Raw genomic sequence first — 144,179 nt, forward strand, 5'->3', positions numbered from 1 at the left:
AAATATGTACAAAAACCTACCTATTTTCATTTGGTATTTTATTACATATACATTATATTGAAATCCAGGGTTCAAACATATTTTAACAATTTAAGGGAAAGTATCATGCATATAAATCTGAAATAGAAAAGAATGTTAGTTTTTCTGTGAGAGGTAAGTATACACCTTGATGTTTGCATTTTCTGTCAAATAATGACTGTCAAAAGGTGATTAATAATTGTATTACTTTATAGCTCTTACCTGTATCTCTGAATTATATAAAATAGTTTTGATTTCGTATATGAATGCAAAACTACTTGTTTTATCAAAAACTTGTTTCCCCACACTTCTCTTTGTACTAGATGATGGAAATGAACACTTAATGCTTACTGAATAGGATATATGAAGCCATCACTGAAATGACACATGGCAATACAGTTTGTTATGACTGGAGACTCAATAACCTGCCACAGAATGAATTACACTAATTTGGGGCTTGCATATTCATGCTATGGAAATACTTGTAACAGATTTCTCCATTGTCTGCAGGTGCCACAGCATGATTAGAAGTAGATTTAATTGCACTCTAGGACTTACGGGAATTCACGGGTCTATAGAATTGGTGTTCTTTCTGGAACACTCTTCATAATTTCTTCAAGGAAGCCAAAATACCCTTAATTAAATTGTCACAACTGCAAACACTTAACTTTTGATGTGATTCTAGAAATATAGATAGTCATTTATTTAGTAGGAAATCTTATCTCTAAATACCTTCCAGTCAGCATACACATTTACATTTCAAGATTAATGCACTTGATAAAATGCAAGTGCTTGTAACATCGTTGTTCTCGGGCTGTATGCGCAGTTCTCTAATGCAATGAGATTATATACTTCTCTAAACTTAATTAGAAGTGATGTGATTTCTCACGGGGCATACTGTAAGCAAAATGTTTTATTTACTTTAGGAGAGGGGACATAGTGATCTCTGAATTAAGCGAATTTAATCATAAATGGATGCACATGCAAAATTCATTTGGAAACAGAAAACGGCTCTCTGGATTTTGTGTTGGATAATGGTTCAGTGCTACTTAATTTAAATAAAGGTTCCTACATGTTTCAACATTTAATTTAAAACCTAGGCATTATTTTTCCCAAACCCTTCCTTTTGCAACTCTTGATTTTATTTCTGTTCCTTTAAAATATGTGGGCTTTTATTCTTTAACTCAGTAGCAATCCATTTTTAACAGTGTCTTACTGGCATTGTGATCATATCCCTCACCCTTACAATACTGTTTTGAACCTCTCCTACAAACTCCAGTTGACCCTGTTTTCAAATGCGCCCCTCCTACTTCTGTGTTTCCTTTAGTGCGGGTCTTCTGCAGATTGTCACTGCTGTTGTGTATTCATTCAATGCCCAATTTATAACCAGAAGACATCATTTTATAATAGGCTTTCCACCCTCCAGCTCTTCCATTCTGTCTCGTCTGTTTTCTGACATGATCCATGGCACTCAAGAGTGTATGACACTACCTACTTGCTTACTGAAGGATCACTCAGCAGGGCTTTATTCTTCCCACTTTCATAAGTTATGTCTCGACTTTGACAACCGCTCACTGCTAAGTCTGTAAGTATGAGTGGAGCATTCAGATGGTAATTTAAATACACATTCATCTGCTAAACATTTTTAATAGTCCCTGAAGGTTCATTTCTGGGTATGTATATCTTGTCGTTGGCCTCATTTAGAGTTAGGGAGGTGCTGGTTATGACTGGAACAGTCATGTCACTGTTGAACATATAGGAATATATTAACAGGCAGGTTAGAATTATTACATACAGGGATTACACCTGGACTAGATGTTTCATCGATGACATGTCTTCTTTAATAGCTTGTATATTTTGAGGTAGCACATCATAGCCAATATTGGGGAAACAACCAGAACATAAGATTTAATGTAAGTATTGAAAATGAATGTAGAAAATTCTGTAACAAGTATATATAAACATTTATAGGCAAATAAAAAGTCAATGTCCTGTGGAATACTGAGATATAAAATGCTTTTAGATAAATGATCACAGGTACAAAATCTTCCTTAATTAAGTAACTGAGTAAAGTAAATATTATCTTAACTTAGAGTAGTGATATTGTTAATGATAGGATGTAACATGATTAATTGTACAAAAGAAATTGCTCACCTGATACAGTTAAGGGAGTTAATTGAAGGTTTAAGTCAGAAGATTTTATATATACATATACATATATATGTGTGTGTGTATGACAATATTATAAAATATTATTAACTATATATGTCAAGAGTGGGCCACAGATATTTTCTTTGTGTACTTTCCTTATAAGCATTTGTCATATCATGAGTGCAGTCACATTAAGGACTAATATTTCTATTTTACTCCTCAGTTATCTGTTTGATATTTTATTTCCTATACATATACATATATTCCATAAAATTTATCTAACATATCTATAACATATATGTATCTGCATATATTTATGGTATATGTGTTTGTATATATGTATGTGTATGTATTAGTATGTACTTATATATCCAAATGTACATATATTACTCAATTTTCTATTGAAATTTTAATGTTAAAAATAGGTATAGAAGGTGATCAAAACACATTATGAAACATTAAATTTACCCTAGAAATTGATTTTTCTTTCTTGGTAACATCAGAGTTAAAAGTGATCTTGTAACAAACATGGTTTACTATGCTGTAACACTCACATTTGAAATGATATCAAAGCACACAATTATCCTTGAAATATATGTGTGTGTATTATATATGTATACGTATGCAAGAAATATATAAAATTTCTTGTATTATATGAAATTTATTATACCGTGGATGTGATTGCTCATAGTAGCAGTTATTAAATATAATCATAGTATATTATGGAGGTTTGAATGAGACATTTCTCATAGTCTTGAGTATTTGAATACTTGATTCTGAAGTAGAGATACTTTTGAGAGAATTTCAGATGTCATATTCCTGGAGAAAGTCAGTGACATGGACTTAGAGAGCCTGATGAGTTCACCCTGCTTACCATATGCTCTCTGTGCTTATGCTTAAGGTTCAGAGTATGAGCTTTTTCAATTCCTGTCACCAGGTCTGCTGCTTATTGCCCTGCCTCTGCTCCTCCACAGTTCCTCTGTAACTGTAAACCAAAACAGGCTCTCTCTTCATTGAATTGTCTTTGGTCCAGCACTTTATCTCAGAAACAGAAAGATAACTAATGCATATATAAAAAGGTTCAAACTGTACCTAACCACAAATACTGGTGTTTTTTTTTAATGCCTAGTAGAATAGAACTAGAGAAGTAGAGAGATTTTGAGTCTATTTTCAACAAGTGCCATTTTCTTCAGATTTGTTTTGAGTTCTATGTGTCATAAACAACATATCTATGAGATGGTTCTGTAAGTAGTGTCTGATGATTCTCAAGAGTAAACACTTTAAGAGTAAACTCTTAAACACTTTAAACTGAGGGAATAAATGAACACTACATTTTCCATAGTTTTTACTTCCCATGAGGTGATTACTGTCAAAGAGTACTGATTTAGTCTCCAGATAAAGTCAAGCATATATTTTGTTGCTATGAAAATAATATTTTTAGACTTTGAAGTTCAAATCAGTATTATTAAGTTCATGCTGTCTTGACTAATCAATATTGGAACCATTAAGATCAACATATTCTTTTTTGCTGACTGGACACAAGTTTATTTTTCTTACAGCATAAAAATCAGAGCTGCAGGAGTCGATGAAATCGTCAAAAGCATTTGCTGCACACTGCTCATCGTAGATGACTTTTCTCGTGTGGGAGAAAGAGTATTGAAACATTTTGAATACTATATCTGGTTGGCAAGAAATGAGGTGAATACAGCAAATAAGCAAATATTCCTCATGTCAGATTCATGTTTGTGGCAGTATTTTGTGCAACACTGAATGTCCCAGAGATGACTTAGGATTCTCTGTTGATTAATACTGGCCATGTGACTTGCCATTTTGATGTGTATTGTGTATTTGCTTAGCATGCTTTTCAGATCTATAGTTTTCATGAAATTCAAAAGGCTGCTGACTCTGACACATCACACTCCTAAAGATGACTTTATCATCTCTTTGGTGCAAATTTTGCATCGGAAAGTGTACTGAGCATCTTCTCGACATAGACACTGAGAAGCATTATCACATACAACCCACTTTTCATTCCATGTCACAAGACGCTTGAGAAATGGACTCTTGTACCACGGGTGAGAAAAACATTTCAAACCAATACCTTTGGGGTTTGATCAGCTTCTGAGGCACATCGACGTACTGAATTATTCTACCTTCAAAGTATAAAGATATACGTAACTAACTTCTTTCTCTTTTATTGAAATGGATTCTTTTCATACACAATATATTCCAAAACAGTTTCTCCCCTTCCATCTATTTTTCCCAGTATATGCTTCCATCCCTTCCACCTGGATCCATTACCTTTCCATCTCTCATTAGAAAAGAACAGGTCTCTATGAAATAATTATAAAATTTAATGAAATAAATTATTGTAAGAGCAAACAAAATTAGAGTTAAACAAATAAACAAACAGAAGACAAGCGCCCAGAGAAAGGCACACAAATCAGAAACCTACCTAGGAATCTCATAAAATCATACACTGGAAGAGATAGATAGATAGATAGAAAGATAGATAGATAGATAGATAGATAGATATAGATATATGGAAATATCTCTATCTCCATCTCTCTATCACTCCACCATCTATCTATCTATCTATGCCTCTCTCTCTCTCTCTCTCTCTCTCTCTCTCTCTCGATATATATATATATATATATATATATATATATATATATATATATATATATATATATATATATCTCGCAGGAAACCCGACAAGTGCAGGCTCTGTTCATGCTGCTTCAGTTTCTGTGAGCACTGCTTCAAGCTTTGAATCTGTTGATTTAGAAGGCTTTGTTTTCTTGGAGTCCTGGATTCTCTCTGACTCTTATACTCTTTCTTCTCTTTCTCTGTGTGCCTTGAGGTCTGATGAGACGGATTTAATACAGAACCCCCCCCCCCCATTTAGGCTGAATATAAAAAGATGTCTCATTCACTGCTCAATGGCTGGCAGTGGGTCTCTGTTTGCTCTCATCTGCTGTGAGAGGAAACTATTCCAATTATGGATGAACAAGGCACTGATCTATGAGCAGGGTAGAATATCATTAGGAGTTATTAAGTGCTACATTTTTTTCTTTTTCGTCTTTTAAGACCAGGAGTAGTTAGTTTTACCTTGGGTTCCTGGACTACCAAGTCTCAAGTTCTGGTTAACTGAAATTGTATTAGATAGGGTTCAATATATTATAGTAGGTCTTAAATCAACTATTGTATGGTCACTACCACAAGTTTTTGCCATCATTATTTTAGTATATATTGCAGGCAGGACACTATTGTAGATAAATGATTGGTAACTTACTCTTTGGTAGTTTGGGCAGATGGGAGAGGGCCTTGAGGAAGAGAATATAGGGAGAGACAGCTAAAGTTAAAGGTCATAGTATGTAAATCTAATTAATACTGTTCAGGCTTCCTAAAATATATACATATATAAAATCAATTAAAATGAATTTGCCAAATAATAAGGAAGGCAGAATTCCAACTGGCCATTTCTTGTCATCAAATGAAGATTCTGGATCCTCTATGCAGGAGACCAGTTTTTGATGTTTTAACTCATATGGTCTTTCTATATGTCTGATTATTGGGCACCATTTTTCTCATATTTATGGCTTTTTACTCCATTGCAGAAATATTTTAATAAGTACTTTATAGTTCTTTGCCTAATATGTTAGTGTTTCTAAGGGTATATTTTCCATTTATCATTTATCTATTTTTATTTGTTTATGTGTGTGCACGTGCATGTGTGTGTTATGTATGTATGTATGCATGTATGTATGCATGCATGTATGTATGTATGTTTGTATATATGTATGTATATGTAAGATACTTTTTGGTATCATCTGCTGCTGCCAGAACATGGTAGTGGAACCCATTGATTATGGAGTTAGAGGTAGTTGTAAAACACTGTATTCGGTAGATTCTGGATACAAGACAGTTGTCCTCTACAAGAGCACTAAGTGCTCTTCATTGATGAGGCATTTATTCAAAATGTCCCCCAAATATGTTGATGTTGTACAATGTCTCTCTTGCCTCATGAACTGGATGAATTTGTGTTTCATATAATACCCATAGGATAAAATATATGTTAAAAAGTTATAATATTTTAGTAAAATCATAGAGTAAGAAGTGTACATTAATCATGTGTAAAATAATCATGAGTCAAATGGAGGGGAGGTACTTGACCCTCTGGAGGCTTGAAACCTCAGTGTAAAGGGATGCTAGAGGAATGAAGTGGTAATGGGGTGGGTGGGGGAGCAACCTCATAGAGGCAAAAGGGAAAGTGGATGGGATGGGATGGTTTTTAGAGGGGAAACCAGGAAGCGGATCAACATTTGAAATGTGAATAAAATAACCAATAAAATATATTAATTAAATGTCCAATGAAACCCCAAATCAATAGAAATCACAGTTATACATAAATCAACCCAATATATGTTCAGGATGTTATGATATTGTAAACATGTCTATGAATAAACTCATAATATTTTTATTGATTATTTGACCATTTCACATTATGCACCCCAATCATATTCATTGCCCTGTTTTCACAAGTACCCCTGACTTTTGTACATTCCCTCCTGTAAAAGCAAAAGAAGAAAAAGAACAGGAAAAGAATAGAAAGAAAAATCCCGCGAGTTCAATGTATGTTGTCTATATACTCATGGAAGCATGGTCACATTCTCAGTATTCGACCCTTTAAAAAGAAAATTGAGTCCTTCCCTACTTGCAAACCCATCAGCTATGTAGATCTACCTTTGAAGATCCTTACCATAGATTTTAAGAGTTCTCTTCAATATTTTCCTGTCTAGATGGTTACTTATCGGGGGTGAGTGGTGTTACTGAAGGCTTCTATGTCCTCACTGTGAGTCTGTAGTCATCAATACCACTGCACAATTAGTTTTCTTGCCCTCTATAGTCAGCAAGAGCATGGACCATGAACATCCACATGGTCTCTGGCATTAGTATGTACCTCACCCCTCAACATGACCTCTGACTACAGTACAGAACACAGATATCACTGTTACCCTCTGCCACGGCAGAGATCACAGACACCATGTGATTAAACATAATTACTTTATTAACATTTTGTTCAAAATTTTTTAGCTCTATTTATCAACAGTTATTTGATTGACTTATTTTCACTAAACAATAGCAACTCAAAAACCTTTTAGGCAAGTGAGTTTTCTCCTGGGGAGTATGTCTAAATCTAGTGCATAAATTGTGTGCGTGTGTGTGTGTGTGTGTGTGTGTGTGTGTGTGTGTGTCTGTGTCTGTGTCTGTGTCTGTGTCTGTGTGTGTGTGAGCGTGATGTTAAATTGTCTTCTAAATACCTTTGTTTATACCCAATAAAATACTATTTCATCAGAAAAACATTCGTGATGGGCCTGGTGGTTAATTTACAAATTCAAACTGGTCAGAGTACAGAAAGTAAATGACCATCATTGTTTTGGGATTAAAAAGGGCATACACATCACCCCTTCAAAACACAGAACACTAAGCAGCAGAAGAGAGAAAAAGAATAACATTTTGGAGGATGGGGAAGAGTAGAGCTTGAAGAGTGGTGACTGGAGGACATGACAGGACCATTACACTAATGAACTTTTCTCCACTGAACAAGGCCAGTACACAGTGGATATGGTAGAACCCAAGAAGTCATAAAGTTTACTGGGAGAATATGAGCAGTTATTGAGAGCTAGAAGAGGGTGTCTTTCTTCAGTGGTGCCAGTCCATAGCACATCCCTTACCACACACACATTCAAGCCTCTGGAAGCAGCTGTAGTTATATTAGTAAGCTACAAATAAAGTAGGAGAAATTTAAAAAAAGAAAAGTCTCAGCAAGAGGTAGGGGGTCTTAATATTATGTAGCAGTGCTAAGTAATTCAAGAACATTCTAATATACATGTATGGAATTGTAAAAATTAAAAATAGAGATATATTCATGCAGTATCTGAAAGTTTGTAAGTTTTAGGAACAATGCAGAAATGTATTTATTGTCATACATGACTATATATATACATATATAAATATCCATATATAGAATTCATAAATTCATATATGGACGATTAGCCATTATTACTGCATAGTTTTATTTATTCGATACTCATGGTAAGCTTTAAACATTTATTTTCTAATTCTACATATTTTTTGTTCAAATGTCACACTGTTTTGCCCCAGAATCTTTTATAATCCTTGGCACTCATTACTGATAAGCTAAGAGAAATCATAATGACTTTGAACATTTTACATGAAATTTGTACAATTCTTTTATTTACTTTCAAGTGAGAATCTGAGATTGCTTATTGAAATTATGGAGGCTCTTAGATACACATTGCTCATTTTGTACTTGTAATACTTTACTTGTCTTTAAAGGACGTTGGATTTTGAAAGTACCATATTACCATTGACAGCAATAATTTTTCTTTGAAACTACAAAGCCATATATCTTTTCTGGACATTTTCTAATTTAATACAGACACTTTAATTTTATTACATTATTATTGTAATTAACTTTTATTGAGTTCAGTTTTATCATGTTACTTAAGGTTTTTTAATTAAAATATTGGTTTGACTCATTAAAATAAATTAGTTATAGGCAATTAAAATGCTCAGTTTATTCTGTCATAAATGTACTGTACTCAGTGGCTCTGTCATAATTTGATCAATCTGTTGTTAAAATAAGTTCTGCAGAGATATTTCTTACATTATTTTATGGAAAGTCAAGCCAAATGCAAAAATTGTTTTACTATTAGTTCCTAAACACGTTAAAATATCTTTTTCTTTATGAAGGTGATTTGTAGTTCAACTCACCTGTCCCTTCTCCCAAATCAATCTATGCACTTAAATTTGAGTTTAAGCTAAAAACTAATGACAGACTGTAAGTTCACTATAAAAATCATTATATATTAAAAATAATCTATTTCCAGTACTTTTGAGCCTCCTAATTAAATTTCTACATGACATATTTCTATATTATATGTGTAATATATTTCTATGTTATATATGACAGACCTATTTTATCACATGATTAAATGTTCATGACCTAGGAATATAGAACACTAATAACCTGTGACCCTCTTGCACCCACCAATGAAATTTCACATTACCTAATCCTTCTAAATACTTTCTTCACTGAAAGTCTATAAGAAGGCCTGAATTCTTTTTTATTAGTTTTTATCAGTATTGTATTTATAGATAGTTTCTGATGGAAATCATAGTATTTCAGGAGTTATAAACTCCATTCATATGAGTATCTCTGTGGTATGACTGGCATTTGATTTAAAAAATAATAACCATTTATTTTTGGATTTATAAAAGAATTGTCAATACAAAAGAATTGTATTTTCTTCTCCAGTTCCCTACCCAAATGATTATTGACATATAGTTCCTTTTAGACACTAGCATATTACCTCTTTCTATTACAGAAACTAGTTTCTGTGAAACCAAGTATTGTTTTAATTTTTTTCTTTTACATTTTTTTGGGTGGTAACCACTGTGGCATGCTTAAAAGGTTACCCTAGACATTAATATAAAAAAAAAAGGTAACATAAACATGAAAATAAACCTTGTTATAGCTCTGGTTCTAGCTCATACCTAACCTTGCCAAACTTGACATATTTGAGAGCCAAGATATCTCAGACCCTCACTTTATGCTATGACACTGCATTTCTGAGTCTTTGCCCTCTTCAAACAAGATGAGCTCCTCACTGTCTGGAGAGAGTCTCCAGATGGTTTGTACACACTGGTACTACCATAAAGCAACTGTGGAACTTCTACTTCAGGATACTGAAGACTAGGCAGCAGTTTAAGTAATGGATTTTCTATATTCTGATTTGCATATACTTTTATTGATCAAGATTGCTTCCAGTGAAAGGACCACATAAACCCCATTTTTTTCTTCATTTGTCTCCATTTTGAGGACCAGTCCTGATTAAAACAAATTAATAAAGAAAAGCCGTAAGGAATCAGCTTCAAGAATACACCATAACTCCCAGAAACTAGATCATAAGACACCAGATCTAGAAACAGATCTTAAAATCCAGAACAATATCTTAAAACCCTCTCCCGAAGAACAACCTGGGGAGAACCACAAAAGCAAAGGGAAAATATCTTATCTCAGAAGGGACTGTTTGTGCTGGATAGCCCTATTTCATCACATGATTGAACATTTGTGACCTAGGACTACAGACCACTGATCTCCTGGGACCCTCTAGCACCCACCAATGAAATTTGAGGTTGCCTAATCCTTCTAGAGACTTTCCCGGTTCCCTATTAAAAGGGCTGTGTTCCTTTATCTGGGGTCTCATTTCAAAGAATGGTTGACCCCTGCATAGCAGTTGCTTGTGAAGCATGAATGCTCTTTGTTTTTGCACACTGTTTGAGTCTGGGGTCCTCCGTGAGCTACTTTCAGACCCTTACATTAGTTTCTCATGATATCACTTTGCTAGACTTTAAAAATATGTGTGCACAGGTATCTATGTGCATATAAAATTCACCTAAAGGATTTCTCAATATTAGTGTCCTAATGACTTTAAATAACTATATATAATCTTATTTCAACATTTTATAATTTGAGTTCAAACTACTCTTTTAATTCTATCCTGAGGTATTAAACTCTTTCTTCATATTCGCTCTTAAATAAATACAAACCATATTACTCAAATTTATTTTGTGTAGTGCCTAGTATAAACTCTTTCTCACCTGCCAAAGGCCAGCCTAGGCTTTGAAGAGGGAGTCCAAGAGAAGGGGTGTCTGGGAACAGTGAAAAGAATGACGAGAACTTAAATAGTGGATCCAAGTTGACAATCTGTGTTCTGCTTGTTACAGCTTTTCTAGTCTTCTTCTCTCTATGTTCTTCTTTCTCTCTGCAGATTTTGCTATCTATATTTTGCTATTCTTGCTATTCATAGATCTCTATGTCCATTCCCTGCTTGTGTCAAGGAAGAAATACAGAAAGAAATCAACAACTTGACAAAATTCAATAAAAATGAAGACACATCATACCAGTTTCCAAACTTATTTTATGTTAGGGTAGTATTATAATTGGTATTTTCATGAAAGTTTCACTTACAGTCACATTGTGGTTATGTAAGAATCAGAAAAATAATGAAAATTAATATTGACATAATTAAGATTGGTTACACAGGAAATTTAAACATGTCAAGCTGGCTAAAAGTGAATTGGTGGGAGAATTTGTCTAGGAGGAAGAAGCTAGCCGTTGTCAGAGGAAAAACCAGGCCTGGACTGAAGAAGAGCCTAATTCACTACCAATCTGTAGCCCTTCCTGGTAAACCCACCAGCAGCAAGTTCTGCCCTGACTCCCCTTCCATAGGCTACAACTCTGCCTGCATCCCTGGAGGAATGCTGCTCTTTGGGACAACCAGGTGAGATTCCCACACTCCAATCTTCTGCCTGCTGGGTCTCTATACAAGCCCAATAGCCCTGATTTCTTCACAGTGACCTCTGTGCTCCATCATCCTGTTGTCCGGTTCTATAAGTGTAATCCCCATGATCTAATGCCATTAGGGACTAACAGCTCTGCCTGAGTCCAGAAAAGCTTGTTGCCACCATGGACAACCAGTTCTACCTGTAATGCCTGAGGCCTTCTGCAATCAAGGACTACCAGCAGTGCCTGTATCCCCAGAGTCCTCTTGCCAACAGGAACTACCAGGCTTGCCAGCACCAACAACAAATAGACAGCTAATGGCCAGTTTAAGAACAGAATGAACAAATGCCAGAGCAATATGGGACCACCAGAATCCAGCTATCCTATTGTACCGAGGCCTGGATATCCTAACATACGTGTAGCCCAGGAAAATGACCTTAAGTCTAATCTTAGGAAAGTGGTAAAGAACTTTAAAGAAGAAATAAATAAATTCCTTTTAGAAATGCAATCAGATAGATAGAGTCCTTTATATAGGAAGTGAAAAAAATAAAGAAATACAGGAAAATACAAGTTTAAAAGGTGAAGAAAATGAATAAAACTGTTCAAGACATGAAAATGGAAAGAGAAGCAATAAGTAAAACACAAACTGAGAGAATCCTGGAACTGGACAAACTAAGAAAGAGAAGAAGATCTACTGACACCAGTGTCACCAGTAGAATACTGATATGGATGAGAGAATCTCTGGTGTAGAAGACACAATTGAAGAATTTTATTATTTCACTTCTATTTCTTCACTATCATTTCTTTGTTCCAAATACATCTTTAAGACACAAAAATCCTAAAATACCAAAACAAAATTATATACAACCTAGTAAAGGGAAAGACAATGTTGGTTTGGGATATTTGAGAGGAATTCTTCCTCTGATATATTCACTCCTTCCTTCCTTCCTTCCTTCCTTCCTCCCTTCCTTCCCTCCTTCCTTCCTTTCTTCATTTCTTTCTCTCTTTCTTTCTTTTAAATAATCGTGTGGAAGACATTAAATACACAAATATAGAATGAGGAAAAGGAAAATTGAAACTGCTTATGAGAAGCCACCAGAACATACAAGACTTCTACATCTGAATTGCCTAAGTAGATGATACATATGCCTATTGTTTATTGTCCTGCATATTGGGGCATACATTTTAATCCTGGTGAAAATGAACATCATTATTTTCTTAATAATCTTTAGTAATTCCATATGTATAAATGTAAGATTCTTTACTATATAAGAGAAATTCACATTCTACTATTTACCGAGAAGAATTCTGCAAAACATAGTACACAACATGTATGCACATACAGATACTAAAACACACACACACACACACACACACACACACATACACACACACACACACACTGGAAAGATATTTTTATGTAAGAAAATATTCAGACATGAAAAAGAACTTGAATCTTGGGAAGTAATACAGCATACTGGTAAATACAAACAATGTTACTAAGCAGAAATACAAGGAATGTGAGACAAGGAATGTAATTGACAATGTACAGTCAATTTAGAGATTCCTGTTATTTGCCTAAATATCTTAAAGTCAAGCAGTTTTATATTAATTAAATTTGTAACTACAAAACAAAATTATAGGATAAGACAGAGGCAGATTAGTGTGCGGCTGGCAGTAAGTTTTTCATTCCTCTTCAAAGAAGGTGAAGACAGGCTAAGAATTCTTAGTAACTAGGGACTTGATTGTAACAGCATGGCATTCATCAGCTCAGTAGTTTTCTGACATAATTCACTGGCTGTCCTTACTATAAACTGAGAACTGTGAATCAAGCATCTTTCCTTCCTGGCTGCTTGACTTCCCTTTTTCCTGGCTGCCTACTTGCTATATTCCTGCAGTCCCTCCTTCCTTCCTGTCTTCCTAACTCTAATTTTCCTTACTTCTTATTTTTCTCGTTTGTTTCTTCCTTCTTTTTAGTAGTAGATAGTGAATAGGCAGCCTGCCTCTATCTTAAAACATTACAGTAAAGACAAACTAGGTTCATTCCTGCTTAAATGTCCATTTCACAAGAAATGGGCTATGCCTCACCTTAACCTCATGGCTCTGTGCTGTACATATCAGGAATGGAGGACATGTCTCTTCTTCAAAAGCACTGATTATGGCTGCTTTGATACGAATACTTGTTATTAGGACCACCTTGCATTCATGTCTTTGATTCAGAAGGTCGTTATGTCTAACTTGTTATGCGTAGATTCCGCTACTCTATTTTACCTGTCCAATGCCTCATTAGGAAGCAGCCTACCCTGAACTATAAAAACTTTGTCTTCCAATGCTGACCTTTCAAACCTTATCTTACAGGGGAGCAGTTCATGAAGATGAATACAAAGTCTGGCTTTAATTAATGTTGGCTCCATGGTCTTTCTTTTTGAGCCTACCTCTGAGGTCCAGATCATGTATCTAGGAAAAGATAATGAAAATAGGAGATGATAGGAGAGGGCATAGACAGTGATGTAAAACTGTGCAAACAGATGTATGATAATCAGCAGATCATGATATTTACAACTGTGGTCTTTGCCATTAAACTAGGAAAATGATTACTTGGAAGAAAAAAAATCAAATATTTTAGTGTACATGAATCCTGAGTTTGGATAAATGAGAGAAATTCAAGGTGAACATGTGATCCTTTTGTAATCTGCTGGTTTAAGAACGAAGTAAACTAATGAATTACTAACTGTTCTCATTGAAGATGGAGATACCATAAAAAAAAAAAAAACAACTGTTACTATTGGACAATTGAAGGTAGATTCCTTTTTTATCAAATGTAAAAGAAGTCATGTTTAACAATTTAGGAATGTCAATGGGTATGGGTCCATGTTTCAATGAAGAATGAGACCCCAGACTCAAATAGTGTTTTAATTCACAAGAGTGTTTTATTCTGAATTTGTCCATTATGCTGGGGTCTCCCATTACCAAGACAGAAAGGCAATCAAGTGTGCTCGGCCTTTATCTTACTTCATTTCTAGGGACATTCAAATACTGGGGCATGGGGACTGGAAACTGTTGCTGAGGAAGTCTAGAAACTGCGGCTGACCCATTATCCTTGACTCAGGAGAGCTGGCAGAGCAATTTCTGAGGCCTGGACTTGCCCGGACTTGCCCAATTCTAACCTGCCAATTTGAAATCTGTCATGGAGTCAGCCTAGCCTTCTCAAATGTAAAGTAGGATAGGCAGAATCACAGCAGAATGTTAAACTAATTAACTAATTAAATTAAAAGACATGCCAAAGTTTTCATAAAGTAAAAAAAAGTTGGTTAAAAAATAAAGATATGGTAAAGTCAGTAGGGAAGTGTTCTAGATTGGTGAAAGTCTTGCCATTAAGCATTCTACTTGTAGCAATTTTTTAAAGGAGAAACATAGTGGGTGCTCATGTGGTGATAATGAGAAAAGATTTCTTATACTAGCTTGTAAAAATAAGCTGAAAGTAGCCATTCAGTTTAAAGGGTCTAGTTAATATCTCTCAGGAAAGATCAGATCTGAATAAACAAGCTAGGGTTAATAGGAAGGAAGCAACAACTTCAATTTAATCAAATAAGAATAATAGTTAAGTAGAGCTTTTGGATTTGGCATGTTTGCCTAGATTAGGAGATATAGCAATTATAGGAGTCTGGTTTCCTAATGTGCTGTGAAATAATGTTAGTAGAAGTAAAATTAAGATACTTAGGTGACACAAAGTAAGTCCTGTATAGTTACTATTAACAAAAGTAAAATGAATATGCCAAAATAAAAGGGGAAAATAGCAGGATATACAGAACCAAAGTATGATTATTATAAAAATGTATAAAATTATAATATTGTAGTGTTCACTTTAGTATATGCCAATAGGTATAAAGAGAAGAGGCAAGAGGATAGGAAATGACAGGGTAGGAGACTGGAAAGAGGCGAAAAAGACAAAATAGAGTACAAGACACATTAAGGGAAGTAAGGGGAGAACAAGACAGGAAAGAAGAGGAGAAGGGATGGGAATGAAGAGGACAATATGAAAGTGGCTGTAGAGAGCGGCGCGGCGAAACAAAGATGGCGCCGACATCCAGCCTTGTCTGGATGTCGACAACTTACTGCGCATGTGCAGGCTTGTCCCCTTGCTAGGGCAGCCATACGATAATGAGATGTAGGGCGCCCTCCATGGGGAACTTTGCTGCTCGGGGTCCCTGTTCAAGAGAGCTGTAACACTAAGAAGAGCTGTAACACAGTAAAGGCTTGCTCGCAGAAGAATCCTGTTGACGCGCGTTGTTCTTACTGGTGTGACATTAGGCACGCGACAAATGGCCAATTAGAAAATAGGTTCAGTGATAGCATTTTGCCTGGTTGGTCCATTTGATCTTTAATAAATAGAGTGCTAATGTCTTACTTGATTTCAGATAAGAAAAAGGATAAATATAAAATTATTGTCAGGATTCTTAGTGAGTTTCTCAAATATAATTTAAACTCTAGACTGTCTAACAAATTTCAATATTTTAATCATTAACATTGCTGTGTTCTATATAGACATTAATATGCATTAGGCATTTGGAGAAAAACTGGTTCTTTGGCATGAAACAATGGCTATTCTGAAAGGCTGATATGGATTAGTACATGAGAAGAAAACAAAGATGGTGTTTGGGGAAGTTGCTCAGACACTTCATAGGACAGTATTATCCATCTAAACACTATATAAATTGGACAGGGTAGTATGTACCATATGTAATTGAACCATTAGGAAATGAAAACAGGGGAGTCACAACTTTAGGATCACATTTAACTATTACAACAAATGATATATATACGTGTGTGTGTGTGTGTGTGTGTGTGTGTGTGTGTGTGTGTGTGTGTATAAAATGTGTATAGATATGAAACAGAAAATCAAGCTAATGAATTTATTAGTTCAACTTTCACTTAATTGTCTCTAAAATCTTCTGAGTTACAATTGAATTAAACATATAATAAATATAAATATATTTATGAAACTCAAAAAATTAGTCACAAAGGAAACTAATTCAGTGTTATTTTCATAATGATTTACTAAAATGCAAAGTAACCAGAAAAGTATCCAATAACAAAATTAAATATACGATGATATTCCAGTAGTGGAAATATTAGTGTTAGCATGTTTTCTGCCTAACTTGAAAACTAACATTTTTTATCTCCACAAACTTCTCTGATAACAAGTCCATCACCAGCATCATCTTCTCATATTTTAATCTACAGAGGACTTTGTTATCCAGATTCAGAATTGTTATAGTGAATTAGAGATCAAGAACGATATGTAGAAAATGCCACAGGTTGAATATGTACATATGTTAAATAATTTAAGATACTAGAAGCGTATGAGTTTGAAGAACATACCATGTTTTTGAATAAATATGAATATATATGTAAAAACAACTATTATCCATATACAAATGTAATCTCTGATATGAGGTACATATTATATATTTAGTATATATTCAGTAGTGTTATAGGTAGATCATAAATTTGTTCTAATTTTAGTTTTTGGTGAACTTTTATTCTTATTTCCAACATGAATATACTAAATTAAAGTACTATCAGAAGTAGAGTAGTTTCCCTTTTATAATATCCTCACCAAACACTGCAAGATTTCTTACTGGCAGGCATTTTGGCTGAGTTGAGATAGGAACTAAATACAGTTTTAATTTGCATTTACTTGATATCTGGGTGTTCTGAACAATTAATTATGTAAAGGGTCACCCTAAGAATCTTAAAAAACATTGATAGGTATTTCTCTGAGAGATATTCAGAATGTATAACTCGAAAAGAAGATAAAAGACATTCAATCTTTATCCTCATTAGGGTGACTAAGGATGCAGACTTTACCTTTCTTTCTTTTTTTTTTTTTTTTCTGAGCCAAAGGGTCTGGTTTCCAAATAGAAAAATGGGTTGGAATCCCATTTCTAATATATCCTCATGATTTTCTGTGTCCTGTTATGTACTTTTTCTTGGTGTGATTTAGCTTTTGAGCACAGCAAGACTTTGTCAGTTAAATAAAGGCATCCTTTTTTTGTACTGGATAACTAAATTTATGGCTACAAACAAAAGATTAGTGTAAGAAATTCATACGCACTAATGCTTATATCAATGCGAAGAATCAGTCAAAGGCTGTGTGTCAGCTAAGTGAGGCGTAGTCTCAAAGCAATAAAGAATAAAACACATTTACTCTTTAAATATCTATTCTGAAAAGCATGCTTAAAATTCTGACACTTAGCCTACTTCAAAACACCCCAGGTCATAAAATACTAATGGTACAAAGTAAGTGAAGCTCATCTTTAATGAATAGATGTCAATGGATTAGCATTTTAAGTATGCAATGACAACATGATTGCAATAAACATCTGTAAAATTATTGCTTTCCATCTACATTAATTTGCTAAATGATTGCTATGCAAATAGCCCCAAACCATAAATAAAAATTCAGAAATCATTAGTAAATTAGATCTTGGTTACCTGACATTAAAAAAAAATGAAAGAAAAAATAAATTAAGTGTGTTGATGCATGACCTACAGTACTAGAATATAATGAGCAGGTACAGGTTAGTGGGAACTTTGTGTCCAAGGAGAATTTCAGAGAATGAGAGGCATGCTGTTTTTAGTGCTATTGTTGGCTATTTAAAAAGAGATTGATGTGTATCACTGTGTTGTAAAAGAATACTTTCCATGCTGTGACACAGTAGTTACCTTAGCGTTTCTGCCTATGGATATGAGTTTATATATCAAGATTGTTGCACTGTACTGAGTTTATACAGGCACCCCAGCTACTTTAACTACCTTGCTGAGAAGTTGATATCAAAAAGGGGGAAATGAAAACTGTCAGAGACTGAGTAAATAAATAAGTGTATGCTCTATTTCTATGCAACACCAGTGCCTAGGAAACTTCTAAAACGACAGTAAGCATATAAACAAAATTTATAAATTCTGCTTGACTTTAAAGAGGTAATTTTATTAAAATTTCACTGCAATTTAACATTCTATTCAAAAGGAGTTTAGTTCAGAAAATGTTCTTAATTTCATTTTCTGTCTAATTAATTGAGTCCCTGAATTGAAAGTTTTAATTTTTTTCAAAACTAATGTTTAAAAGGTTTTTTAAATTAAGAACATAGTCAAAATATTGACTGCACATTTTCAGCATTTCTTACTGTGTTTTGCAATGATCAGAGGACCAAGAAGTGACACAAAGTAAACCTCATGCAAGAAATTTACTGGAAGGTAAGAACATCAACAGCTGCTTCTGAGCAGGAATAAGTGTAGGGGTAAGGAGAGGGAAAGAGAGAGTAAGAGAGAGAGAGTGCTGTGCCCAACCTCGACCAGCAAGGAAGACACCACCACAGGAGATCTTCTTCAAGCAGTTTTATTCAGGAACCTTGATTCAATCTTCTAACCTCTCTCTCTTCTGGCTCTCACTCCCTGGGGAACGCCTTGCACCACACTTAAATAGCTGGCACTGGCCAGTCCTAGCAAGCCATGTGGGTCATGTAGATAGGCTGTCACTATGCAGAAGCTAGCGGACCAGGCAGACATAGCCAAATAAGGACTTGTTTACTGCAAGGAGCACTCACCTTTGGGAGGGTGGAAGGCGGAAACCAGCGCATCTTTGAGGCGCTTCACGTCGAAGCTCTCTACAAGAGAGAGAGAGAGAGAGAGAGAGAGAGAGAGAGAGAGAGAGAGAGAGAGAGAGAGAACAGGCTGTGATGATGGGACAGACATAAGGGTAGTGGAGACAATGAAGCACGCATAGAATGGTGAAGTGAAAATGTGTTGAACTAAGATGTGTGGCATTGATCTTTAGTAATGACATGTCATGTAGACCTTTATTGATGATATGGCATTGGCTCTGATTCATTGGTGTTGGGAGGAATCTGGTTGTAGAATATAGATGGTTCCTAACATCCATCTCACTTGTTTTTAATAAAAGGCAAGGAATGTAGAGGTAACTGGTAAGATAGGAGTTAGAGAACTGTACACTTTAGAATACTTCCTGCTTTCTGGAGATATCAGCATCTGTAGGGACCTAAGAAAGGTAGAATGCCTGGAAAGGCAGGCTCTGTACTAGCTGTACAGACTCTATAGGACTATCTGGGGTTAAGAAAGTGTATACTGTATTGGAATAGTTTTCAGTCTTCAACTGATTGGAAATCTATCTGTTGGAGCATATGCACACAAACACACACAATAATAAATAAAAATAAATTATTTTTTTAGTTTATCTCTTCAGAGTCTGATAGCATGGTAAACTTTGTCTAGATCTATTAGTTGTTCTAAAAATGTTAGGCCTGATACCTGAATTTTATATAACAAGAGAACTGAGAAGGCAGCTGAAGCTTTGGCTGCTACTGTTAACCTGACAATTCGATCATTAGCCTAGTTGTCAAGTCCTCAAAGACTTGAATAAGGAGGAAGTTCAGACTAAGCACTTTCTGAGTCTATTAAAATTGAAAAAGAATAACCAAACACCTGGACAACACCCTAGGATTCTCTGTGGAAATCTTGATTTTTGTGATGAGCAGAGGTTCGAGGGCATCATTCTTTGGTATCTAGGCCCAGAAAATCCGAATGACCTTCCTGTGGAGTAGGAACTTCAGTGAGCAGCCCACCTTGTCTAGGCCAGGTGGGCAATCAACTTGACAGTGACTTGCTGGTCTACAGTTTAGAAGGGTTTGGCAGTAGATGAAGATTGGAGACTCATTATTTATTAGGTGTTTATAAACTAAGCAAATTTCAGTTGATTTTAGTTATTTGTTTTAGTCTTAACTTTGAAAACATATACAGGAGGCTAGAATGGGTCTAGAATGTTTTTGGTGTCTGAGACTTACTGATGAATAAGATCACCTTTTCTAACTCTTTCTGAACTGACTGGCTGGCTCAAGCCAGCTCTTCTGGTTCAATCTCTTCAACAAGCTGACCGATTGAATATGGCTTCTCTCTAAGCCTCTGACTAAATTGTTCTTCTTGGCCTCATACTAAGTTTGGCCATAGGTTCTAATATTCTGAGCCCTCGTTATCTGGTGCATTCTGTCTTCAGCTCTGCTAGCTTTTCTCTCTTATAGCTCTTTCTCTAAAATTGTTCTAAAAAAAAACTGCTTCTCTCCTACCCTCTCTCTGTACTGTTTTCTTTTAAGTAGCCTCTCTTTTCTCTGTGCTCTCGTGAGAGTTGGCATATCCTATTCTGTTAAATCCTTCTCCATTTCTTCACTTTGCTATTCAGTTTGAGGTAATTTTCAAACATGGATGCTTCTTTCTATAAATTAACTTTACCTTCATCATTTGGAATTAAAAAGCATGTGCCAGGTGCTGAGCCACACCACAGTTAGAATTAGTTGGGTTTACTTTTTTTCAGCAAATAACACATTCTTGGATTATGACACATATCCAACAACATAGGCCAACAGAATCAACTAACCAGGACTCATAAGGGCTCACAAAAGCTGAAGTGACAAACGTGGACCCTGTATGTGTCTGACCTAGGTCCTCTGCATGCATGTTGTGTTTGTGTAGCTTGGTATTCTTCTGGGACTCCCAACAATGGGAGTGTGGATTATCTCTTACACATTTGCCTGCACATGAGACCTTTTTCAACCTACTGGCTAGCTACATCCAGCTAGAATATGAGGATTTGTTCCTATTATCTTTTTTAGGCTGTACTTGGTGCATATCCCTTGGAGACCATGTCCTTTTTTCTTTTTGAGGGAAAAAGAAAGAGTTGATCTGAGGTATAAAGGTGGCAGGCAAGTGGGGAGATGGAGCTAGAAGAAGTGGATAGAGCAGAAACTGGTCAAGCTATAATGTATGAGAGAATACAAAAACTAACTAACTAAATTAATTAATTAGTTAGTTAATTAAAATCATTCCCATCCATTGTTTACTCAGTGCACATTTATCGAAATTTTGACTCTATTTCAATGTCTCCTTATCGTGGGTATTTCATGGATCTTGCTTGAATTTTAATTATGACATAGAGATTTCTGTACAGTTTAAAGCTGCTGACCTACTGCTAGAGCAATTTCTCAGTTAGCTATCTAACTTACCTTCGGCCTCTCCACCATGCCATCTCTCTATGTGGTTCTAGCTGCCTCATTCCAGCTCCCTTCTGCCTCTATACTTCTCCCTTCTGTTCATTATATTTCTGCAGCCTGCCCCGCACCCCCGCCTCTGCAAGTATTACCCTCGTACTTCCTGTCCTAGCTCTAGCCACCAGTTCATTATTACATAAAAGTCACATTCAGGTCTGAACCAATCGGTAGCAGGACAATTTGCAATCTGTATGTTAGGGTTATCTTTAGGCAGTTAGGTCCGTCTGACCATCTTTTGGGCAAAAGGGGAAGAACTAGCGTTATATATAGAAAACTGGTGATGTGGCTTAGAAATGATGTGGCTCACAAAATCCCACTAGCACTTACTCTTTGCCAGTACAACAATCAACAATTTAAGATACAGTGATATACCTTCATACACTGTAAGGGAAGAGTATCCCAACATCTCGTAATCTACCCTACAGAGGGAAGAGTTGGGAAAACTGGTCACACAAGCTTCTACTTAGCCTGAACTGATGTTTCTGACAGTCTAAGGAATCTTCATCATCTTAATTTTGTAAGGCAAAAGCTGAGATTTATCTATGTAACCAGCCCCAGGTCAACACTCAGCTCAAGGCCAGACTAGGATGCATAAAACCTTCCCTTTATCCTATTTGGTTTGAACATTTTAGTTCCCTTTGTGTTTTGGTTTAGTTCTGGTTTTTGTTTTGTTTTAATTTATTTGTAATGAGTAGGAGAGGAGTCTCATTTTATGGCTTAGGCTAGCACAAAGTTCAGTACATAGTCCACACTTACCTCAACGTCTCAAAAACCCTGCCTGTCCTTCTGCATTATGGTGTTTCAGGCTACTAAGTCCAGCTTCCTCTGTCCTGTTTGAAATCTTTATAGTCCTTGTGAATACCACAATAACAAAAATGGAATGAGAGAAATCAGATTCTAACCCATCTTCAGCCAATAGCAAGAGAAACACACAGCAGATTTTCTACGACAGATAGATTGGTATATCACTGAGGTGTCTTGTGCTTGCATTCAACCACTGCCAACATTCATTGAATAGATGTCTGCTCTTTACCCACTTTCATTTCTACCACCATAGTCTTCAGCATGGAGAATTATCATCTGTGCCTTGTACGTACAAGAATAATCTATCAGAAAAAAATTCCTGTAAGTCAAAAAAAATAGATTATTTATAAGGTAAGATACTATTGCATATCTTAATTATTTTTAACACTTTACAATAAATTGATTTTTTTTTAAGATCAGGTCTTTACATTTTATTTTTGTCAGGTTTATCCTTAAAAGTTACCAATTTTCAATTGAAGCTCTGTTATATCAAAATAAACTTTTAATCATGGTGTACTATTATGAAATATTTGAGGTTCCTTTTTTACTTAAATTATCCAAATAGAAAAAACTTAAAAAAGTGAAGAAAGACAAATAAACTAGACATATCCTTTTGTAAACCTGAGTAGATCATAGGATAAATATTATTTGTCAAATATAATTTATCTAATATATGTTGCTACTTGTCTGATATTTCTAGAAGCTTGGTGTGAAACATTTAGCAATACTGTTAGTGGTTATTCATATATCTTAAGTCAGTTTTTGCTAATCCAAATACACCTTCATAACCTTAAAATTTTATCATTATATATAATATTCTAAACCAGAGTCAAATCACATATATAGTGTGTTGTAGCAAATAAAACCCTAAATTTCTACAAAAATCTATAGCAATCCAAAATATTTGAAGACCTGTTGCTTCCTTAAGAGGAGATACAAAAATAAATGAAGAGCTCCCTTGATGGAATAGAGAAGTCTTAAAATTGTGGTTCTATGCATGTAGTCATCTTAAGATGGTGGTTAAGTCACACAGCATGTACCCTGTAACCTCAGTAATAACAGCTGTCAGACATGTGGCCTCATACATCTTGATGAGGAACGTCATCATCCAAGATGGAGGAGAGCTATGTGATTGCTATTCAAAAACATGTATTGTATAGTAGATTTATTTTATTATGTGAGAGTTGAATCTGAGTTACATATGCATATATGAATGGATATGGTGTTGAATCCAATTTACATACACACAAACACACCCATTAAATTGCATTCAAGCTACATACAGTCATACACATATCATAGAAAAGAGCTGAGTCACATATAAGATGCTGCAGAAAATTAAGATTACCTGTGAATATATACAGATTGTTAATTATAAGCATTTAATTATAAGTTTAGTTCCAAATTTAAAAACAATTTTTAAAACCATACCAATAAACTTGCAAATACTAAGACAGTGTTTGCAACATAGTCTTAAGAGAAATTTTTGAGAGCAGAGCACAGTGAAATTTTAGAAATGAAATATTTTTAAGAGTACAAAGTAGAGAAAGTGTGAAGCTAAGCAATATATATATATATATATATATATATATATATATATGTTTGTGAAACAGAAGTTGTGATTAGTCAGAATTGAGAAATAAAGTACACCAGTTTTGGGGCTATTGATCTGTACTGAGGCCAAGTCATTTGGGTCAAGAAGGAGAGAGAGTCACAAAAAGAAATTCTACTAGAGGGAATTTTTGTCAGCTCTATTAGAGAGCTGATTAAGCAAGAAGTACAGCACTGTAGGTAGAAGGTAAGAGACAGAGTAGTGGGTCAGAAAGCTAGGAGAGAGTCGGGGAAAGGGAAAACAGTAAGTATCCTTTGTAGAGAGACCTAATAGGTGTATAAGGCCAGAGACAAGACATTTGTGAAGAAAGTTGCCCACATTGTGGATGCCTCAGAGTTGAGTTGCCCACATTGTGGATGCCTCAGAGTTGTAGCAGGCTCTAGAAGCCAGAATATACTTATTGAATACACAAGGAGAGGAATGGTTAAGAGACAAGGAGAAACAAGCAGGGACTCCTCCTGAGAGAGGGTTTCAATATTGGAAAAGCTACAAGGATGGAGAGAATCTACAGGATCTCGAGGAACTGAGAGAAGGGATAGACAGAGACTGAGGAGGACTTAAGGAAGCTGCTGGACTTAAAAGGTAGCACCTTGAGGAAGACAAGAAAACTTGCTGGCAACTTACAGGCCCAGGAAAGCACAAAGAGAGTAAAAGAGGTAGCACTAGAAGAGGGAGTTGTCCATGTTGGTGAAACAGTGCAGAGAAATGGCATGCTGCAGGATCCAAACAGCCCTGTAGATGCAGGCCAGAACTCAAAGAGGCAAGAGACAAATGGGTATAAAGCAGGTTAAAGGGAGCAACAGCTCAAGAATTGGACTCTAGAACTTGGAATGAAATACTGAGTAGCAGAAGCCAGCAGAAATATCTGATCCTTATTTGCCTTAACAGAGGTCACTGCAGGAGGAAGCTAAGAGACACACTAGTGAAGGAGGAGTGTGTGCTGACTGTATACAAGCTGGAGCTGGTTAGGTTAGGTTATGTCTCCCATTTTGGAACAAACTTACAGATCCATCAAAGTTAACTTAAAGACAGGACACTTACAGAATGTGTGTGTTTGGAGGCATAGCCAGTAGATCAGACAAAAGCAAACAGGGCTTGAAGCTGAGGAAAGAGAAATCAGAATGAGGATCCCTTTTCTATCTCCCTCTATTGCCTGCAGTATTTGTAAATGCCGTGAATAATACTGGGATCTAGGGTAATGTTAGTCGGCTGCCTTCAGTGAATTGCCTAAAGGATATTGAGAAGCGTTTATTGCAAAAGTGGTACCAGATGGAAAGTCTGGAAGTTATCTAAGAGGTATTACAAAAAGAAGCCTGGGTGTATGAATGACACTGGTGCCATGGGTGAGAAAGAGAAAAAAGTCCTAAGACTGAAATCAGGAGCTCACCAGGGAGGATCTCCAACAAGGAAGACATACCCATTCAGTAGATCATCATTGCATTGAACTGGGATAAGGGCTAACAGCCAGAGATTTGGTGACTGGTATGAGTTAGCTATTCAGTGAAGCCAAAGGGGGAAAACTGAGTTCATAAATGAAGCCTCACCAAGAAGAAATGGTCAGAGTTGGGTGAGTACCTCCAACTCTGAGAGTATCTGACACTAAAGAAGTGTTTACACTAAGCAAGAGGACTTACTTACCAATTGCAATTGATGGATGGGTGGCCAAACAACTGGTGAGTCTGAAGGTGGGTCTGTTGCAGGTGGACTGGAGATAAAGGATAGGGTCCAGTGCAACTCAGAACTCAAATTGTGAGTACCAGGATATTGTAACTGTTCCAAAAGATAGTATTTACTTAGAATCCCTGTTCATCTCTTGCAGCAGCTAAGAAACCCTGTTTACTCTTCTTCCCACAATCCTGCCCTCAGAGATAACACATTATCTCTTCCTATCTCTGCCATCTCTCCATTTCCAGCTACCCACTCACAGTGGCTCAGCTTCTTTACTTAATATGGGCATAACTCCAGTCCTTAAGCTCCTACATCATCACTCCTGCAATGGCTAATCATGGTTATCAACTTGAAGGAACTATCTGGAATGAACTACAATCCAGAATTGGAGGGCTCACCTGTGATCCAGATCTTGAAGCTGGAAGACACAAGTTTCTGACCTGAAACTTGGCATGGAGATCTTGAGGCATAGTGGTCATGAAAAGCTTAGGCTGAGGCAAGGTAATACACTCTTTTAAACCTAGGTGACAGAGGCAAGGAAATCTCTGAGGTCAGGGTCAGCCTGGAAGGATCCAGGCAGGGTGGTTCACACCTTTAATTTGGGACACCTCTTCTGCTGGGGGCCTACATAAGGATATTGGAAGAAGAAAGATTCACTCTTCTTTGCCTGCCTGTCCTAACTAGCCAGCACATCTGTTGGAACCTAATTCTACAGAAGATCAGCTGAAAAATCTAGCCTCATGGGACTGAGCAACTACTAGATTCTTGGACTTCCCATTCACAGCTGACCATTGCTGGGTTAATTGGATTACAGGCTATAAGTCATCACAATAAATTGCCTCAATATAGCCATATTCCCTGAGATCTGTGACTCTAGAGAATTCTACACTACAACTCCTCACTTCTCAAACCCCCTTGCCCAGGCATGTGACTTCACTGTTCCCCAGAGATAAGAGAACTCTTCTAAGGGATGCCTTTCCATAAGCCTATCTTTCTACTTTCAATTCGGCTTCAATTGCTTTCTTTCCTTGGTGAAAAAAAAAAAAAAACCTATAAGAGAGCACTGGCACCAGGATATCCTATCTGAGTTACTACATCAATGTAAATGTTTTACAAAATTTGGAGAGCCAAGGAATGGCACAAAGATCAAACCACTTAATAGAATTCAATGCAAGAGATATATTGGGGATGGAGGGAGGAATGAACGAACATCTCTAAGCTGACATAAGAGATAGCGTGACTATATTCAGATAGAATAGACTTTATAGGAGGATGGTATGGAATATACACATACTGGTGACATGGGAACATGTTTCATTCACCTTTAGTACTGACCTGTGACAGTGACCTTTGGTGATTATGTGGTGTTGGACCTGAGTCATTGAAGGAAGAAGGAGCATGACTCTGAACTGAAGCTGGAAGTCAGGGAAGTGCCCGGATTTAGAATGTAGGTAGTTCCTAACACTTATTTTATTAAATTAGAACCAAAGGCAAGCAATGCATTTTGTATAAAATAACAGCATTATTCTATTGTCTAGATAATGTGAAAATTATTGAACTAAATTCATTTTATTAATGTCACTGTTCATTTAGTTTTTCAACACCATATGGAGAAAACATTGTAACTATCTAATTTTTCAGGAAAGAAACTGTTTGATGATTAATCATGAGTTACCAGTCAAAAAGGATTTTGAACCCCCAGGAGAAGCATGTCTGTGTAATGTGTTAGTGTGTGTCCAGAGAACACTTTAAGTTAGGAGTAAAGAACTACTCTGAGTGTGGATGGTCAAGCCTTTTGGACCTGGGTCACACCTGCAAAAAGAATAAAACTGAGAGAAAGTGGGCTGAGTATCAGCATGCACTTCATTTTTGAGTCCTCTGCATGGACACTATGTGACGAACCACTTTCATGTTATTATTATGAGAATTTCTCTTGACAGACTTTGACTCCTGAAACCATAAACTCTTTTTTTCTTAAATTAGATTTTGTCCATTCTTTATCCTTGCAAAATGAAATGTAAGGGGCATAGAAATCTTCCATAAATAGACTTTTGGAATTGATTGGAGTGGAAATGTGGAAGTATGTGAAGCTAGGGGCTAGAGTAGAACAGAATATTGAGTGAAATGTGAAGAATTGAGTTCCAGATCTTAATATTTCAGACAGGATTGAGTCACTTAGGCTACAGATTGCTTATGTTATATTCTGGAAAAGATTTTTGCTACATTCTGTAGCAAAATTTTAAGTAAGGAATGATTCAGAAATAATGGACTGAACTGGAGAAATTTCTGTAGGATATTTAGACACACACACACACACACACACACACATATATATATATATACATATACATATAATTCATCTATGCAAGAGAAAGAAGTACATGGAAAAATGTGTACTTTGATAATTAAAGATGTATAGATGTATGTGATAATATAATCAAATGTAATATAAAGAAAGCTGCTTTAATTTTTAGACATTAGTATAATTAAAAAGAAACATCAAAGTCTTCATCAGGACACAAGGAAAAGTACCCTTATTACAAGAAATTGTGTACCGAGTTTTCTGATTCATGTTGAGCAAGAAATGAGACCTTGAATCAAGAATGCCCTGAATAGCTTCTCTTCTCTATAGAAGAATACGTAAAAATGGTTTTCTTGCCTCAACACCAACATACAGCACATTCACTACAGACTTACAAGTAGGTCACACAACATCTTGAAGTAATAGAACTGTAGTAGCATTATTTACACCGCAGTAATGGAAAAATTGAATAATTACAAGGTCTTCCAAGTTTTCCAAGGGTCAAGACAGCTTCAGGGGCCATACACTATATGCCTGTCTCGTATTCTTAAAAAGAAATGTGTGATGGTTTGTGTATGCTTGGCCCAGGGAATGACACTATTAGATGGTGTGGCCCTGTGGGAGGAGGTTTGTCACTGTGAGTGTGGGCTTTAAAACCCTCATCCTAGCTGCCTGGAAGTGAGTATTCTACTAGCAGCTTTTATATGAGAATATAGAACTCTCAGTTCCTCCTGCCTGCCTATATGCTGCCATGTTCCCACCCTAATGATAATGGACTGAGCCTCTTAACCTGAAAGCCAACCATAATTAAATGTTGCCCTTTTAAGTGTTGCCTTGGTCATGGTGTCTGTTCACAGAAGTAAAACCCTAAGACAGAAGTTGGTATCAGGAACTGGGGTATTGTTATGATAGGCCTGACCATATTTTTGTTTGGAAGATTGTGGATTTGGGGACTTTGGGTTTGAAAGTACTAGAACACTTTAAGTGGGCTTAATGGGCTATCCTAGAAGGAATATGGAAGACTTTGTTGCTTTGAGTGGTTTGAACTTTACTGGCCCAAGAGGTTTCAGAGGAAAAGAATTACAGTACATGACCTAGAGACTGATTTGTGGTATTTTGGTGAAGAATGAGGCTGCTTTTGGCATGGTCTAAAGAGTCTGCCCACAGCTTAGATGAAGAGATTTAAATTAATTGGTTTGAAAAGGGAAGTTTCAAAAAAGCCTGGTGTAAATTCTTTGTGTGGTTCCTGAAGTTCACTTCTAGGAAGAGCAATTTTAATGAAAAGGAGCAAACTGAATAAGGAACAGTATAAAATATATGGTCAGAGTATTAAAGGGGCATCTGGAAGTAAAATGTGTCCAAGAATATTAAAGTAAATTAAGGAATTTGGCAACAAGATACTACCCAACTAAATTTAGGTCCAACCATTGTGGTATACATCTTTAATCCCAGTATTACTGGAGAGAGAGTCATGTACATTTCTGAGTTCAATATCAATCTACAAAGCAAGTTCCAGGAAAGCCAAGTGTAGACAGAGAGCGTCAGAAAACAGATAGCTGGTAATAGAATAAGGGGCAGGACCAAGTTCCAGCCCCAGCACACAGCAGAACATGGCACCTTCACCCATGTGGCTCTGACTTTAGAATGAAAAATAGAAGGGGCTACTGGGACAATTGATCCTGCTTAGGTGGAGCTAAGAAATTTGTGGTTATTAAGAGACTAGCATCACTGAAGTGAAACCTTCAGGGAAGTGTTTTCTAAGAACACAAGAAGCTGTGTTCTAGATATAGCAAAGTTTGTATCTCATGATGCAGCTGTTCTTGGTTATATGTAAGAGTCACTCAGGTGGTACTGGTTTTGAAGGCATGAAGAGGTCATGAAGAGCAGTTGAGGTTTATCACTGTAAGAGGTTATGGAAGGCCATTGGTGAAGGTGCAGCATCAGTTGCAGTTGATGGCCCAGGACTGAAGGGGTCATACAAAGGATTGGAGTCTTGGCCAATGTAGAGAGCCTATAAGAGGTGATTGATGAAGCCTAGTTACAGCAGAAGACCTTAGTGTATTGTAGATGTCAGTACCATGGTGTGATCACAGAGAACAGCAACAGCCGTAGAGTGAATCAACCTGAGCTTAGAGTCCTACAGAGGGAAGAGCTGAAGAAGTGACACAATCCCTCTGGAGGAGCCCAGAAGATCATATGTGGATCCCAGACATGGAAACAAGAAGGTAAAACATTGAAGTTGCCTTGGAGACCCCATTTGAGATGTCATAGCGGTGGGCCATCTGCTGAGGAAAGCTGCTAACAGGGAGTAGAACCAGCCCCCTGTAGAGAGGTTTGAGAAAATCAGTCATATAGAGCAATGCACCCAGCCCCTTCTCCACAGATGAAAATGGGACCACAGATCATATAAGCTCAAAACAATTCAGTCACAGGACCATACCCCAAATATGTAGATGAGGTGTTCACAAGCTCTGAGTCCAAACCAATAGGAAGTACCTGCTACCAGACCACGACCCATCCTGAAACTGTATTTAAGGATCCTATTTAGAAGGATTAAAGGTGTGCACGAATCAGTTCATCATCTAAGAGCTTCTGTCATAAGAGCTGTAATACCTCGGCTTGGGGAAGAGATCTGCTTTCCCTAAGTCGCCTCCAGAAGCTCCCCTGGACCCCTCACCAGCTAGGCAGTTTCCTCCTGACTCAGCTCGGCCCAACTTTCTTCAGCAGCAGAAGGAGAGCAGCAGAGGCAGTGAAAGCTGTTCCTCCTCCCTCGAGTTCTCTCCCCTTCACCTGAACCCGTGCACCTAGCCAGACCAGAGAACTCCATCAAAAGCCTCCAGCACGAAGGCCAATAAGTGACAGTTCTACTAACCATGAATGGAGCTGCTTTAAAAATTCCTCTTATTTAACCGAACTTCAACACTTTCCTATCCTACTACTGCACAATGCTCTCAGTAGAGTCCTTCTTATTTCTTCAATTTGCCATATATTTCAAACATATTTAAGTTTGTTAATGCTCTTCGTGCTGCTAAACTTCCACACCATGTGTTAAATTTCATCTTTATTCACCTAAAGAGGCTCCCCCAAGAGTTGATGCCTCGAGACAGATTAATCTCATGGATGACAAGATCAAGAATTTAAAACGCCAAGAGACATTTCAGACTGGCAAGTTGGCTTATTAGGTACAAACAACTGCCAGTAAGCCTAAAAAATAGTATTTGGTGCTCAGGTCCAAGATTATGTACCTCCTATACATTGCCCTCTGACTTTCATGTGTCCTTGGCATGCATACATGTATTCATATACCTATACATACAGACATAAAAGGTAATGCAGAAATATTTTATTGGGTGTCCATAGTGTTTCTGTTTCATTTCAGGAACACTGTAAATTATCAGTGATGGTTTTATGATTGGATAGATGACCTGTACATTTCATTTTTCTCCTATAATTATTGACCATCAGACAATAACATGTTTGCATTGCTCGACTGTCCAAGGACACTTAAGTCTTCTTACTTTAGAGTAAGTTCATATTGACTTGCTATTAAATATTTGGTCATATGGCCATGGGAGTTTTCTGATCCTCAATTATTTATTTTTTTCTTCCAAATATTATATATTTGTGTGAGTTATACTTTCTGTTGTAAATTTGGCTCTCTAGCCTGCCTCCCCTTTGCAACAGGTTCAACAGTTTATGTCATTACTGCCACAAAAGCATCCCAGGTCACTCTGTGTTTCTATGTTTCACTGTTTGTCTCTGTCTCTGTCTGTCTCTTCTCTTCTCTCTCTTCTGCCTCTGTTTCCCTGTCTCTCTCTACTTTTGTCTCTCTGTCTGTCTGTCTGTCTGTCTGTCTGTCTGTCTCTCTCTCTCTCTCTCTCTCTCTCTCTCTCTCTCTTGCTCACTCCCCTTCTTTCTTCTTGTTCGTGCTCTCTTTCTCCTGGTCTGTCTGTCTCTATCTCTCTCATGTTCCCATTCTTAGGCAGCTTTTTGCTCTCACCTCTCCCCCAATAAATCTCTTGTACTAGATTTGTGTTGTGGCATAATCTCTTAGGAGTACATCTTAGTACAGACCCACCAAAGTTACCTGATTCATTTCGTAGAAATAAATTGATGATTACTTGTTTTGTCTGATATTTCAATTCCCACAAATTCCACAAATATTTCATGAAGGAAAAGTCATAATTCTGTAAATTTGTATATAAAAAATGACACATTTTATGACACAGAAGTGGAGCTCTACATAAGAGACTAGTTGTTCTATTATCTGAAGCTTTCATTTGAGTGTAGATTTTTTTTTCTTTTCTTTCTGAGCTGGAGACCGAACCCAGGGCCTTGTGCTTGCTAGGCAAGCGCTCTACCACTGAGCTAAATCCCCAACCCTGAGTATAGATTTTTTAACACAATTTAATTACTTTACAGAAAACATATTGGTATCTGTCTAGAACGCCTATATAACAATGTGAGTTCATATGTTAATTAAATTAGAAAAGCACTTTAAAGATAAAATGTATTATTGAATTAAAGGAGTTTCAACTATTCTGACTGATAAAACCTCTATCTTAGGTCTGAGATCAGTCCTGCAAGCAATGAGGCTGTTAAGCTACCAGCAATTCCAGGAGTGCAAAAAAACCCAAACAAACAGGATGTTCACACACATGCTGAAGTGCATGTTTACAGTTAAGCGTTGTTGTTATTGCCTTTAAAGAATCCCTGCCTAGCTCCAGTCAGGGCCTCAGTCTGCAATCCAGTCAGGTAAACTGTGGTCAGATGCAGTTTACATAAGGAAGTGTGGCTTGGTCTTCTTATGGGAAACCTAACAGTGAGATCATGGGCTATCTCTCACTCTTTTGCTTGCTTTTGCTACTCTTTTCCTCATACTGGGTTGTCTTCTCCAGCTTTAATACGAGGGAAGGTGCCTATTCTTATTGCATTTTGATGTACCATATTTGGTTTACATCCCTGGGGGTGTCAATTTCCAATTATTCAAAAGAGAAATGGAGGAGGAATGGAGGAGGGAGACTGAGGAGAGCTGTTGGGGGAAACTGTTGTCATGATGTACTACTACTACTACTACTACTACTACTACTAATAATAATAATAATAATAATAATAATAATAATAATAATGAGGATGAAGAGGAGGAGGAGGAGGAGGAGGAGGAGAAGAAGAAGAAGAAGAAGAAGAAGAAGAAGAAGAAGAAGAAGAAGAAGAAGAAGAAGAAGAAGAAGAAAAGGAAGAAGAAGATGATGATGATTGACTGTCACTGTGGATATTTGTTTTTCTGCAGGTACCCCATACCACAACTGTGGTACAGGTATATTTTACTCAATCCTTCATATATGTAGTTAAACATAAAGTTGAATTACAAAAAAATGAGTTTCTCACCAAAATGCTGGAAAAAATAATCAGTTCTCTAATATGTACAGGTGTAGAAAATTACTTTCTGAACAGGACTCTATTTTCTTAGAAACAAAATCCAATAATTGTCAAGTGGGACTCCATAACAGTAAAATGCTTCTGTTTCAGTAGGGTACAAACAACCAAGTAAAAGAACCTAACAGAATGGCAGAGAATCTTTGACAGATACGCACCTGACGGAGGATGAATGCCTAGAATACATAAAGAACCTAAGAACGAAGAAAAGCAATGACCCAATTAAACACTTGGCTATGTATCTGAGCAGAGAGATCTCAGTAAGATGAAATGGCTAACAAATATCTAAAGGAAAACAATAAATAATAAATTTAGCAGGTTAAATAAATGCTAATTAAAAATTCTTTCATACTTCATTTTATCCCAAAGATCAACAGAAAAACTGACAGCTAGCAGTGCAAATATATAGTCTAAAGGAGGAAGGGAAGTCTCAGCAGTACACCACAACCAAAGGAACTACAGGAACTAATGACTTCTGAGAGGAAGAGAGTTGGTTTTTCCTAGGAGTACTTCACAATCGACACATACAAGAAACACTTGAGTCTATAGTTTTGTGTGTTTGTGTGTGTGTGTGTGTGTGTGTGTGTGTGTTTATTCCAAAATAGTATCAACAGTTGGCGAGGCGTTGATGAGGAGAAATAAACCGGGAAAGGGAATAACACTCGAAATGTAAATAAGAAATACTCAAGTTAATAAAAAAAAAGAAATAAAGCAGTTGGTGATGCCAAGTCTATAAAATGCTAGGCATTACACATCGTATAATCATATACTGAAAAGAAATTAAGTAACTAACACTACCTATTGTCTCATCTTTCTCTGTCTCCTTACTCCTCTCCCCTTCTCTCTGTCTCTGCTTTTCTGCTTCTTTCACTATTTCAACTCTAGGTGCCTGAACTAAAATGATTCATTAAAATTGTTGGAGACTTGCTATTATTTCATTGACCAAATGTTAGCAATTTTATATACAGTAAATATTTATCAAATAATAAGCTACTATTCCATATCATGCTGGTGTCAAAACTGTTGGCCAATATACAAAGTCAAATATAGTAAACTTGTTTTCATTAGAAAGCTTTTCAAATGCAATCCTGTCTTTCATGGTAATCTTCTTATAGGTAACCTCTAGGAACTGCTTGAAGATGAGATGCACACAGTTTGAATGGCTGCTTCACATTTCTTCCCATGGGATCATTCTGCTGTTTCTAGCAAGCTTAACATAATCTCTATGTAAATAAATCTATTCTTTCATATGTCTTAGCCTTATCTATCAAGTCCCATTTCCAGAATGTGAATATAAACAAAATAACTATATGGATAGAGAAATTTATGAGAACATGTACCAGATTTGAATATTAATACAACAAATTCTTAGTTATTGTAGAGTTGAAAACAAGATCAGGTTGGACAAATATTTTGCAATAATCACATTCAATCAGGCCCTTATTGTTCATTGTATAACTAAACAAGTAAATATTATAAAATAGATCAGATCATTTTGCAAACAAACTTATTTTTATATTGTGAAGTACCTGATATTTTCTGAGTTTTAGTCTTTAAAAGGTTAGAAATGCAACCATATCTCATACATATAAAACACCGAGACAAATATAAACAAGGTATTATTAGTCCTATAAGCCATATGACCATAATTTGGTACAATGTCAGGACACCCACAATGACACAAGTACATACCATTGGCCTAAATAAGAAGATAATTTGTGGGTGTAATTAGGATTTCTTAACGTACCTACAATAAACACATACAACCTACATATACACAAACATATATAAACACATATAAACTCAAAGAGTTGAAATCAAGAAGTATGAATTAGGAATAATTTTATAGCTCTAAAAGGAACAGATATATGCCACCATAATAGTAAATTGTGTATGTGTGTGTGTGTTTGTGTGTGTGTGTGATGACAAAATTAGATATCAAATGTATATATCTTAATGATACACTGAAGATATTATAATATATAAATGTATATATATTGTACTTCAAAACATAATTCTAAGTAAGACTTTCAATCATTTGCAGCTGTTAACACTTATAGAACAATTACAGTTACTAATGTGAGCAATTACTTATTTAATAGGTCAAATGCATAAAGTTGATTTTCATTTTCCTTTCAGATAAGGCATGAATATATAGTTATTGGAATAAGAAAGTAAAAAGGTGAACATGAACTTTGATAAAAGCACAGGATTGTGGGTTAATCGATACTCAGGTTTCCATGCTGAAAGAAATACAACAGAAGTGAGTATGTTTTATAATTTCATTTTCATCTTGTACTTATAAAATCAAATATTTCTGTATTTTTATGAGGATGGAGTAATGTTTAATATATAAGCAATCTTCATTGTTCATGTAAAAAATCATGGGTGTTATTTTTATTACCTATATAAGAACATATGCCAATTTTAAAGTATTTTCAGTGCATCCCAACTTTCCTCAGTTTTTCTGTGGTCACTTTTTCTTTCTCTTTCCAAGCATTAAGCTTACTTTTATACTGACACAAAGATGTAGACACAATACTTATTGTTTTTCACATTTTTATAATTTATCTTATAAACTGTCAAAAACCACACTTTATAAATATATCTTGTGTTGTTTGCTATTGTCCAAAATGTTCTTCTCATATCTTTAGCTTAGCAACTTTCAATCCATCTTTCTCATAAGCAGAACATTTTCTGTCTTTCAGTTGCCACCATTCCACTTCTACTTGAAATATATAATAAAAGTAATTGTACTCTCCCAAAATTTAAAATGTAAGGTTATTATTTTTGTACTCATATATACGCATATATATGTATATATATATATAAAACTATAACTATAGCTATAACTATAACTATATATATTTTTAAGAACAACTGAGAAACCATTTTATAATTATTTTACTTTACATATACTGGTATTTTTCTTGCATTTATATCTGTGTACCAATTCTGTGGTTGGAGGTCACAAAAAGACATCAGATCCCTAGGAATAGAGTAACACATAGATGACTATAAGCCACAAAAAATATGCATACTGAGAACCCACCTGAGTCCTATACAAAGGCTAAAAGTGTTCCTAACCACTGCACCGTCTCTTCTAGTCTTAGGCCCAGCCATTATTGATTCCAGGTATCAACCAGGGAGAATTAATCTTTTAGTGTTTATAATATTACTTTGCAAACTAAGTGACATAGTTGTGTGAAATATTTATAAATAAGTATCAATCCCATGCTACTGCTGGCAAGGCACTGGTAGGCAGGCCAGCCTGACCTATTCTCAGCCCAGCAGACTCTCTTACCCCAGGCTCCAAAATCTGTCCTCTCTCTCTCCTGCTCACTAAGTTCCCATGTCAGATTGCTGCCACACCAGCCCCACGCTTCCAAATTCTCATGGCTTTTTGGGGTGCACTTCTCGCAAACCCACACTTTTCCACTGTACCTTTCTCTCTCAAACCCAGGTGAGTAGCCACATGAAGGAAAACATCACACAAACTTAATTTAAAATCAACACAATCGCTGGACACAGCAACTAGCATCCTAATTTGCAAGTCATTCTAAGTTAAATTCCCTAGTAGCGGTTACCAATGGATCTACCACCTGAATCGGGGTCTCTACTTCCTACATTTTGGCCTCCATCGTCTTTCCTACCTAAAAAGAAGTTTTCTCCTGCCTCCCCTCTTCCTCTCTCTGACCCAGAAACACCAACTACTCCTCAGCCAATGATCGATCTCCTGAATTTATTTTATTCATTAGGGGAATGTTCTGCCATATCTCACCATTTCTGTCAAATAAAAAACAAACAAACAAACAAAAAGAACAACTAAAAAACTTTTCTCTCAAATATAAGCTAGGTATAACTATTACTATTTTGTAATTTCCAAAGCACAAGATATACCTTGATATACCAAGATATACCACCCAGACCATCATTTTTGTCAATTAAATAGAGCACTCCGTTATCTATCCAAAATTTAAAAAGGCTTATCATCCATATCTGTTATGTCTCTATATATTGTTTTAGCTTATATATTACCTTCTCAAATATTCTCTCGCAATACTAAATAGCTGTGGTTGGCTATGAAACTATAACTAGTCTTCAACCCCATCAGAAATCTGAGCGCAACCAATATTATATGAAAATATAGGAAGCTTAACACAGCTTCCAGAACTGAGACAAATTGCAGAGACAGCTGCCTACCTATACAGCCCCAATATATCAGGAAGGTAGAACATAGTCTCAGCCTTCTGGCCTAGGATCATCTGACAGACCATGTAAACAGGAATTATTAAGGACTAGTTTATCTTGTCTTGGCAGAACTAAACTGTCCTAACCTGTAACTTGTGTCCTCTCAAGAATGGTACAGGTCTGTAGGAGAAATAGGCAATTTCTGCCCAGCCACCTAGCCACAACTTACAACTTTACCTGGAGGTAGAGATGCTCAGCTGTTTCTCTTAACCCACAAATGAGGAGCTGTTAGGAGCAGAAATGTCTCTACAACTAATGAATAAGTAACATTAAATGTCATATTCGGTAGTTATGTCGTTTTGGAAAACCATCTATCTATGTAATTTAACCTGGACTGTTGTCCATTAACTATTTTCAGCCATTTCTAAATAAAATATCTTGCGAGCACCCTAGCAATTAACTCAGAGCCAAGACTTTGCTATCTGGCAAACTCAAATTGCTTAAACATCTAAAAAGAGTTTATTATGGTATTTATAGAGAAACTGGGTCCAGGCCTTGTACTTTCAAAATTTTTTTGTCAATGAAAGAAATTTATACCGATGAAAACTTGCATCAAAATAAATTCTGTACCAAAGTAAGAAATTATGATTTCAACTTAGAAACTATTGTAAAGATTTCAACCAAATCAGATTATGGCTACACAATAAATTGTAGATATTTCCTTCCTGTTCAACTTATGACCATTTCTAAATTCCCCAGAAAGACAACTTAGAATAAACGTCTCCAGCCCCCAAGCCCAGAGGAAGGGGACGATGACTCTTCATAACTACTTCCAACTGACTATGCAATCAAGATATCTTTGAATGGGGTAGGGAAATGGATCCTGACTGGATCCAGCTAAAGTCTCTGAGAACAGGAGTCCAAGCAAGTCAGTTCAGCATGTCTGACAATTAGACTACCAAGGCTGTGTAGTCTGTAATAGAGAAATCTTAAAACAAAATTTTACTGTCATCAAGATATCTGTCTGTATGGATTGTATTAGTCTGTGTAGGGTGTTCAGACTAGATAGGATGAAATTCTGCTCCAATCATAAGTCTTCATTCATATCAGGTGAGGGATGGCAAAAAGAATATTTTTATTTGATTCACCTGCCTTTATATTCAGGTGCTCTGCCTCTATCAGATCTGATCCATAAAACTCTGGAAGATGTGTAAACACTAATCACCTTTAAAAAAAAATCCAAAAGCCCCAAATCAGCATATCCTTCAGTCAGCAACCAGGAAAGTTTGTATTTTGTTTTCTCTTTCATAGGAATAATAAAACAACTGAAAAACCTCATAATTATACTCATTTTTATAACAAAACAATGCAAAACAAAACAAAAAACTACTAAGAAGATAATGTACTAGCCTATTTTAGGCCTGTTCTAATTTGGCATGCCAAGAAACTAACCCAACATTCCTGTGGAGTCCAGGAACAAAGAATATGAGTTTCCGGCAGACTACGTTATGCCATCTACCTGTTATGTTCTCTACCTGGAGTCACGGACTTTTATTTATTAATATCTTTTATAATATCGATCTGTCGTGCTCTCTGCCTTGAGCTATAGACATCCATCAATATCTTTCCCTCTAAAACCCGGTTGGGTCTCTCTGTGAAGCAAAGCATCACACAAGCTTAGTTTAGAATCAATCAGCAGTGACTAGCATCCTAATGTAAGCCATTACAAGTTAAATCCTCCTGTAGCAGATACCAACGAATCTGCCACCTGAACCAGGGGCCTCTGCCACCTCTATTTTGACCTCTATCATCTTTCCTGTCCAAGAGGAAGTAACTTCCTCCTGCCTCTCCATTTCCTCCCTCTGATCCAGAATTCTTGCCTACTACTCAACCAGTGATTAGTTCTCTGAAAACGTTATTTATTACAGAAAGGTTCTGCTAAAAAATTGTATTGACAAAAGACTTTAGAATTCATATTATGCTAAGACATTAATAGTCAGTGGTCACTTATTCAAAACCAAATCATCTCTGTAAAAACCATAAGGGCAAATATGCAAAGTGATGAATACTAACAGCCCACAACTGAAGTTATCTTCTCTCTGTTATGCATTCTGTGGGGGTTGGGGTAACTACTCAGATAATAAGATACATGAGTACTTGGAAAGCAAACATATATGTAAACATTGGAAGACATTATCGACATTCATGTCACTATGACATATGTGATTAAAGAAAGAAAGACGCATATGGACAGGAATTCTTTTTTTTCCATCTTTATTAACTTGAGTATTTCTTATTTACATTTCGATTGTTGTTCCCTTTCCTGGTTTCTGGGTCAACATCTCCCCAGCCCCTCCCTTCTCCCTCCCCTTCTCTATGGTTGTTTCCCTCTCCATCCTCCCCCCATTACTGCCCTCCCCCCAACAATCACGTTCACTGGGGGTTCAGTCTTGGCAGGACCAAGGGCTTCCCCTTCCACTGGTGCTCTTACTAGGATATTCATTGCTACCTATGAGGTCAGAGTCCAGGGTCAGTCCATGTATAGTCTTTAGGTAGTGGCTTAATCCCTGGAAGCTCTGGTTGGTTGGCATTGTTGTTCATAAGGGGTCTCGAGCCCCTTTGAGCTCTTCCAGTTCTGTCTCTGATTCCTTCAACGGGGGTCCCGTTCTCAGTTCAGTGGTTTGCTGCTGGCATTTGCCTCTGTATTTGCTGTATTCTGGCTGTGTCTCTCAGGAGAGATCTACATCCGGCTCCTGTCGGCCTGCACTTCTTTGCTTCATCCATCTTGTCTAATTAGGTGGCTGTATATATATGGGCCACATGTAGGGCAGGCTCTGAATGGGTGTTCCTTCTGCCTCTGTTTTAATCTTTTCCTCCCTATTCCCTGCCAAGGTTATTCTTGTTCCCCTTTTAAAGAAAGAGTGAAACATTCGCATTTTAGACATCCTTCTTAGTTTCATGTGGACAGGAATTCTAAACAAAAATTTAATACCCCATCCATTTTCATTTTTAAAAATCAAATTTCTTTCCCTTTCCCTGTAGGAAGTTGAAATTATTTTAATTTTTTGTCTATCTGGCTATAAACTTAAAGCAGAATATTAATTGTTCTGAAAGAAATACAGTTCTACAAATGAATTTCAATTTTAAGCTGTTTCTTCACTTGTCTTAGTGCATCCTAAAATGAACTATAACATATATCAGTTACTTTTCTTCATCCATTAAAAGAAATTACAAAATAGGTAACACAACCTAGGTGGTATTTCATATACCCATCAGTAAACTGATTTCTTCTACTTTGAGATTCTATCTATCCATTGATCTATCCATACATCCATGCATATATCTATCCATCCTTCTATCCATCTGTACATCTAAAAATCTTTCAATATATTTATATATTTATCTTCGTGTGTGCGTGCATGTGTATGTATGCATGTATGTATGTGAAATTGGTATGTTTTGTGGTACATGAATATGTGGAAGTCATATATCAAGTGTTTGTTACTCAGGTAACTTCGTTGTGTCTGTCATTTGTCTTGAATTTGGAACTTGCAAATTATTTTATACTGGGAGTACAGGGAATCAGAAAAGGTTGCATTCCTCTATTTCATTGGAATCACAACTGCACATCACCACAACCAGCTTTATTGACATATTTTTGAGGAATGGAATTATGTAGCAAGCATTTTGCAGATTGATCTATCAACATTCAGATTGAATCTTCACTTGGTATCCAGCATTAAAGCATTACTGATTCTACTCAACTGGTACTCTGCATTTATTATACCCTGTATAATAAGAAATGTTGGTACCAGAATGACCTATTACAGTTGTTTGAGTTTAATTTCTCAGTTTTCTTCTGATGTAAATTTTTCTTTTCCTTTTTTTTTTTCAGAGCTGGGGACGGAACCCAGGGCCTTGTGCTTGCTAGGCAAGTGCTCTACCACTGAGCTAAATCCTCAACCCCGAATAAATTTTTCTGAAAGTAGCAATTTTAGCTTATTTGTGAATACTTACTTGTACCGGTACTAACAGATAGAAAATATAAATTAAAAATCTCAGAATCTGTTCCAAAATTTGGTAGCAGTAAATTAAGAAGAAAAGAAGGTCAACGGTTTGAGTGTTCCAGTACCTGTATAACTAAGGAAAATACTGCATTAGTATTGTATATAGTAGTTGACTCTTGTTTACCACCCAGCTTCATGCTTCCAGAAATAAGACTGAGACTTAAAAGAGATTTATAAATATATTAGCCATATAGCTAGGCTCTTCTAAACTAGAATAATAACTTAAGATAATCCATTTATTTTAATCCACATTCTGCCAAATGGTTGGTTACCTGGGATCAGGTATCATGCATTCATTCAGGGTGAATCTTCCAATACTTTGTTCTATCTCAGAATTCTTTCTGCCTCCTAGGTGTCCCACCTCTTATTTCTTGCCTAAGCCATAGGTTCTAGGCTTTTTAATAGACAGGTGATACATCCATAAAATACACACTATATTCTCTCTACAATTATCCTCCAAAAGAGTGAGGCTTCAGAGTGAGAAGCTGAGCTATAAGGAATAGATACCAGGAAGTACACTAGGCACATGAAGTATAAATATATCTTCAATGTTATCAAAATGGTCTTTACTATTGTTTCAACATTATAAGAAAAAGAGCCTTCCCTCAGATACAAACACCACCAGAAGCTCATATATCTTGTCTGACAGTCAATTAAAATTTCATAGTTTCCATGTAAGTAGTTGATATTTTAGAACTTAAAAGTAGAAAAAGAAAAAAATAAAAGACTGCCAGCTATATCATAAGAAATTGTAGTTATTAATAGAATTTTATAATAACTATGATTAATATTTTGATGTATAACAGGAGGGATACACAATGAAAAGATTTTAAATTTAATAAGTCAAGAGTAAGGTCATATAAAAAGTTTGAAAGATATTAAGTTAAACTTCTCTAAATTAAACAAAATTACTGATTCAGTAAAAGGTTGTATGATGAATTTTCAAAAACAATTACTGGAATATTATTGAACTTAATAACAGCTATTGGCATACAGTTTGAAAGATAAATAAGAAAATTCAAAAATAAATGTAATACAGTATAAATGTTTATTTGTTATGAGTTTAGAAATGAAGAAACATGGGCAGAGGCCAAAGAAGTACTCCTACTTTTACTGAAAACAATCTTTTCCATATAGTGTAATCTGAATACCTTTCCCATCCTCCTACTCCTTCTAGTTCCTCCTGAGATCCAATCCTATCTTGATCCATTCCATTTCTCTTTTTAATTAGAAAGGAACAGACTTCCAAGAGATAATCAATAAATATGCAAACAAATAAAAAATAAAGTATAATACCATAAAACAAACACAATCACAACAAGTCAGGACAAGACAAACCAAAAGGAGAATCCCAAGAGAAGACAAAAGAATCACAATTAAGCATTCTCACATTCAGGAGTCCCGTAAAGACACTAAACTCTGAGCTATAATTGCTCAGCTGATATAGAAGCCCTTGTTTTCCCAGGGTTCTCTATTCTCTCTGCCTCTTATACTCTTTCTGCCTCCTCTTCGGTTGGGTTCCTTGAGCTCTGAGGAAAAAACTGTAACATCCTATATAAAGCTTTGTGTTCTATGGTCTTTCTTTTGTTGGATGTCTTTATAGTTGTTCCCATCTGGTATAGGAGGAAGCTTCTGTGATGATGGTTGAGATAAGCACTAATCTTTGAGTTTAGCAGAAAACCATTAGGAATCATTTTATTTAAGTATTGCTTAAAAATCCTATTTGCTTCTTTTTCTCTCGATATGCTAAAACATTTGAAATTTAAGTTCAGTGAATCCCAAGCACAATAGAATAAACTGCAATCAATTGTATCATAATATAACACCATCGACCATAAAGGAAGCAAAAAGATTCAAAGTATCAACAAGACACAACAGAAGTGCAGTTTTGAATGCAATGACCACAGAGTGATCACAGATCTCTCAAGGAATTTGTTGGAAAAAGCAGAAAACTAAGATATGTAGTGTAGAAGTAGCAAAAAATTTGAAAGGCTGTACTTAATAAAAATTCCGTTAAGAGGTATAAGCATGAATGAATGGGGTAGAGGAACCCAGATAGCTGGACACAGTCATGTTTGTATTTTCAAGGATCCAATAATGAAGAGTGTTAACAGGAGACTCACTTAAAGACAGAAAGCAAACTAGTGTTGACTATGCAAGCACTCAAACCCCTCCTCAAGCAATATGGAAGGCATGAGATAGACAGGCTGTAAAGTTGTTCACTGACACTCACATGTATTCTATAGCATAGGTGGACTACATTAACACTTATGGACATGCAAGTACTTGGGTAAGCATACATATACACACAACATCAATAGAAATTTCTTAACAATATATTTTATAACCAACATAAGCAGACTAGATATCTACTAGTGTCCTTTACTCTTGTTCAAGTAAGAAAATGCAAAATTGAATAATTTCATAGATATCTATGTATCTAAACAGAAATATAGATAAATGTTTGTGGAATTAAAACATGTTCATATAATTACAATAAGATTATGAGCAAATGGGGATCAGTAGTTTAGAGTGCATAGTGCTCTTGCCAAAGAGTTAAGTTTCCTTATCAGAGAGCTCCCAACAATATTAACTCAGGCAAAATGGGTAGCTTATACTCTTGTCTCAATAGACAGCCTTTAAAAAGCTTTTCCGCACTCCTTCCAACATGTACATAAAATCAACTATAAAAATATCGTTTACAAGTAAGAAAAGAGAGATTGAATTGAAATAAAAATGTATTTTAAAATTATGCAACATCCAGAGAAGTTCAAAAGCAGATTATTATAAGTCAAAGAATATAGTGTTTTCTAAGATTTTTCTAAAATTAATGAAGAATTAATACAGGGGTATAAAATAAAAACAGTAATTTTTTACTAAATGAAGAAAATATAATTATGCAAACTTGTTTTTTAGGAAATGTTATGATTTTTGAGCCTGAATGAGGATATTACAATTCAAGGTAGCACTGATAAATATTTTTCTGTATATAGATGCGTAGAATCTAAATAAGATACTGTAAATTTAATTTACCAAAAAGTAAAAATTGTACACATCACAGATGAATACATTTTAGTTAAAGAAATCTAGAATCCTGAGTAAGGTAACCCAATCACAGAAAAACACACATGGTATGCACTCATTGATAAGTGGCTATTAGTCCAAATGCTTAAATTGCCCTAGGTGCACAGAACACCTGAAAGTCAAGAGGGATTACCAAAATGCAAATGCTTCACTCCTTCTATAAAAGGGGAACAAGAATACCCTTGGCAGGGAATAGAAAGGCAAAGTTTAAAACAGAGACAGAAGGAACACCCATTCAGAGCCTGCCCCACATGTGGCCCATACATATACAGCCATCCAATTAGACAAGATGGATGAAGCAAAGAAGTGCAGGCCGACAGGAACTGGATGTATATCTCTCCTGAGAGACACAGCCAGAATACAGCAAATACAGAGGCGAATGCCAGCAGCAAACCACTGAACTGAGAATAGGACCCCCGTTGAAGGAATCAGAGAAAGGACTGAAAGAGCTTGAAGGGGCTTGAGACCCCATATGAACAACAATGCCAACCAACCAGAGCTTCCACGGACTAAGCCACTACTTAAAGACTATACATGGACTGACCCTGGACTCTGACCTCATAGGTAGCAATGAATATCCTAGTAAGAGCACCAGTGGAAGGGGAAGCCCTTGGTCCTGCCAAGACTGAACCCCCAGTGAACTTGATTGTTGGGAGGAGGGTGGTAATGGGGGAAGGATGAGGAGGGGAACACCCATATAGAAGGGGAGGGGGAGGCGTTAGGGGGATGTTGGCCCAGAAACCGGGAAAGGGAATAATAATCGAAATGTAAATAAGAAATACCCAAGTTAATAAAGATAGTAAAAAAAGAAAAAAAGAAAGAAAGAAATCTAGAAGATGCCATACAAATAAGACATTTGCATTTGCTTGGCACAAATATCCAACAAATGCCAACTGAAACAAACCCTGCATTGAAATGTGTTTATGAAAATAACTACAGGAAAGAAGAGTAAATATTTTCAATTGCTGATGAAATGTGAGAGAAAAGTTCCAACAGCATTATGTAGGGAAGCTAACTTTGGGAAACTTTGATAACAACTGTGAGAAGTATTTACTCATATGCATTTCTTATTCCAGAAATTTCTACACATCTATCCAAGTAAAAATAATAACTTAGTGTTTTCCTGGTAAATGCAGATGTGGAGACAATAAAAGTTCCAGAAAATATAACTTGTAAATGAAAGGACACATGAAACTTCCCACAGTGTTAATACATTGACAGGACTTGCTAAATAGAACATTCTAAACTTATCAAAACCCTAAAACAGTATGCTTAATTCTAAAATAAATTATAAAAATTAGTGACATACATCCGTGGTATCTCTGACATTTCTGTATGTGTAAATTACTATTTTCCAAAACAAAGCCAGTTTTTGAATAACATTTACAATCTTCTCCACAACTGAGAAAAAAGCCAAAACAAAACATCAGAATAGGGTTTGAAAATACAGAGGGAGAGAAAAATACCTGGAATAAATGGAAGGCAGGCATTTAATAAAGAATTTTTGGTAAATACTGACTTGTCATATGACTTAGTCCTGCCTTAAGTGTCAAGCTCAATATATATATATATATATATATATATATATATATATATATATATATATATATATTATATATATAGTATATATATATTAAAGTTATATATATATATAACTTTAAAAGTAGTTTGAGAGGCAGGACAGTGAAAGCATGAATATTTCACATTTACTGAGGTTTCTCCAGTCATTACAGAATCTCTGATACTACAAAGAGGCATTGAGCAGAACGGGATTGATATAAACAGCTTCACAGACAAAAGCTGATAGGTAATGCAGTGCCATGAACAAAGGGCCAGGGCCATTTTTATTTTCATGTTTCTAATATGTCCAATTACGAATATTGTTGTTAAGATTCTTTTCATTATATTTGAAGTTACTTATTTCCGCATGTTGGTTCAGACAATTTTCGTGAACTCTGGGAAATACAAATTATTAAATGAGAGAAAAGGAGTGATACCTATTTGTGAGATATAAAGCTAGGGGCATGAATGGTACAAAAATCCTGTTCTGTTCACATGAGGACACATCCTGAAGGTTACTCTAAACAATCAGCAGAAGAAGTTCAGCCAAGTCACATAATGCCTAATGCTCAAGGTGCAGCCAGAGGCTTACAGAGAACTACAGTTTCCAAAGGCAGATTGATTCTTCTATGGATCCAATCTTGGTTGAGTAAAACACATGAGAGTTGAATTATCACAGCACAGAATGAAAAATTATTAGTTTTCAGGATGGGGTCAAAAGATACAACTTTTGAAAAAGTTCTTTGGAAAAAAAATAGAGAAAACAAATGAACTTGAATAACTGTTATCTCTTGAGCAAGAACCTTGCATGAAGAGATACCTAGTAGTCTATGTTATTGGATCCCTGATTATAAAAAGGATTAAGGTAAGTCCATTTTGGTAATAGGATTAGAATATTTACATACTGAGAGTCTGAAAATCAAGTATTGACACCTAGGGCTTTTGTACTTGAGAATGGAACAGACCCAAAGAATTTTCTATTATGATGAAAAGAATGCCTTTAGTGAAGGACAGGATCATTTTCTTCATAATAGTGGTATAAATAAAACACATATCAGCAAATATGTGATTTTCTTCTAGACTGAATGATTCAATATTCTGGTTCTATAATTACCATATATGCCTTTGAATAGTGCCTGTGATTGGCAGTTATATGTAGCCAATACTATAAAGTATGTTCTTTCATTTCAGAATAAATTTCCATGTCTCATCTTCGTAGCTAGTATGTCTTTTCTAAATAAGCATATATTTTATCAAACTGCCTCCTCTCATTATTTCCAAGGTTAAAAATACAGGAGATAAAATATACTCCTCAACATTTGATATTACTGATGTTTATATATTTATCAAAATAGAAGATTGCAAGTTAATATGTGAATGTAAGCTCTTCCTGGCTGGTACTGTGAATGATTTATTTTCCATTCATTTTTCTCAATCTTGTGGTGATGGAATATTCAGAAAAGAATTCTTACATTTTGGAAAAAGAGACTACAACTCTTACTGGAACATATAGCCAAAGTTATTATTTCATTTTGAGGACTCTTAAGAAATAATACTTCTCTCTCTTGAATTTTTAGCCTGTCTGTTTAACCTTCCATCAAGGGGTCACTGTAGTAATCAACTTTACTTGCCATCTCAACTTCTATAAACTAAGCTAATGCATACCATAATTTTACATTATATGATTTTCAGATCTCTGATACAGATAATGCATGTGTTTCATTTGCAGAAAGCACCAAACACAGAGTTGAAATCACCTTCTTAAAATTTATTATATGTTGGAAAGCAACTACTTATGGATATTGATTAATAAACAGGTTTCTTTTAGACTTTATGACAGTTTTTATTTTTATTTTTTATTAGATATTTTATATAATTACATTTTAGAAGTTATATCCCTTTTAGATTTTCCCTCTGCAAACCCCACATACCATCCCTCCTGCCCCCTATTTCTTTGAGGGTGCTCCCTCATCCATCCATCCACTCCCACCTCATTGGCCTAATATTCCCCTATGCTCAGGCATCGAGTCTTCACAGTACCAAGGTCCTCTTCTCTCTTTGGGCCAGATAAGGCAATCTTCTGCAAGATATACAGCTGGAGTGATGGGTCCCTCTATGTGTACTCTTTTGTCGCGACCAACCCCGACCAGCAGGAAAGGAGCGACACCACGATGCTCTTCTCAAAGCAGTTTATTCAGGAACCTTTCCTTTCTGCATGCAAGCAGCAATCTCTCTTTTCTTCCTTTCCTCTCCCCAGCCCCCGAGTACACTCCCTTATATCCTCCCTCAACTCTGCCTCCTTAGTACAGACTGCATGTAGTCTCAGTTCATAGGTCTACGTCACATGGCCTGATCTTGCGTCATGGTGCGCCTGCGCAACTCTCACAATGGACGTGGCTAGTTTCAGGTGTGTGAGGAAGTCAGGTGCTAGTCATGAGACTTAGCTGCAGTCCCAGGCGCCATCTTGGGACTGCCGCCACACCCGCTCCCCACATCCTTTGTGACTGTATAGCTCAGAATGGCTCCCTACACTCTTTGGTTGGTGGTTCAGTCCCTGGGAGCTCTGAGGGTGTCTGGTTGGTTGATATTGTTGTTATTCCTATGGAGTTGCAGACCTTTTCAACTCCTTCAGTCCTTCCTTTTACTCCTCCATTGTGGTCCCTGTGCTCAGTCAAAAGGTTGGTTGCGAATATCTGCATCTGTATTGGTCAGGCTCTGACAGAGCCACTCAGGAAACATCTGAAATTCATAGGCAAATGGATGGAACTAGAAAATATCATCCTGAGTAAGGTAGCCTAGCCACAAAAGGACACATGTGGTATGTACTCACTCATAAGTGGATATTAAGGAAAAAAACCTCAGAATACTCACAATACAACTCACAGACTGTATGAAGCTCAAGATGAAGGAAGACCAAAGTGTGGATGTCTCCGTTCTACTTTATTTATATTGGTATAATAATCTTATGAAAATGCCAACCTACTAATAAAATTTATAAATTAAATGCATTCTGATTAAATCCTCATCCCATTCTTTAAAGAAATAGAAATGAACTCAAAATTTGTATAGAATGACAAAAGATACTGCACAGCCAAAAAGATCACTAAACAAAAAGAACAAAGCAGAATAGACATTTCAGATCACAAGATATGCATGATATATAGCCATGGTGATAGAAATAATTTGGTACTGAATTATAGCAGAATTATAGACAAGTTGTATTAAATTAAAATTCTAAACTATGAGAACATGTAACTTCAGTCATTTAGTATTTGAGAAAGATGACCAAAATACACTGGAAAATAGAAGCATCTTCAACAAATACTAACAGAGGAAAAAATGGATCCATATATAACACCTTGCAATAGCTAGTTTCAAATAGATCAAAGCTTAAATGTAATATATGAAATTGAGAAAAAACAAAATAAGACATACCTTACATGATATAGTTGTAGAAAAGAAATTTCTGAATACGACTCCATTCTCCATATAGCTAATGCCTTCAATTAATAAAACCTCTTGAAATCAAACATTTTCTGCACAATTAAGGCAACAATACACAAAGCAAAGAGGAAGCCCACTGAATGGGAAAGAATCTTTGCAAGCTATGTATCTGACAAAGGATTAATATCCAGTTGTATAAATATATAAAAAATAGGTTCAAAGACACACGACCTATTTAAAAAAAAATGGACCTGGTATCTGAGCCAAGAATTCTCAAATGAAGAACAGTCAAATGCTTGTCAAGATGCATGGAAAACGGAACACCATTTACTGATAGAGGGATTGTAAGCTGTCATAGCCACTCTGCAACCCAATGAGTAGAACTGTCAAGAGCTAAAAATAACTCTTACATATGGCCTAGCTCTACTATTCTTTAGCACATGGCAACACCATAGACTAGACCATGCTACTCTACAGGTATTTAATTTGTTAGGTTCATTGTCCTTCAATTTAAAATAGCTGAAAAACAGAAAAATAAAATGTTTTGACCTGATGAGTGGATAATGAGAATGTAGTTCAGACACTGTATGATGCTGCCTAGCAATAAAGAAAAATGAAGTCATGAAATTTGCAGGCAAAGAATGGAATAAGAAAACACACTTCATACAGGTTTAGAATACTAATGTTCAAACAAAACTGAAAGTCTTCTACCTGAACATTAGTCTTCAGTTTCAGAACTTGCCTTGAAAGCTTCCAACATGGCCAACAATTTGTAGTCCGACCAGCTGCAACACCTATGCGCCATAATGAATAGCTTAACGTTGCAGTTGTAAGAGTGCAGGAGTAACACAAATACTGCAGCAGTAACTAACACCTCTTCATTTGGACTTAGGACCTATTCAACCAGAGGGACATATTCTACTGGAAACCCAGGTTACTCCCCCAGGTGAAGTCATCAATCTTGAAGAAATTACAGCTGCCACTTTTCTAAACTTGTATATTCACTATCAAAATTTAAATATGTATCCTTGTTTTCACAAATAAGTGTAGTCCTTGGCTCTAATAGGCAAAAAAAATCTTTGTACATAGACTACTAAAGAAAACCAAATTACAGAATCCAGGAGCCCAGTCTCAAGAATGATTGAAAAAAAAGGAAGACAATGTTTTAAAGAAGGCAAGGAGCCTACTTTATGTGGGTTTTAAGGAGGATGCAATTGGTGGAAATTATATTACTATGCTATATTCTCAAAAGTTAAAGTATAAACACTTCTCAATGAAGAATAATTGCATAAATGAGAAATTAGGTTCTGCTTTATGAGCCTGATCATTCCACATATCACTATAAAATTTCTGTGACTTTCATGTCAACACATGCACACACACACACACACACACACACACACACACACACAGAGTATTTATAAAATACATGGTAAATGAACTTGTAAAGATTCCATCACATATTTCTACCCAGACAAACTTCAGCATCCCGAAGATAAGCAAACTATCTTCCTTCTCTGTACAGACCTTTCTAACCCAATTAAGTTTTGATACTTTCACTTCCATAATTTAATATAATGATATTATCCAGACAAAATTATTGGTTTAGATTTTAGCTTTGTTGGTTATCTCTGTTCATTGAACTGTGCAAAGTCTCTATCTTAGTAAACATTCAGTTAAAATTCTCCAAGTACTATTATTATAGGAATAGTGATATATCTCTTATTAGTGGAAAATTTTAAAGACATTTAAACATAAAAATTATAATGATTTTTGAGAGGAAAATATCTGCAGAAATGTAACAAACCTTAAGATACCATAGAGAATCAATAGGCCACCTTACATTGTGTCATGATGGGCAAGTCATCACAGAGAACTGGAAGATTCTTCTTTTAACTGACTAAGACTTCTAATGAGTAATTTTTTAACTTCTACATTTAATTCTTTGGACATTGAAACCCAAAAGAAATACATTAATCTGGCTTTGAAAGCCTGACCAAGCCCATGCTGATACTTGAAGCAAGCAAAACAACATGCTGTCATGACCTATCCATTATAATACTGATTAAAATATGTAAAAAGCATCTTCATAGAAAAGTGTGATGTGAATTTAATGGTTAAGGTAACAAATATTATTATCTGCTATTTGACAATAAAATGGGAGACTTTTAAATTAAGAGGATCTTAATTATGTTGAAATGTGTCCCAATTTCCTTATTAATGTAGAAAGAAAATTGGATCAAAAATAGATTGTAACATATTAGAATTATACAGTAACAAGATAAATAGCTCCTCATAAAAGGAAAAAAGAACATCAAAAGTAAAAAGGAAGCTAATTATGAAGCCTCCTCATTCAATGGCAATTTTGTGTGTTGTCATGTGACAAAAGCTTGAAGGATGATGTTAAATGATGTAGCATAGCAAAGCAAACAGTTAAATAGCCCCTCTCTCTGAGAATTGCCTGCCAGTCAACTTATTGACTACAAGAGAAAATAATGCACACAGGCAAAGCTGACAGAACCATCTCCACACATCATTCAGTAATGAAGAACAGGAACTTGTCAAAACAGACAAAAAATGATTCTGTGAGTCATTATTCCAACAGATCATAATGACTATAATCCACACCAGTATTATTGTAGTGTATTTTTAATAGCAGAAAATATGTTAATGACCTTCCTCTGAAGTTTATGAATGATGTGATTTAAATATGTAGTAATGTTCCTAAACATAAATTTCCCATTATTATCTTATAGTAAATAAAAGATTTGGATGGAATTTTTTTGTTTTATTGTGGCTTTTGTCTACCTTTCCTTTGTTTGAGGTGTTTTTCACCTGGAGATTCTTGATGATTTTTATTTAAATTTAAAGGTTTGGCATTAAAAGCTGATTGGCAGCTGATAGAGAGTTGGCTCCGCAGTTAAGAACATTTGTTGGTCTTGCAAGATTCTGGCTCAGATGCTCACACTCACCTGCCATTAACAACCTTCCATAATGTGAATTCCAAGGAGTATCAGACACTCACAGAACACATTTACATACATGCAGGCAAAACACTCACGTTTAGAAAAAAAATATCCTTAAGAAAGCCACACCATCAGTTATTTACCTAATGACAAGAGGTCAGCTTTGGATCATATAATACAGGTAACATTATATGTGCAGAAGTCAAACCTCAGTTCCAACTTTGCCCCTCCGTCGTCCAACCACAGGCTTTACCCTTTTATTGACCTGAGGTTCTATTCACTGGGAGTATCCACATCTTGAGGAACCAGTGTTTAGCATTAGAATACAAACAGCATCAGACCAACTCACTAGAATATGAACTGAACAGGTTGTATTTATATATTTAGGAATATATAAATGATATACCTGTGTATATATATATGTGTACCCATATATTTGTAATGAGAATTAAAGAAAAGAAGGTCATCAATTTGAAAGTGAACAGGAGAACATGGGAAAATCTGGAGTGAGGAAAAAGAGTAGGAGAAATAATGTAATTATATCCTAAGTTCAAAACCTATTAAAGCTTATGGAGTTTTATTCTATTGGTTAATTTTTAAATATACTATACACAATGGGCCCTGCTACAACATGCAGTGCACCTCCAATTATTTCCACATATAGAATTTGGATGGATTATTCAGTCTTCCACAGAACATTGTTTGGTGTGCTGTGCTTTGTGTCACTGGGATGTAGAACAAGAGTCTAAGGGTCTACGGAGCCAGTCATTTTTCACTGTCTGTAGTTTAATTGGCCCCATTAGATTCATGTGTATCTTTCCTGAGATGGAAACCCTTCCCTGCTGGAGTAACAAAGTCAGCACTTAGTCTAGATAGTAATGGCTTTGGGTTGCTCTGTTGTCTTTACAGTTTATAGCAGTCCCTTTTTTAGCAGCACTCCCTTTCTCACATGTGTTCAGAGATGTAGAAAAAAACATTGAATATTTATACTGAAATACAAAAAGCTTCTGTAATGTTTCTTGAAATACCCATAAAAGAAGCGACACATTTTAAACGAGAATGGGGTACATGGGAGAGTAGGTGGAATAAAACAGACAACTCAGGGACGTTTCGGGAAGGGCACACATTGAAACCCTTTGTCACATTTTACTTGTGTAGCTTCTCTCACATACTGATGATTTCTCTCACCTGTGGCTCTCTGCTCTTATGTCCTTGTATAGTTTCTATGATTGCAGCTTTCCGTTAAAAATGTAAAATTGAAGATATGAAATGTGTATGTACTGTATATACATACGTATATACTAAATATGTATATACTTTTCTGTCAGCGACAAAACAAACAAACAAACAAACAAACAGACAAACAAAAAAAACAAAACCTGGAAATCTGCTTGAAGTCAAAAGGATCATTTTGGCTCACATTTCCAGAGGATGTAGCCTATAGACCATCGGCCTCATTGCTTAGGCTAGATGGAACATCATTGGGATACATGTATAGCTGTTTACTTCATTGCATCCAGGCATACTTGAGACAGAATGTAGAGGATTTTAATCTAGCAATATTGGTGCTCTGGAAAAGGATCACATCCAAAGACGATTTAAGCCGTGTGATCAGTTTGGAATGCAGACACTCCTTTAGTACACACCTTTAATACCAAGCAATGTAAAGTTAGTTTGTAGAAGCAGCCATGTTTGAAACGTAATATATAATTGGAGGGCAGTTCAGTGAGTGGAGTTAAGTCAGTTCAATTCAGTTCAGTGGAGTTGAGTCAGACAGTTGGGATTCAGTGCAATGACTGTCTGAAGTGCAGTGGACTTGAGTTCATTTAGGAGGTTGTAAAAGTGCGGGTTAGCAGAGACAGTGGAAGCCAGAGAATAAGATGGAGCCATATGATTCGAACAAAAGTTCAGAGTTAGGTTGAGGCCAGGAAGAACAATTCAGTGAGAAGCTGAGAGAAGCCAGATTGAATAAGTCAGCTTAGAGAAGAGATTGATCCAGAACAGCTGAGTTGAACCTGTCAAACAGAGTTCAAATGGAGGGAGAAAGTGAGCTCACTCAGCAGCAATCCACTTAGATGACAATTACATCTGGAGAACAAAAGTTGTTCTTTTCTGAGAAAGAGAGGGAAAGACGGATAGACAGACAGAGACAGAGAGGAGACATTAAATCATATAGTGGCAGAGAGACATACAGGGAGGGATAGAGATGAGAGACACACAGAACGAGAGGCAAGAAGACACAATGAGCTTTAGATAAGCTATGTGCCCTTAAAAGTTTCGTGCACCCAGCATTTGCTACTTACACCTATGCCTCGCCTCCTACTTCTTTAATTCTCTAAGCTATTAGTTCATAAGATTAATTGATGGAGTTAGAAACCTCATGATCAATTCACATTCTATGGCTCCACACCGCAGATGACAAAGCCTTTAATAGACAAATCTTTGAGAGCATTTCACTTATGTATAACAACACAGAACAAAATATAATAACAGTATCAGTTATAGAATTGACTTAATTAAAATTCATCCACATATATTGTCAGGGTCCAGCCTGAACATAGGATTGATGTTTTCAACGGGAAGCAGGGATATCTGGAAGGTGCAAAACAAACATACATAGAATAATTTTCAGATACAAACTGGCAGGCAATTTTTTAAGGCTAAAAGTTGCTCTCTCTCTCTCTCTCTCTCTCTCTCTCTCTCTCTCTCTGTTTGTTTTCTTTCTCTCTCACTTGCTTACTTGCAGCTTGTGGTGGAAAACAATTTGCATTCTCCTGCACACTCTGTGTTTTTCCCACGCATTTTTCTTTTCTTGAACTCTCACACTCCTATACACTTCTGCGCAGTACCCTTTCATTCACACTCATATTCTTTATATACACCCAACACACACCACATGTACTAGCACTTTACTTATATAAACACTATATATGAACCTTACATTCTTTCTTCACTTAGTCTTACATTTTCTCTCTCTCACCTCACATTTCCTCTTTAGTCACTCTTTACTTACTCTTCTCAAGCTCTACACCTTTTCCTCTCTCAATTTTTCCTTGCCCAGTCTTTTATTGATGCTCTGAAAGAAGGTAGAAAATAAGACATTATATAATCATTGCCAAACCAAATTCAAAGGAATAACCAAATTCCAGGAAAAAAAAGCCACAAATTACAATTGTTTCCCAACGTTTCAAACTTTTCCTATCTTGGGCTTGTGACCAACATGATAACAATTGTAAACATATCATTATTTAAATTTTTTCTCCATCTTTATTAACTTAGGTATTTCTTATTTACATTATGATTCTTATTCCCTTTCCCGGTTTCTGGGCCAACATCCCCCTAACCCCTACCCCTCCCCTTATCTATGGGTGTTCCCCTCCCCATCCTCCCCCCATTACCACCCTCCCTCCAACAATCATGTTCACTGGGGGTTCAGTCTTGGCAGGACCAAGGGCTTCCCCTTCTACTGGTGCTCTTACTAGGCTATTCATTGCTCCCTATGAGGTCAGAGTCCAGGGTCAGTCCATGTATAGTCTTTGGGTAGTGGTTTAGTCCCTGGAAGCTCTGGTTGGTTGGCATTGTTGTTCATATGGGGTCCCAAGCCTCTTCAAACTCTTTCAGTCCTTTCTAAGATTCCTTCAACGGGGATTCCATTCTCAGTTCAGTGGTTTAATGATGGCGTTTGCCTATGTATTTGCTGTATTCTGGCTGTGTCTCTCAGGAGAGATATACATCCAGTTCCTGTTGGTCTGCACTTCTTTGCTTCATCCATCTCATCTAGTTTGGTGGCTGTATTTGTATGGGCCACATGTGGAGCAGGCTCTGAATGGGTGTTCCTTCTGCCTCTGTTCTAAAGTTTGCCTCCTTATTCCCTCCCAAGGGTATTCTTGTTCCCTTTTTAAAGAAGGAGTGAAGGATTCACATTTTGGTCATCCTTCTTGAGTTTCATGTGATCTGTGCATCTAGGGTAATTCGAGCATTTGGGCTAATAGCCACTTATCAATGAGTGCATACCATGTGTGTTTTTCTGTGTTGCCTCACTCAGGATATTTTCCAGTTCCATCCATTTGCCTATGAATTTCTTAAATTCATTGTTTTTGATAGCTGAGTAGTATTCCATTGTGTAGATATACCACATTTTCTATTTCCATTCCTCTGTTGAAGAGCATCTGGGTTCTTTCCAGCTTCTGGCTATTAAAAATAAGGCTGCTATGAACACAGTGGAGCATGTGTCTTTGTTATATGTTGGGGCAGAGATCCAAGGTCAGCTACTTACACTTTTTTGGGGGAAGCTCTAATGAAAAATGGCATAGACAAAGCTGCCAGGCAGTGGCCAAAAAGACACAAGTTAACCCTTAACTCAGTAGTTGTGCTAGCTTTCTGTTTCTGTACATTGTACATAATAATGACTGTTGGAGGAGTCCCTGTGTACTGATTTAGTTTTACTAGTATAAGATTTTATGTGTTCTATACCTGTTTTCCCAGGAACCACTCTCAAATGTACAGAACTTATTTTATAACTTTAATAACTTTCAGCTTTTTGGGGGTCCCAATGTTAATTCTATTTCATACTTTAATAATTTCTTCCAACTTTCTCTTTAAGTCAAATATTAATCTGGAAATACCATTGTACAGCCATTACATTGTTTCTCAGATGCAAACACACAACAGGTACCTGAGCTATTAAGTGTTGTGCCTCCATGTCTCAATTTTTAATTGTTTAAGTATCATTACATCAAGGAACCTCTAGTTTCACAAAATTCACCAGAAGGACAAAGAAATAAAAAATGTCAGATATAATAAGATAATTATACACAACAAGGCCAACTAAAAAACAGTCACACACAAGTAAAATCTGTAGAGCCATTGTCTAGGGCTTATGTTTAGAGAAGTAGGAACAACTGTTCATTACACAGAACTGCCATGGACTACTAAAATGTTTCCATCCTGGCCTATAACAGACAGTCCCTTATTTCAAAATGGTGGATCCCTTAGAAGAATGTGTCTCCTGTTTCTCCAGGTCCCAGACCCCATCACTTTTTACAAGGAGCTGTCGCAGGCTTCTGAGATGTCTCCATCCCAGCCTGTTGCTGACAGTCCCTGCCATGGTATGCTTCGCACAACAATATGGCTCTTTTTCTATAATTCATTGTACAGAATATTATCAATTAATCATCCAGATTTTTCAAAATTCATTTAATGAATATTTAATTTTGACAAACTTTTCTTCAGCATGATGTCTGAGTTTATTTTTCACACTACCCATCTCATCTCCCAACCCCTTGCCTCCATGAACTTGCTTCACTCCCACCCAGTCAACTACTCAATCCCTTCTGCCTTACACCCTGGCTTTCCCAGACACTGGAGCATTCATCCTTCACAGGACCAATGGCTTCTCCTCCCTTGATTTCCTACAAGTTCCATCCTCTACTACATATGTGACTAGAGCCATGGGTGACTCCATGTGTACTCTTTGGTTGGTGGTTTAGTCCCTGGGAGCTCTGAGGTGTCTGGTTGATTGATATTGTTCTTCTTTCTATGGGGTTGGAAACCCCCTCAGCAAGCCCAGTCCTTTCTCTACCTCCTCCACTGGGGACACTGTACTCAGTCCAATGGTTGGCTTTGGCTTCAGAATATTGGACATTGCATTACCTGAGGACCCTGCTATACCATTCCTGGGCAGCCATATTTATAATAGCTAGAAGCTGGAAGAAGTCCAGATGTCCCTCAACAGAGGAATGGATACAGAAAATGTGGTACATTTACACAATGGAGTACTACTCAGCTGTGAAAAACAATGAGTTCTTGAAATTCTTAGACAAGTGGATGGAAGTAAAAAAATCATCCTGAGTGAGGTATCCTAGTCACAAAAGAACACACATGTTATAGTACACACTCACTGATAAGTGGATATTAACCCAAAAGCTTAGAATACCCAAAATATAATTACAGACCACATGCAGCTCAAGAAAAAAGACGAAAGTATGGATGTTCCAGTACTTTTTAGAAGGGGGAACAAAATATTCACAGGAAGAAATACAGAGAGAGAGTGTGTGTGGAGCAGAGAATAAAGGAAAGGCCATCCACAGAGTGCCACACATGGGTATCTATCTCACATGCAGTCACCAAACCCAGTCACTATTGAGAATGTCAAGAGGTATATGCTGACAGAAGCCTGATATAGTTGTCTCCTGAGAGGCTCTGCCAGAGCCTGAGAAATATAAGGGCAGATGCTCAAAGCATGGGAGATCTGTTTGAGTCCTTTTTCTCCACATCCTCACCAGCATCTGCTGTCACCTGAGTTTTTATCTTAGCTGTTCTGACTGGTGTGAGGTAGAATCTTAGGGTTGTTTTGATTTGCATTTCCCCGATGTCTAAAGATGGTGAACCTTTCTTTAGGTGCTTTGTGGCCATTTGATATTTCACAGTGGAGAATTTCTTGTTTAGCTCTGTACCCCATTTTAAATAAGGTTATTTTATTCTCTGGAGTCTAACTTCTTGAGTTCTTTGTATATATTGGATATTAGACCTCTATCTGATGCAAGATTGATGAAGATCTTTTCCCAATCTGTTGGCAGCTGTTTTGTCCTATTGACAGTGTCCTTTGCCTTCCAGAAGCTTTGCAACTGACTCAAACATATCAGTAGCCTTCCTGTACTCAAAGGATAAACAGGCTGAGAAAAAAATTAGGGAAATGACACCCTTCACAATAGTCACAAATAATATGAAATACCTTGGAATGACACTAACCAAACTAGTGAAAGATCTATATGACAAAAAATTCAAATCTCTGAAGAAAGAAATTGAAGAAATCAGAAGAGGGAAAGACCTCCCATGCTCATGGATTGGCAGCACTGATATAGTAAAAATGGCCATATTGCTAAAAGCAATCTACAGATATGATGCAATTCCCATCAAAATTAAAATTCAATTCTTCATAGACTTAGAAAGAGCAATTTGAAAATTCATTTGCAATAACAAAATCCCAGGATTGCTAAATCTATTCTCAGAAATAAAAGAACTTCTGGGGGAATCACCCTTCCTAACCTAAAGCTGTATTACAGAGCAATAGTGATAAAAACTATATGGTATGGTACAGAGACAGGTAAGTAGACTAGTGGAATAGAATTGAAAACCCAGGATGCATGAGATTAATTCTATCATATTGTATCTGTTGAGGCCTATTTTGTGACTGATTATATGGATAATTTTAGAGAAGGTACTATGAGGTGCTGAGAAGAATGTATATATATATATACATATATATATGAAATGTTCTATAAATATCTAAATATCTGTTAAATCCATTTGGTTCATAACTTCTGTTTGTTTCAGTGTGTTTCTGTTTATTTTCTATCTCCATGATGTATCTCTCCATTGATGAGAGTGGTATGTTGAAGTCACCCATGATTATTGCATGAGGTGGAGTATATGTTACCCCAGACAGAGATGCATCCTATATACAGCCACCAAACACAGACAATATTGTGGATGGCATAAAATGCATTTTGACAGGAATCTGATATAGCTGACTGCTGAGAGACTCTGCCAGAGCCTTGCAAATACAGAGGCAGATGCTCTTAGCCAACCATTGAACTGAGAGCACCATCCAAGATGTAGGAGTTAGAGAAAGGATGGAAATAACTGAAGGGGTTTGCAACCCCATCAGAACAAATATCAACCAAGTAGACTCCACAGCACTCCCAGAGACTAAACCACCAACCAAAGGGTACACAGGGATGGACCTATGGCTCCATCTGCATATGTAGCAGATGGTGGCCTTGTTGGGCATCAATGAGAGGAGAGGCCCTTGGTTCTGTGAAAGCTGGATACCCCAGTAGGGAATGTCAGGGCAGGGAGGTGGGAGGGAGTATGTGTTGGGTGAAGGAGCACCCTCATAGAAGCAGGAGAGCACGTTGGATAGCAGGTTGCTGGAGGGGAAACTGGTCAATGGGATTATATTCAAAATGTAAATAAAACTTCAATTAAAAAAAGATTTGAAGACCCAGAAATGAACCTGCACAGTTATGTTTACTTGATCTTTGGTAAAGTAGCTAAAACCATCTAATGGAAAAAAGACAGCATTTTCAACAAATGGTGATGTTTCTACTGGCAGTCAGCATGTAGAAGAATATAAATTGAGCCATTATTATTGCCTTGTACAAAGCTCAATTCCAAGTCAATCAAGGACCTCCATATAAAACCAGAAACACTGAACCTAATAGAAGAGAAAGTGGGAAAGTGCCTCAAGCACATGGACACAGGGGAAAACTTCCTGAACAGAACACCAATGGCTAATGCTCTAAGATCAAGAATCAACAAATGGGACCTCATCAAATGGCAAAGCTTATGCAAGACAAAGGCCACTGTCATCAAAACAAAACAGCAAGCAAAAGATTGGGAAAAGCTCTTTACTCTTTCTCCACATCCTGAAAAGCATCTTCTGCCACCTGAGGTTTTTATCTTAGCCATTCTGCCTGAGGGTTGTTTTGATTTGCATTTCACTGATGTCTAAGGATGTTGTACATTTCTTTAGGTGCTTCTTGGCCAGTCAATATTCTTCAGGTGAGAATTCTTTGTTTAGTCTGTACTCCATTTTAATAGGGTTATTTGATTCTCTGGAGTCTAACTTCTTGTGTTCCTTTTATATATTGGATATCAGCCCTCTATTGGATATAGGATTGGTAAAGATCTTTTCCCAATCTGTTGGTTGCTGTTTTGACCTATTGAAAGTATCCTTTTCCTTATAGAAGCTTTGCAATTTTATGAGGTCCCATTTGTTAATTCTTGATCTTAGAGCTTATGCTATTGGTATTCTGTTCAGGAATTTTCCTGTGTACCCTTGTGTTCATGGCTCTTTCCCACTTTTTCTTCTGTTAGTTTGAGTGTATCTGGTTTGATCTGGAGGTCCTTGATCCACTTGCACTTGTGCTTTGTACAGGATTAGAATGGATCAATTTGCATTCTTCTACATGCTGATCACCAGTTAAACCAGCATCATTTGTTGGAAATGCTGTCTTTTTTCCAGTGGATAGTTTCACCTCCTTTGTCAAACAAAGATCAAGTGACGATAGCTGTGTGGGTTCATTTCTGTGTCTTCAATTCTACTCTTTTGATCTGCCTGCCTGTCTCTGTTCCAAAACCATACAGTTTATTATCACTATTGCTCTGTAATGCAGTTTGGTGTCAGGGATGATGATTCCCAAGAATTTCTTCTATTGTTGAGGATAGTTTTCAATGCCCTGTTTCTTTTTCCAAATGAATTTCCAAATTGCTCTTTCTAACTCTGTGAATAATTGAGTTGGGTTTTTGATGGGAATAGCATTGAATTTGTAGATTGCTTTTATCACAATGGCTCATTTTACAATATCAATCCTGCCAATCCATGAGCATTGAAGATCTTTCAATCTTATGAGATTTTAAATTTCTTTCTTCAGAGACTTGAAGTTCTTATTATACAGATCTTTCACTTGCTTGATTATTGTCAATCCAATGTATTTTATATCATTTTTGACTATTGTGAAGGGTGTCATTTCCCTAATTTTTTTCCCAACTTGTTTATTCTTTGAGTAAAGGGAGGGCACTGATTTGTTTGAGTTAATTTTATATTCAGCCACTTTTCTAAAGTTGTTTATCAGGTTTATGAATTCTCTGGTGGAACTTTTGGGGTCACTTAAGTATACTATCATATCATCTGTGAATAGTTATATTTTGATTTCTTCCTCTCCAGTTTTTATCACTGTGACCTCTTTTGGCTGTCTGATTGCTCTGTCTAGGATTTTGAGGACTATATTGAATAGGTAGTGAGAGAGTAGGCAACCTTCTCTAGTCCCTGATTATAGTGAGACTGCTGCAAGTTTCTCTCCATTGAGTTTCATGTTGGGATGAAGCCTACTTGATCATGATGGATGATCGTTTTGATGCGATCTTGGACTTGGTTTTTTAGAATTTTATTAAGTATTTTTGCATTGATATTCATAAGGGAAACTGGTTTGACGTTATGTTTCTTTGTTGGGTCTTTATGTGGTCTAGGTATAAGTACAATCATGGCTTCGTAGAAGGAATTAATTAGTGCTCCTTCTGTTTCTATTTGTGCAATAGTTTGAACAGTATTGGTATTAGGTCCTCTATAAAGGTCTGATAGAATTCTGCACTAAGTGCATTTGGTCTTGCTTTTTTTTGTTTGTTTGTTTGTTTGTTTGTTTTGTTTTGTTTTGTTTTTGGTTGGGAGACTTTTAATAATTGCTTCTAATTCTTTACAAGTTATGGGACTGTTTTGATTGTTTATCTTTGATTTCACTTTGGTACCTGATATCTGTCTTGAAAATTGTCCATTTTGTCCAGATTTTTCAGTTTTGTTGAATATAGGCTTTTGTAGGAGGATCTGATGATTTTTTTTAATTTCCTCAGTTTCTGTTGTTTTGTCTTCCTTTTCATTTTTGATTTTGTTAATTTGTATACTCTCTCTGTGCCCTCTGGTTTGTCTGGCTAATGTCAGGATGTCATTATTACAAATAAAGAAACAAATATTTGTTGGTAAAGCTGTTGCTTTGTTTCAGATACCTATCACTGTGATGAAACATCATGGCCAAAAAGGAAGTTGAGAAAGTAAGGGGTCATTTGACTTATATTTTGCTATCATTGTTTATCATAGAATGAAGTCAGGAAAACAATAAAAGTGAGCAGGAACCCATAGGCAAGAGGTCATGGAGGAATGCTGCTTATTGGCTTGTTCCCTATAGCTTTCTCAGTCTGTTTTCATATAGAACCCAGGGCTACTATCCCAGAGTAAGAACCACACAGTCCAGTAACCTCCCCCATCAGTCACTAATTAAGAAAATGCTCTATAGGCACACCGGATCCCAGTTTTAAGGAGGCATTTCTTTCAGTGGAGGTTCTTAAGTCTTCACTGAATCTAATTTCTGTCAGGTTGACATAAAAGTTAATAAAGCATGCTATGATAAGCATTACACATGCTTCTTAGCTTTCAAAACTCGTTTGTGGGAGAAATTTAAATGATTTGGGATTTTGAGTTAGAAACAAGGACTTTGGCAGGAACAAGGCTAGTGGCCATTCATTTCAGCTACAAATTTGATTTTGTTCTACCTTTACTTAAATGCAAATAATTTGAAAATAATGGGTTAACCTGTCAAAACAGAAGAACATTCACAGTAGTGCTGACATGTGTCTATAACTGATAAATAAATCAGTACCCTTAAATAAATGTTCTAATGCCATTCCTGGATAATGCAAAGGCTTTCCTAAGGGGAGGATAGAATTCCACCAACCTCAATCTTAAAGATTTTAAATTATTTTGAGAGAAGAAAGCCAAAAGTGAAGGGGCTCACTGTTTCCCTAATGCAACAGCCAAGGAAGAAATCTCCTCAAGATCATCTCATAGAAGTTGATTTAGCTGTGGATCAGGGTGCAAAGTCTACCTCTTGGAAGCTGAAGTTCGCAGTGCTGTTTATGTGATACTGTTTGGGGAAATAGCAAGACAGAAGACACAGCAGGTCTAGCTTCATGATTTCAGAGATACGTTTAAACCAATCAAGAGCCTTATAAAAGCCTCAAAGATGCTTTTGTGTGACCTAATGAAAACTTTGGTAGCAAGTGGGAACCATAACATGTTGGAGGAGGTAGAGCCATGGGTGCTTCCAGAAGAAGGTTAAATGTGTGTAGCAGAGTTGACGGAAGATAACAGTCTTATGTGCCAGTCTGAATATTTAGAAGTGGGAGGCTAATCCATTACAGAGGCAGGTGATCACATTGTGAACCAAAGATAATGCACACAGAAGTACAGGATGAGTTGTTACTCCTGCTGGATTTATGTTGACTCAGTCCTTGCCATGACCCTCTTTCCTCATTTTGAGCAAGAATATCTACTCATTACAGATAATATATATACACATACAGAGAGAGACAGACAGACAGATGGGCAGACAGACAGATACACGGATGGGGACACACACAGAGAGGGGGATTGGGTAAGAGAAAAGGAGAGGATAATTTTGGGAAGAAATAAAATAAGAATTAGGAGACTGTAGAGCTCAGTACGGAAAGATACTTTAACAGAAATAAATATTAACAAGAGGCTCATACTTTACTTTGTGGTGAATACTAAACTGAAAAATGCAGTATTGCGATTTTTAAGGTAACAGTGTCATTGAGAAAGGTCTTTTAAATTTAGACATAAGGTATGAATAACATTTAATTAAAGAGAGTGTTGATAGTTAAAGGTAAAGTAAATGTTCTTCAGAATTGTGCAAATATGTTGACATTAAAATATTCATCGAAATTCCTGAAAAGCAGCTACTGCGAACATCCTCTAAGGAAGGAAATTTTGGGGTAAATGACAATGTTGGGGGTCTGAAAATCACTACATAAACCACATGAATACTAGTCTCAGTCAGACAGTATTCTGGTTTATTGAATGCACACCCCTCCAAGCTACAATAAATGTTTCTTAGGACATGCTTGTAAAGTGCAGGTAGTGTAGCTCAGTGGTCTCCTCTGACTCAAGAAACTTTGGCTAGATAGAACAGTTCTAACTCAACTTTATTCTGATTGAGTGAGCTTATGGTTTTGGAATTTCCTAAGGATAACATATCTCAGAACATCACAGGGGATGTGGTCAGTATGACCCTGTTCTGAGTGAAATAATTTTTCTAGGTCAATGACTGGTGATATATTACAGAAACAATATGAAATAGTTGGGAGATATGGAACAAAATGGCTGTAACTTTGCTGGGGACTGGGTGGTGGTGGTGGTGGTGGAAGGCCTAAACAACAGGATAGGAGAAACATTTAGATTTAGCTCAGGAATGTGATAATTTAAGAGGGATGTGTTTCACTGTGATGGACTCTCAAAGCTGGTACCTGATGAAATAAGAAGCAGGAAACTCAGAAGACAATTTAAATAAATTCTACAATGAAATCACACTTTTTTTTGGAGGTATGGCCAAGAAATCCTGAGAAAGTATTATACACAAATACATTGGGAAGGACTGTTTTATGGGAATTAGAGATCAATTTCCTTGTAAAAAAAATTTGTTATTTAGAGAAAGCCCACATTCCTAAATAGGTATTTGCAGAAAATAACTTGCCTGGTAATTATAGCTGCAAGCAAGATGTGATAGTTACTTCAATTACAAAGTTTATCTACTAGATTTATCAAATAAATCTACTCAAAACCTTTTTCTTTTTTCCCACCTTTTAATAGGAAATCAAGATAAGAGTTTAAACTATTTACTTGAAAGGCTTTTTGAATCAATCTGATATTGAGAAATGAATGACTTCACAAATTATTTTGGTATCAAAATAGAATCTTTAAAAATTTATAGTAAAGCTTTCAGATTGTCTATGTCTATTTCAACCCTAGCATTGATTGTTGATGGGAATACCACAGGAAGAGAATACTACTCAAATCAACATAGTTAACTCCAAGACAACACAGGCTCTTGTCACTTATAACATGCAAAAATCATTTTATGATCATCAGTGTAAAATACAAAACCTGATAAACGTTTAAACTTTATTAATTCAGAAATACTAAATTATCCTTTCTATACTCACAATTGATGTAGCCAACATTAAGTTTTCAACTACTAAAATTACTACTTTTACTTAGTAAAGGAGACCTCAGTATATGTATTTATTCTTACACATCTATGAAGCATCCACAACTCTCAGTTTCTTTTAATATGGAGCCAAGGATCAGACTTCATATAGAATATAGTTGTTATTCTTTGTAATGGATATCAAAGACAGTATTGGTTATTTTTTTATTTATTCAAGATGCTCATCTTAGGTGTTTATTCATCCATCATCTGTTTAGTTCAACTTTCTTTAAGTTAAAGATTTTCCTGTCTTTTTCCAACAAAAGCCATGCCGTTCTAGACATATATCAGTTTGTATTATCCATGATTGCATTAAAGAATACAGAATCTCATCATTGTTTGCTGACTTCCATTGTTGATTCTGAAAACTGGAAATAAACAACAACAAAAAATTTCAGCACTTTCCTGTTAATCAATCAAGTTGTACTGCATTATGCCATTTTAAGCTCAACATTTTCGGGACAAATTAAGTCATAATCTAACAAGCTACTATGTAAGAAGAGTTCTAAATATGTTATATTGTACATTAGTGACTATGTGAAATCAACACAGAGGGGTGGATGGAGCCCAGGGATAGAAGAGTAACTCATTCCATATCATGTCCTGTATTTGATCCTCAGTACTTCAGTAATAAAATAAATATCTAGCCATAAAAATTAATGCAAAGATTCCAATGAATTCTCTTTAGTATACTTTTCTTCTATTTTTCCTTATTAATGATAAGAAAAATATAAAATCTTGATTCATATGAATCAATTTTGAGAGTAAAGATTTAAACATGATAAATATCTATTATAAAATCACATCTGTGCAATGATACTCCTTCTAAAATATTATAGGACAATTCAGAGTTACATGTTCAGGTAGTTAATTACCTGAGTATTAGACCCATGTGTGTTCTCTCCCATTCAGGAAATGACCAAACCTTTGATCAGTGCAGAGTTCTTAAATGAATCTAGACAAAATCCTCAGCCTAAAAATGGGGAGAACCTGTAAAGACCATATCCAGTGGTTAGGCATGGTCCTTGGTTGAAAGATAGGGTCAGGCACTCATCTCCAAAATTTTAACCCAGAATTGTTCCTGTCTAAAAGAAATACAGAGACAAAGAGTGGAGCAGAGACTGGAGGAAAAGCAATCCACTTAGGGACCCATCCCATATGCAGATACCAAACTCAGACACTATTGCTGATGTCAAGAAGTGCTTGCTGACAGGAGATTGACATAGCTGCCTCCTCAAAGGATCTGCCAAGGCATGACCTATACAGATGTAGATCCTCGCAGCCAAACTTAAGACTGAGCACAGAGACCCCAGTGCAGGATTTAGGGCAAAGACTGAAGGAGCTGTTTGCAACCCCACAGGAAGAACAAGAAAATAAACCAAACAGATACCCCAGAGCTCCCAGTGACTCAACCACTAACCAAAGAGTACACGAGGAGGGACCCATTGCTCCAGTTGCATATGTAGTAGAAGATGGCCTTACCTGGCATCAGTGGGAAGGGAGGGCCTTGGTCCTGTCAAGGCTTGATGCCCCAGTGTAAAGGAATGCTAGAGTAGTGAGGCAGGAATGGGTGGGTGGGTAGGGGAGCAACCCCATAGAAGCAGGTGGAAGGGGTATGGAATGGAGGTTTGTGGAGGGGAAACCAGGAAAGAGGATAACATTTGAAATGTAAATAAAGAAAATAACCAATAAAAAATCCTTAGCACTGATAACCTAATCACATCACTTCTTACAGCTTTATGGTATAACTTCCTAAAACACTTGACAGAAGAGTCAGAGAGTTTTTGTAACTGATACTCCAGAATTCAAACATCTGTCATGCAATCACTGAAATTATAAAGTAATTCCTCTTTTTGAGGGGGGTTGAACTATGTACACATTTATTGATTAATGCAGATTACAGCTCAAGATCAAATAAAAAATGGAATTTAGATAGACTGCTATTTCTTTCCATATTTATTGAATATCTTCTTAACAAGGAATATGTTATTAAGAAGTCATTAATACACTCTGTGAAAACATCCTACCACATGTCAAAAGTATTTCTCTGTACTTTTTTAGGGCTGTGTCCTGGATATTGAAGGTTTTCTTGTCACTCATTCAAATATGTACTAAGGGGTATAGTAAAGAGCAGAGAGAGCTGAAAGTAAAGAACATCTGTAAATATGAAACTGTATGTGATCCTTCACTTTCTGAATTAACTTGTAGTGAAACAATAAAAGTGGCCGTAGGCATGATTATATACTAGAGATGTAGATTCATTTACATACTAGAGAAATGTATGTTTCTACACCAGAGAGGTGGACACAATTAAACACATGTGGACACTTGCAAATATGTACATTTACATAACTAATTTGGTGTGTTTTTATAAGCAGAAAGAAAAGAAGAGAGTTACAGTATATTTAATTGTAGTTAATATTCAATTGGGTAATATGAAATTGTACTTAAATGCAGAACCTCATTAAAATATCATTTAATTATCATAAATGTATCTTTTGCCTTTTGGAATGAATTGAATTTTAAAATGGATGTCATCTGCCCTACTCATGTTTTGTACATTCATGATTATCTAAAACGTCTCACTATGAAAAATGCACATTACAAATATATAGATATAGTATAAACATAAATATATAAATGATAGCTATGTATTAGGTAGAAATAGATAGATGATTATTGATAGGTGATAAATACATATACATGTATGTTATATGCATACATATAACATACATAGGTTTAGAAAGAATATTTTAGTTAAAATCAACCATACATACCCAAGTCATTAACCTAAATTTAGAAATATACTGTAATCCAGATTAATGTGTTAAACTTACTATTGTATATCATTTTTATAGCCTGACCGGGATTATTAAGGACACATGCTCTTGCCCTGGTGGCCTACAATCTTCTGAATCCAACTTTAGCAAGTAAAGTAGTTGAGAAATGAATTGCTGCACGTGAAACTTTTATTTCCCCTTCCCTTTTATCTCAACCATTTGTTCAAACCAGCAATTTGAAATGTAGCCTGTGTCAGAGGAATGATCAGAAAGCTAGAGACCTTGTTGCTGCCAGTATTGGGAAGTTTTATTCAAGTAAAAGGAGTACCCCTGGGCTATAAGAAAGCATAGGTGAGCAATTCTTTCAGAAGCCAAGATTTTATGGTATTAAATTATCTTCTATAACTTTGAAAGACTCAAAAGTACACAATTGATCACAGTGTCGCCACCGCTCCAATTCCACTGGCGATATTTGTTCTACAGTAGGAAGATTGAGCATAACTGCATAGATTGCCCTAGAGGAGAGAAGGGTAAACAGTGCTAGTAAAAACAGTCACTAAGACTGGAGTAATGAAGAAAGATTTAGGGACAGTGCTATGTGGTGCAGAGGGATTGAAAGTGAACATGGAATGTGAAAAAAGAGAGCATGCCAACTGGGGCATAATGAAAGACTGATTTGGGGGAGGAGTGGGTACAGACTGGAAATTCCAACTAAAATGATGTTATAATTCAGATTATCTGAGATTTCAGCAAGCCTATTAGGAGCAATCATCCCACATTCATTACTAGATTGGACACACACATGAATAAAATCAGATCATGTAGTCACTCTTATTAAAATATATACCCTTCCTTTTTTTCTTGATTTTAAATTTTTTAACTTAAAGTTTAGCAAACTTATCTTCAGCAATATGGGGTATTTTCACAAAATTTTAATTGCTTAGGAAGGAAAAGAGTTTATGGATCTAATATACATGATATAATTAATACAATACATTATAGCTCATATTCATTATACACCTTGAAGAAAAGAATATAAAAACAAAAGCAACAAACAAATAAGCAAAACAAAACCAAAATGCCAAAAGGTTTTTTTAGTATATTTTTCAGCTATTATTCATCATGAAAGGAAAACACTTGCTTCAGGAAGTGATAGCCACATATTTTAAAAGGTTAAATAAAGGTTTTAAAGTTTGAAGTACAAATAAGTATCCCTATATTACTAAAGTCAGATGTCCCTTTTTCACTCTGTATGTTTCTGCCAAGTATCCCAGTGTCCGCCAGGGAAAACTAAAGGGGAGTTTTTCCCACTCTGCAAATCTACAAATCAGTTCAGACAAATGCAGTCAAGCAAAACTTCCAATTTTTAAAATTCAAATTAACTATTTATTTTACTGCATTTGTTTTATTGCCTTAATTTTTACTTTTGTGAAAAAAATATCAAAAGACTCATGTAGCCAAAACCCAATTTTAGGAGACATATAGTTTAATTCTATAACCATACAATCACATTGTACCATGAGTGGTTTACAGGTTGTAGTTTTTTTTTTTTCGCTGTTCTTAGGAAGATCATAACTAAAGAGGAGAATGTCAAAAATGTCATAAAATGTGCCAATGACAGACTGTATACCACATGCTGCATCGAATCTCCTTGCCTTAATATATAACTATTAGAAATTCTGAGAATGTACAAAACTTTAAAAGAGAAACCTCTTAGAGGATCACTTAAAAAATGTCAAAACTTCTAAAGGTCTAATACTTGCAATGTTTATCACAAAGTACTTTTTTATACATTAAAGAAATTTGCAGTGTGTGTGTGTGTGTGTGTGTGTGTGTGTGTGTGTGTGTACGATTAGATTCTAAATAACAGAAAGTCCACATAATTCAAGTTATAAATAAAACATGAGAAGGTTTTACTATTGAAAGGGAGATTACTGAGATAAATTAAAATTTCTTAACACAAAGCATTACACCCAATATATCTAAATTTTGTCACTTTTAGAAAGTATAAATCCATATTGAGGGAAGACTGCTGATAATTTCCACCTCTACTCTGTTTCAAACTTCATGTTTCTTCAAGGGACTTCTGTTGCAATAGGTTTTCTGAAAAGAAACTAAAAGATCTTGTGAACACTTTAAATAACTTATAAAAATACATAAAAAGTGAATAGTAAAAAACTGCATAAGACAATAGTATTTCTACAAAGCCCTGTCTTTTACCATTTTGTGTAGGTATTATAGATATAATTAGGTAAGTAATTTTTTTCCTTAGTTAAGACCTGAATAATTCCTTCCTCAGGCTTCCTGTCATTTATATTGTAAAAACAATATATATTGAATTCTCATGAATTTTAAGATTATATTATAACTTGAACATAATTTCCTTTTCTCTAAAAACTTCCATATTCCCTTCACCACTCTCCTTAATATCTTGGTTTCTTCTTTTATTACTCGTTATTGCATGCATCCATGTATATACCTGCATTCCTAAACCATTCATTGTGTGTGATAATAGTCATGTATAACTTGTATCGGAATACCAAATCTCATATACCCAGCTTTCCTCAGTTGCCTATAGTTTTTTGTGCAGAGTTGAGGCTTTATATATATTTCTTTTTTCCTTCCTTCCTTCCTCTCTTTCTTTCTTTCTTTCTGTCTTACTTTCTTCCTTCCTTTCTTTCTTTTTCTCTTTCTTTCTTTCTTTCTCTTTCTTCTTTCTTGTATGTAACTATGTTTCTGCACACATGTGTGCACTCCCATATCATTGTGCATATTTAGAAGACTGAGGACAAGGTAAGCTATGGCAGTACACATCCTTATTCCCAACACTCTTGAAGCATAGGCAGGTAGATCTCTGAGTTCAGTGCCAGCCTGGTCTACAAAACAAGTTCCAGGACAGCCAGTGTTGTATAAAGAAGCCCTGTCTTGTATGTCCTTCCCCAAAAGAAAAGAACTCAAGGCAATATGGAGGAACTGCTCCTCTCCTTCAACTAAGTGGACTACTTGGACTGAACATAACAATAAGCACACTTACCTCCTGAGTCAACTGCCTGGGATTGAATTCAATGTCCATCTATTTATTTCATGTATCTATGAAATATTTCTTATATTCAAAATATTTGATTTTGCTTTTAATGATTTCAGGAATTATATTGATGTGGCATCATACTACAACTTTTGGCTCAACTTCATTGTGTAGGAAATATTATTTTATATGAGGATATTTCAAAAATTCCAAATATTTTTAATTTCAGCATAATATTCCTATCTGATTATTTGAATATATAAAACCATATAACTTGACTTTGTAACAGGTTATTTATATTAAACTATATCATTTATAGTTTTATTATATACCTTAAATTTTATAAAAATATTTTTCAATTATTATAAATTTAAAGACATGTCATTATGGTTTCAGTTTCATCATTGTAATTCATGTTTATATTTATTCATGTTATTTTATGTGTATGAGTGCTTTTTTATGTATATGTATTGTGTTATGTATATACTCATTGTGGTCAGATGACAATGGATATCCTATGATATAATTATAGGGTGGATCTGCATTGCAAACATGAGTCCTTTGCATAAGCAAAACATTCCCTTAATACTCAAGTCATAGCTCCAGTTTCTATATTTCATATTTTAAAAGAAATGGTCACCAAACTTACTTTAGTTATCAATGCATTTTGTAATTGATATGAATCAATTTTACTTAATTTTATGCAGAAAACTTTTTGAGTATCTAATGTTGAGCCATCAATTTGCCATGGTTCAAAATACCACTTCTATGAAGTATCACCATTTCATGTTGCCTTAGTTAGGGTTTTGCTGCTATGAAGAGACATTATGACTCAACCAACTCTTATAAAAGCAAACACTTATTTGGACCTGACTTATGATTTCAGAGATTTTGTCCACTATCATCATGGCAGGAGGCATACCAGCATAATGCTAGAGAAGGACTCAGATTTTTGCATCTTGGAATGATTGTGCAAGGAGAGAAACTGACTTTTCTGCACTGAGAGGAAATTCAAAGCTCACTTCCACTATGGTGCACTTCCTCCAACCAGGCCACACCTACTGCAACTAGGCTACACCTCCTATTAGTGCCACTTCCTGTAGGCCAGGCATACTCAAGCCACCATACATATTTTTATTATTACTGGATATTTTCCATTCTATATTATATAATATACTGTATTAAAATACCTTTGCATCTTATATCAATAGCTTTCTTCATTATGTAAATACATGCTAAATTTTATTGTGACTTTTCTATCCAGAGGAAAATAAATTTTTCTTCTTCAAAATATTCTTATTGATACCATATAGGAACAACAATATTGACATTAACAATATTGAAATAAAATAGATGGGTAAGTGTGAATATAGTCATATATAAAATAGCTTATTCCATTTCATTCTATTTGAATAAAATACAAATGAACCGAGGAAATCTAAGGTTAGGAATAAAAAATTATGGTTATTCTTAGGGAACTGATTTGACAAAAATGGAGCTAGAAGTGGGTGGTTGGCTCAGAACTTTTGCTAACTTTCTTCTTTGCAAGTGGGTTAATGGAACACTCACTTTCTAAGGCTATGTAGAATTGTGCAGCTTTTGCTTTTACATGAAAGCTGAATTATTTGATGAAATTATCTCTTGCTATTTGTGGCAACAGGGTTTCTGTAGTCTTGAGAAGCTCTTCTATCTCTACTTATCCCACCATTTAATTGTTGCCTAAACTGATGATGAACTCATTTATCCTTTAAGGAACAAGTGGCTATTTTTTGTCTAAATTTTCCAATAATTTTTCTTTCAATATACAATGAACAGTACTAGTATTAAGTGGCTAACAATTTTTTGTGATAGCTCTAGTATTTACATAATGCTTCCTGCAAAAAAACATTTTATTTCCATAAAGTTTAAGATAATGTACTGCCTGCAAGATATTCTAGTGCAATGGTATCATAAGCTGTGTTAGTAAACAAGAGATATCTGATTTGGACCAGTTCACAAGACAGAACACATACCTGAATATCTTTATATTCTATTGCAATGAAGAAACACCATGGCAATTGCTACTCTTACAATGAATTAATTTAGCTAAGGTTTGCTTATAGTTTCTGAACTTTAATCCATTTTTGCGATGGTAGGAAGTATGATAGCATAAAGTCAATCAGAGTTCTACATATGTACCCACAGTTAGCAAGAAGAGAAAGACACTGAACTGGTTTGGGCATTTGAAATCTTAAAGTTCACTCCCAGTGAAACACCCCCTCTAACAAGGTCATACCTATTTCAACATGATCCCACCACCTAATCCTCAAGTAGCACCAATCACTGTTGATCAGGCACTCAAACATATGAACCTATGTTCTCCTTACACCACCACAACAACACTACTTGGGTGACCTACGAACCTGAAGATAGATAGTTCAAAGACATAGGGTAAGAATAATACTATTGTTCTTTTTTAAAAGGAGCAATAAAATAACTCAAGATATTCTATTATACTTATAGATCAATGATTTGCTCCGACCTTGTCAGAGAAGAGTGTTCCTGAAGAAAATGTAAACATATACAGAGACTCACAAGAAGATATTATTCAGAGAATGAGTAACCTTTGAACACTCAGCTCTAAGTAAGATATTTTCATAAAATCTCTCCCCTCAGTGCTCATGCAACCTTGTTAAAGAGGAGGCAGAAAGAATGTATGAGCCACAGGTGATAAAGGACACTAAGAAAAAAAACCAAGCTCTTCAAATAAAAATGATTAAAGTACTTATGAAATTACTAAGAATGAAGCATCATGCCCAGGGCCTGCATAGGTATGTTCAATGTCCTATGGATTTATACTATAGCTTCTAGTTTTGTGTTTTTATGGAATTCCTGAGTATATGGAATGAGTACATTTCTATGTCATCTTATATTCTCTGTGCTCTTTTCCTTTGTTTATTTTGTCCAATTCAATTGTGATAGTGTTATGCTGTGTTATGCTGTGTTATGCTGTGTTGTGTTATGCTGTGTTATGCTGTGCTATTCTGTGCTATGCTATGCTATGCTATGCTATGTTATGCTATGCTATTCCCCTAAAGGACAATTTGTTTTCTAATGAGGGATAATAAGGAGTTAAAACAAGTAAGAAGGAATTGAGGAGGAGCTGGAAGGAGTAGAAGGAGAGGAAACTATGATCAGAATATACTATGTGAGAAAAAATTCTACTTTCAAAACAAAGAAAAAAGTAAAAATAACAATAAAAATAATCAAAAAAACAAAAGAGTTGGTAATGAAATCTCTTTCCCCTTTCCTTATACATCAGGCCTTATTTTTGGATTCCTCACTTGACTTTCCTGCCTTGTCAAAGCCTTCCTGACCCTGGTTCAATTCATCATCTTTCGGTTTAACCACTCTGAACATTCACTTTCACTGGCAGAATTGTCTTCTCCGCACTGTGAACTAAGAGTTCCAAAGTATAACTTCCTGTTATAGGTTAGTGTCTGACATCTAGTTACAGAGACAGCGCTTGAGGAGAACTATTGGTTGACTGATCAGTGTACATGTAGGCTTCATTTTTGTTTTTATACCATTTCCTTTTACAGTTTGAAAAAAAGCTAAAAATTTGATGATCATTTTGCTTTTCTAGGAATCTTTTAAATAAAACTCAACATAAAACTTTGTGATAATAATTGGAACATATAATTAAGCCTGAAATAGTATTAAGCATGATTTTGGGATGGGTTTATTGACCCCTTCCTATATGCATCTGAGTTGGCTTGACTTTTATATTGACCAAAAAAAAAAAAAGAAAAATGATAGAATATAATTTTAAGATTTTATGAGCCAGGGAGGTAGTGTGACTGTCAAGTGTACATAGTTCCTTTAGAGACCCGATTTGGTATGTCAGTACCTATATATGACATCACAGACATCATCTATAGCTACAGGTTATTGTATGCATCCTGGCCAATGTTGATACTGAATGCATGTGCACTAACTTACATGTGTACACCATTAAAATTAATAACATTTATATATGAAACAATTGGTTTTGGTCAACTTTCCAGCTTTTCTTGTGAATTCTTGCCAAAGTCACAGAGACATTCTACTACTACAACATTTTAGAGGGACTTTGTATAATTTTTCTGTGTATTGTTTTTATATGTATATGACTGAATAATTAAACAACAGCTTCTGTCTTATAATTTTAATTAAATTTATTCTTTGACAGCTTCATAAAAGTCACCCTAAAAAGTCAAAATGAATTATTTACATTTTTTACCGCATTCATCGGATGCCTCATTTTGGTGGTCAACTTGTCTATATTTGGAATCAACTGAAAGCCATATTTTTGGGCAGATCTATGAGGGATTTTGTTTATTAATTGAGGTGAGAAGAACGACCCTGGATCTGTGTCATATCTTTTAGAATCAGTCTTCTTAAAAAGACATGGAAGAAAGGAAGCTTGACTCCCTTTTCCCTCACTCTCTCTCTCAAGTATGCCTAACCTGTTGCTGCAGCCACTATTAAAATACTGCATCTTCTGATTTCAAAGGAAACATATAATCAGCAGCTCTGATGAAGTTCCTCAGATTGGCACCGCAGACACATCCAATACTGGACTGAAAAACTTCGGGATTTTCTGCCTTTCTATTGTAAGACAGATGTTGTCACTGTTGTACAATCGCCCTGTACTTTTGTCTAATAGATCACACACATGATATAATTCATATATTATATGAAATATGTTTGTCAATATGTGTAAGTATGTGTATATATGTATACATCTATGTATGTATATATGCAAGCTCCATCACATATATTCATGTATGTGTATATGTGTGTATATATTTATGATATATATATATATATATTTCTATCAGTTTGTTCCTTTGAAGAATGTTGCCTACTGCAACCTCCTCTGAAATAGCCAGCATTCACACAAGTAATTTGAATATTATGGTAGATAGTTTATTGTCAACTTCACACAGGTGTGCTAATATGAACAGAGGGAATATCACTTAAAAAACTGCATTCACAAGATCTGGCTGTAGAATAGTGTCTTAGTTATACCGGAGGCACTAGTCCATGTGAGTACTGTTGCCATTAGAATGTGATTCTGGAAGCAGGTTGATCTAACCATAGGAGCAAGGCACCAAACATCATTACTCCTTGTCTTCTTTATCAGCTCCTACTTCTGAGTGTCTGCTCATTTTGAATTCCTGCAATGGCATCATTCATTAGACTGCTTCTTGAGATATGTAAGCTTAATAAACACTTCCCTCTTCAAGTTGTTTTAGATTATGGTGTTTACCGCAACAATAGTAACCCTTAGACCAAGCCTTAAGGCACTATAGTTGTGAGAAAGAAACAGAAAAGATAGACCCTAAAAACCATTTATTCTTCCATAGGGCATAAGAGAATTGAGTTGTCACTGTCTTGAATGAAATTCTAGTAAGAGGAATAATATCATATGGTCTCACATACTTAGATTGGAGCCAAACTTTTATCAATTTGCTTTAATGAAGTGGAGAACACAAGAGTAGTTACTAGGAGAAAAGTATGGTAGAAAAGTCATGAGGGTATAGTTGGCCACTGATCATGATTGTAAGTTGGTCAGTGATATAAATGCCGGAGCTGTATTGCAAAGTGGATATAGTTAGCAATATCAGATATTATGATTCTAAGTTTTACAAGACAAGATTTTCAGTTTTACACTAGAACTTATCAGTATTGAAATGGTCGTTATTTTAATGGCCCTATTTTTACCATTAAACAATGTAAAGTTAAAGTGTTCAAATATCACATTCAGAATATAAATTTCCATCTTTATAGTCTCTGAATATTTTTAAATGTAACATTAAAAATTAGAAACTATGCTTAAAACACCAGTACTCATTGTTATCTACAATACATTTTTGGATTTTAAAATGTTGCTGAAAAGCGTCTTTGTAAGCCGCAGCCTTGCAGGTCAGCACTCTCCCTCACTGTTTTTTCAACTTTCTGCTTTCAATTCCTGGACACGGAGGAGGCTTGTCTTTAACATATTTCTCTGCATGCAGTCGTATCTTTCTAAAAGTCGATTTTCTTGTATTTCCAGCATGAGTGTTGCTGGAATCACTTCCTTGCCCGGAGTTCACAGTTCCTGAGGCTGTGGGTCCCAGAGCAGCCTCTGGCCCGGACTGAGAGGCCTCCATTAAGTGGAGTTTGTTGAGTGTAATGATCTGTCTTTCTTCCATGGGAAACTATGAACTCCCTAAGGGGAAGGGCTGTGAACTTCTTCCTGTAACGTGTCCTAGGGTAACCAAGCCCTTCAATCTATTTGTGCTGGAAAATGGATGCAGAAGACATAAGAAAATCATTGAGTGGTACCAAAAAAAAAATCTCTATGTAAAAAAGGATTAAGGTTCAGCTTTAAAATGAATACAGTAAGAAAATATTTTTAAAAGAAAGTTAAATTTATTTTTATAAAACTTTTTATGTTATTTAAGATTAAAAACTTCCATTGTGCTTACTATTAATTCAGTTCTAAGTCCCATGACAATTCTCCTATCTAGAGTTCTCTTTGTCTAATTCTGTATACAAGGAAACTGAAGCTAAGAGAAGCTAAGGAGTATGGACTGCTTGCTCCCTGGAAGCACTAGGAGGAAAAGTAAATCATCTGTCCGGGCTCCATCTCCAGAAATCATCCACTTTTTTTGTTCTCAATTAATTGGAATAAGAAAATTCCTTAGATTATCTTTACCAGTATTTAAATGCTTACACTGTTGTTCTCAATTAGCAAAATGCTGCAAAGTGTAGACATCGAGAATTACTAACTTTTCAGAAATTAAATTTCTATCAATGAATGAATTTTCCTTTTCTGCTTCCTTCATACTCAGGTATGGATATCCAAATAAGTTTATTTAAACACCATTATAAATGTCCCCCAGACACATGCATGCAAACACATATTTTTACAGATGACTGTTAATATACTCAACTTAGTTAAGGGGGAACAATGCAATTTATAATTTTTCTTCCTGGTACTAGTATTTTTACTGTGATAGACTCATAAACATGCAACAGGGTGCATAGGATATATGAAGAAAAAAATTTACCTGTTTCTATTGAATTAACAATAACTATGAAAATGAGATACTCAAAATTGTACATTGTACATTATTACTGTACTATCTTTTAATAGGTAGTCAATTTAATATGTACAAGCACAAGGCAGCATCATATGAATGACTACTATTATATTTATCTGGGTTAATAGTCAATAATTTACTGAATTCTCAGAAGTTCCATTCATTGTGATACCATTAAAATCAATGTTGTAAAGCCATATATGTTTATGCTTCTTCTTGACTTTTAGTTTCTTGCGGGTCTCTCCAATATTGTGACATTGTGACAAAACGTTATAATCTACAGTTTATTTTCAAGTGCCATTCAGAGTTTGCAAAGTGGGTAAGATCACTTGCTATGCAAGTCTGAACTCTGGAATTTGATTTGCAGAAATCAAAAGTTGGAATCAGTGATGTGTGTCTATAGTCGAAGCACTCCTTAGGTAAGATAAGAAACAAAGATAGGAGAACCAGCTTGAAATTCAAGAGTACTTATGGTAATGTCAAAGACAAGAGTCTACTGAAAAGAATCCAAAAGGAGGGAACAGATTCCTCAGCGTTTTCATTCAGGTTCCACATGTAGTGTAGATTGGCATATATGTATATGTATCTATCTATCTATCTATCTATCTATATATATATATATGTATATATATATATATATATATAGAGAGAGAGAGAGAGAGAGATTACATAATATTTGAGTAAAAGGCTGTGATTGTAGAAGGCAAACTTTACATGATAAAAAGGTTATACATTAAGATGATGGTTCTATGTTGGGCTGCACTCATAGTTATCTTGTGGGGCCTAGAGCTCATTGGTCATAGGGCAGACAGTCCTAGATTGTGGTCCTGTGTTCTCCCTCTGCATTGGCAGTGTTTGTATGCTATAGATACAGATACACCTATTCAGGGAAGGCTGTAAAAGTCTCATACAGGGGGGTCTGCAGTACAAGTTTCCCTCTTGGTGTCATGTGCTGTATGCCAGACTGGAAGGAGAAATGGACTCCTGGATGGACAGAATTTTGGTCTGGTTGGGAGTGACTGCTGAGTGCCAAAGGAAAAAGAGAAGAGAGAAAGCCTTCTTAATGCTGTGGCTATTTTAGTTGAAGACCTTCCTAGTGGTGATCTCTAATGAAGGAACTCTGAAACAATCTTTACTAGTTCATATTGCTCTACTGAGTGTGGGTTTTGATGCATAATCAAGGATTGTATAATTTTGGGGAAGGGTATAAGGATATCCAAGAAGGGTAGGTCATTGGCTGAAAGATTAAGGCTACTAAGATGACTCATTAGCAAGAAGAGGTGTTTCAAATGCTGGGCTATGTGAATGACTATTCATGATTACCTTAGTTGAGTGTCCTGATCATTTGCTCCAGAACAAGCACAGAGGAAGAGAGGGAGAAGTCCTATTCCTGCCAACAAAAATCACTGAGTTTCGTGGGATTTGAGTATGATCCACCTTACCAGTTCATCTGGTGGCATGGTCCACATGCCCTACACTTGATGGGCAAAATAAAATTATGAACAAACTCTCTGGCATTGGAGGTCATATGCAGGGAAGTACATCATATATAATCAGGGCCAAATTTCAAACATTCAATTGTCCATAGGAATGTCACGTTTCTATTATAAATTCAAATACAAGTTTAGCGTTATTATCCTAATTCTGTGATGTTTTAGACAATTAAACAGCAGTCATGGAACATGAAGCTTATAGTGGCATTAAAGTATGGCCACGAAAGAAACTTATAGGATTCATAGATATTTATATTAATACTTAGAGTTCTCTACTGATTACATTCCAAAGGTGTCATTTGGTACAGGAAATAATTAAATAACTTAACACACAGAATTAACAACTTTATATTAGATTATTAATAATAAAAGTCTTCAAAAGATCAGGAACACAAGTTCATACCTTAACATAGTAAAAGTAATATACAGCCAATGAGTAGCCAACATCAAACTAAGTTGAGAGAAACTTGAACCAATCCCACTAAAATCAGGAACTAGACAAGGCAGCCCACTCTCTCCCTACCTATTCAATATAGTACTTGAGGTCCTAGCTAGAGCACTCAGACAAGAAAAAGAGGTCAAGTGGCTACAACTTGGAAAGGAAGAAGTCAAGATATCACTATTTGCAGATGATATGATAGAATACTTAAGTGACACAAAAATTCCAACTGATAACTCCTAAACTTGATTTTAAAAAGTTCAGCAAAATAGCTGGATATAAAATTAATTCAAACAAATCCAAATCAGTAGACTTCCTCTACTCAAAGAATAAACAGACTAAGAAAAAAATTAGAGAAATGACACTTTTCACAATAGTCACAAATAATACAATACACCTTGGGTTGACTCTAATCAAACAAGTGAAATTTGATATGACAAGAAATCCAAGTCTCTGAAGAAAGAAATCAAAAAAGATCTCAGAAAGATCTCACATGATCATGGATTGGCAGAATTAATACAGTAAAAATGGCCATCTTGCCAAAAGCAAACCACAGATTCAATGCAATCCATCAAAATTACCACTCAATTCATCATAGAGTTAGGAAGAGCAATTTGCAAATTCATTTGGAGTAAACAAAACTAGAATAGCAAAAACTATTCTCAAAAATAAAGGAACTTCTCAGAGAATCACCATCACTGATCTCAAGCTATATTGCAGAGCAATCATGATTAAAAACTGCATGGTATTAATACAGAGAAAGGCAGGTAGATCAATGGAATAGAATTGAAGACCCACAAATGAAACCACACCCCTATGGTCACTTGATACTTGACAAAGGAACTAAACCGTCCAATAGAAAAAAGGCAGCATTTTCAATAAATGGTCCTGGTTCAAAAGCAGTCAGCATGTAGAATAAAGCAAATTGACCCATTCTTATCTCCTTCTACAAACCTCAAGTCCAAGTGGATCAAAGATCTCCACCAAAGGAAAAAAAACATATATTAAAATTAATAGAAGAGAAAGTGGGGAAGAGCCTGGAACACAAAGGCAAAGGGTGAAATTTCCTGAACAGAACACCAATGGTTTATGCTCTAAGATCAAGAGTCAACAAATGTTACCTCATAAAATTTCAAAACTTCTATAAGGCAAAGGACACTGTCAATAGGATAGAATGGCAACCACCAGATTGGGAAAAGTTCTTTTTTTTTTTTTTTTTTGATTTTTTTTTTTTATTAACTTGAGTATTTCTTATATACATTTCGAGTGTTATTCCCTTTCCCGGTTTCCGGGCAAAGATCCCCCTCCCCCCTCCCCTTCCTTATGGGTGTTCCCCTCCCAACCCTCCCCCCATTGCCGCCCTCCCCCCATAGACTAGTTCACTGGGGGTTCAGTCTTAGCAGGACCCAGGGCTTCCCCTTCCACTGGTGCTCTTACTAGGATATTCATTGCTACCTATGGGGTCAGAGTCCAGGGTCAGTCCATGTATAGTCTTTAGGTAGTGGCTTAGTCCCTGGAAGCTCTGGTTGCTTGGCATTGTTGTACTTTTGGGGTCTCGAGCCCCTTCAAGCTCTTCCAGTTCTTTCTCTGATTCCTTCAATAGGGGACCTATTCTCAGTTCAGTGGTTTGCTGCTGGCATTCGCCTCTATATTTGCTGTATTCTGGCTGTGTCTCTCAGGAGCGATCTACATCCGGCTCCTGTCGGTCTGCACTTCTTTGCTTCATCCATCTTGTCTAATTGGGTGGCTGTATATGTATGGGCCACATGTGGGGCAGGCTCTGAATGGGTGTTCCTTCAGTCTCTGTTTTAATCTTTGCCTCTCCCTTCCCTGCCAAGGGTATTCTTTTTCCTCATTTAAAGAAGGAGTGAAGCATTCACATTTTGATCATCCGTCTTGAGTTTCCTTTGTTCTAGGGATCTAGGGTAATTCAAGCATTTGGGCTAATAGCCACTTATCAATGAGTGCATACCATGTATGTCTTTCTGGGGAAAAGTTCTTTACCAATCTTATATCTGATAGAGGGCTAATATCCAATATATACAAAGAACTCAAGAAGTTATACTCCAGAAAACCAAATAATTCTGTTAAAAAAATGTATACAGAGCTAAACAAAGAATTCTCAACTGAGAATAGCCAAGAAGCACCTAAGAAAATGTTCAACATTCTTATTCATCAGGGAAATGCAAATCAAAATGGCCCTGAGATTCCACCTCACACCAGTAGGAATGGCTAGATCAAAAACTTAGGTGATAGCAGATGCTTGCAAGGATGTGGAAAAGAGGAACACTCCTTCATTGTCGGTGGGATTGCAAGCGAGTATAACCACTCTGGAAATTAGTCTGTAGGTCCTCAGAAAATTGGACATTGTACTACCTGAAGACCCAGCTATACCATTCTTGGGCATATACCCAAAAGATGCTCCAATATATGAAAAGCATATATACTCCATCATGTTCATAACAACCGTACTTATAAAAGCCAGAAGCTGGAAAGAATCCAGATGTCCTTCAACAGAGGAATGGATACAGAAAAATGCAGTACATCTACACAATTGAGTACTACTCATCTAATAAAAACAATGACTTCATGAAATTCTTAGGCAAATGGATGGAACTAGAAAATGTCATCCTGATTGAGGTAATCCAGTCACACAAAAAAACCCACACATGGTATGCACTCACTGATAAGTGGATATTAGGCCAAATGCTTGGAATATCCAAGAAACAATACACAGACCATATGAAGCTCAAGATGAAGGAAGACCAGAATGTGGCTGCTTCACTCCTTCTTAGAAGAGGGAACAAAATACTCACGGGAGGAAATACAGGGGGAAAGAAGGAAAGGTCATCCAGAGACTTCCCCATCTGGGCATGCATCTCATATGCAGCCACCAAACCTAGTCACTATGGCTGATGCCAAGAAGTGCTTGCTGACAGGAGCCTGAAATAGATGTCTCCTAAGAGGCATTGCCAGAGCCTTAACTGATACAGATGAAGATGCCTGCAGATTACCTGACTGAGCATGGGAACCCTAATGGAGGAGTTAGAGAATGGATGAAAAGAACAGAACGTCTTCACAACCACATAGGAAGAACAATATTAACCAACTAGACACCTCCCCACCCCCACCTAGAGGTCCCAAGGACTAAACCACCAATCAAAGAGTACACATGGAGGGACACATGACTCCACCTGCATATGTAGCAAAGAATGGCATTGTCTGGCATCAATATAAGAAGTCCTAAGTTCTGTGAAGGTTCATTTCCCCAGTGTAGGGGAATGCCAGGGTGTTGAGGTGGGAGTGGGTGGCTGGGAGTGGGAGCATCATCATAGAGGCAGGGGGAAGAAGTGAAAGGGGATAACATTTGAAATGTAAATACATAAAATACCCAATAAAAATTAATATATTTAAAAATATTAAATTAAGAAAAACAAAATTTCAGTTTTTAAGTTTTGAAAAAGCAATTTTTGAAAAATTTCATTCTTAAATATGAAAATACTTTTTGATAGTTGAGAGTTTATCCTTTAGAAATTAAGTGTGATGTGTAAAAAGATGGTGATTATCATTGAAAAGTCTTTTATAGGTTTGAAAACGCTAACTAATATTTTTATATGGTTCCAAGTTTGCAAATGAGAAGAATAATCCAAGAAAAATTGAAATTCTGAAAAAATTCACCGTTTTACAATACACTTTTTGTAATGGAAGATGCTGTATTTGCCTATTTTAAACGCACTAAAGGCCTATCAACTATGTATTGAATGGCTGTGATCCTACGTTTCTCCTATACTTTTACAGAAAGATATAAGTAGTTGATTTACATTTAAGAAAAATATATATAAAGAACTGAGGTTTCTCTTACATCAAAATACTTGTTTCTTCTTGTCTTGACTGACATAATTAACTCAAATTTAAAATGTGAATATAAATTCTCATTAGAAGTACAGCACTTCAAATGTACTACATGTCAGGCTTTATCTTCAAGTTATTAGCATATATTGTTTGCACAAAATGACGAGTATGATTTTGAAATCTAAATATGTAGACACAGTATGTTACAATCATGTTCATGTTCTCATATCTCCTTGTTACCTTTCTTTTTCCTACAGTGGTTCCATCTTCTAGGAAAGTCTGTGTTGCTATTTTCTTCCATACATTAAAAAATATTTGGATTTTATATCTGCCAAAAAGTGAGTATTGTTTGTATAAGTCTGGATTTTGTTTAATATAATGACCATTTTTCCTACCCAGCTTTCTATGAACACTCCACTGTGTATACGTCATGTTTTCTGATCAGTGAATCAATTGATAAACATATACGTCTATGCTGTTCATTAGCTTTCATATTGTAAACATCCACTCAGAGAAAAGGGTTTGTAGTGTTGACCATAGACTGCATAACAAAATTATTTTTATTAGGTCTTGAGTAATTTCATACTCATCCTCACAGTCTTTCATTAATTTATACCCACACCAACATAATATATAACTTCAAATCTCTCATATTTTTATGAATTTTCAATTCTTGACGAGAGTCTCTTTGAGGTACAGTCTTCTCTTAGTATTGATGAGCATTGCTCTGATATTTATATTAATATTGGATATATTAGTTTCTCTTTTAAGTGTTTACTATTAGTTTTTCCTATACATTTTTGAGGTATTTATTTTTCCTTTGATTTATTTAGTTTTAATTCACTTTTGATGATATAGGGCAAATATCTTCTGCCATTCTGTACAGAAAATCTTTAGTAAAGCCACTTCCTATACTGTGTAGGGACTTTTTTACTCTATTGTTGCTTACTCCTTTCCAATTCACTGGTATAATATTAAGAACTCTTGGATTCTTCAGGAAGTTGTATCTCATGTCGATGTCTTGAATATTTTCCTGTAGCAGTTTGTAATGTTAGATCTGACATTCAAATCTTTGATCACTTATTGTGAGGGATTTCCTCTAAATTGTAATTTCATCTCCTGGAGGAAAACTCATTAATAATAACAACTAATTATTAATTAGCAGCTATTCATATTATTAATTAAAATTTGATTACTAATAAAAAAATAAACAATTCATTTGTCTCGGAAAGTCTCTAAAACTTATCAAGTATCAAGGTTCCTTACTTCCCAAGGCTTCATTCCCAGGTGAACTCCTGAGTGAGAGTCTTTTCTATTGAATATCTTTGAATATGTGCAGAGAATTCAGATGTCACCTTTCAGGTTCCATGACTCATGCTGAGATGGATTTTTAGTGAGCCATCCATGATTTAGTCATCCATATTCCTGTAAATGACCCTAGTAAACTTACTGGTATATCAAATAGGTTTTTTGGTGCTATTATAATTTTGATCTGTCGTCAGTTTCCTCTATAGCATATATAGCTTACCCCCCAACTCCTCAGAAATAGTGTTAAACAACAGCATTTAATATTTATGTTTGTACATCTAGTTTCATTCTTCAACATGTTCCAAAACCATTCACTATTTCCAAAAAAATAATTTGGTGGTCATATAAAAACAAAATATTCAACAGAGGATGCATGGGTTGGTCATTGGTGCTGCTTCATTGGTGAATATGTCTGCTTACTGCTGATTACATGCTTAAGGAACTTTTATGCACAGCACTTATTTTGACATCTGGCTTGGACAGACAAGGCCATATCATCTTATCACCTTTCATAAAAGTTATTGCAAAAGAGACTAATATGTATCCATCATCTATCAGATATTTAGGAGTAGGGTTTATAACAATTTCTTTGCACAGAAGAAATATATTTATCTGCTATGAAAGCACCAAAAAAAAGACAGTAACATTAAAAAGATTGATGAATGGTAGAACTATAAGCATGCTACCAGTGCAAAGTATAGAGTTACAATTATTAAAACCAAGAAGCCCATGAGAGGAATGTCAGAACATGGACCTGCAACTGTTGGTGTATTGCCACTGTCAGCTCACAGCACTCACCACAAGGTAAAGGGGGCACTGTTAAAATTTGTATTGAGTTCTTGACCAGACAAAATAAGAGGAATTTTAAAGGTGAAGAAAAATTGCCAAATGACTTAGCTGCCCCCATAGGAAAATGACCACTTCAAGAATGAGAAGGCAGTACTTGCATGATTTTTCCAGAACAGAGGAATCACAGAATAAGGGAAAATACCATGCTTCAATCCATCAATACTCTTCTGTTAATAGGAAGTAACTGAAAGCAGCTAGCTGAAAAGGAATTGCTTCATGGATTACTAATTCCACTCAGAATGTATCTATAACTATATGCATGTGGAAGTATGAATGATAACCAAAACACACACACACACACACACACACACACACACACATACACATGCATACATGCACATATGAATTTTTATTCAGCTATGCATGAATCAATAATAGAAATATTTTTAAAGAAAGTCATTGCCCTAGTTAAGGTTTTCTGGTATAAACAAACACCATGACCAAGGGCAAAATTTAATTGGGGGTGGTTTACAGGTTAAGAGGTTCAGTCCATTATCATCAAGTTGGAAACACAGCAGCATCCAGGTAGGCATGGTTCAGGAGCTCTACCTTTTTTTTTTAATTTTTATTTGATATATTTCTTTACTAATATTTCAAATGTTATTCCCCTTCCCAGTTTCCTTTCCATAAACCCCAATCCCCTCCCCTCCACCTCCCCTATACGGATATTTCCCCTATACATCCCCATTACTGCCCCCCTACATTCCCCTGCACTGGGGGTCCAACCTTGGCAGGACCAAGGGCTTTCCCTTCCCCTGGTGCCCCAACAAGGCTATTCTTTGCTACATATGCAGTTGGAGCCCTAGGTCAGTCCATGTATAGTCTTTCCGTAGTGGTTTAGTTCCTGGAAGCTCGGGTTGGTTGGCATTGCTGTTTTTATGGGGTTGCAAGCTCCTTTTTGGGGGGGAATTAGAGGAAGTATTGAAAGAATTGGAGCTCTACATTTTTAATCTGAGAGCTGCTAGCAGAATACTGGTTTCCACACAGCTTAGGATGAGGGTCTTCAAGCCTATATCCAGTGATACACCTACTCCAACAAGACCACACCTACTCCAATAAGGCCATACTTTCCAATAGTGACATTCCCTGAGCTGAATATGTACAATCTATAGCAGTCATCATCAATCAGTCTCATCATAGAGGGATCATCTACAAACCAAGAGTGCATAGCTGTCTATCCCCCTAAAATCAGTGACATATGTTTCTTTTACAAGACCCATATATGAAAGGAGTCTGTTGGGCAGTATAGGCAACTGCAACCTGATGGTAAACATTTAAGTATTTGAACAAGAAAGAATCAGTAACTATAAATTAGAAAAAAATTATATTGTATACCAAGGACAGAGCTTGCAAGCCCAGAGGAATGTCCAAACGAGTTAGTGAGGGAGTGGTAAAAAGGAAAAATGACACTAGAGGATATTTCTCTTTATGCTGCCATGGTATTTATAGACACTGCCTACTTAGCTTATATGAAATTTAAGTTATTCCTTTTTATTTTTTAATCATTTTATTTATTTACATTTCAAATAATATCTCCTTTCCTGGTTTCTTCTCTGCAAATCTCCATCCCATCCTCCCTGTCTTTTGCCTCTATGAAGGTGCTCTCCCACACACACCCTCACTCCTGCCTAACCTCCTTAACATTCTTCTATGCTGGAGCACTAAGTCTCCATAGGAACAAGAGCCTCCCGTTCCATTGATGCCAGATAAGTCCATCCTCTGCTTCATATGTAGCTGGAGCCATGGATCGATTCCTCCATGTATACTCTTCAGTTGGTAGTTTAGTCCCTGTGAGCTCTGGGGGATCTGGTTTGTTGGAATTGTTGTTCTTCCTATGGTGTTGCAAACCTCATCATGTCCTTTAGTCCTTCCCCTAGAAACCACCTCCAGTAGATAGCCACAACCACCAGTTGAGGGATGGGGCCGCCTACCCATTTCAAATTTTTTAACCAAGAATTGTCCCTGTCTAAAGGAAACTCAGGGACAAAAAAAGTGGAGCAGAGACTAAAAGAAAGGCCATACAGAGACTGTCCTGCCTACGGATCCTTCCCATCTACAGACACCAAATCCTGACATTATTGTTGATGCCAAGAAATGCTTGCTGATGGAAGCATGATATAGCCATCTCCTGAGAGCCTCTGCTAGCACCTGACTAATACAGATGCAGATATTCCCAGCCAAACATCAACATTGCCCAGGGACCAAAATGGATGTTATTTTTTTAATATACTAATATTAACTGAATGTAACTTTAAATTTTTATATTTATATATGTGTATAACATGAACATATGCATGTATTCATGTTCATGTGTGTGAGTGCATGTTGACCATACCATTGAACAGGTCAGAGGACAAAATAAAAAGTGGCTCACTGCCTTTTTGTTGGGAGCCATAACAGGACAAGCTAATAACTAACAGGTGATCATCCTGAGATGGCCAGCCTCAGATTATTATATAATCTGCAACTGGTTCACCCTTAGTAAGCAAGGCTTTAAGGGATTCATTTTAGGAAAGATTCCTGCTATTAAAAGACTTTTCCTATTATTATTAAACATATATAACAATCATTAAGTAACAGCACACCCCTTTGGGGCAAATCTATGCAAATCTACAAAGATATACTGTGTTATACTGATGCTATATAGAAAAATAGATGACTTCTTAAGTCTTATTATGATCCTATAAGAATTCCTAAGGTTATAACGTGATTATTAAGCTCTTTTATAGTGGGACCGCTAATAAGTGTTTTTCTTTTCTTTCTTTTTTTTTTATTAACTTGAGTATTTCTTATTTACAAGTGTTTTTCTGATAATAAAAACTGCAGTGAGAACTCTGCCAGTCTCCCAGGTGTCACCAGTTAATTGCTCTTAGATAGTAACCAGACTTTCTCCTACTCAGAACACATTCCAAGAGGTTGTAAAAAATTATCAAGTGTCATAAAAACAGAACAAATGATTTATTACAGGTGCAAGGACAAAGGATAAGATATTGACTGGGTTTATCTATACAAAACTTCACTAACAACTTAGGTATGGTTTTAGAGCCTTAGTGAACCTGTAGAGCTGACACTGGTGATGAAGGTTAGCTGGATAATTACTCCTGATGGATATTCATGTAAACATTCTCTGTTTTAAACTTCTATTTCAATTTATGCTTTGATCTTTTATATGAACTTGCAATACACTTTGTAACATGTGATCACGTTTTCCGAAAGATGTTTAAGTGCTAAAGACTGAGGTGAAAAAATAGGACAGCTGGACGGGACAGAGCTGGAGAAGGACTGAGCTGGAGAGGGGCTGAGCTGAAGAGTCAGGTTGGAGCTAAGGAGTGCTGAGCTAAGTAGAACTGAGCTAAAAAGATCAGGGCTGAGAAGAAATGAAGAGAGGAATAACTTAGAGACTATAGGTAACATAAGAGAGCAATGTGAAGAATGCAGAGGAAAAGAGAAAAAAAGAAGCTGGAGAGAGCAGGAGAAGGCAGGTTTTTCCTTACCATAGGACAGAACAGGTCATTTCTTAATAGCAAGGCAGACTTAGTCTTATTAAAAGGAACAAGTCTTTTCTCTTACAAACTTGGGTTTAATTCACTTAGCATTAAAAGGGTAGACCAATTTCTTTCTCTGTGTAATAAAGATTGGAGCTCATCTTTCATCCAGAATGAGAGAGTTCTTTCTGCACCAGTGCTTGGTCTTTTGCTCCATATGCATATGTATGTATGGATGTTTGTGTAAGTATGTAATTGTGAGAATGTATGCATGTGTGTGTGTGTAAGAATATAATTGTGATAATGTATTAAGCTGGACCCAACTGACCAGGTGGAAATGTATAAATGTGCATTTATGAATCTGTGTATGAAATCATATACACTTATGCATATTTGGCTATGTAAACGTTTTTCCTTCTGCAAGCACTATTCACTTCTCTTGGATCAACAGAAGTTTATTGCTCCAAACTCCCCCCAGCCTGACAAGTAGGAGGCATAGGGACAAAAGAGAAAAGGGTCTAGCAATTAATCCTCTACTTTATCTCCTGTTGTTTTAGAATGAAGTGTTAAATGCCAGAGATTGCAGTTTCTGGCCTCAGAGGAACACAGAAGGCAGGTCAGCTACAGTAGCAGAGCAGAGTGACTTAGACATAGATAAGTAAATCAGCTACAGTAGCACAGTAACTTAGATTTAGATAAGTAAACTTATTTATTTCAGCAACCCTAAATATCTCATAAGACAAAGACTTACCCTCTGCTGATGCTCTTCCTCCTCTGCTGCCTCAAGAAGAACCAACAAGAGAAAGAAGACCAATGTCAGGGCTGGCCCCCGCCACCTTTTAACTTGTTTGAGATTGCGGGTCAATATTTTAAATATTTATTTTATTTTTATTTATGTAAATGCGTGCATTTCTGGATGAGGGCATGATTCCATGCATACTTTGCCTTGAGGGAAGAAAGAGCATCTGATTATTGGTGCTGGAGAATATCTGTTGTGGGTAGAACTGCACTACAGTTTTCTGCCAGAGCAGTAAGTCATTTCAACTACTGAGCCATCAAGTTAGAATCTAGTGTTCATTGATGCATATGCTGATAACTGTCCCATGAGATTCTGGGAATTCTCCTGTTTCCATCTTATGGGAACACTGGAATTACACCTACACGCTTGAATCCAACTTTTACATGGGTTCTGGGGATTAAACCCCTATCTTCAAATTGGACGACAAGTCCAATTTACTGACTATAACATTTTAAGTTAACAACCTTAATATTTTAAACATTTGGATATTTGAAAAATTACTTAGGTTAAAAAATGCTGGATGGCCATACAATGCAGTTTTACACTATATCTAAATTATTGCTAAATGAGTCTGTGATGTTTTTGTGTGTTTGATTATTATTATTATTATTATTATTATTATATTATTATTATTATATTATTATTATTTTACTTTTGTGGTTGTCAAAAACTAAGGCATGTATCAGCCCTGACATACTCAAGAGAACAGACCATTAATATCAGTAGCTTCCCCTTCCACATCTCATCTCACTGCAATGTCTGTTGAGGCAGTAACAAGAAAGCAGGTGCCCACTTCTTATGATAGCAGTGCTGATTTCTTCAGCATTCCCTGAAGGATACACCTGAGTTCCTTGGGAACATTTCTATATCAAAAATATAGAGATATGGTGTGGGGAACTGTGTAAACTAGTATAGTTATTACAAAAAGCAGTATGGAAAAAATTAAAAAACAGTACACACAGAAGTAGCCATGACTCAGATCATTTACTCTAAAGGTTTTTTCCCTGCTGTAGTCCATATATAGAAGATCATGTTTACTGTTCCTCTATTCAAAATAGCATCAATGAGGACATTCAACATGCCCAATCATAGAAGAGTGAATAGTGCAAATGTTGTGTATGCGCACCACTGAATTTTAATCAGCTGTAAGGTAAAAAGAAAGTTCTTAAATTTACAAAAATGTTAATGGAACTGAAAAATATAACATCTAAAGTGTCCCCAACTCAAAAGGACAACAGTTGCAAGTTCCCTTTACGTGCAGATTTTACTTTGTAATTTTTATTTAAGGATGTAAATGAATGAATACACTTATTGGTAAAACCGAAATTCTAGACAGTAGATCAAGGTAGAAATAAAGAGATGTCAGAGAAAGAGGCGAGAATTTCAAGCAGGAAATGTCATAAAAACAGAATGGAGACCAAAATAAATAACAGGTAAGTATGGAGCACAAGGAGAGCAAAGGAAGAGAGGAAGATGGGATGATAATATGGGAGAGACAACTATAATACATTTTACATACAAATGATGTAATAATAGCTAGGGAAATTACGGTTTCAGTCTATCATGATCAGATAGCTCCTCTGAGATCTGCACAAAATGGCGGATTCTGTTTCCCCTTCTTTGAGCTTGTTTGGGGATCACAACTCCCCATGCTGCAAGGGAGTGGAAGACCTGGCAGGGGTCTGCTTTCTTTCCTTCTTTATTTTTTATTGGATATTTTATTTATTTAAATTTCAAATGTTATCCCCTTTCCCGAGAAGGTAAGATTTGGACTTATCGAGATATTTAGGGTTGCTTTATAATAATAAAAAGTTTATTTATCCAAGTCTAAGGTACTATGTTACTGTCTTATGCTGAGGCTAGAAACTGCAATCTCTGGCATTTAGCACCTAAACCTAAAACAGCAGGAGATTAAGTAAAGGATTACTTGCTAGACCCTTTTTTCTTTTGTCCAGATGCCTTTTGCTTGTCAGGCTAGGGGAAAGTTTAGAACAATAAACTTCTATTGAACCAAGAAAAGAGAATAAAGCTTGTAGAAGAAAAAACCTTTTACATAAGCAAATATATATAAACTCACATAAGTTCTTATACAGATTCACACAGGCACTTTAATGCATTTCCTTACAAACTAGCTGATTCCAGCTTGCATGCATTGTCACAGTTACATATTACACACATATATACATACTTTCTCACAGTTACATACTTACATACACACACAGACACACACACACACACACACACACACACGACAAAGCACTGGTGGCAGACAGAAATAACTCACTCGTTCTGGATGAAAAATGAGCTCCAATCTTTACTACATAGAGAAAGAAAAGTTTCTACCCCCTAAATTTATAAGAAAAAAAGCTCTGCTCCTTTTAATAAGACTAAGCCTGCCTTGTTATTAAGAAATGACCTGGTCTCTCCAGGGTAAGGAGAAGCCTGACTGTTCCTTCTGCTCTCTGCAGCTTCTGCACACTGCTCTCCTAGGTTTTATGTTACCTATAGTTTCTTAGTTACTCCACTCTGCATTCTCCTTCCAATCTTGCTGTCTCCTCTTGCTCTGGTGTCACAATAACGCCTTCACAATGATACCTTTTCTCCCAATGCTATGTTTTTTTCTTCCAAGTTCTTCTTGAGTTCAGTTCTGTCTAAAATGTGACCTGTCTAAAAACTACTCCTCAGCTCAGTTCCCTTTCTCAGCTCAGTTCGTCTCAGCTCAATTCTCCTCAGCTCAGTTCTGATGCTTCTCATTGTCCTTAGCACTTAAACATCTTTCGGAATACACGATGACAAGAAGTTCGTCAAAAATTCACACACAAAATCAAATTACAAATTGAAAGAGAAGTTTACACCATTGAAAGTGAATGTTTTCATGTGTATCCATTACAAGTAATTATCTAGCTAAACATCCATCACCTGTCGCAGCTCCACAGGTTCACTTAAGGTTTAAAACCATAACTAAGTTATGAGTGACGCTTTGTATAGATAAACCCAGTCAATATTTTATCTTCTGTCCTAGCACCTATAATAAATCATTAGTTCCCTTTTATGACATTTGCCTCATTGTTTTCAACCTCTTGGAATGAGTAGGAGAAAGTCTGGTTACCATCTGAGAGCATTTAACTGATGACACATGGGAGAATGGCAGAGTTCTCATTGTAGTTCTGACTGTCAGAAAAGTATTTAATAGCAGCCCCAGTATAAAAGAGCTTAATATTCACTGATATAATTTTAGGAATTCTTACAAGATCATCATTAAGACTTAAGAAGTCATCTAATTGTCCATATAGCATTACTAAAAGACCGTACAACCTCAGAGATTTGCAGAGATCTGCTCCAAAGGGGTGTGCTATTAGTGAATGCTATATGTGTTTAATAATAACAGAAAAAGCATACTAATAGCAGGAATCTTTCCTAAAATGAATTCTTCTATGGCCTTGCCTAATAAGATTGAATATATCACAGATTATATTATCTAAAACAGACCGTCTCAGAAATATCACATGCTAGTTATTAGCTTGTTCTATTATGGCTCCTGACACCATGCCTTTTACCTGAGGAAGAAAGAATAGTCTTTAGCAAACTTATAAGTTCAATTTGCTATTTCCCCATAATAACCTGCCGAAAAAGTACCTGGGGCTCCTGAAAAGCCTCTGCATACAAATCAGGCAGTTGCAGTACTTGAAACTCTAGCCAAAGATTTTCATTTACGTTGGAAACTCTTTCTCACTCTCCAAAGTCCATATAAAGCCCTGGTTCATCCAGAATGATATATATACATGCAAGGTCACCCAGAATAAAAGTATGTGCACAAGCTAAAATTGTCTAAGAGAGGTGTTGAAGTCCTTGGAGAAGGCCTATGTCTAAAAGAGCTGTAACACTAAGACACTCTGAGAAGCCCCCACTCCAGCCCCAGCACCCACTCACAGAAGGACCTGGAATCCTGCAAAATCCCATCTGTTCAAGACTCCACTTCATCCTTCTAGCCCAGTGTTCAGTGACATTTGGACACTTCGAGAATGAGGAAGAAGAGAACTCAGAAGAATCACAGTTGGATCCCACAATGTATACACCAATAACATGCAATACCGTAATTGCTAACTAAGATATATATTCATGATAACTGATTTGATCTTTCCCTAATCATTTGCTTTTAAACAAATAGTTTTCTTTAGACCTTCTGTATACAGTCAAGCTGCTTTAACATCTGTGTATTGAAAAGTTTAAGATGATTGTTGAGGTATAAAATTTCTCTCAGTCTCTCCTTTGTGAATTTGTCTGGGGAAACTTTTTACTTCTTATCTTTCTGTTTTACCTTGTTCTGTTATGGCTACTGACACACCATGCCTTTTACAAGGATCTTCTTTTGACTCTTTTTCAAGTAAGCACTTACCAGATGATCCAAAATTTTGAGTATTATTTCATGCTTATATATATATATATAGTCTCTTGTCAATGCAGTATATTGCATTAGTGCCCTTATGAACACACACACACACACACACAAACACACACACACACACACGCATGCACGCACGCATGCCCATGTGTGCATGAACATGTGTGTCTGTGCTTGGGTGTATGTATATTTCTGCTTAGTTATGGACCTCTAACGGAACAATCTATAATGTTTTGGTTTTATTAGGAAATGAAAGTTATTCGTAGTTTACAGAAAATGTATTTTGAATTCTGATATTGTCTAAAAATATGCAGTCCAAAATTGCCTTTTGATGTTGGGAAGTAAAGCCAGTAATCCTAGTAAGCTGGTGTCTAATTACTACTTCCAAATTTATTTGTATCAATTACTATGGCTTCATCATAGGTGAATTAAATTGTTCTGAGCATGTGAAAGGCAGGGTAGGAGTTGAATTATTTATTATTATTTCACTCAAACATTCAAGTCATTTACATATTTAGTAATATAATCCATGGTACAACTTTTAAATATTAACAGAAACGTTTCCTCATGACGTATAACTACTGATATGGCATTATCTATAGTGATAGAAACGTTCAGCATAGACAAAACGAACTTGTAAAGCTTTGCTGTGGCCATTGTTCTAAGGTTATTCATGGATGATTTTACTCAGCTGAGGGTAGCATCCTCTACTGGCCTTGACTCTTCAGTTTCTTGCTTCTTTTCTTACCTACAGACTCAACATCCCCATTAAGCACTTATTAAATTAGCAGTGAAATAGAAGCAGTCATGGTTCATCAAAGGAGAGATCAGTGATAGAGTGAAGGACACACAAAGTCACAATTAGGTTCATTTTGAACAATTTCACTATAGACACGGGGGGAGCTAATGTGGTAAAAGAAGTCTTCTCTTTTCTCATTGTTTGACATCACTTACAATTATGGAAGACCAACACAGAATTATAAATAATTGCTAAAAGTGACTAATCATTCTAATTAAAAGGGAAATTGCCAGGTGGAATAAAAAAGACAGATCTAATTACAAAGTTGCATTAACAGTCTTACTTTATTTTAAAGCTAAAATTTGAAGTAAAAATAAAATCAAAGCCAAATTACACACACTCAATAAGCTATATTCGCAAATTATTATTTATCTGACATTATCGTTAGACAGGGATGAAAAGGGTAATGAGCAAAGACAATATAAATATTTTTGAAGTTTTAAATTTGCTAATTCAAGAGTAAATTACTTTTGTTGTTGTACTGGAAACGATCCCATGTTGTGGCTCACTCAAGAAATTATAACACAGCGATACATGTGCACATCTACCAAATATGATTGTAATTTGTCTAAATTTACACAACTGTAGAAAAATATCCGTCAAATATTCAATTCCATACAATATTTTCAAATACTATTGTTTAAAAGGATATAAAACAATTTATTTTTCTCACACAAACAAAACTAGGAAATTGAAATATCCATTTATATGTTTATATTGGATGAGTATAATATGCCTTCAAAATATTGTCAGACCTATGTGTATAATTATAATAAACAAAAAATAATGCATTAATATAATCTTTTAATAAACACAAATTTGAGTTTATTAATACAACTTTATTCTATTTTGTGTTGGTGGTTGGGCATGGATAGGTATGTGTTTCTGTGTGTAAGTGTGTGTGTGTGTGTGTGTGTGTGTGTGTGTGTATGTACGTGTTAAATGAATGTGAAAGATAAAGGTCAACATTGGGTGTCTTCCTCAATAACTGCTATGTCATTTATAAATTCTTACATGTGAATTGTAAGTATGTGACTATGTGTTTCATATATGCAGATGTGTACCTACTTCTGTGTGCCAAATAATGACATCTTTTTTATTTACTTCCACAACTTACTATACTTGAGACAAGAGTTTCACTAAACATGTACCTCACCATTTAAACAATGACTGGTCAGGGAGAGAACCTGCAGATCTACCCATCTCCTCTAAAACTCTAAGTTCTTACACAGGTGACTTAAGAGGACACTGTGGTTAGGACAAAACGGCAACCAACAGATTGGGAAAAGATCTTTACCAATCCTACAACAGATAGAGGCCTTATATCCAAAATATACAAAGAACTCAAGAAGTTAGACCGCAGGGAAACAAATAACCCTATTAAAAATGGGGTTCAGAGCTAAACAAAGAATTCACAGCTGAGGAATGCCGAATGGCTGAGAAACACCTAAAGAAATGTTCAACATCTTTAGTCATAAGGGAAATGCAAATCAAAACAACCCTGAGATTTCACCTCACACCAGTGAGAATGGCTAAGATCCAAAACTCAGGTGACAGCAAATGCTGGCGAGGATGTGGAGAAAGAGGAACACTCCTCCATTGTTGGTGGGATTGCAGACTGGTAAAACCATTCTGGAAATCAGTCTGGAGGTTCCTCAGAAAATTGGACATTGAACTGCCTGAGGATCCAGCTATACCTCTCTTGGGCATATACCCAAAAACGCCTCAACATATAAAAGAGACACGTGCTCCACTATGTTCATCGCAGCCTTATTTATAATAGCCAGAAAATGGAAAGAACCCAGATGCCCTTCAACAGAGGAATGGATACAGAAAATGTGGTACATCTACACAATGGAATATTACTCAGCTATCAAAAACAACGAGTTTATGAAATTCGTAGGCAAATGGTTGGAACTGGAAAATATCATCCTGAGTGAGCTAACCCAATCACAGAAAGACATACATGGTATGCACTCATTGATAAGTGGCTATTAGCCCAAATGCTTGAATTACCCTAGATCCCTAGAACAAACGAAACTCAAGACGGATGATCAAAATGTGAATGCTTCACTCCTTCTTTAAATGAGGAAAAAGAATACCCTTGGCAGGGAAGGGAGAGGCAAAGATTAAAACAGAGACTGAAGGAACACCCATTCAGAGCCTGCCCCACATGTGGCCCATACATATACAGCCACCCAATTAGACAAGATGGATGAAGCAAAGAAGTGCAGACCGACAGGAGCCGGATGTAGATCGCTCCTGAGAGACACAGCCAGAATACAGCAAATACAGAGGCGAATGCCAGCAGCAAACCACTGAACTGAGAATAGGACCCCCGTTGAAGGAATCAGAGAAAGAACTGGAAGAGCTTGAAGGGGCTCGAGACCCCATATGTACAACAATGCCAAGCAACCAGAGCTTCCAGGGACTAAGCCACTACCTAAAGACTATACATGGACTGACCCTGGACTCTGACCCCATAGGTAGCAATGAATATCCTAGTAAGAGCACCAGTGGAAGGGGAAGCCCTGGGTCCTGCTAAGACTGAACCCCCAGTGAACTAGACTATGGGGGTAGGGCGGCAATGGGGGGAGGGTTGGGAGGGGAACACCCATAAGGAAGGGGAGGGGGGAGGGGGAAAGGGAATAACACTCGAAATGTATATAAGAAATACTCAAGTTAATAAAAAAAAAAAAAAAGAACTGAATCCTGGTCCTGGTGCTTGTGCAGTGAGCGCTGTACTAACCAAATTCCTGAGCTCTCTCCAGGTGATTTTTTTAGAGGTGTAATCTCCTGGATCTCAGTGTTTCAGTGGGAATGACTGGCCAAAAAGCCTAAGATATGTCTTATTGTTCCTTTGTGATGATGGGATTACAATATTACCTGCTGGACCGAGTTTTTTCTTTTTTTTCTTTTTTCTTTTTTTTTTTTTTATTAACTTGAGTATTTCTTATATACATTTCAAGTGTTATTCCCTTTCCCGGTTTCCGGGCAAACCTCCCCCTCCCCCCTCCCCTTCCTTATGGGTGTTCCCCTCCCAACCCTCCCCCCATTGCCGCCCTCCCCCCATAGACTAGTTCACTGGGGGTTCAGTCTTAGCAGGACCCAGGGCTTCCCCTTCCACTGGTGCTCTTACTAGGATATTCATTGCTACCTATGGGGTCAGAGTCCAGGGTCAGTCCATGTATAGTCTTTAGGTAGTGGCTTAGTCCCTGGAAGCTCTGGTTGCTTGGCATTGTTGTACTTTTGGGGTCTCGAGCCCCTTCAAGCTCTTCCAGTTCTTTCTCTGATTCCTTCAACGGGGGACCTATTCTCAGTTCAGTGGTTTGCTGCTGGCATTCGCCTCTGTATTTGCTGTATTCTGGCTGTGTCTCTCAGGAGCGATCTACATCCGGCTCCTGTCGGTCTGCACTTCTTTGCTTCATCCATCTTGTCTAATTGGGTGGCTGTATATGTATGGGCCACATGTGGGGCAGGCTCTGAATGGGTGTTCCTTCAGTCTCTGTTTTAATCTTTGCCTCTCCCTTCCCTGCCAAGGGTATTCTTTTTCCTCATTTAAAGAAGGAGTGAAGCATTCACATTTTGATCATCCGTCTTGAGTTTCGTTTGTTCTAGGGATCTAGGGTAATTCAAGCATTTGGGCTAATAGCCACTTATCAATGAGTGCATACCATGTATGTCTTTCTGTGATTGGGTTAGCTCACTCAGGATGATATTTTCCAGTTCCAACCATTTGCCTACGAATTTCATAAACTCGTTGTTTTTGATAGCTGAGTAATATTCCATTGTGTAGATGTACCACATTTTCTGTATCCATTCCTCTGTTGAAGGGCATCTGGGTTCTTTCCATTTTCTGGCTATTATAAATAAGGCTGCGATGAACATAGTGGAGCACGTGTCTCTTTTATATGTTGAGGCATCTTTTGGGTATATGCCCAAGAGAGGTATAGCTGGATCCTCAGGCAGTTCAATGTCCAATTTTCTGAGGAACCTCCAGACTGATTTCCAGAATGGTTTTACCAGTCTGCAATCCCACCAACAATGGAGGAGTGTTCCTCTTTCTCCACATCCTCGCCAGCATTTGCTGTCACCTGAGTTTTTGATCTTAGCCATTCTCACTGGTGTGAATTCCAAGGGTTGGAACTCCATTTCCAACCTGAAGCGTGACAGATATATTTTAATAACTGAGCTGTTCTCTGGAAGACTACATTCTTTATAAATTAAGAACTTAATTTAAAATAAATTTTGGAAGAGAGAACTTGGCTTTAATCCTTGTTAAATTGCTACTTTATTTTGTTGATTCAAAATTCATAAAAGTTCAAGTTAGGAAAAAAGGTTTATAAATTGTGGGATACAATTAAATGAATTTGAAATAAAATGGATTGAAAGTCTGATAACTATTTTCTCTAATACATGGGATTCATGAATATTATGCTGAGAACTCTACTTAACCTCCTTGGATATATAGATTATACGATGATCACATGTTACAGCTAATATCCACTTATAGCTGAGTACACACACACACACACACACACACACACACACACACACTACACAGAGACACATGCAGGAAAAGCACATAAATAAAAACTTTAAAAAGGACCCAATTTAAGCTATTTTTCTAGAACCAGTCACTGTGTGTTAACATATAAATACATATGAGGTTTTAAAACGAACTCATTTTAGTCTGTAAATATGATAGAATAAAAAAAAACAAATTTAGTTTCTTATCCTAATTGCTGGCAGAAATTGTAAAATATTTGTGATCTAGGAGCAGAGCTGAAAGCGCGGCCTGGTTTTAAACACCGTTTGCAGTTCCTGACAGTTGCAGGAGCTTCTCTTTATTTAGAAACCTGAGATATTCACAGCAGACTCCTGCACATATGCAGAACGAGGCCTGGTCACTAGAAAGGCCAAACTATAGGCAATTAGTTATTCTCAACATTCATCCTCACCACCCTCCAGGGAGAAGGCATAGAGATATAATCTTTCATAATTACGTCATGATTCTTTAGAAACGCCTACAAGATGAAGCGTGTGGAGAACATGAAAATAACGAAAGTACAGAGTTGGAAAAACACCTGCAAAGGGCATGAAATCCAGGTATCCCCGCAGCATACCTTATTCATGGTGACTGCCATTCTGGCTGTTCAGCTGGATTCTTTGTGATGCCCTTCAAAATCACCAGCCAGCATCACTATTCAACCGAATTTCAAGAGTTACTGTAGGAAATTAACACACCTAAAGTTGAAGTGAAGGGAATCTCTTATTAACTGCTCATTTGAAAGAAAGTTGGGAAACCTGAATTCCTTACTATCCTTTGAAGTTTCAGGACACTCTTATGAGATTGGTTCCTTAACTGTGAGATCTGGTGCTACCACCAGGCAGAAAGTGTTTAAATTGAATGAAGTCTTATGAGCCCCATTTGGTTTCCACAGAGACTTGAAGAATTTCTTGGTTTGTGAAAAATTGAAAAAAAAATTGTTGTTCATATGAAAAGTTTTTTCGTTTTTAAGAAAGAAGCTTTCAAAATTTTAATATAAGACAACTAATAATAAAGGAAATCTTCAAGTTTCTACTAAAGATATTTAAGAAAAATCTGCTTGTAATAAATTTAAGGATGATATAAGACTGCAAACATCACTAAAACAGCAGAGGTGTCCATTCTGTGTTAACATTTTATTGAAAGTTCCTATAGACTATGCTCAGGGCATCTCAATGTCAGCCTACAGCCAGCGGTTCATGTTACACTCTGGCAAACCATCAGTATGTGATGTGTCTTAAAACTGAGTGAAGACAAGTGCAAAAATACTTAGTAATTTACTTTTCTGAAGAAATCTGATTATAGCAATGTTCACATCATAGTGTGGTTGTTGCTTCCTAATTCTAACTAGGTTTAAAATGAGACTCCCAAATATCTAAGAAAAATACGAAAGTTTGCAAGTAAAAATATAGTTAAAGTTACATGCAAGACAACTGTGGACAAATACAGGGTACCTATTAAAGAAATTAGATCCTCTACAGAGAAGCACATGCCTTACCCAAAGAAATTAAAAAAGGCATTGATAGTAACACTCCTTCTCTTTAAAGTTCTTAGGTCACAACCAAACAATGTAGAGAAAATGAGAAACCTTGGAATACCCAGTCCTGAATGGATCTTCTTCATCAAAACCTTCCATCCATAGCTGAACACTGCGGAAGCAGAAAAAGTGACAGAGCCAAAGGAGGTGGAAGACACAATGGAAGCAAGGCCTTTAAATCAACAGGCACAAAGTTTATCTGGACTCAGAGACAGAGGAAGCATTCAAAAGGCCTGTACTAGATGTGGTCCTAGACATGAAAGAATAGACACCCCTGCTCCTCTACGTTTCCTAATCCAGAATCAATCTCAAATTAATAACTACTTGTAAATGAAAAAAATAATTTTTCTAAGGGATTCTCACTGAAGACCAAACCACTCATTAAGGTAGTCCCCATGCCAGCAGTAGATTACCAACATAAAATGAATTCCATGGTATCTTTGCAAGTTCTTTATCTCATAATGTGTTGTTTTTTTTTTAAAGCCTTACTATTACCTTGGGTATATATTATGGTTTCTGGTTTTGTGTTTTTATAAAATTCCTGTGAGTTTCTTGTCCTTTGTTGTTGTTGTTGTTGTTATATTTCAATCTGTTTTATTTTACGTTATATTTTATTTTATTTTATTATTTAGATGACTCTCTAGCTTCTAATGAGACAGAAAGAGTGTGGATCCAGAGTTGCAGAGCTGGGAAGAAACTGGGAGGAGTTGGGGAGTGAGAAATCGTAAATAGAATATAATGTATGAGAAATATATTTTCAGTCAGGGAAAAAAGGCGAGGGGAGAAATTATTGCTTTCTCACTGTTGAAAAGAAAAGCATGGGGAAATGTTTTCCCAGGTTTAGCCTGTCAGGTACTTATATGCCACTTGAAGGACTGAGGTTATGTACCTGCTTCTAGGGGTTCCTATGTGATCTTGAGTTGGTGTTGTCCATACAGTGCTGATTATTTATGCACGCAGATAATAGTAATATTAGCATCATGAGGTATTTGCTTTAAAGTTTTTAAGGAAAGGCCTGAGGGTGTCAGGAAATGTGCAACAGTTCCACATGACAATGGAAAACTCCTCTGAGCACTGTACTTGAAGAACTGAGGAGGAAGTCTAAGTTGCCACAGATAACCCAGGATATTAGAAATTCCAGGGTCATGGAATGTCTATTGAAGAAAGCTGCTACCGGAACCATGTACTGTCTAATCAAGTTGCTGCAACTTGAAGATTCGGAGGGGTGGTGACTGAAATGCCAGTTGGAATTCAGATGACAACATCATAGACTCTGAAACTAATTATTCAGTACAGACTTTGAAGTTTACCTTGGTGGGTTTGGTGTAAATTTAGTCTAATATTTAGTCCAGTGTTCTTTACCCATTTCTCACTTATAGTTTGGATGTTTAATTCATGTAGATTGACATAATTTTATTGCAATATTTTTGAATAAATAAAAACTGCCTTGTAAAAGATTATAATATGAACAATATTCTCCCCCCACATACATACACACACACACACACACACACACGGGTAATGGTATTGAGAGGGTCTTCTTGAGTTTCCAGCCCTTCCCTTGTGCTAGAAGTTGATTCATATATATATATATATATATATATATATATATATATATATATATATATTTCAAATGTTATTCCCTTTCCCAGTTTCCTGTTCATGAACCTATCTCTTCCCCTCACCCCTCCCCTTCCCCCATAAGGGTGTTTCCCCACCCCCATCCATCTCTCTTACCACCAGCACCCCCGAAACTCCCCTGCACTGGGGGGTCCAACCTTGGCATAACCAAGGGTTTCTCCTTTCACTGATGCCCAACAAGGCTATGCTCTGTTACATATGAATTTCTTTGGGTAGTTGTTTTGTCCCTGGAAGCTCTTGTTGATTGGCACTGTTGTTCAGTCCTTTCTCTAATCCCTCCAACGAGGCCCCATTCTCAGTTCAGTGGTTTTGCTACTAGCTCTGTATTTGACATGCTGTGGTTGTGTCTCTCAGGAGAAATCCATATTCAGTTCTTGTCAGCATGCCATTCTTAGCGTCATCCATCTTGTCTAGCTTTGGTGGCTGTATATATATGGGCCGCATGTGGGGCAAGCTCTGAATGGCTGATGAACAATATTCTAAAACTGATAAACACCAAAATAAAGTCTAACAGAAAAATTTTGGTTACATAGAAAATACACAAAATATATTTATGTATGGGTAAAAATTATAAATCATAGAAAGAAGTACATCAAAATTAATATAATTTCCATTCTCATAAATGATTAGGATGTCATATATTCTTAAAAATGTTGAACGTAAATTGTATTTAGTGGATGTAAATGTAATTTAAAAATGAAACACCACATGGAGAAGGGGCTAAAATTCGTGGTACACATGAAGAAAAGCTGATAGTCTTTCAAATTGAATTTCAAGTGCGTTTAACTGACAACTGTGTTGGAAAATGTTCTGCTATTTCAGAGTTTAATAAAGTCTACAAATCACACATTCTACAGATAAATATATTGACAGTGTAAGAATATTAATATGTGTTAAAATCTGTAAATAATTATCAAAATGTTATCAATAATGAAAAAAGTAAACAGAGTGGGAAAATGAAGTATATATCTAGCAACTGGAAAACAAGAAAACAGAACAATTCATAGCTTGTTTTGTCCAAAGATACAAGCTGGGGTTTTTTGTTTGTTTTTTATCATTTACTTATTTTCGTTTTGTACAGAAGGACATTACCTAAGCCTGGCTTGGAACCTGTCTTATCTTCCTGCCACTATTTCCAAAACACTGGATCACAGGCAGTATCCACCATGTTGAGATAGCAAATGTTTAGGATACTTGGTACAAGGAATCTGAAATCATCATTAGAAATTTTAATGGGCTAGGGCAGTCTTAATGATGAATTTGAAATGAATAGTTATTTTTACATTTATCTTACACAATTTTTATATTTACAATATAATGTGTTTATATTTATAATATTTTATAAAATAATATGATGTATTTATTATTACATTTTATATTCTAATACAACATATATTATACAATATATATAAGATAGTATAATCTATTTTATATTATACCATATACTCTATAATATTTAACATGTAATGTGCAATGTATAATATGTAAAGTGTAATGTGTAATATGTAATAAATATTAAATATGTTAATTACTACATCATATAAATATATTATAATGTATATATTTTCCATTAAATTTTATATAGTTATACTTAATACAATACAATACAATATTTTTATTTTATAAATAATATATTTTACATTATATTAGTTGGTATGTAGAAAAATGAAAATAGATCTTTATTTTTTACCTCCAACAAGGCTCAAGTCCAAGTGGATCAAGGACCTCAACATAAATCCAGATGTACTGAATCTAACAGAAGAGAGACTAGAAAAGAGCCTTGACTCATTGACACAGGGAGAAATGTCCTAAAGATAACTTCAATGGCACAGAATCTAAGATCAAGAATTGATAAATGGGACGTCATGAAATTGAAAAGCTTCTATAAGTCAAAGGACATAGTCAATAGAATAAATTGGCAACCTACAGATCAGGGAAAAAACTTGACTAACCCTACTTCTGATAAATAGCTAATATTCAAAATATATAAAAACTCAAGAAGCTAACCCCCAAAAAACCAAACAACCAAATCAAAAAATGTGTTATAGAGCTAAACTCTTTATATATATATTCCTTAAGTGTTGAATCACAATTTTTATAAATTTCTCTTGACCTCATACTAATTTTGGCAATGTGTTCTAATATTCTGGCTCCTTCTCATTTTTTAATCTTTCTCTGCAACCTCTTTTTTCATAACTGTCTAAGTAAAACTGCTTCTTCTCTTTCTCTACACTTCTACTTCAAGCACAACTCTTTCCTCCAATTCTCCTGAGGGTTGCTTATTTTTAAATCCACAAATAAATGTTATCTCTTAACTTTTTCAAAGAAGCTTATTTTTACAGCATATATAGACCATTATAGAAAATAGTAGAACACTAGAGAAACACAAAAAACAATTGACCATGAATTGCCCAGCTTCAAGTCATCATTACTAATGCACCTATGCTGAAGACTAGGTAAAACCTCAAGAGATTGTACAGACATAGAGACTGGGGACCAGTAAGTCTGCTGTGAGTATGTATCTTATAAAGAGTATAGGAAAAGGTGCCCATTAAATTTCAACAATGTTTTTGCCTAAAGAAAACTTGAACAATCATACCTTTAGGCATGACAGTATGGGTGAGGGCAATCTCAAATCCTCCCATACATGTAGATCTACAAGCAAACAAAATAGTCTTCCCTAGGCATGTTATTTGTTTATCCAATACCAAGTGGTAGTCCTTAACAATTTCTACATGCAAACAAAGAAGGTGTTTTTAAATCTTAATTCTTATTTATTTGTAGTCAGAAGACTTAAAAAAAACTGTTAGTTTGAAAGAAACGCGAAAGTAGAAAGGAAGAAGCATAGAGGATTGACAAGAATATAATATTTTAGTTAACTTTTAATTTAAAATAAAACTGGATCAAGGAACTAAACAAGATATATGAATAGCTGAGGAGGGTTTTAAAATAATTATGTATGTATGTATGTATTAAATTAATTAATTAATTTATTATTTACTACTCTTAGCTATCATGCAAATTCAAATTAAAACTACTTGGAGATTGCAAAGTGGAGATTTCTTACTCCACTAAGAATGGTTGAAGAAAATAAACAACAAATTCATGTGCAGATTTAGTAAGGGGAAACCTTCACTTTCAGGGAGTATGCCATAGTTCCCATTCAACACTTGCAGTGGGTTGGGATCTCTCACACATTATTAACCAAGGAAATGCCTCACAGATATAACTAGAGGCAATTTGATGGAGGCAGTCTGTCAATAAAGTTTAAGTTTCCCCTAATAACTCTAAGTTTGTGTGAAGTTGAGAAAAAGAAAACCAGCAAAAAGTGCAAATACCAGAGACTACTATGGAAATTAGTGTGAAAAAAAATCCTTAAAGACAAGAAATAGATCTGCAATATGAGCCCACTATTCCTCCATTGGGCACATAATAAAAGTACTGTGTGTTCCACACACAGATAGTTATTGATCCACATTCTTTGGGGATGTAATGACAATAACCTGAGAAGGAAACAACCTAGATATTAATCAGCTGATGAACATGGATAATGATGTTTTTATAGAGTACAAAGTTATTCATTTTTTTAAAAAACATTGTGAAATTCACAGCTAAGTGGACAGAAAGGGAAACAATTATACTGAATTAATTAATTAAGAGCCAGTATAAACAAATTACCTTTATTGTATGTGGGTACTATCACTTTAATTTCTTTCTCTCACTCTTTTTAATTGAATTTTTTATTTACATTTCAAATGTTATCCCCTTTCCCCCACCCAACCACCCAGCCTGTCCAGGCTCCCTGCCCTGATACTCCCCTACAGTGGGATGTGGTGTGTTGGGGGGTCCAGCCTTGGCAGGAACAAGGGCTTCTCCTCCCTCTGGTGCACAAGGCCATCCTCTGCTACATATGCAGCTGGAGCCAACAGGAACCCTGTTCTCTGTTCACCTCTATACTTGTCATGCTTTGGAGACAGCTATATCAACCTCTTGTTAGCATGCACTTCTTGGCATCAGCAATATTGTCTGGGTTTGGTGGCTGTATGTACATGGACTGGATTCCACAGAGGAGCAGGCTCTGAAAGGCCATTCCTTCCTTCAGACTCTGCTCCAAACTTTGTCTCCATATTTCCTCCTATGAATATTTTGTTCCCCCTTTTAAGAAGGAGTGAATCATCTGCACATTAGTTGTTATTCTTCTTGAGTTTCATGTGGTCTGTGGATGGTATCTTTGCTTTTGGCTTTTGCTTTTCACTTCAGTGCATACCATCCTTATTTTTTAACCTCACGCAGGATAATATTTTCAAGTTCCATCTATTTGTCTATGAATTTCATGTAGTCATTGTTTTTAATAGCTGAGTAGTACTCCATTCTCCAAAATATGCATGTACATCAATTACAAAAGGGTTTTGACTTACTTTCTTGCCATTTTTATATTTCTTTTATTTTTCAGTATAATTAGAGTTTTGATTATAATTGACGAGTTCCTTTTCTGGGTATTTCTATTTAGTTATATGTATGGCTCTTGTACCTTAGTAAGGATCTCTTTTCTTAGGCTTGGGATATTTTCTTCCACAGTTTCCTTGATGATTTTTCTGTGCCTATGACCTGGGTTACTTTCCTTTTTCTGTATAGTTATTTATATGTTTCATCTTTTATATCTTCCCAGATATGCAGATTTTTTTGTTCTCGGGTATATTTTAGATTTAACATTTTCATTGACTAAATTACTCATTTTCTTTATTTGTCTGTAAGTCCTTATTTTCTTTTTTCACTTGACCAAATCTGATTATGATATTTTCTTAGATAGTTTGAGGTTCTTTTAACTTTGAGGTTTAATTCATTTTTGCATTTCTTGCAAGGTTGTATCTCTTCGTCAAATTAAAATTTCATATTTGTAATTGTTTTCCCTTCAAGTGTTTGTGTTTTCTACAGTCATCAATCATACACTAATTTATTTCATATCACATTTGTGTTCCCTAAATATATTTATAATTGCTGTTTTGAAATAATTGTCCTGTTTATTATCAAAGTTGTTTTTCTTAGAGAAAAATAAAATCTGGGTGCTACTCTCTGAAGGAGGCATGTCAGTTATTTATACCACTTTAGTTTTTGTTTATTGGACCAATGGATCTGGAATTAGGTCTTAAGTGTTTCTTGATATAGCTATACTTCTTACTTTTGTTATTATTATGACCTTATTTGTAAATACTCCAACTTGTCAGACTGAACAAAACAAGTGCTGTTTACAGTTCAGTACTAGACCATTTTGTGCTGGTGTAGAAATGGAGTGTCAAAACAAAGTTCTGTTTGGCTCAGAATAGGTGAGTCTTCTGTGACATTTTCAAAAAGCTTCAAAGTTTAACTCTATTCATATTCAGTACTTTATAGAGAATTGATTGGATTTTGAATCTGGTTTTAGAATCTGGTTTAGTTATCTAAGTTAGACCCCATTATAGAAATCTTGGGAATGATAATTGATAGATCTATTAAAGAGGCAATTAGTTGACCAGGAGTTTACTAATGGACTTTGATGGTTTGGGTGTCTAGGAAGAATGGGACAACAGAAAGACATTTAAAAATAGAAAAATCCAAAAATATGCTTGTAGTTCTATTAGGACTCCATACATTGTGGCTGCCAGATGGAGTGGTGGCTGAAGACTCATTATGTAATTTAATAACATTTAGAAACCTGCTAGAACTTCATATCACTCTAAATACTTTAGAACATTTCTACACCCTGAAAAGAATCTTCATATTCATCTGCAGTTATGTTCCATTACTATTCTCAATTTGACTACATACTTCAGATAAATGCAGGTATTTTATTAGTAAATTCTGTGAATAGCTTCTTTTATTTAGTCAACAATCTCAATATTTGCCTATGCTGTAACATTCTTCAGTACTTTAATTCCTTTTCTACTTTGAATATTTAGTCATATAAGTAGAAACTAAAACACAGGGCTATGCCTTCATATATTTAGTTTGTTACTATATTCTTGCTATGGTGAATGAAGCTGATGCGTCTTTAGTGTAGATGTTCTGCAATTGTTTCCAAATTCTTGATTTAAGATTTATGCAGATATTCCTGAATAACTGCATTTTATTTTATTAGAGGTTTTTATCTCCCTGGCAGACTTTTCTTGATTGTTTTGGTTTTTAGTCATTTTTTGAAATTTGAAAATACTATCTAACTTAAGACCTATTCTTACCACTGTCTACCCTCTAGGTACAGAACAAGAGCAGATTGTTTGCTGCCAGGAAAGTCTCTGTTTTTTTTTATTATTATTATCATTTGCTTTTCAAATCTCTGTTCACCTCCCACTGACTTGCCATCACTTCTTTCCATGAGACAAGCATTGCTGTACAGCAGTGGTGTCATTGGGTATCTTTCTATCTATTTATCATTTCTTCTGTGCCTTTTCAATGCCCAGTCAACAGCGCTAGCTAACTAACCTTCTTTGGAGGACTATGTTGTGCCTATTAATTATCTGTGAGATTTGTGGAAATATATCCCACAGCTCTATGTTAGGGTGTCATTGTCAAAGAAAGGTTCGTAATTGGCAGTGGACTGGAATAAAAGTATCAATACATCCTAAGCTACGACACTCTGCATACTTAAGGGACAGATGTTACCTTGGATTGTTTTCTCTTTGAACATAGTATACCAGATTGAAAAACAAAAGAACTGTTTCTATGCAATAAAAATACAAAGGAAAATCACACACACACACACACAAACATATGTACACACATGTGCATGCACACACAAACACACACACATGCACATGCACACACAAACACACACAAATGCACACTCATACATACTGACACCGAAAATCATACATGTATTCATACACACACAAACACACACACACACACACACACACACACACACACACACACACACACACAGATGTGCGCCTGCACACGAGCAGAGCATAAAACAAACCAAGCAACCTCAACTTTCAATATCTTCCTTGTACATTTTTTTAACTGAGGATATTCCTAGAGCTTTAGAGTATATACTTTTTATTTTCTAACAATATGTTTCTATACCTTAGTGTCTTAACAAGATTGCCTCTGCAGTTTGCACATAAATCTTTATGTTGTTATAAGCATTTGGGCAAATGGATCATCATAAAATTACATACTCACTCAAGTAAATGAAGAACTAATTTAAAAATAATTAAATTGGGTACGTATCTATTCAGCAACAGCAACTATCTTTTCAAAGAGTATAATTTTTTGGTGTGTGTTTTGGTTTAGTAGTTGTTTTAGGTTCATTTGTAGTTTGTCTATAGGCTACACCGTATTTTGGATTTAAGTAAATTGTTTCTATACAATGGTTTAGCAAAGAGATTACCGACCTTGTAACTATAGGTAGAATGAGAGAGCTAATGGTTGAAGCATTAGGAAATAAACACATTTAAAATTATTAAACACACTTTTGATTATAAAACAGCAAAGGTATGCTATTTTCTTTTTTTTTCTTTTTTTTCTTTTTTTATTAACTTGAGTATTTCTTATATACATTTCGAGTGTTATTCCGTTTCCCGGTTTCCGGGCAAACATCCCCCTCTCCCCTCCCCTTCCTTATGGGTGTTCCCCACCCAACCCTCCCCCCATTGCCGCCCTCCCCCCCATAGTCTAGTTCACTGGGGGTTCAGTCTTAGCAGGACCCAGGGCTTCCCCTTCCACTGGTGCTCTTACTAGGAAAAGGTATGCTATTTTCATTTCTATTTTTTAAATTGTGAAAGTCTAAAATAAATATATAAAAGATATGCAAATTAAGATAAAACCAAATGGGTGAAATGCCTTATAAATAACTACATTAATCATTAGAATTGTATGTAAGCAAATATAATTCATTCAATAATATCTTATTATTTGTTGTGTTACAGCCTGTGCAATGTCAATTTGATGCATGTAGTAATTTTTTGTTCAGGTTGAATGATATCCCTATGTATGTGCACCAGATGCTTTTCTATGTCAAATGATTCTTATTCATCCTCATCAAATACATAAAATCATTTTATAATTGCAAGTATGCTAATGAAGATTACAGGCATGTACATTTGCATGGGGAATGACTAAATTATTCATTAACTTCTATTCTTTATTCTCAGCACAAATTATTTTTTCTTATGTATTTTCAGAAGGAAATGCTGGTTCTAACACAGGATATTTATGACACTGCTACCAAAACATATGTTTTTATCTATCTAATTGCAATAGGCCATTTGGTGTTATGAACTATTTGACATGTAAGCTGAAAACAACTTAAGATAAATTATATAAGCCTCCAGAGACCAAGTTTTACTTGTGATTCCTTTATCTGCAGTAAAACAATGCCGATATTCAACCTATAGACACTTTATATCCATTTCTTTCAATGAAATAATTCTTATGTAACTGAGGATATAGGTCAGTTCTTTCCTGCATGAAGTTGTAGTTATGTTCCTTTACTTCCCAGACTCATCAAAAAGGCATTAAATGGATCTCTATTTTTAACATTTTCTTTTTTCTTTTATTGATTTATTTTGAGACTTGGTACTGCTGTACAGCACAAGCTACCAGGCTATGTATCCTTACCTAATAGAATCACCAGAGCTCTATTTATAATTTTATTCTCCCTGTAAGTATGACTCGTGAAAACCCTAAATCAGTTAATAATAGTGCTGGTGGTAGGTAGTTTTTCCATGTAAGGCATCATAGTGCTCTGTTACCTGATGTGCATTATATTTTAAAAAAATCTACTTTTCAAGTTTTTGGATGTAATTGTTATATGTTTTCAAATACAATTTTGAGTTCTAATTATCATCGCATAGGTTATGCAAGCTGATTGAATTCAACATAGTGGTTCATGTTTAGGTATTCTCTGCTGTTACCTTATACTCTCCCCAGCTCTGTGGTCATCTCCCCATGATTGAATGTCCCTCGTTTACATTCAAGCTCTTAGTTTTTTGTTTGATTTCTACTTTTGTTGTAAACTTTTAACCGTGTTCCAGTTCTGCCTATGGTGAATAATCTCACAATAAATAGAAGATTTCAATGAAACTGTTAGTAAACTGAATTTATGCTTTTTGAAAGTTGCACAGGAGTCATGTAATTAGATCATATTATATCTCAATTTAAGTTTCATGAAATCTCCATTACACATGTCCATTTACTTATCCATCCTTCAAAATAGTATAAGGATTCCTTTATCCTTAACCTCCCAAATTTCAGCAGTATGTATGTATACTCTGTATGTATGTAGGTAGGTTGGTATGTATACACATTTACTCATTTAACATTTTAATAACTTCAATTTTGGTTGAAGCAGGCTAGAATTTTAATATAGTTATGATCTCCATTTTTCACTGAATGTTTTCTTAGCTGTAACATCAGATTTGTATTGCTTCTTATGTTGTACAATTTGACTTTTTAAAACCTACTATGAATAATGATTCACACGTGCTTCAAATGCCCTTGTAGCCCACCATCAAAGTTAGAAGAAAAACGGTGGAAAATAGAACATGGGGATGTGGACCTATTTGGAAATTGTTTTCCGAGGCAACTCATATTTTATTTTGTGAGGATACCAGCAGTCCAGTTTAGTAGTGTCAGGATATGAAACAGGATTCAACAGCAGGGGCACAAACCTGCAGAAACTTTCAGGCCGGGCTGGAGAGATGGCTCAGCGGTTACGAGCACCCGACTGCTCTTCCAGAGGTCATGAGTTCAATTCCCAGCAACCACATGGTGGCTCACAACCATCTGTAAAGAGATCCAATGCCCTCTTCTGGTGTGTCTGAAGACAGCTACAGTGTACTTATATATAATAAATAAATAAATCTTTAAAAAAAAAAGAAACTTTCAGGCCTCTGCCAAATTGGCACTAGAGAACAGAATCAGATGAGACTCCAGAAGTTCTTTGCTATGGTTCTCTCAATGAAACGAAGATCAATGAAGACAAAAATGTGAGCTCAACAAAGTGTTGCAGGGCTAGATATGGAAACGTGCCATCACTGTCCATTAAGTCCTCTATTTTCTCTCCAAACATCATGAGTCCTCCCATAGGTTTTCCTATAGCAAAACAACATGTGAGTCTCTATCAGCAAACTACTCCATGAGTCTGTATCACAGGACACAGCAAAACTTCAACTTCATATCCCCCCTTTTTTAAATTTGTCATTTTTAACATAACATTACAATCTACATATGATAAAATTAAGTATAAGAACCATAAAACTAGAACTTCACATCATACTTTAAATAAATAGCATATATATAATGTAGTCTAACAAAATACCTTAAATTTCTGTTAATATACAACAATTCAAGCAAAACCTTCAATTTCTGTCAATATACAGTAAAAACAAAACAACCTTAAATCCCAATCATATGGAATTACTTAAATCTACCAAACTAGATGATAACAACCATAGCACATCAAACAACCAAAACAATCGACCCCATCTTAAGGGATTGGGACAACCATCTTTTAGAGTTGCTTCAGGCTGAATTGGTACAAATCCCTGTTTAGGGTCTCCCCTGCCACACCAAAAAAGTTATAGTTAATTTAAAAGAAACTGAGAAACAAAACAAACAAGTCCACTAGCTGTAGCATTTGTTGCCAGCCTCTGTTTTAATCCAGTCCATATTTTATCTCTCTAGTCAGTGTGTTGTTGTTCCAGTCTATGTGTTACACGTCAATTCTATATGCTGTCTCTCACTACGTGACATAATTTGGGCTAGCCCTTTTGAAGTCGATGTGCATGTATATTTTGGAGAAATCACTAGCTGAGGCAGTCTGTGTTAGTGAATCACCTTGCTTATTTGCTTTGTGAAAATATTCATGTCTCAGCAGATAAGAGGCTTTCCCTTGTCAGGTCAATTCTTTCTTTCTAAGTTTTGGGGGTAGCCATGCTTTCTCATTCCCTGTAGATAGATAAACATAACCATATCCCCATCTTAAAACTATTGCAGGTCTCTATTTGAATGTCAACACATACTTGTAGTAAATTGTGATGGTTTCTTTGTGCTGGGCCCAAGAAGAAGCACTATTAGGGGGTGTGACCTTGTTGGAGTAGGTATGTCATTGTGGGCATGGGATTTAAGACCCTACTCTTAATAGCATGGACGTCAATCTTCTCCTACTTTCTTCGGAACACAAGGTGGAACTCTCATCTCCTCCAGCTCCATGTCTGCCTGAATGCTGACAGGCTCCTGCCTTGATGATAATGGACTGCATTTCTGAACCTGTAAGCCAGTCCCAAATATATGATGTGCCTTATGAGAGTTGTCTTTATCATGGTGTCCATTCACAGTCGTACAACCCTAACTAAAGCATATATGGGTTGACCTAGTTCCTCAGGTTTTTCAATGAACCGTTGTCTCTCAGCTGCTATTGTTCCTTCTTCACCAAAATTTAAAAAAAAATAGAAGTAACAAGTCATTATTTCATTTGTCTCTGAGGGCTTTTCTCTTTATTTTTGTTTAATAAGCCTATTGTACATTTAAGGTGCAATTGGTTCTTTCTGTAACTGCTTGTCTTATGGAATTGTGTGGTATGTCAGTAACATGCTATGTAGTATAACATGCAAAAATGGTTTCATTTATATGGAAAACAACTCTTTCTACATATAAAGGATCAGTGATTATGTTAAGAGATTTGGGGTAATCAGCAGAAACGACCAATACCAGCTGGAATACCAAGAGAAATCCTGTGGTGTGTATCTCCTAATGAAGTGAAGATCAGTGAAGTGGAAGGAGTAGAAGATGGGAGACCAATGAAGCATTGCAAGCCTGGCTATGCAAGCATGACATCACTGTCCATTGAGTCCCATTTATACTCTCTCTAAATATCACTTATCCTCCCACAGGGGTTGCTTTAGCAAAACACCTTGGAAGTCAGTATTGGCAAAACACCACATGAGTCTGCATCACAGGACATTCCCAGAAAGTTCCATGTCATTATGTGAAGAGTCTTTTCAAGCTATTTATTCATATATAAATTGATTATTTATTTTTGACATTATTGCAAAATGTAATGCTAATATTATTCCCTTGTCAGGATCTGGTATCCCCTAAAAGAGAAACCTCTGACAATGGCTATTAAGAGTTTCCTTAACACAATTAAACAAGGAGGAAGAATTCACTCCAAATGTGAGTGGCTGGTAATCAGCACTCATCAAGAGGCAACAGCAAGTAAATATCCAACTTTTCTTTCCACTCCCGACTGCGAGTTTGCGGTGATCAGCAGTCTCAAGTTCCGGCTTCCAAGACCTATAGACCCTAAAGAACACTGCAGTGAAACTGGGATCCAAAATATACCCTTCCTGTCTTAAGTTACTTCTTTCAGATATTTTATCAAATCAAGTAAAGTATGTAAGATGTTATTTTTTCAGTTCAAATGTTATTTTATTTACCAATTTTTTTGAATTCAGTTTTGTTTACTTTCTTATTGTTCCACAGTATTTAATTTGTGGTTTCCCTCTACTTTACTATTGCTTTCATGTGCTGAGGCCCTTTCTCGTCCTCTAGAAAACAAAAAAGATTTGAAAGATGTTGTTTTTTTCTTTTCCTACTAGTTTCAAAGCTACAGATAATATTTTGGAGGCTTTGTCTCAGTTTGAACTGATTTTTATAATGGATAAAAATCTACACTCTATATACAGCCACCATACTCGGTCACTACGGGTGATGCCAAGACATGCTTGCTGACAGGAAGCTGTATGGATGTCTCCTGAGAAGCTCTGCCAGAGCCTTACAGATACAGATGCTGATGCTTGCAGCCAACCATCGAACTGAGAATGACACTCCAATGAAGGAGTTAAGTGATGGACTGATGGAGCTAAAAGGGTTTTCAACGCATAGGAAGAACAATGATATCAACCAAACAGACTACCCCACCCACCCCACCACCATCACCACCATCCCTGAACTCCCAGAGACTAAACCACCAACCAAAAAATACATGAGGGCCCCATGGCTCCAGCTGCATATGGAGAGAAGGATGGCCTTATGTGGCACCAATGAGAGGGGAGACCCCCGGTCCTATGAAATATCAATGCCAAAGCATAGGGGAATGCTAGCCCCATGAGACAGGACTGGGTGGGGGAGCATCAGCATAGAAGTGGGGCTGGGGGTGGAATAGGGGCTTTGGAGTGGAAACTGGAAAAGAGGACAACATTTTAACTGTAAATACAAAAATAACCAATAAAAATTTAAAAAATATACTCTAGTTTTTGTTTTCTATATCTGAACATAAATCATTTATAAAATCATTTGATCTGAAGTCTATCCATCCCCTAATATGTTTTCTCAGATTTTTGAAAGACCAGTTAATTAATAATGCCTGAAAAAATCTATTGCACCATTTATTGTATCCAAGTGTTGTTTGTGAGATACATTTTTTTTTGCATGCCAATAACATGATCTTTCAACTCAGTCTCTGTAGAGTGATTTGAATTAGATATTTGGATGACTCTAGCATTGTACCTTATACTCAAATTTGATTTTGCCATTCACATCAATTTTTGCTCACTTATGAACCTCACCGTTTTTCCTACTTCTTTGATGTATGGCAAAGGGATTTTGGTGAGTTTTACATTGAATATGGACATATTTATAGTATTATGACTTTTTAATTTTTTATAAGGGGATTGGACCAAACCCAGGCTGTTGCAAATGCTAGACACAAACTTACCACCAAGATACATTCTTACGTCAGTGTGGCCATGTTTGTAATAGAAATTATTCCAGCCCATGAACATGCAATGTCCTTAAATATATTTCTATGCTATGTAATTTTTTCAGGGTCATTTATATTCTTAGTTGATATATTCATAATTATATTTTGAAGCTATTATGAATAGAATTGTTTTGCTGAGTACTTTCATATTGTTAAATATTTATATTTTAGAAAAGCTTCTCAACCCCTCTCTACTGATTTCTCATGCTGCTATTTTAGAGAATTTAACAGTCATAAAAATACTCCTGTGGGTATAATTATTACGCATATAATCATATTATCTACATACAAGAATAATTTTATTTCTTGTTTTCTAGTCTGAATTCATTCTTTATTGCATTCTCTTGTCTGGTTATTCTGTTTATATGCATGTTAGTGCACTATTGAATAAGTGCAATGGAAACAGATCCTTGTCATGCTTCTGTTCACAGACGTTATGGCTTGAATTTTTCCATTCTGAATCATACTGGATGAAGGATTGATACTCATTATTTTGAGTATGCTTCTATATCTAAATTCTTTGAGCTTTTATATTGAGGAAAAATCTGACTTTTGACAAAGACTTTCTATTATCAAATTGAAGAATCATATGATATTTTATCCTTGACATTTTAAATAGATTGTTTATAGATTTCAGATCTTAAATAATCCTGGTATTAATTTTATAAAACTAAATTTGTCTCAGGATATAATTTTAATCAGGTAAAGACTCATTCCTCTGTGTAAGGTGTTTCAGAGTCCTGAGCTATTCTCCAGTTTGGATACATGTGTGATTATATCCACTTTTCATGCTACTTTTTTAATGTGATGCTGAAATAAAATTTTATATTTTATTGAGACCGTTTCTGGAAATTTTTTTAAATGTTTTCATTTTTTGCTGTGTCTTTGCCAAGATTTGGTATCAGGATATTATGAACTGTAGATTTAGATAAAATATTACTTTGTTTTTAATTCATGGAATAGTTTGAGAAAATACCAAAAGAAAATGCATATGATACAGGAAATTTTTTTCTGTTCAGATTTTTTTATTACTGTTTCAATTCCATCGCTTCATATTACCTATTAGATTTTCTTTTATTCCTCATAGACTTTTGGTTTTCACTTGTTCATACTTTATATATTGCCTAAAATATTGAAATCCAGTGTTTTGAAATAAATATGCTTTGAGTTTCAGTATTAAATATTGTAATGTCCTTTCTTTCCATTTAAATTTTATAGCTTTTTTGTTTCTAGTTTTCTTTTGGTCAATTTAGATATTCATTTGCCAACTTCTTTGGGTTTACTGCTATTGATGAAATATGAAGGATAAACTTTACTTTCTCTATATTTGTTTTTTTATTATTTGTATATTTCTTCTATTCATAAGAGCTAACATATTATATTATATTTTGTTTCATGTTGAGATTTTCTACTGGCAAGTCTTCTTGTAAGGGATTTGTAGCACCATTGGTTGCTCGTGGATTTTGACACAGACCATTCCATATTGAAGAAAGACAGTGTCCCTGTCTCATCAGCCTTGCACACTGCCACTGGAATTCCAGACAATACGATGTGGACAACTACATGTTGTCCTCCAAACTCCTTCTATTATGAAATTAATTTTCACAGGCACTGCACTAGGAGTAGCTTTTTCACTTTAAAGTGATTCTGAATGTATAAACCACATTAAAGTCCTTGAAGCTGTATTCCTCTATTTGAAAGACTGAGTAAATCTAAATCCCTTATGGAAGCAGAGAGAGGATATAGAGCTAGAATAAGGGCTACTCTCTAGTGGTCTGAAACTTTATACTTATCAGAATAACATAATCTGTCTGGGTCCAACTTAAAGTGATGTAAGAGAACCATCTGACAGTGACAATGACTGCTGTTTGTTGTTGCTGCCATTTTGTTTTCATCCCGTATCCACTACAAGATCGTTTTCCCCAAGCAAGACCCTATTCTTTAGTTTTGCTACAAAATGTTAAGCATCAACATTTTACCACACCTAAGTTATTTTTGAAGTTGTGCTGAATTCTTCTAAGTAGAATAAGGATGGGAGTTAAAATGAACCTTCAAGTCACACTAACAGTAACATATTATAGTGCAAATGTCATAAAGCCTGTAAGAGAAACATGCAAAACACCACAAGTAAAGTTCATAAGTGAAGAGTAATAGGAACATGTTGGTTTATCTCGAGGTGGTTTATCTTGAACTGGATCTCTGTATATGGAAAGGGTTTCAGTGATATATTTCTGTAGACAGAAACTAAAATATAACATCGGATTTACAGTGGTTCTATTTGCAGTTACTGTTCTGACACCGAGAATCTATTCCCTGACTAAACAAGTAAGCTGACCAAGAAAAGAAATAGATAATCTACAGATTAGCATTGTAGTTTATAGGGAAAGGCATCTGCTTGACTTTTAGATTAACTTAGATTAACACTTTAATCATATTTCCAAAGTATATTTTCTAAATATAAGTAGACTTACCAAGACTGATTATGTTACTTTTCTAATTGCTATGATTACATTTCTGACAGAACTTAGGAAGAACTTTTATTCTGACTAATGGTTTGAATGATATAGCTTATTATGTACCATGACAATGAGGATGGCTTACATTAATGGCAGTGGGGTTTGAAGTGGCTGGTTACCCTGTTGTCAGTTAAGAAGTAAAAAGATATGGACAAAGAGAGATATCCGCAGCCCACAGTCAGTGACCCACTTCCCACGGTTGTGTTCTAATTCTCATTGCATTAGAAACTCTCACAACAAGATCACCAGCTCAGAATTGGGTGTTTAAATATATGAACCTGTGGCAGACACTTCATGTCCAAAGCATAATGTGGTGCCCCACAAATTCACAATCATATCAATATATATTCACTTCAACCTCAAATTCATATAACCTTACAATGTCAAATTTGTCAAACATTAAAATCAAAAGCATCTTTTGAGAATAAAGTTGACCTCTTTTAGCCACTGTATAAACATTAAGGAAGTGGACTGTTCCCAACTTACGATGTAGCAAAATGATTATCCCCATTCAAAGGGGAGGAATGACAGAAAAGAAAAGATTAAGTCAAAGAAAGCCCTAATTCTAGCAAGGCATACACCATCGTTTGTACTTTCATGTCTAGATTCTGAGTTATGTGGTGGTGTCAGCTCCATTTGGCTTAGATATGTCTGCCGAAAGAGGTCTTTTACCTGTGGTCTCTGTGGTCTACAGATTCAATAGTTCATCTGCAGGTTTCATCAGTGCCTTCCAAACTTTTCTGGCATATTGCAAATTTCTATAGCAACTTAGACTGGACCTGCACAGGGTCAGACATGGCTTATCCAATAACCCATGAAAGGAATATGGCCAAACTCATTAGCATTCTGAGTCCTTGGAAGAGACTGAATTATACTTAGTTATCAAATATTTTAGTGCCCCTTATTCCAAACAAGCCAAATTCTATTGTGAGCTAGAGCTTACCCTGGCTTTCAACAGAGCCTCAGCAGCCACCAAGGATAGGACTGCAGAACATGGTAAAATACCTCCTTAACTTGTTTTTGAGAGAAAGGGACTTGCTGCAGGTAACATCTGTCTGGGAATTTTTGTTTAAAATAAATTTGTATTTTTAACATTTACTGTCTTCTATAGCTGGGCTGTTTGTATCAACTTTTTCCAGGGTCATATGAACACTTTGAGTGTGGGCTTGAATTGTATACTCTTTTTAATAATGACATCAGCTTTGCTTGCTTCAAAATTTCCCCAGGTTTAATCAGGTTCACAATTTATTTCTTAACAAGCTTTGTGCTTTTCATCTCTATTTTCTGTTTTCCACTCTTAGCATATAAATCTAAGTATTAGCAGTAAATGATAACCACACCAAAGTTCAAGCACTACTCAGTCTTGAAATTTTCCCTACCAAACAAATCAATTGCTTTTTATTCCAAGATCAGTCCAATTTTCAGGGCACAGGTAAAATGTGCCTGATACCATGTCATGATGTACTCCAAATCATTTTGCCTACTTATAAAACTCTGTGGCTACTCCTAATTGTACACATTTGTAATATCCTGATTCTTAACCACTTCTACCAGAAAGACTCCTTAAACACTATTGACAGAATTCTTGACTTCTATATGTTCAGCTACTGACTCGTCTTCATCCTTCCTATAACTCAGTTGCAAAAGGTCTATGTCAGGCATATCACAGTGATGACCCTACTCTGGGTGGCAGTGAAGAACTGACTATGGCTTCCAGTATTCCTCATTTGTTATGTCCCCCAGTGCTGTTACGAAGTGTTTGATACGAATCAACTTAAGAGAGGAATAATATATCTTGGTGTATGGTTTGATAAGACAGAGTTTACCATGACAAAGAAGGCATAATATGACAAGAGAAGTCACTAAGTGAGCATCTCTTGAATGCTGAGAGCAGGAGCATGCAACAGCTTGCTCACATTTCTATGTACCAGGGAAGAGTGAGCCCAGCCAAAAAGTGCTTTTAACCTTCCCAAATGCTGTGACAATTTTAAAAGAGATCCTTATGTTGTGACGCCAACAATGAAATTAGTTTGTTGCTACTTTCTCACTGTAATTAGATTACAATTATGAATTATAATGTCAATATTTATGGAGATAGGTTTGTCAACTAATCATGACCCACAGGTTGAGAAGGAGGGCTGTAACCTATAACACATTAGTGATCTACTACAACATATAAAGCCTCGCCTGAAGTAGAAGTTTCTGGTGTCTTTGGAGACTTAGTTGTGTTATGAGATGTTTTTCTGAAAACTATCTTATGAGAGGAGAGGATGTTTTGGCTGAAGCAGACACATGGGAGAACAGACACCTGGTGTTTTACTGGAGGCAGCCTAGAAAAAAGAGCTTGTCATGTTTTACTAGAGCAGATGCTTGAGAGAAGCTGTGATGTTTGGAAGGGATATAAATATATCCCAATGAACAGTAGATGATGCTAGACGGTATTGGGAAGCCTTTCCCTTCTTCGTTGCTCACTGTTGTGATTCGCTAATGCTGGTCTCTACTAACAATGCTGAGTGGGTTGGAAACACCTTACCATTCTCTATTAGTCATCACGTGTCATGATTTCCTAGAGATAAATGCACTGAAAAGCGGATGGTGTTCTGGCAGCTTCTTGCTGCTTCTGCAGACTCTGGCCTTGCAGTTCCTTTCAGATGGACCTGCTGCTGATTCGTGAATGGGGTTTGCTAGTGGATAGAGCTGTCATTGCTGACTTGCGTGAGCTAAACTGCTGATATTCTGACAATACACATTGGATTTGCACCAAAGAGATATTTCTTTCTTTTTTTTCATCTTTATTAAATTGGGTATTTCTTATTTACATTTCGATTGTTATTCCCTTTCCAGGTTTCTGGGCCGACATCCCCCTAACCCCTCACCTTCCCCTTCTATATGAATGTTCCCCTCCCCATCCTCCTCCCATTACCACCCTCTCCCCCAACAATCACATTCACTGGGGGTTCAGCCTTTGGGTAGTGGCTTAGTCCCTGGAAGCTCTGGTTGGTTGGCATTGTTGTTCATATGGCCCTTCAAGCTCTTTCAGTCCTTTCTAAGATTCCTTCAACGGGGGTCCCATTCTAAATATGTCCTATCCTCCCTTTTTCTATTAATCTTTTCTTTCCCTTACTTCTGATGGGTGGTGGGCTAGAAGGAATTTTAAAGCACTTAAGAACCCCTTTTAAAAATATATCTTAAAACATCTAACCCTATAAACTCCAGCTGTGGAATAAGCCTTTTGGAGACATTTCACATGTGAATCATAATACTGATTTATCTAAAGCTAATATATGTTTCATAACTTTATTATAATTTTTATCTATAATTGACATTTTAGAATAGGTGCAGTATTAATATAATACTAATGATACTGTAAATACATTACTACTTATCTTTATAATTATTAGAGGCTTATACTGTACTTTTAAGTTAATGCCACATAATAGATTATATATAAAATTATATTTTCATTCATTACAAAATTAAATAGCTATTGCACTTTCATTTTAAAACCCTTTTATTTTGAAAAATTAAACAATCTTAACACAGAAAAATAGAAAAACTTAAAGAGCTCACATGATGTAAACAGAGATGCATTTATATTAAACTTTTAGAATTAGAAACGAGAGCTTGAAATATTTCAATCTCAACCTATCTCTAGATTATTATAACTTCAAGGCCAACCTTTTACATATACTTTTTGTAAATTCCTACCTCATAATTTTTAATTCAATTCATAAATATTTCAGAATTTCACTGGTATGTAACAACACAAAGAAGAGCATATGTAAAATGGATTATACAACATGGATTACAAACTTCAGAATTTAAAAAAAAATCTGAGGCTGGAGAGACAGCTCAGTGGTGAAGAAAACTAGACATACAGTTCTAAGGAACTAGATGCCCTATTCTGTTCTCACCAGGAATCTATTTGGTACATAAACAACCTTTAAGGAAAACATAAAAATTAAAAAGGAACAAATAAATCTTAAAAATGTAAATTCTAGAATGGGAGGGATGGCTCAGATGTTGATAACAGAACTTACACAAGGAGGCACATTGGCCTGTATATCAAGCTTCAAAATTTCATCAAATGCCATCTTCTGGTCTCAGTGTGGAGTATGCATGTAGACACACACACACACACACACACACACACACACACACACACACACACACACTCCAACAATTTTAAAAGGAACAGTGAACATGCACTGAGTTTGTCATATGGATGTTATGGGTTATTTGTTCAAAATTAGTCGTGTATTACCTTTTATTACAGATATATTTTTAGGTGTTAATTATCTTTATTTTATGTGTAAGAGGGTACGGCCTCTATGTTCATCTGTGCACCATGACTGTGCAATGCCCACAGAGGCTAGAAGAGGATTACAGATAGGACTGGAGTTATAAATAGTCATGAGCTTTTAAAATAGGTGCTAGGAATCTAACCCATTTATTCTGGAAGAGAAACCAGCAGGCATAATTGCTGGTATTACAGTAATACCAGCAATTGTTATTATTTATTTCTGTGTAGTGCCTGTGTATATGTATCTGTGCATGTATGGTTGTTCGCACAGAGACCACAAGAGAATATTAGGCCTCCCCGAGCTGGAGTTTAAAGTCAATGTAAGATGTCCAATATATATATGCTGGAATTTGAACTTTGGTCCTGAAGAAAAGCAATCACTTTTTATAATTCAGCAATGTCACCAGCCTTAGTATCTTTTTTAAAATTTGATAATGTGTTTTATGTCTTCATTCATATTATGACAAGAATAGTCACTGAACAAGCAAACGCTGAGGGCAAGAGAATAGCCTTCCCAGAGAAGAGCATTCAATTTGCTTATATAGTATCAAATGGTCAGTCCCTAAAGCAGAAATCAAAGTAACAACAAAAAGGGCAAATAGGTTGTATGAACATATTTAGGAATATAAAATAATATGCATATGTTTTACATAAAAGTTTTTATTATATGTATGTGTGACTATGTAACAAATATTAATGGGAAAATACCATAAGTTTGAAAGAGAAAAGTGATGGCTATATGGAAGGGTTTGAATGGAGGAAATAGAAGGAAAAAGTGTAATTATGATATAATCTCAAAATAAAAATACTTTTATTATTTTTGAGAGCTTCATACATTGTATTTTGATAATAATTTACCTGTCTTAACTACTCCTAGATTTACCACTTCTTTTAAACCTATTAACTTTGTATACTAATTTGTTCTGCTTATACATTCTCTTCTAATACAGACTTGAAGGTTAGAACCGTAAACATGCATTTCCACATTCATATATACACAAAATACAAATACACACACGCACATACACACACACAAACACATATACATACATACATATACACACACATACATACACATACACACATACATACACACACAAACACACAAAAATACACACATACACAGACATGCACACACACATACATACACATACACATACATACACACACACACATAAACATATGCACACACACAAACACACACATACACACACATATACACACACATACACACAAACACACACGCAAACACACACGCATACACAAACATACACACATACACACACGCATGCACACACATACACACATATGCCATATACACAGTTATGAAGCTTATCATCTAGTATATGAACTACCATACATTTAAAATATTTACATTTTTTGATTTACCTGATTGTAAAGTTTACCAGGTAGCTATTGAAGTTAACTATTGAAAAAAGTTTTAGTGACTTAATAATTTGAAAAGTTTAAGTTCTTCCAAGTTTAATGAATTTAAAGTGGTGTTACATCCTTCAAAATCCTATTTTATCCATGCTGCAAAATCTCCAAAAGTGTGAGGGATTTTTAAAGATTTCTTACCAAGGGAGAGATGTTCCAAGCTTCTGTGCAACATCTAAACAAACACTGAAATTCTGAAATGAGCTCAGGGCATCACATGGCTCACTTATGATGCTTTCCCTGTACCAGTCAGAAGAAAAATGTCCCTTCAAATCTTTGATTAGACCTAGTACTTGCACGTTGCAAAAACTCTTTTCTTAAATAAATTCAAATTTTCCTTGTTTGAAAATGTTGGCAGAGGATAAATTAGCTCCTTATAATTAAAAAAAAGTTTCTATAAAATTAGAGTTTATTAGGTTTCTTTCCTTTTAAAATATACACAATTCAGTATTTATTAAATTTTACTGTGAATAGAGTACAGCGTTGTGTTAAGGAGTCACAGACATATATTTGCTATGGATTAAATGGAAATTCATCATTATGTTGAAGAAATGAGTATAATAAAAATTATGACTCTCACCATAGAAATAAAAATAGTCATGTTGTCTTTAATAATAAAAGTGATTGATTCCACTGAAAAGGATGGGGATTGTTTTAAACTAGAATTTAGGATGGTTTGAGAAGATGCAAAACATTTTCTTCTAACATAAATTATATAGTTTAATTTGTATTGATTTTATGATACAAGGAGAATTTATATAATAGAAGCACATGAACTTTTTATTTTACGACTCTTACTTGCTTCCAGATGCAAAATGCCTTACAGAGATGTATATCACTAGTATTTTGTTACTTATTTATAGAATGTTCCAATAACTCATGTCTAAAGATTAAATGCACCACTGTAGGTTTTATTATTTGAATGCAATGAAGAAAATGATTGATGGAGCATTATGGGCCTAGAACATAGCAGAGTAAATAATGAGAAGTATTTTTGAATATTTAAAGCATGAAATTCAGAAACATATCAGCTGTAATCTCTATACCATGTTATCTCTATTCTTTGTTATTATCAAAGGAAAACAAAGTTCTCCTCCTATCTGTTTTTCTGATTATAACTTGTATAAATGAACTATGGATACAAAAATTTACTTGTTAAACTTTTTACTGAATATTCTTCTGAGTGTCATTGAAAAGAAAGAGGAGAACATCCATCTACAGAACTTACATTTTAGTAGAATACAGACATAAACCATACATATGGTAAATAGTTAAATTATATTGTATATTAGATGTGAAATGTGCTATAGAAAATATAATAACCTGAACAGATTTTGAAGTATTTGGGAAAATTGAAAGAAGTTTTCAATTGTTCTGAGATAATCAGCCTAGGCTTTCTTGAGATGCTGACACTTCTATGAGACAAAATGACTGTTAATTGTCACTGATATCAGTGTGAGAGAATGGAGAATATTGTGCAAAAGGTATAGGATAAATTAATATAACTTGTTGAAACCGCTCATCTAGAACAAATTGTCAAGCTTAACCAAACGAGATTGCAAGCCAGGTATTGTGACTTTCCTGTAGCTTCAATACTCGGGGACCTATGAAAATAGCCTTAATTTGAGTTTAAGGCCATCCTCCGTGGCACAAAATATTCCTAAATATCTAGGAGTAGAAAATGAAAATTCGTATTAAAAAAGACACAGCCAGAATACGGCAAATACATAGGCGAATCCCAGCAGCAAACCACTGAACTGAGAACGGAACCCCTGTTGAAGGAATCAGAGAAAGAACTGGAAGAGCTTGAAGGGGCTGGAGACCCCTTATGAACAACAATGCCAAGCAACCAGAGCTTCCAGGGACTAAGCCACTACCTAAAGACTATACATGGACTGACCCTGGACTCTGACCTCATAGGTAGCAATGAATATCCTAGTAAGAGCACCAGTGGAAGGGAAAGCCCTGGGTCCTGCTAAGACTGAACCCCCAGTGAACTGGATTGTTGGGGGGAGGGCGGCAATGGGGGGGAGGATGGGGAGGGGAACACCCATAAGGAAGGGGAGGGAGAGGGGTTAGGGGGATGTTGGTCTGAAACCGGGAAAGGGAATAACATTTGAAATGTAAATAAAAAATACCCAATTTAATAAAGATGGGGGGGGGAGGAAAAGTATATAAATAACCATCCATGTAACAGAAATACCTGCAATATTTAAAGGGCAGTAATAAAGCCAACTAAAACATAAAAAAAGCGTAAATAAAAATAAATGCTCTAATGCAATACACCCCCACTGAGAAAATTGGAGAAGTGCATTAGTAACACTGATTTTCTCCCCTAGATTTAGTACTCATTGTTAAATTTAACTCATGGTGTAGATTTATACAAATTCATGCTTTCTATGTATCCATTTGAATCAAAGCTGTTTTCCTCTTTCACCTCTCCCTCATCTTCCTATCCCATTCCTGCATAGACCTTTGCACGGTGATATTCTCCGAGTGCTTGTATGTCATTTATTCCATTGTTTTCAGATCTCTTCATCGCTTTCTACATATACCTTCAGACCTTGTCTCCTTTAATCTCCCACAGGTCATATCTTACTTTTGCTTCTACATTCTCACCAAATTAATCAAACGAATTGAAAATATTAAAGCTGGAGTATGTGTATTTAAGAGAATGTCAAGTGTTTGAGTTTCTGAATTTGTATTATTTCCCAATTAAAATTATTTGCAGGCAATTTAGATTTTCTTTAGTCATCAATATACATCTTTTACAGATATGTGTCACATTTTCTTAGTTGATTTGGTAGATGACACACACGTAGTTTATTCTAATTCATCAATACTATAACTAAAAGATCAATGAACATAAACTAGCTAGCAAAAATTATGTGTTTTGACGGTATGCTAAAGAGTAGTGTATTTGGTTCATATTCTAGTTATAATTCTATCCCCTTTTAAAAACAAACTCCATGCTGATTTACACAGTGATTACTGAATTTAAACATACACAATAGAGAAGCTGAATTCCCTTATTGAAACAACAGTGCTAGAATTTTGTTGTCATTTTTTGTTTTGGTGATAGGCATTTGATCTCAGATGAGCTGCATTATCAAAGTAGTTTAAATGTTTATCTCTTTCATGGCTAGAGATGCTAAATAATTTTCAATCCTTAGGGCTTTTTTTTTTACCATTTTTGCATATTTTATGTTCAATTGGCTGATCATTTAAAATTTTTATTTGTGAATTTCTTTTAATTTCTTTAGCTTGTTCTCTATCCTAGATGTAATTTCTCTGAGTGTATGTATACGATGTCTATATGATTTTTTTGTCCTGTCCTTTGGAATTACTTTTAACTCAACAGAATTTCTTTTGGTGCTTTATAACATTACAAAATTCCATCGTTCCTGGGCAGTCATAATCCTAATCTGTGCACATATGTGAAAATGTATTTTCTCATTCTGTAGTTTGAGATTTTCGGGTCTTATCTTGAGATGTTTGTTGTACTCCATTTTCAAGTTTTTTCTGAGAATATGCATCTACAGAGGTGTTTAGGAATACTAGTCTTTCCATTTTTTTCTTTCTTTGTATACATTGCAATGATACATAGACTAATTAATATTTCTTCAATGCTAATTTCTTAACATCACTTTGAAGAAATTGGTTATCAGAAGTAAGAGTTTTCTGCTGCAATTTTAGGACTTATTATGTGAAGAATTATTTAACATTAAATTATAACAATTTATTTCTCCCTTTTGTATTTTTGCCTTTTATTTACATCTCTTTTTATTTCTCTTTATAAGTGTAATATTGAAAAAGAACGAGGAAAATAAACGCATGGTATTGCTCCACTTAATTTTTTAATTTTAATTTTTTCCACTTAATATAATGTTGGCTGTAGGTTTGTAATATCATGTTTATTATATACTATTATATATTATTATTCTTTTACTCTTATTTTTTCATAACTTTATCATGTTTAACATTTTAACATTTTGTGAAAAGCGTTTTCTGCATCTACTGAGATGACCACATGACTTTTGTCATTTAGTGTTTTACAAAAAATATAACATTTATTCATTTACATATATTAAACCATCCCTGCATTTCTAATACAAAACCCTTTAGCATTAGAGTGAATTTTCTTAATGTGTAGTTGAATTTCTTAAGTATTTGTTGGGAATTTTTTCAACTACTTATGGAAGAAATTGGGTATAATTTTAGTCTTTGTTCTGTGTTTATCTGGTTTGGTATCAGGGTAATACTTATTAAAATGTTTAATTATAGCCCTTGCTTACCTATTTTATGAAATACTTTTGGAATTATTGTTGTTGATTGGTCTTTGAAGGTCTGAAAAATGTATTAGTGAATTCCTTTTGCTCCAAACAATTTTTTCCATTGGAAAAAAATCAATTACAGTTTTAATCTTTTGCTTGATGAAGATATTTAAAGATGATTGTCTCACCTTGATCTGATTTTTATAATGATACTTGTGTCCAAACACCCACCTATTAATTCAATTTTTTATGAACTGATATATGTTTTAAACTATAACCTAATAATTTCTGAATTTCATAATGGGTCTTGTTTCAAATCTAATTCAAGTTAGGTAGTTCCTCTCCTTTTCTTAGTTTGGCTAGAATTTTTTTCATTTGACATTTTCAAAGAACCAGACCTTTTGCTTTGCTTCTATTTTTCTTTTTTTCTATTATTTTTCTTTTCTTTTATTGGATATTTTCTTTATTTACATTTCCTCTTTTCCTCTCCAGAAACATCCTATCCCATCCCTCCTGCTTCTGCTTCTACCATCTACCCACCCACAAACTCCCTACCTCCTCCATGCCCTGGCATCTAATGGTGAAGTTTAATGGTGAGGTTTCTTTCTTGTGGGTCACAAATAACTGCTTCCTATCTACAAGTATCAGATCATTTGATTGAGAGGGTGGTATTATGAACATTTGGTTGTTATTGAAACATGTTTATTGATTTTTGTAGTATTTGTGTTTTTTCTTCGTTCTTACTCTCTTAGTTAATATTCCAACTTAGGTTCTTTCTTTCATAGAAAGAGTTTATTTTTCTTCAGTAAGGAGCGCTTCAATTATCTTCTGTAGAAGTGCTTCAGCGGTCAAAAATTCTTTTACCTTATTTTTATCATAAAAGTTATTTGTTTCTCTTTTTATCATGGCCAAACAGCTTTGTTGTGTTAATAGTCTGGTTGGTACCTGCCTTCCAGTGCATCTTCCCTCAGCCTCCTGGATGAAGATTCGCTTAACAAATCTTGTTTTAGTCTGATGGATTTTCCTCAAGAGGCCTTGATTGGGTTTAAAAGCAAGAGGAGTTCTTAATGCTAGGACCAAAAAGTGAGCTTTTCATCAGCAAGGTGTTGCTACTTGGCAGTGTTGTGTTTTTCTGAGATGATGTAGTTATCTCCCCAAATTACTAGATTTGTATTTTATGACTTATCCTATCACCGGTTTTCATTTTTAGGGCTGTCTTGAAGAAGAAATACAACTTAGAAGAACTAAAGTGACCTTGATAGACAGGATAGAGAAATTCCTTAAATAAAAAAAATGACTTTAAATAAGTTTTTGTCCTAATTTTACATATATTAAAAAAAACCTACTTAAAAAGAAGTTTGCTGAAGTTAGACCCAATCCTTCCTCTAAGCTCCATGTTCCCAGAAATAAGACTACGACTCAAAATGTTATTACAAACACCTTGACCATATAGATAGGCTCTCAATTTACTAGAATCATAACTTAAACTATTCATTTTAATCTACTTTCTGCCATATGCTGGTTGCCTCTGCTCAGGTGCCGTGAGTCCAATTCCTCTCATCTTCCTGGGTGGTTCTTCCTGTGCCTAGCTTTACCTCAGAATCCATTATGCCTCCCTGATATCCATCCTGTACCTCCTTTTTCAGTCATAGTCCACATGGTTTTTAATTGATAGGAGATACATCCATACAACACACAAGACATTCTCTCAACAGAAGTTTAAAAGAAACAATAAGGCGAATAGAAACACCCATAGGAGCAAATGTTTGAAATGGGAGTGAAAGGTACAACAAAGCCAAGTTTGACTGCTCTGAGGCTACAGGTCTTAGTGCTTTTTGAGAAAGAAGTAGGAGTTTCCTGTAGCCTAGAAGTTCCATGAATTTCTGGAACATTGCAAATTAAGTTTTTTTGTTTGCTTGGTTCATTTGGATTTTTTCTGGAACGTTGCAAATTAAGTTTTTTGTTTGCTTGGTTAATTTGGATTTTTTATGTTAGCATTTTTTAAAGGTTTATGTCCCAAATGCTGACACCACCCTCCCCCCCTCAGTCCCCCTATCACTTTCTCTTCAGGTAGGTTGGGCCCTGCCCTAGATGGTTTAAGTCTCTGCCACATTAGACACATCCTCTCCACTGAGGCCAGATATTGCCATTTTGCTGGGAAATGATGGAACATAGTCAGACTATGGTTTTAGGGAGAGGCTCTGCTTTAGTCATTGCTGGCCCACATGAAGCCTAGTCTTCATGTCTCTGCCAGGAAGGGGCCTCATTCTAGTCCCTGTGTGTTCTTTGGTTGGTGGCTCAGTCTCAGAGTTCTGAGAGATCCAGGTTAGTTGACTCTGTTGGTCCTCTTGTGGGGTTCCCATTTACTTCAGGGTCTTCAATATGCCTTTCTATGTATTTTTCTTTTTATTCCATTGTTATTTCCTCCTTAGAAATTTTTGTTTACTTATTTTAAGATATGTAAATTAACACTAAATTATGTAATAATTAATTAAATCACACATCGACATCATACCTGTAGGGAGTGGCCTTTTAAAGTTGTTCCCTCTGATCCTACAGAATAGGGAGTACAGTAGATTACATGTGCATGTATAAACTACTGTGCTCAGCTCCAATTTTTTTAAATTTTGAGACAGAGTTTCTTTCTGTTGTTTTGTTCTGAGACTTGCTCTATATATAGATCAGGGTTCTCTAGAACCTACAGTTACATAACTTATGGAATATCTCTCTATATTAAGGGAAATTTTTGGAATGACTTACAGTCTGCAGTCCAACTAAACCAATAATGATCATCTCTAAATGGGAAGTCCAAGACTCAATCCCATGAGGCTAGGTGTTTAGCTGGTCTCCTGTATAAACTGTAATCCTGAAGAAGTAAGTTCTAATAGATATGCTGGCAAGTAAGTGCAAGCAGATAAAGCAGAATGAACACTGTCATTTTCCATTGTCCTTATGTAGGCCTCCAGCAGAAGGTATGTCTCAGATTAAAAGTAGGTAGCACTATGACTGGATTTGGAACTTGCTCTGTCCTAGGCTGACCTTGAACTCAGATATCTGCTTGCCTCTGTCTCCTGGGATTAAAGATATGAACTACCTTGCCTGGGCCTAAGTTTTTCACAGAACTGGATCACAGATATGCCATCCATTTCTCACCTTATTTCATTCTAGATGTAGCCTTGTTGACAACTAGGAACAGCCATCACAATCAGACTGGACTTGAACTCAAACATCACTTGCCCTTCTCTCTCAAGTGCTGAGATTAAAGGACTATGTCACCACCCCCAGATTTTCTTTACTTACCACCAAATATTAATATTTTACATCAATTTGAATTGCAATATATTTATGGGAATTTTATCTAATTAGGGGTACAGGAATTCAGAGAATCTTTGGCCTACAGTGTCCTACAGTTAAGTGCCTAATTGTTCACAATCTTGTGAAAAGACCAAGGGTTCAGCCATAGATGAATATTCTAACCCATATCCCAACTCTTCCAGGGTTAGGAAACATCTTGGAAGAAAAGACAGGAAAAACATGAGAAGGAAAATTCAGAAGAGACCTGTGAGATATTGTCTTTTGAACATGGCATGTCTACTGACCTCATGAACTCATACCAGCTATGTTTACCTACACACAACCAAAGAAGAATAAAGTCATAGGTGGGAAAATGGTGTTAAAGCACAATATCATACTGAGGGTCTACTCTCAGTTCAAAACTCATGAGGAATGGAATATCATCCTTTCAGGATGTTGCTACTAGTAAGTTTACCCTAATAGTCTCCATTGTTGCTTAGTAAACATAATTAATATTTATCTTTCTTCTCTGTGGCAGAGACTACTTTATTTTCCTGGCTTTTTTATTTATTATGATGCATAAATTTCATTCCTGGTCATTTTCTCAATAAAAACATATTTTTATTTATTCAGTTTATATCCCGCTCACTGCCCTTCCTCCCAGCCATCCCCTCCCACAAGCCCAACCCCTCCCCTTCTTCTCTCAGAGGTTGAGCCTACCCCTCTGAGTATCCCCCAATCCTGGCACATCAAGTCTCTGTTGGGGTAAGCACATCCTCTTACCACTGAGGCCAGACAAGGCAGTCCAGCTAGAAGTACATATCCCAAAGACAGGGAACAGTTTTGGGATAATCCAAACTCTAGTTGTTTGGGACTCACATGAAGATCAAGGTGTACATCTGCTATATATGTGCAGTGGTGGGAGTGGTGTCTAGGTCAAGTGATAATATCCTCTTTGGTTGATGGTTTAGTCTCTGGTAGCCCCAAGGATCCAGATTAGTTGATTCTGTTGGTCCTCTTGTAGAGTTCCTATCTCCTTTGGTACTGGTAATCCTCCCCAATTCTCCCATAAGCGTCTCAAAGCTCCATTAACTGTTTGGCTGTGGGTGTTATCTGAGCCAGCTACTGAGTGGAGCCTCTCAGAGGCTAGAGTACTGTCTGCAAGCATAAGAGTGTATCATTAATGGTATCAGGAACTGGTGATTGTCCATAAATAGGTCTCAATTTGGGCCAGTTATTGGTCGGCCATTCCCTCAGTCTCTACTCCACTCCTCATCCCTGCATTTCTTAAATAAGGATACGTTTTGGGTGGATAGGATTTTAGGTGGTTTGGTGTCTCCATTGCTCCACAGGGCACCTGTCTGACTATAGGAGGTGGCCTCTTCAGGTTCCATATCTCCAATGCTGTGAGTCACAGCTACGGTCACACCCATTGATTTTTGGGAGCATCTATCCTCTATCCCAGTCTCTATTATATCCTGGAAGTGCCCCCCACCTCCCCACTGCATCCTTTGTCAGACAGTTGCAGATTTCAATTCATACTTAGGGCCATCTGGCCATCTCTCCTGCTTCTCCCCACATCTGATCTGGAACCCCCCAATTCCCCTCTACATTCCCTTTGCCTCCCTCTATCTGCCTCCTATAACTATATTACTCCTTTTTCTAAGTGAGATTCAAGCTTCCTATCTTGGGCCTTTTTTCTTATTCAGCTTCTTTGGGTCTGTGGAGTGTAGCATCAATATCCTGTATTTTATGGTTAATATCCACTTATAAGGGAGCACATACCATGCATGTCCTTTTGGGACTGGGTTACCTCACTAAGGATGACATTCTCAAGTTCCATCCATTTGCCTGAAAAAATTCATGATATCTTTGTTTTTAATAGCTGAATAGTATTCCACACTGTAGATGTGTCAGATTTTCTTTATCCATTCTTCATCTAGGTTGTTTCCAGTTTCTGACTAGGCTGTGATAAACATAGTTGAAAAAGTGTCTTTCTGGGATGTTGAAACATCTTTTGGGTATATGCCCAGAAGTGGTAAAGCTGGGTTGTTTTTTTTATTTTTTTTTCTTTTTCTACATTTCAGACTTTATTCCCCTCAGGTGACCTCAGGGGGAAGGAGGATGGGAGGGCCCTCCAGAGTGCACATGGTCATTTTGTAAAATATATATATTACAATATTTGCGGTTATAAAGCTCATAGTTGCGGGATCTCATCTGGGAAGAGAGATTGTGCTCATTAGGTCTTTCTAGAAATGTCTGTAGGCATGAAAAGTTAATACACTGAAATCTAGCAAGAGAGTCACTTTTATAAGAAACACACTTTTCCATTGACTCAACAGTTCATGTACCTATCTACCCATGAATGGTTTCAGTCATTCAACAAACAGACACTGATCAACCAACAATTCTTAAAAGCTAACACTTATGGGCTTTCCTTTGTTCAAGTTAGTGTCTCTATCACTGTTGTCTGTGTTCAGCTCATGTCTCAAATCAAATGCCTAGTTAAATTTAAATTTCAAATTTCAAATAAATGACAAATGGTTAAAAAAAAGAGTCCTGTCGTAAGGAGGAAAGGGGGAGGAATTGTATACATTAAGTATACTTATTAAGTTTTCACAAACAGAAGAAATATATTTTTTAAAGTTACCACACAATCTCACTTCTTTTTTTTTTCCTTTTTTTTTTTTTATTAACTTGAGTGTTTCTTATTTACATTTCGAGTGTTATTCCCTTTCCCGGTTTCCAGGCAAACATCCCCCTAATCCCTCCCCCTCCCCTTCTTTATGGGTGTTCCCCTCCCCACCCTCCCCCCATTACTGCCCTCCCCCCAACAATCACGTTCACTGGGGGTTCAGTCTTAGCAGGACCAAGGGCTTCCCCTTCCACTGGTGATCTTACTAGAATATTCATTGCTACCTATGAGGTCAGAGTCCAGGGTCAGTCCATGTATAGTCTTTAGGTAGTGGCTTAGTCCCTGGAAGCTCTGGTTGATTGGCATTGTTGTTCATAAGGGGTATCGAGCTCCTTCAAGCTCTTCGAGTTCTTTCTCTGATTCCTTCAACAGGGGTCCCGTTCTCAGTTCAGTGGTTTGCTGCTGGCATTCGCCCCTGTATTTGCTGTATTCTGGCTGTGTCTCTCAGGAGAGATATACATCCGGCTCCTGTCGGCCTGCACTTCTTTGCTGCATTCATCTTGTCTAATTGGATGGCTGTATATGTATGGGCCACATGTGGGGCAGGCTCTGAATGGTGTTCCTTCTGTGTCTGTTTTAATCTTTGCCTCTCTATTCCCTGCCAAGGGTATTCTTGTTCCCCTTTTAAAGAAGGAGTGAAGCATTCACATTTTGATCATCTGTCTTGAGTTTCATTTGTTCTAGGCATTTAGGGTAATTCAAGCATTTGGGCTAATAGCCACTTATCAGTGAGTGCATACCATGTATGTCTTTCTGTGTTTGGGTTAGCTCACTCAGGATGATATTTTCCAGTTCCAACCATTTGCCTATGAATTTCATAAAGTCGTTGTTTTTGATAGCTGAGTAATATTCCATTGTGTAGATGTACCACATTTTCTGTATCCATTCCTCTGTTGAAGGGCATCTGGGTTCTTTCCAGCTTCTGGCTATTATAAATAAGGCTGCAATGAACATAGTGGAGCACGTGTCTTTTTTATATGTTGGGGCATCTTTTGGGTATATGCCCAATAGAGGTATAGCTGGATCCTCAGGCAGTTCAATGTCCAATTTTCTGAGGATCCTCCAGACTGATTTCCAGAATGGTTGTACCAGTTTGCAATCCCACCAACAATGGAGGAGTGTTCCTCTTTCTCCACATCCTCGCCAGCATCTGTTGTCCCCTGAGTTTTTGATCTTAGCCATTCTCACTGGTGTGAGGTGAAATCTCAGGGTTGTTTTGATTTGCATTTCCCTTATGACTAAAGATGTTGAACATTTCTTTAGGTGTTTCTCAGCCATTCGGCATTCCTCAGCTGTGAATTCTTTGTTTAGCTCTGAGCCCCATTTTTTAATAGGGTTATTTGTTTCCCTGCGGTCTAACTTCTTGAGTTCTTTGTATATTTTGGATATAAGGCCTCTATCTGTTGTAGGATTGGTAAAGATCTTTTCCCAATCTGTTGGTTGCCGTTTTGTCCTAACCACAGTGTCCTTTGCCTTACAGAAGCTTTGCAGTTTTATGAGATCCCATTTGTCGATTCTTGATCTTAGAGCGTAAGCCATTGGTGTTTTGTTAAGGAAATTTTTTCCAGTGCCCATGTGTTCCAGATGCTTCCCTAGTTTTTCTTCTATTAGTTTGAGTGTGTCTGCTTTGATGTGGAGTTCCTTGATCCACTTGGACTTAAGCTTTGTACAGGGTGATAAGCATGGATCGATCTGCATTCTTCTACATGTTGACCTCCAGTTGAACCAGCACCATTTGCTGAAAATGCTATCTTTTTTCCATTGGATGGTTTCGGCTCCTTTGTCAAAAATCAAGTGACCATATGTGTGTGGGTTCATTTCTGGGTCTTCAATTCTATTCCATTGGTCTATCTGTCTGTCTCTGTACCAATACCATGCAGTTTTTATCACTATTGCTCTGTAATACTGCTTGAGTTCAGGGATAGTGATTCCCCCTGAAGTCCTTTTATTGTTGAGGATAGCTTTAGCTATCCTGGGTTTTTTGTTATTCCAGATGAATTTGCAAATTGTTCTGTCTAACTCTTTGAAGAATTGGATTGGTATTTTGATGGGGATTGCATTGAATCTGTAGATCGCTTTTGGTAAAATGGCCATTTTTACTATATTAATCCTGCCAATCCATGAGCATGGGAGATCTTTCCATCTTCTGAGGTCTTCTTTAATTTCCTTCTTCAGTGTCTTGAAGTTCTTATTGTACAGATCTTTTACTTGCTTTGTTAAAGTCACTCCGAGGTACTTTATATTATTTGGGTCTATTATGAAGGGTGTCCTTTCCCTAATTTCTTTCTCGGCTTGTTTCTCTTTTGTATAGAGGAAGGCAACTGATTTATTTGAGTTAATTTTATACCCAGCCACTTTGCTGAAGTTGTTTAACAGCTTTAGTAGTTCTCTGGTGAAACTTTTGGGATCACTTAAATATACTATCATATCATCTGCAAATAGTGATATTTTGACTTCTTCTTTTCCGATCTGTATCCCCTTGACCTCCTTTTGTTGTCTGATTGCTCTGGCTAGAACTTCACGAACTATATTGAATAAGTAGGGAGAGAGTGGGCAGCCTTGTCTAGTCCCTGATTTTAGTGGGATTGCTTCAAGTTTCTCTCCATTTAGTTTAATGTTAGCAACTGGTTTGCTGTATATGGCTTTTACTATGTTCAGGTATGGGCCTTGAATTCCTATTCTTTCCAGGACTTTTATCATGAAGGGGTGTTGAATTTTGTCAAATGCTTTCTCAGCGTCTAATGAAATGATCATGTGGTTTTGTTCTTTCAGTTTGTTTATATAATGGATCACGTTGATGGTTTTCCGTATATTAAACCATCCCTGCATGCCTGGGATGAAGCCTACTTGGTCATGGTGGATGATTGTTTTGATGTACTCTTGGATTCGGTTTGCCAGAATTTTGTTGAGTTTTTTTGCGTTGATATTCATAAGGGAAATTGGTCTGAAGTTCTCTTTCTTTGTTGTGTCTTTGTGTGGTTTAGGTATAAGAGTAATTGTGGCTTCGTAGAAGGTATTCGGTAGTGATCCATCTGTTTCAATTTTGTGGAATAGTTTGTCATAATATTGGTATGAGGTCTTCTATGAAGGTTTGATAGAATTCTGTACTAAACCCGTCTGGACCTGGGCTCTTTTTGGTTGGGAGACCTCTAATGACTGCTTTTATTTCCTTAGGAGTTATGGGGTTGTTTAACTGGTTTATCTGTTCCTGATTTAACTTCGGTACCTGGTATCTGTCTAGGAAATTGTCCATTTCCTGAAGATTTTCAAGTTTTGTTGAATATAGGTTTTTATAGTAAGATCTGATGATTTTTTGAATTTCCTCTGAATCTGTTGTTACGTCTCCCTTTTCATTTCTGATTTTGTTAATTTGGACGCACTCTCTGTGTCCTCTCTTTAGTCTGGCTAAGGGTTTATCTATCTTGTTGATTTTCTCAAAGAACCAACTTTTGGTTCTGTTGATTCTTTCTATGGTCCTTTTTGTTTCTACTTGGTTGATTTCAGCTCTGAGTTTGATTATTTCCTGCCTTCTACTCCTCCTGGGTGTATTTGCTTCTTTTTGTTCTAGAGCTTTTAGGTGTGCTGTCAAGCTGCTGACATATGCTCTTTCCTGTTTCTTTCTGCAGGCACTCAGTGCTATGAGTTTTCCTCTTAGCACAGCTTTCATTGTGTCCCATAAGTTTGGGTATGTTGTACCTTCATTTTCATTAAATTCTAAAAAGTTTTTAATTTCTTTCTTTATTTCTTCCTTGACCAGGTTATCATTGAGTAGAGCATTGTTCAATTTCCAAGTATATGTGGACATTCTTCCTTGATTTTTATTGAAGACCAGTTTTAGGCCGTGGTGGTCCGATAGCACGCATGGGATTATTTCTATCTTTCTGTACCTGTTGAGGCCCGTTTTTTGACCAATTATATGGTCAATTTTGGAGAAACTAATCGTCTTGGCAACAAAACAAAGAGAAAGAAAGCACACAAACATAACCTCACATCCAAATATGAATAAAACGGGAAGCAATAATCACTATTCCTTAATATCTCTCAACATCAATGGGCTCAACTCCCCAATAAAAAGAAATAGATTAACAAACTGGATAAGCAACGAGGACCCTGCATTCTGCTGCCTACAGGAAACACACCTCAGAGACAAAGACAGACACTACCTCAGAGTGAAAGGCTGGAAAACAACTTTCCAAGCAAGTGGTCAGAAGAAGCAAGCTGGAGTAGCCATTCTAATATCAAATAAAATCAATTTTCAACTAAAAGTCATCAAAAAAGATAAGGAAGGACACTTCATATTCATCAAAGGAAAAATCCACCAAGATGAACTCTCAATCCTAAATATCTATGCCCCAAATACAAGGGCACCTACATACGTAAAAGAAACCTTACTAAAGCTCAAAACACACATTGCACCTCACACAATAATGTGGGAGATTTCAGCACCCCACTCTCTTCAATGGACAGATCATGGAAACAGAAATTAAACAGAGATGTAGACAGACTAAGAGAAGTCATGAGCTAAATGGACCTAACGGATATTTATAGAACATTCTATCCTAAAGCAAAAGGATATATCTTCTTCTCAGCTCCTCATGGTACTTTCTCCAAAATTGACCACAATCTCACTTCTTAATTTTCTTAACAGCTCTTAAAAATATCAACATGCATTGAATGGTGATGTTCAAATTAGCGTACTGACTCATATTAGCATGGAGTTCAACCCACACCACTTGTTGATAAATGAATCGAACTGTTATTTATATTTTTTCCGTTTGCCACCCAATGTGTACATGGGGCTTGTCGTATAGTACTACCATCAAAACCAGACCTAAAGTGAAATAAAATGCATGCCTGCAGAGCACTAAGCTATTTCCCACCTGAACAAAGTTCACTTAATTACGCAAACTGTGGAAGAGTTTCAAAGAGAACAAAGATTTTTATCATTTTTCTTAATTTAAATGTCTATATTATACTTTTCTCATACTCATTTTTCTCATATGACCTTTTCTCTTCTGTCTCCTTTCTTTTCATTTTCAATGTATTCTTCCACTCAATTTTATTTCTCTAAGTAAATATTACAAAACTATACAGACACCTAGACCTTATTTTCATAGTCTCACAGTCTAAGGCAGAATAACAGACAAAAACTTGTTCAAATTCAATTCTCCAACAGAATCATTTATTCTTATCTGTTCATTCTGACAGGGAGGAAAGACAAATTTAATTAATATTGCTCTGTCCATCAAACTGAGCTTCTCTTGTTTTGCAGCGAACCAAACCATATTGTCTCTTTCCATTGATTAGTCCTTAATGTTCTAAGAAATTCCATTCTGGACTTTTTTTTTGATAACTTTTCAGTACTATTAATAAAATGAATAATTTTATTTAAAAATGTCATTTATACTCAATTTAATTTTCTTTATATCTCTGCACTTTAAGGACATTAATCAGTAAATCTTGATTGTACATGAAAAAACTAGCCAATCATTCAAGGTGGTTTAAGAATCTTTACAAAATAATCTACTCATTTAAAAAATTAAATTACGTATGCATAATGCATAATGCAAAATAATTTATGCATAAAATACTAAATATACATACAGTATTTTTAAAAATATTATTCCTAAATCTTTTAAAAGTACCAAAATTGTATGCTTGAAGCTATTTAATGCCATTAATTTTAGTTAAAATTTAATTCATGCTACTTGAAGTCTTATAACTTCAACAACAGCTTATACTGTAATATTCTTTTTTACAAGTAATTTGTGTATGTACATGTATGCAGATGCATGCATGAGCTTGTGTGTGTGTGTATGTGCGTGTGTGCATGCATATGTGTGTGCATGTGTGTGTGTGTGTGCATGACTCTGCATAATATTAATGAAGACAATTAAAGTACAGTTATATGCGTTTCTAAGATAGCAGACTTGGGTGTTTGGAATCAAACTCTGGTCTCTGGAAGAACAATGTACGGCCATCTTTAGACTTGTCGTAATGTTCTTAAACATTAGTTATTACAAATTTATGAAATTTGAAATATCTCTTAAGGCCAAGATTGTAAATAGAAGAGACTTTCCTGGATTCTGACATCACTCACATGAAATTTAGAAGTCAGACCCTCATGTGAGGTTTTTCTGCATCACGTCTCTCAATATGATCTTCTGTAGTTTTACCCATTTACCATTAAGTTTCATGATTTCATCTATGTTAAAGCACTTTAGTATCTTCTAGTGTATATGCACTGTTATTTTATTATCCACACATCAGTTGTCAGATATTTCTAATATTGTATAGCTATTGTGAATAGCGCAGCCGTAAGCATGACTGAACAAAGAGAAACACAGGAGAGTTTGTAGTAAAGAAAGGGAGGAGGTAAATGATGAAATTATCTTAATCGTAAAACTAAAAGAAATAATTAAAAAAAACCAAAAACCTAGAAATGTATAATATATACAAAAGCTAGAACTTTTAAAAACACAAAATGAATTATTATCCAGCTGTATGGATGGCATATGCAAAATATTTACTGGTTTCTTGCTGTACTTTTAAATGTGTTCCATTGAAGGCCAGGGTTCTGTTATTATGTGAAACACCACTGCCGATAAGTAGAATATGCAAGGCTAATAATTGACGACCTGTCAACATAGGCTCTGTGGCATTTTTGCTAAGCTCGAAACCATAGCAACACCTGGTAAGTGAAATTTGAAAAAAATATGTTGTAGTTTTGCATTTGTTAGAGTGTCTGGCCTCTAACAGATATGTATTAATTGGAAGTAGATGTGACAGCTTGCAGCAGTTACCAAGATAGCAAGCAAACCATCAGCACCTGTCAAGACAAGGGCTGAGGGATGAATCAACTGCTGTGATGTGTGACTTCAAACACGGTGTCACTTTTGTGTACTCATCATTTGTGAAAGGTGTGAGGGAATGTGGGATTTTGTTAATATATAAATATTTTCAGCAATGTCTTAAGGATATGTAAAAGAATCATCACTTGTCAAGTTATAAAGGGAAAATTATAAATTCAAAAGAACACATAAAATGTTGACAGCTCTAATCATGTACCATAACTGTGATTTCATAGAGCAAGGTGCATGCATGTGTGAAAGATACTCCAGATCTAGATGCCATTATAGTGCACGGAACAACAATGTTTTCTCTGTTGAGTTCATTATGATTAGACCATATTATATCAAAAAAATAAAATCGCATGTTTTCCCTGTCCACATTAGGCAGGAAACAGAATTTTATCAATTGAGACATATCTACATATCTTTAAAATAATATAATATAGCTAATTTTTAATGCATGTTCTACAAACACATTTAGATTATTTTCTAATGACGTGGATGGGCATTTAACTTCTTTTATTAATTTCCTTTGTAAGGATGACTAGACATCTCAGAAAATTGTCACATGACTTATATTAA

The sequence above is a fragment of the Rattus norvegicus genome, chromosome 20 (assembly GCF_021556685.1).
Source record: "Rattus norvegicus strain SHRSP/BbbUtx chromosome 20, alternate assembly SHRSP_T2T, whole genome shotgun sequence".
NCBI lineage: Eukaryota > Metazoa > Chordata > Mammalia > Rodentia > Muridae > Rattus > Rattus norvegicus.